Below are 144,179 nucleotides of genomic sequence, written 5' to 3' on the forward strand. Positions count from 1 at the left end.
AAACGGGTGAAACATCGCGGGGCACAAGCACACAGCTATCGGGGACCACGAAACTGCCCACGCCGGTCAACGCACAGCAGCGCGCGCTTCCTGGTAACAGCAGGTAACGAAACATGAAACGTCATGCAGCGGGCTAAGCTGGCGCCGGGCCGGCGGGCCGGGCGGAGACAGGCGAAGGTGGGGGAGCTCAGAGAGAGGGCAAGGAGAGAGGAATTCCCGCGCGCCGATCTAGGAGGTCGTACAAGGGAAGCGGATTTGCTTTCCCGCCCTCCCGATGGATGGCGCCAATTACCTCTGCCACCGGAGCGGCCGAGTTTCCGAGGCCGGCCACAGCGACCCACTTGTTGCCAGACGTGGATAGAGGGAAAGGGCCAAGTAAGTCCAAGCCAACGCGAAAGAACGGCTCCGAGGGAATGTCGAGCGGTTGAAGGTACCCGGCAGGGAGCGTCGTTGGTATTTTTCGGCGCTGGCATTTCTCACACGCCGCAACGTATTTCCGGACGGAGCGGGCAAGGCCTGGCCAAAAGAAGCGTTGGTGAATCCGGTTGTAGGTGCGGGAGACGCCAAGGTGACCTGCCGTTGGTAAATCGTGAAGTTTTTGGAGAACAGCCGACCGGAGGTGCTTAGGAATGACGAGGAGTAGGGCAGGACCGTTGGGGCATACATTGTGGGGGTATAATACATCATCCCGGAGAACAAACAGGTGAAGGGACGAATCAGAAGGCGAAGATTCCAAGCCATCAATGATGGCGCGCAAGGTGGCATCACGGCGTTGCTCGTCGGCAACGTGTAGCAGCTGAGAAACAGAGAAAACGCAAGTGTCAGCATCGGGGCCAGGGTCGGCGTGTGGTTCGTCCACTGGATAGCGTGATAAACAGTTTGCGTCTTGGTGTAATCGGCCTGACTTGTACACTACTGCATAGGAATATTCTTGCAGCAGCAGAGCCCAGCGATTAAGCCGGCCGGTAGGATCCTTGAGTGAGGAAAGCCAGCAGAGCGCATGGTGGTTCGTGATTACAGAGAAGTGCGTGCCATACAAGTACGGGTGGAACTTGGAAACCGCCCAGACGAGAGCCACGCATTCACAATCTATAATCGAATAGTTGCGCTCTGCTGCTTTGAGGCGGCGGCTAGCATAGGCGATAACACGATCTTGACCCTGTTGGCGCTGTGCTAAGACTGCTCCGATACCGTCACCACTGGCATCGGTAGAGGACAGGTCAAAGTGGGCCAGTATTCAGTCATTCCAGCGACGCAGGAAGCGCCACGCGGCCCCCTGATATAGTCACCCGCTGATATAAATCTGCAACGCACTTCGGCGGTTCGGTCTGGCGGTGTGCATGGACATGCCAATGAGTAAAAAAGGGAATAGTAATCACATATGCAGCGTGCCGCAGCGCTCAAACCGTGCCGTAGCAAATGTTCACTGCTAAAGTATCTTTAAAATGTGCTTCAAGACAGGCGCAACGACCTGAGGCACTGCAACAAGTTATGAAGCTCGTACTACATTTGCATGACACTGAACCGTGTACAGAGGGGATCCCACTTGTCAGCAGCGATCGAGCTGAGCTCTGCGCAAGAAACAAATTTTAAGGGAGGTACCGAGTTACGAAAAAACAATTTGAAACGCAAGTGGAAAAACGTGAAGCCCGTTCAGGTGAAAGTACTTTGTCCTTAGTCAAACCGCTACGCTAAAGTTCAGTTCAATTGCTCCGCCGTACGCTGCTCGAGGCTCTAGACGAGCGTGATCACCCCTGTACGTTACGAGTTTTGTAAATTATATTATACAGCCGTTTTCTTTAGTTTACATTTCGAAATGCACCAAAGTTTGTTTCTTACTGCGCAGGATTGATTTGTTGAAAACAGGAGCGCTTGAAAAACAACTAACGTCTGTTACCGGTATGCGCTTGGGTTTACTAAGTGTTTGCGAAAACACAAATATATAGCTTCATGCCCGTGAGCATTTTCAAGGCTAGTAACGACATACTCACGTTTACAGAGCCTGCACCTTCACGTAGTGCAGCATTAACGCAGTGCCATGGGTCCTTGATTGTACTTCTCTGCAGGCAGAGCGATTCGATGTTGACCTCGGTTTCTCTAATGGAATAGTAAACTGTTGGGCTAGTTAGTTGGTTGGACATGATTTTTGCAAAGGGGAGCGCAGAAGTGTGGCAGAAAAAGGAGACATGGACAGGAAAGACGCTCGCTTGCAACTACGTATACCTTCAGAGACAAAACGACTTCACACAACCTAAAAGGAATCGGGAATAAAAACGGCGTTGACCTCATCTTCACAGCTCCTCTCAAGCTTTTTCGGTTGTGCGCCTTTGCAAAAGGGCCACAATAAGAACAAGACCTGCGGAAAGAAACACATTGAACCGCTCGCTTCCTGTGCTAACGAAGTGGTATATAAGATACCAGTCGACTGTGGGATAGTTTACATTAGGCAAGCGGGACGCTGTGTAAATGACAGGCTAAGAAAACATTCTTCATTTTTAAAGGCCCTGAGCAACTACACGCACCTTCCTGCACCCTGGAGGGATTGTGGCTGTAAGACCCTTTTCGATAAAAACGAGATTAAAAGCAGATCCAAAGGCAGACTCGAGGCAGGCCAGATTCATGCTCGTGCTAACCTTTGTATTGGTGCTCCGTCAGTGTATCTGATGGGTAAGGAATTTACGTTCCTTGCCCTTGGCTGAAATTTCTGCACCATCTCCTCTGTCAACCCCCCCCCACGTTTTTTTTAATGACTTTTGTCAGGCCACCTGCACATGCCATTGTTGCTACCACATACACTACAGCTGTCATTATTGATGTAGTGATGCATGCCCCTTTGTTAGGCGAATTTTATATATATAGATATATATATATATATATATATATATATATATATATATATATATATATATAAAATGTAAAAATTTTTGTTTACAATTCTCGATGACAGCGCATGCACAATAACGTTCCAGGTGGTTTGTGTCTGAACATATACTTAGTCGCAAGTGAGCGTCTTTCCTGTACACATCTCCTTTTTCCATAACGCTTCTGTGCTCCCCTTTGCAAAAATTGTCTCTAATGAACTTGATGCCGCAGCATATGATGTGACTGACGTTGAACGTAGCTTCGCCTTCATTTACACACCTTTGCATCTCTTTAGCGAGAGAGAAAGTATGGTTTGCAGCACAACTAGAGGGCTTGATGTGCTTTGCTGCTCGAGATGCACATGCTTGCGAGATCGCCTTATCACCATCTCTGCAGCCATTTTGACCTACCGTCGCGCCGCTTATAGTTGACGGAATGAATAATGTTGGTGAGTTGGGCAAACGCCGCAGTTTGAGCGGGGCCCCATGTAAACGGCACGTATTCTTCAGAAGATCAGTAAGTGGTCGGGCAATCGCTGCGAAGTCTTTAACAAAGCGTCGGAAGTAGGAGCAGAGTCCTACAAAACTTCGTATGTCTTTGACAGTCTGAGGTACAGGAAAAGACGTGACAGCACATATTTTCTTCGGATTTGGTTGAATACCGGAAGCATCGATGAGGTGGCCCAGCACTGTAATCTGCCGACGACCGAAGTGACACTTCGATGAATTTAGTTGGAGCCCAGCCTCACGGAAGACTTGAAGAACAGCCGATAAGCGCTCAAGGTGTCTCAAATGTAGGCGAAAATACGAGAATGTTGTCTACGTAGCAGAGGCATGTTGACCATTTGAATCCTTGAAGCAAGCAGTCCATCACACGTTCAAATGTTGCTGGGGCGTTGCATAGACTGAATGGCATAACTTTGAATTGATACAGACCATCAGGGGTGACGAAAGCAGTCTTCTCTAAGTCCTTTTCATCCACAGAAATTTGCCAATAATCAATGTGAGGCAAGTGGTAGACACCTTTCTTGGTAATGCGGTTTAGATGACGATAATCTACGCAGGAACGCCATGTGCCATCTTTCTTTTTAAAAAGTACTATGGGCGGCGCCCAAGGGCTCGACGAAGGTTCAACAATGCCTTTGGCAAGCATCTGGTTCACTTCATCTTGAATAACCTTACGCTCTGAAACAGAAACTCGATATGGCTGGCGATGAATAGGACTGGCATCACCAGTATTTATATGATGCTTAACAATTGAAATTTGGCCCAATTGGCAATTGTTGAGGTCGAAGATGTCGTTGTAGGAAACCAAAAGGTGACACAGAACTGCTGCTTGTTCAGGCAATAGGTCCGCAGCAATCATGGGACGAAATGTTGCGTCAGGGCAAATAGTATCCTGTGGACATGGCGAAGAATCCGAGCAGACGTCTGCTGAAAACGTTGTGACGTGGTCATCTTCTATAGCACGCAGCATTGCTATCGATATGCCCTGGGGTAGAACTTCCTTTGTCAGGCCAAAATTGACGACAGGGAGGCATGTCCGGTTATCGGCGATGGTGACGACGGAGTGGGGCACAGTGCTTTGTGCATCAAAAGGACATCAGGAACAGGTGTGGCGACGTAATCACCATGGGGCACAGGAAAAGATGATAGCAAATCGACGAAAGTCATGGCTTTAGGCGGCAGGCGGACGAAGGCGGTCGTACTAAAGTTGTTCAGCAGTTCGGCATGAATATGTGCGAGTAGAGGAAGTTCGAGGCAAAGGGCACCGGCAGAACAGTTGTTCAAAGCTGAATGCGCCGTAAGAAAGTCAAGTCCGAGGATTAGGTCATGGGAATAATTGGTCAGCACTGTAAAAAGAACAGCGACGTGGCGGTCGGCGATACTTATATGGGAAGCACACATTCCAGTGACGTCAACAGTGCTGCCATTGGCCCCGTGTACGGCTCATGGTGTAGCAGGCGTGAGAACCTTTGTCACTCGACGACAGAGGTTACAACTCATTATGGACACCTGGACTCCAGTATCTATTAACGCCGTCAAAGGGACACCGTCGATGTGAACATGAAGCAAGTTCTGGCTCATTGGGAGCGTCAATGGAAGATTTCGACACGCTGAAGATAATGCAGCCCTACCGCCAGGAGCTGCATGGTCTAGCTTTCCATCCGGGACGGTCCACAATTGGTCGGCGACGAATAGCGGCATGGCTGGGGCAACGGAGACTGACGACGCTGAGGTGACGGCGAGCGAGCAGGACGACTGTCATCGACGAATACGTCAGAGGTAGGAGGTATACGGCGAGGCAAGTAACAGCGCGGGTCGGCATATGGGTGAGGAGATGGGGAAAAGGAGCTCAACTACGGTGACGTCCAGGAGGTGCGGCAGTGGCGAGCGACGTGGCCAATGCGGAGGCAACGGAAGCAAATGGGCTTGTCGTCCGGAGTTCTCCACTCGGTAGGGTATTGCGGTATCTGGGAGGGGAATACAGATCGCTTTGAGGCATAGCTGTTGGCACCGGTCGGGCGTCAGGTCGGGAGATGGAGCAGGCAGCAGGAAAACCGAGGTGATTCATGTGTCGAGAGAGCCTGTTCGCTCATGTTTTTCCTAACAGCGACTATCTAGGTCTTTAGCACTACTTGAATGATGCCGATGGGTCTGAATTGCACCATGCCACAGATATCAACAAAGCAGTTAGCATCCTTACTGATAATGTAAAATGTGCTTTGAAAGCCTTCATTCCCTGCAAAGAGCTTCGTCCTGCTCGCTATCCTATGTGATTTTCTAAAGAATTACGCGGTCTACTCCGTAAAAAGCTAAGGTGCCATATAGGAAGTTCAAGAAAACAAAATCATCGGAGTGGTACGAAAAATTTAGTGTTTTGCGAAGCCAGGTGAAATGCGTAATGAGCAGAGACAGTGATGCATGCATTAAGTTTGTCGAAGAGTACATAAAATGCGATCCAAAACGTTTCTGGTCCTATGTAAAAGATTACAGTTCTGAGCGGGCCGAGATTAATGTCATAAATCATCCACCTTGTGGCACTCTTAGGAACTGCGATAACATAGCCAATGCATTTGCTCAACATTTTCTCTCAGTTTTCCTAAATACGGTGCATGCTCCTAGCTCTGGTGACTGTCTGGATAACTTCAGTGACCACTTCGACATTTCAAGTTTTACAGAACACGATATCGCGGCGGTCATAAGAAAGTTGAAGCCAAAGCATTCTCTTTCTTACAACCGCATACCAAGTTTTGTTATCAAAGGCTGTTCTTCTATTTTTGTTTCTTTCCTTACGCACATCTTTAATCTTGCTTTGCATACAAGTCTCTTTCCTTCTTGTTGGAAGAATGCAATAGTTGTACCAGTTCATAAAAGTGGCAGTATTTATTTATTTATTTAATTACAGAACCCACAGTGCCAGTGTGGCATTACAGTGGGGGGGTCAAATAGTATATACAACAAACAGTACAAGTCATTTCACAATAAATGCAAAATAATTTACGGCACAAAATATATGAGCGACACCAAAAATTATCGCCCCATTTCACTCTCGTCTCAGTTTGAAAAAGTGTTTAAAATAGCTAGGTTTACACATCTGTCATTTTTCTTTAAGCATAAGATTAGTGTACACCAACATGGCTTTGTTCATGATAGGTCTGTGGAAACAAACCTTGTTTCTTTTCTTGATGCTGCAGGTCCCGCTGTTGCTAACCAAAGACACTGTATACTTCGACTTGTCAAAAGCATTTGATGCTGTTTCTCATGATCTTCTTATCCATAAACTCTCGAGTTACAGCATTAGTACTAGGCTATGCACGCTTATTAAAGACTACTGGTCAACTCTGTTAAATTATGTTCGCGTTGGTGCTAAGTACTCTTTACCTTATGAATCAACTTCTGGTGCTCCGCAAGGGTCGATCTTAGGTCCATTATTTTTCAATATCTTTGTTAATAACCTTGAAGAATGCTTGCGTTATTCGTGTCTCCTTTTATATGCCGATGATATTAAACTTTACCGTGAAATAGAATCGGAGCAGGATTGTGAATTATTACAGGAAGATGTTAATTCTGTAGTGGAGTGGTGTGCTTCTAACTTTTTGCGCATTAATCCAACGCAGACACTTGTTGTTTCCTTTAATCGCAAAATGTGCCCTTTACTATACGAATACTCACTTGACAACATTCTTTTGAAAAGAGCGACTTGTACACGTGGCTTAAGAATATTGGTTGACTCCCGGCTAATTTTCTTAGAACAAGTTTCAAGCATCGTTAATGTATCCTACAGGAAGTTAGGCCTCATATCAAGGATGACTAAAAAGTTTACGAATGTGAACTGCGTTATTCTCTTGTATTTTTCTTTTGTCCGCTCGAAGTAGAGTTTAGTTCTGTCGTACGGAACTGTATTAATTTGACCAATGTTGCAAAAATTGAATGTGTTCAGCAACATTTCATTCGTATCCTGTAAGATCGATTTCTCGGACGCCATGTATTTTATGCCTATGAGCGTGTACTGCGCATGCTTAATATTAGACCCCTAGAAGTAAGGCGGAAATACCGTGATTACTTATTTTTGTATAAACTAATTCACAACCAGTTCTCCTGTCCGTGGTTACTGTCAGCTGTAACGTCCTGCATGCCTCGCCCTAACCTGCATAATCCTAGCATTTTCTATGTGAATTGCTCTTGCACCTCTAAGGCTATAACACGTCTTGTAACACAACAAAATAACTTGCGTGATAATCTTGATCTATTCAGTTCTAATACTTGCTCATTATGACTTCTGCCTCTGAATAATTCAATTTTTTTGTTGAACTTTGTACCACTGTTGCTTGAGATATTTTGTTTTTTGGTTTTATGTTCTTTATGTAACACAAGTGCACCAATATTATGGCGCAAAGCTGTTCTTGGGCACTTTATGAAAAAAAAAATGATGAGACTGGAAACGTAACACAAGTAACATTTGTGAAGAAAATAGAGACGCAGCACTGCGACTGCATTTATTAGAAATATGCAATTCCATTGTTCTCTCACAAAGTCATGGAAAACACGAGTGAATGCAGATATACTACCAGGTCTTTGTAAAGAACAATTGCAATACTGTGAGTATACCTCTTACATTCATATTGGTACATCCTGAGTTGGCTAAACTATGTCATGTGCATTTTAAAATTGAGCATATTCACTGAAATACTAGTAAAATTCCAAGTAATTAATGCTTTCATTATCTTCCTTCTGAGCACAAAATCTAAAGGAACAGACCACTGACTTCACAAAGCAACAGTTACAAGAATCAAAAGGAGAGTTCTGAAGCATAAAAAAAGTGTAGCATCTATACCCAAAAACACAAGTAGCCAGAAGTCTCACAACTAGACTTAAAAAAAAAAAGAAGAGGGGAGGGCTGTTGCCATACTCAATGCCTTTTCCCCCTCTATCCTTTGTGCATCATTCTTCAAAAATTGGCCACGATGCCAAAAGTGTAAAAAAAAAGAAGAAAAACAAAGTATTAATGAGCATATCCTTCCGAGACATAACCAACATATATGTCTCAGAAGGATGCAAGCCCCCAGAAGCATTGAGAAGGTGTCAACAGAAGTCTGAGACAGAATCTTGGGGTTTAGAACAGGTCCGACTCAATACTTCTGAGCCAAGTACTTCAAGCCTCACTGCATAGGCATTTCTAGGGAGGATGCGGTAAGAGAAATCGCAATTTTCAGTAAAAAAAAAAAATGCATTTTCGGGTGTCTTTTATTCAAGGTTACGTTGGCAAATATCATTTGCATTGGTGACCTAGAAAACTAGCACACCTCTTCAACTCATCGGCTCGCATCCCCAGAACAGCCCTTCTGGGAGTAACTGCAATTTTCAACCTGTCTTTGCAGTGGGGAATAGCCTTAGCACAGCTTGCCTACCCCCTGTAGAAAGCTTACTCCACAGCCACTTAACTCACTGAAAGACTAACTATAAGGCTACAAGAAGGACTATGAGAACATTCCAATTTGGCTAAAGAAGCACGTAGTGGCTGACATTAAAGGTTGCTGTAAGCTTTACTATATTTTGGACTGAAAGGCCATACCACTTCATGATGCCCTGGACACTGTCATGTACCTCTTGTTAGAGCCCTGTCAAAGAGAGAGCTAAACGTAATCTCTTCTCCAACACTGTTAGTAGTCAAATTCCCAAGAACTATTTTTGCAGCAACAATGGTTAGACAACACTCACTGAGCTTGACAGAAAGACCATTAGAGTAACTTAACGATGCCTATGAATCTGTGGCCCTGCATGACTGCAAGAAGCAACCATTACCATTTTGTTGGCGTAACGCTCCAACAGGGATCAAAGTTCTCTACACCTCAGTGGCCAGACGCCATTGCTGGAATTGACTGCAATTCATCAAAGCGCTAGTGTTCACCTAGTTCTTGGCTGTAGTTCTCACTGCAACATCACAAGAGCAACTTCTTTATGTATCATCAGCTAAAGCTGGCAGATGAGCTCATGTGCTGTACCAGTGCAAGCTGAAATTACCAAAGCTTGAAGGTACTGCTCAGCAAAAGTCCATAATTGTTTTGTGCATGAATTGCAAAGGAAAGAGACAATTTAATGCAGTCATGCACTAAAACTAGAAAAGCAGCTGAAAATCCTTGGAATATTAAGCAGATAAACACCTGTCTGCACACTTCTGATGCACACTGTAAATGTTATGTTTATAACATAATAGCTAAAGCTCCTCACTAATAGCTTCCAAATCCTTTTGCAGATTTGTCTGGTCAAAATATAGCTGCTTGACAAATGACAACCGTAAAATACCTCAGAAGCACCCAGTATTAACAGTTTCAAAACAGCAGAATTCTGAAAATTATATGTTAAGCGCCCATCCCCTCCTAAGCGCAAGCACAAACACAAGCAGTCCTAGTCACTTTAGATACTGGCCAGAGCAACTTGGAGATCACCACCTTCTTTGTGGTGGCAAAATCCCTTGTTCTTTTGGTGAGAAAAGAGTTAACGGCTCCTAACAGCTAACTGTCATTTGTGACAAAGAGAAAGCACTGCCAGCGGTCAGGCATCCCTTAGGTGGTTGAGTTTCTCTAGCAGGTGGAGGTCACGTGAGTGGAAACCCTGAAAAGCCAATAATGGCCATTGCACCAAACAGCCATAGGTGGCAGAGTAAACAGTTAGGCTTCCACGCACGAGGACACTAGGCACCAATCCTATGTGATAGATTTACTCCCTCCCAAAAGGCCAGTATGAGCAGAGTTTGTGGCTGCGAACTTAGGCAGCTGTGTAATCCTCAATGCGATGCCCTAGTTTTCAGTGCTTAAAATGGCTGCACTGCATTTTATGGGGGGCATCATTGAGAGGAAGACCAACAAACAGGCATACAATGCTAAAAACTTGCCAAAGGCGACTATTGCGGAAGCACTGGCCAACATCAACAAGCAGCATCTGATCCGAGCATGCAGCCATTCCTGAAGCCAAGTTCAGTCAATCAGTTAGGCGGAAGATACTAATTATATTAAACAAACATCGAAAACAGCAGTGGAAAAAAATAATCAAAACAGATATGTCTAATATTGTCTGAAATATCATTGCTATTCCTGGAGTCGTCATTCTGTTCTGAAATACCTCATGCATCTGGTAACTTTTGTTGTCGAAAGTAGCAGTAAAAAATTTGGAGGACGCTTAAGCTTCGCCTTCAAGAGTGGAACGCGACAGCGTTCCCGTCGACCCGCCAAGGGGTATTGGGCTACGGCGCAGCGACTACGCGCCCCGCATCGGACGCGGTAAGCGTCGAGCAACGCAGCGTTCGGCGCGACAGCGAAATGTGCGCTTGAGCAAGCGACGCACGCCTGAGCCGTAGAAACAGCTCGTTTCTAAGGTAACACCGCGTTCACTAGAGGCGCTTTTGTACCACTTTGAAGCACCGGACTCGTGGCTCAGTGGTAACGTCTCTGTCTCACACTCCGGAGACCCTGGTTCGATTCCCACCCAGCCCATCTTGGAAGTTGCTTTTTATTTATGAAGTGCCTGCCGTGATTTATCGCTCACGGCCAACGCCGCGGACGCCGACACCGACGACACCGGCTTTTCTGCGACACGAGCTCCTTAACGCTATCGCGTTAAAAGAATGTTGTTGAAAGTAGCACTGTGTGGTGTGCGTATGTGTGTTGTGCCTTCTGGTTTCCTCGTGCCTTTTTTTTTTGCATTATATACCTACTTTGCATTTCACAAGACAAAATCCCATAAAGCCCTAATTGCAACCCTCTAATAGAAGTAGAGGACATTTTTGCATTATGCTTCAATGGTATGTACAGTTTTAGTTACAAGAGTTGTTTCTAAGCAGAGTTCTCGAGAGTGGCCACTGGTGGTGATGCCCAAAAAGCTGGCTGTAATGCTGACTCTAGCAGAAAAAGGTTGGTGGTAGATGCAGAGGTCGAATCCTGCCCTGGGGCTAGGAGCAGCAGCTGTTTGTCTGGAAGAAATTCCATTGTCACAGGGTCCTGAACAAGGCACTCAAGCACTTGGCTTGGTCCCATGACATCCTCTGGTGGCTGACATAGTGGATTTACTTGCTCAGATGCTGTGCACACTGTGAACGTAGCACTGCTTGTGGCAGGAGCAAGGCAAGCAGGATCTAAATCTTGTTCAATATTATCTTTCATGGATGGCTGCACAGGGGTTGAGCCCTCCTGGCGGGGAAAAGAAAAGCAGCAAGAACACCGTCAGAGCTCAACTTCACTTTGGACTAACGTGCAATAAAAGGAGAACATAGTGTTAAAGCCTGAAGAGACAGCTTTTTAATAAGAAATTCTTAGAATGCAGGCCCCTTGTACAGGCCCCTCACCCTGTTACAAGTCTGAACCACTAAATTTTTACAGCACTAAAGCTAACGAGTAAAAGGTGGTACTTTAATCTTACAGCTGTAAGGCATCTAGGCAAGTAGTGCAGTCATAGTAATGTCATGTGGAATGGTTTAAATCAGTGACACCTTTTTACTGACGGCTTCCTCTGTTATGCTATAACATATGGATGTATAGACTTCATGCATGTTTCCCGATTACCAATATGTGACAAACCAACTTTTGGTCTAAAGTAGTGGCATGTGCCATGGAACTAGCAGAAGCAATGCCATCATAAAAATGACTTCGCATGCTTTGTCATGATATGGTTAAAGTCTACCAACCCTCCATGTTATGACCTTTTAGTATGTTACAAGTGCAATGAATACAATTTTTATGTTGAATAATGCACATACATACATACATATGCACGCACGCACATTTTTCTCCCCCCCCACCCCAGATCAGTTCCTAGTACTCCTCAGAGCTGACTCTTCCCTACCTTGTTCCACTCCTTCTTTTATAAGATTATTTTATGATTTTTGTTTTTGAAAATGTTATTTATTAATATTTTCACACATTCTACTCACATTGAAATGCCATTGCTTGACCAGAACACCACAAAATGGCTTGCGTGCTCGTCTACCATGAAGAAGCATGTGTAATGAATTCCTTTTCTTATGCCTCTTACTTCCCGACTCCATGACACTCGTCTTGGGAAACTTGTCAGACCTGAACACTGCCACTGATAAGGGGTGTGCCTCAATGAATGCGCAGTGCATAACCCCGTTACCAACAAGTAATCTCTTCAGCCCCTGGCTCTACCCCACACTTTCTTTTTTTCCTTCGTCTTTTCTTTTTTTCCCTTTTTTCTGCCCCACTTTTTTTTTCTCTCGCTTTCTCTACTTACATGTATGAAGAGACTGTGTCACAAAAATTTACTGTAGACCTTGAAAAAGGTCAGTCCACCCACTGAAACTGTTGGGCAAATAAACAGAAGATAACTGCTAAGTTGTGCTTCTCATTTCTCTCTCTCTCTCTCCACACACACACACACACACACACACACACACACACACACACACACACACACACACACACACACACACACACACACACACACACACACACACACACACACTCACACACACGGGTCATTCCATCTCAAGTGTACTCGGTGTTTTTTCGACCATCTCCGATTCTGCTGAAAAAAATCATACTGCTTTGCCTCAATGTGGGAAGCAAATTCAAGCGATTTTCAAAAAAAAATTCTAATGCCATGAGGACGCTTCGAAGGTTGCGCACACAAGTGAAACTATGCCAGGCAGAAAAATTTCTACAAAGTTATTGCTGTGACCTATTAGTGCGAATATTTTTTTATATAGTCGCCAGAGGTACTCTTTCATGACTATTGTCGTTTATTACTTTTTATTTTAATTTACATAATTTTTAGCCTTAAGAAAAAGCCGACAATGGCCCCTTGTTTAATATCTTTTATTAAAAAAACTAACATTTCCATGAGGAATATATTCACAATATGAGCTTGGTATGTGTGTATACTAGATGATAAAAATGTCCTGATAAGAAATAAAATCCCAAATTTTCGCCTAATGTCATGGCAAAAATGACAAAAATTACGTTCTGACTCAATTTGTGGCTTCATTTTCACAATGTAGCGTTCCAAGTGAAAATATGGCTTAGTCGACATTGCATAGTATGCTTTGCTGCCTATCTACATAGAAAGATTTAAAAGGTCAAATTTTGTTTTAAGCGAGAAAAAAGTTTCTGAACTGCACAGTCACAAGGTTGCGCGGAGCATCTCTTGGTTTCACCTTCACTACATAGCACGTCGGTCGGCGTTTCAGTCTGGCTCATTTTACGTGTTTCTTCTTTTTCTTTTTGAAGACGAGGTCCTTGGCGACTTCAGGTTGATTTGGGGTTCGTGGGGACTGAGTTTCTGGCCATTGTCATCTTGTAAAATTAGATGATACCAGGCCTTCTAGTGCATGTAGGACAAGAAAATAGCCGTCCGAGTTAAGCTTGGAACGAAAAAGATGCACAAGGTTAGCGTACAACTATATACGGAGAAGTTTCAACACCTAATGGCAAAATAAATCCACATGTGCCCGTTCACACAGCGTGCGCCTAAAACTGGAACCAGTAGTGCGGCTCTACGAAAAATATGGGCCAATCCCGGAGAGATTGCTTTCTAAAATTTGGGCTGATACCAAAGGCAGTACACTCTACACAACAAACCACATGGTGCCCTAATGCGCCACGGAAGACACTTTCTTCGATGTCCACCGCTAGATGTTGAGTCGCATTTCTTACGCGGTGCTTCATTTGCAAATATTTAGGAGTCCCCCAAAATAAAAGATCACAAATAAAGAAATACATTCTCATGGCTGCTTTATTTCGCACAGCATTATTTCAAACCTACTTTGATACAACTTAAATACCTGCCTGCCTTTTCTTGTCTCCGTTCGCGTGTAGCCTTCCGCTGTAAGCATAGTTCGCTTCGATACTCGAACTACCTCGGTGGTTGAATAGGATGTAACCCCAGCGAGAATTGAAGCCGGCGAGAAGGGCTTAAAGTGATGAAACTTCCGTGTGCCTTTTATGGTAGTCACTTTGCTGAATCGCGGGGACAGCACAATTTTTCTTTTCTGAGCAGTTTCCTTCGATACCCAAAGAATACTTATCCCTTGGATACTCTCCTTTGCCCATGTGAACAGGTGGTGTGGGGTCATGATTTGGTCATGAAGTGGCCTCTGAAGACTGGTTCGGGCTACTAGGCATTTCACGGTACCTCCAAGACCGTCACAGGCACTCTTGCCATGAGCTGTAGCATAAAAATTCCATTCTGCACCAATCCCGAAGTCATCTTCGTGATTGCAGAGGTCCACAAGGTTCCTTTTGTTTTTGCACTGTGCTGGAGCTCCGTCAGAAAAGTAGAGGATTTTTCCTAGATGTGGCAACTGTTGCTTGAGTACTGTCAGAACGTCTGCCTGGAATGCGGACACTGAAACGGTGTCGTGCTCTGTACAGTCAGAAATGACAACATAATTCTTGACTACAATTTCTTCGTCAGGGCAGCAATAGACTACAAATGGGTGCAGTGTTGCTTGCTCATTCACCCAGTGGTAGGCCTGTGGGGCATCTTGCATAATGAAGGTATAGTTCTCTGAAAAGTCTAGAAGGACAAGTGCTTCGGTTTTGGTAAGCTTTGACTTTGCATAACAAAGGTAGGATGCTTGTTTCTTGCTGATATAATGATGAATTTTCACTTTGGCTAGCACCTCTAAAAATTTCTCACGAAAGTCATCTGGTGTTAGCAGAAGAGTTTCGAGTTTGCATCGTAGGCCACCTACCCACTACTGTACATGTATGTGGTCCACTTCTTCGTTGTTAAGCAGTGGGCTGTTATGGAGTGCCGTTTCGGCGTTCTCTGTACTGGGGCAGGTCTGGCACCTCCCATGCATGCAATCTTCATTTCCTGCGTCACACACAGTTGTTGCCAACTGTTCTTGCAGGGACTTCTTTAATCTGGAACTGTGGATCATCAACTTGACATTTTGATGATCTATGCAGACGTAATGGAGTGTGTGCCACTTGCCCCTGCTACCATGCAGTTTGACGGTCGCAAACTTGCAAACATGGAAAATCCACACTTGATGTTATGAGCCCTTTTCCACTCTGCATACAGCTCCTTTAAATTCAAAAGCAACAGTTGCTTTTGTCGCCCTGCTATTACATCTTTCCCGGGAGACAATATGAAACACTATCATCTTCATAAAAGCCCTTTATCAAATTCTTCACGCTTTCGCTGATTGGGTGGCCTTTCTTTTTTGGTGGGGTGCTGAGGATTCCATGTTCAGTTCTCAGTTTGATTGCTGCCCGTACTTGTCCTTGCGAGGCTCCAAAATAGTCCATAATTTTTTTCTTTTAGACCGAGACAAAGGCACAAGGGTTAAGAGCTCTATCTTCTTTTCACACTTTCCATTGAAGTCACATAGTCGGTAAGCATAAAATCGAAACATTGTCTCTTTGTCCTTGCAGTCTGATTGGGTGCTGGAAAGGTTCACGCTTGTCTCTGTGCAGCGGTTCCATGGCTCAGGCCTTCGTCTGTTACACAGTATGCTGGGCTTCCTTCATCGATTGCTCTGCTGGTAGATGTCTCCATAGCAGTGGCAGTCAACCCATTCACACCTCCCACATGTGCGACTACCGAAAGGGCCGGCACCTTCAGATACTGAAGTGCCCCTTGAGAAGAACACCTCTTCTCCACTTCATGGCACCGGCGCATGCAAGCTTGGCACAATCTAGCTCCTCGAATGAGATCCAAAGATGGGTGGGAATCTGACAAGGATAGTGATATCACAGATGATCCTCAGTAATTCTTAATGTGTGAAAGAAACAGATTCAAGCACCATTTGGATGCTATGTGCAATATGTACTTCTTTACGTAGAGGTGGTGATGATGGCCACATACTCATACTGTATCATTCAGTGCACATTATGAACGCAGAATCAAGAGCCGGCAATCAAGTTCGCTCAGTTCTTTGACACTACTGATGTACTGATTTTTCACGTAGATTGTCCTGTGGCACCCATGCGGTCCGAGTGAACAGTGCGGTAATTCACCACCTGAAAATAAAGCGTAAAAATACTATTGCCAGGAACATGTGCCATTGAATTATATGTTGGCACCTACATGCCAGAAAGTCTAACTGACATAAGCCAGCTGTGTCATGCAAAAAGAGCAAGAAATGTTATTGAACTTTACAGCCACGTTTTTTCGTCATCCTACGAATGTAAGGCTAGAATTTTTATGTGGGTCCGGCAACACAGTGGTGTAAAAGTCCCCTTGTCCTGGAGAGGAAATATGTGAACTAGAGACATCGTGTAGTCTAAATGTGCCATGAATTATTACGCAAATCCATGTACCTGAATTCTCAGAAACCGAAGATGCACAGAAACTGTCGTCCACATTGTCGACTTGATACATGTTCTTCACTCATGGACCATCGGAAAGAAACTGTAAACGTGGATGCCGGTTTGATTCTGTGCCAGCTGTAGCTTTGCCTAGTATATTGAGGAGCAGTAGCAGACGACACACCTATTGTCTGCTCATAATGCACACTCCTCCGGTCGTCTTGACATCGCTTTCCCAACCTCGGTGGCTGGCGTCGCGGGAAGCATATATGATACAAATACATGTTCCAACCACACATTTAAAACCGCTTCGCAGACATTCTCAGTATCCAGCGGGCCAGTGGCCTTTTTCGTTGTTTTAGGTTTAGCAGAACGCCACAAATCGCCTGTTCGTTGAATAAAGCCACAGTTCTGGTTCTTGTTCTGGTGCGCTTTGTGTTAACGGGGACATGTGGATTGAATTTATTTCGCCGTATCTTGTAAGAATTATGCGTTATAACTTCTCCGTATATAGTTGTACGCTATCCTTGTGCATCTTTTTCATTCCAAGCTTAACTCAGACACCTATTTTCTTGTCTTAGATGCACTAGAAGGCCTGCAATCATTTAATTCTATAAGATGACAATGACTAGAAACTCAGTCCCCACAAACCCCAAATAAACCTGAAGTCACCAAAGACCTCGTGTTCAAAAACAAAAAACACTTAAAATGAGCCAGACTGAAACGCCGACCTTCGTGCTATGTAGTGAAGGTGAAACAAAGAGATGCTCTGCGCAACCTTGTGACTGTGCAGTTCAAAAACTTTTTTCTCGCTTAAAACAAAATTTGATCTTTTAAATCTTTCTATGTAGATAGGCAGCAAAGCATACTATGCAATGCTGACTAAGCCATATTTTCACTTGGAACGCTACACTGTGAAAATGAAGCCACAAATTGAGTCAGAACGTAATTTTTGTCATTTTTGCCATGACATTAGGCGAAAATTTGGGGTTTTATCTCTTATCAGGGTATTTTTATCATCTAGTATACACACACACCAAGCTCATATTGTGAGTGTATTCCTCATGGAAATGTTAGTTTTTTTTAATAAAAAATATTAAACAAGAGGCCATTGTCGGCTTTTCCTTACGGCTAAAAATTATGTAAATTAAAATAAAAAGTAATAAACGACAATAGTCATGAAAGAGTACCGTCTGGCGACTATAAAAAAAATATTCGCAGTAACAGGTCACAGCAATAACTTTATAGAAATTTTTCTGCCTGGCATAGTTTCACTTGTGTGCGCAACCTTCGAAGCGTCCACACGGCATTACAAATTAAAAAAAAAAATCACTTGAATAATTGCTTCCCACACTGAGGTAAAACAGTATGATATTTTTCAGCAGAATTGGAGATGGTCGAAAAAACATCAAGTACACTTGAGATGGAATGACCCATATATATATATATACCACAGACTGTTTCAGCGAACTTTCAAAATTTTTAGAAAATTGCCTGTGGCAGATAGCACAATTCTAGTTCATGAGCTGTTCTACTCGAAGAGGCGGACATTACTTGCACAAGAAATTGAAATGCATAATTGAACAATTAAAAAATGCTAATTAGTTTTTCAATTAATTACCTTATAGCACATATTGCAATTTACAAATTCTAGCAGGTGAGACTGCAAGGCATATCCACTGGAAAATAATTGTGTGGATGACACCACTTATGAGATTTGTGCCATCAAACTTGTAAAAATACACTGTTGTTCCACTTACTTTCTTAACAAAACACTGTTTTATTCATTGAAGCACAAAAGTAAGTGGAACGCCAATGCATTTCTCCGCAAAGTTCGGGAATTAATATGTTGAAACTAGTGTAATCTTGAGAATTCATTCCAAGTGGCATCGCCTTGTGAACTCCCAGGCTAGAATTTCTTAATTGCAATATGTGCCATAAGGTAATAGTTAAAAAGGTAATTAGTGAAATTTGTAGTTAGTCAATTATGTATTTCAGTGTTATGTGCAAGCAATGTCTGCCTCATCGAGCAGACCAGCTCACAGACTAGGATTGTGCTATCTACCACAGGTAAATAAGAAAAAAATGTTAAGAGTGTTTGCTGAATCACCTGCTATATATCTAAACGAGAAGAAAGAGCACTAACCGAGGGGCCCTATATTTATTAATCACATGATAAGAAGTCAAATACATACAGACATGCATCACACACACACACACACACACACACACACACACACACACACACACACACACACATTGCGAGAGAGCTTGAACAGGGAAGTTGAGAAGAAGTTGGATTAAAACAGGCATTTTGGTGGATGGCCGGCTGTTTCTTTACAATGGCGCAGTCGAAAATCGTTCTTGAACGTGCAGAGATATTCCAGTGATATCATTTTTCAAAACAAGTGACGAATGCATGGCCCGGGGACAGCACCTAAGCCTCCTCTGTGGCTGCCAGGAGTGAAAACGTCTAGAATCTCTCTGCGTAACATGTTCAGCTGCATTGCTTCAGTCGTCCAAAGTGCTGCAGTTCCAAGGCAAGCTGAGACCACTCTACCTGACCACTCAACCCGAGGGTTTCGAGGATGACCCTGCTACGTGGGTATGTACTGTGGATTACGTTGTCATCTGTCATGATTCATCAGTACACATGGAACGTTCCATTGCAGAACAATGAAATGCGACATGGCTAGAGCATGGCATGTTTTTGAAGGACATACGTATTCAACCTGGGCAAGCTGGAGTGTGGCTCTGCTATCTGTATTGAGGAACCTTCCAAGCGCCTATGACATTCACTTCATACAGATGACAGCATGCCGACAAGGCCCAAATGAAGACATGGCCATACATATTTATGAGAACCTATGAATTTTGGTTGCTTGCAACTTGACCTGGCTCTCATCAGTAGCCCAGCAATAAGACACCGATGGCCTCTATGACCACTTTCATGGTGCCATTTTGACTGTGTTACCATTGGAAACCGCAGCGCATACTTTTGTCTGCATGGCATTGCACTTGGCAGATATCAGAACCCGCCATCTTCCAGTAACCAACAAGACATCTCCTAGGGCTAATGCGAAGACAAAGACCATGCATCTTCAGAATTGCTGTCTCAGAAATTATGGATCACTGAGCGATGGCAGCTAATTCAACCTGGAAATGCAAAGGATAAATACCATAGCATTTAGTGCTGGTCATTCATTGGCAATTTGGAATGCCCCAAAGCATTATTCTTAACTGCATCATTAATTTGCTTATTTGCTGAAATATAACACACGATCGCAGCATGCTAAAATGTGTGGCACTTTATCCTGGTTCCAGGGAGGCAGTGCATGCCGTGTGGGACTAGCATGTCATACAAAGCCAAAAGGCTCAATTTCTGCAGTATGCACTGTTACGCTAGCTAGTGATGCGTTGCAATTTTTCCTTTGGCTCAGGTTTGTCCAAAAGGCAGACCGTGACAGTGAGGAAGTTTGTTCAACTGTTGCACAGTTCTAGGAGTTCAAATTTGAGGGAGTGTTTCCCTATTTAAATACATGTGACTCTGATCGACCAGTTTGAATTATCCATAAAATCAAATTAAGAGATATTTGACTGCAATTTTCTAATATGCAGAGTGTGGCAAAGGTTCCCCCACTCTCCAGAAAATCAGTTGTAAAAAAGCCTAATGGCCCAAACCGAAATAATTTCTGAACGTTCTGTCCAAAGAATTGTGAAAGAGAAGCTGCAGAAGTTCAAGGATCAGAAAGCTCATAGACTCACAATACACAGGACAGAGACCAGGGTCATAAGATTAATTAATTTTTTAATTATGGGGTTTTGTGTGCCAAAACCACTTTCTGATTATGAGGCACGCCGTAGTGGAGGACTCCGGATATTTCGACCCCCTGAGGTTCTTTAACGTGCACCTAAATCTAAGTACACGGGTGTTTTCGCATTTCGCCCCCATCGAATGCGGCTGCCGTGGCCGGGATTCGATCCCGTGATCTCGTGCTCAGCAGCCCAACACCATAGCCACTGAGCAACCATGGCTGGTAGGGTCATAAGATGCAAGGACCTGCTCAAACGCTTCGGCGGAACGGCAAGCCATTGCAACATTCTCTTCATAGACAAGGCAGTGTTCAACATCAAGCAGTTTTCAAACCATCAAATGATATGGTATTGACAGGAAGCCTCAAAAGAAGCCAACAACAGTGGAAGGATTGCGTCAAGAGTTTCTCATTTTCAAACAGTGATGGATTTGGGGGCAATAACTTTTGATAGAAATATAACACTGGTTTTCTTGGTATAGGTAGCCAAAGCGAACAGCACAAATCATCTGATAGATGCCCTGAAGAAAGAGTCCTTCCATGAACCAAATCACACTCCAGAAACCGTCAGTGGTCATATCAGCAGGATTCCAGTACTGCTCAAAACGCGAAGGTGGTACAACAATGGTGCACAACAAACTTCCCTGATTTCATTTCTGCTTCAGTATAGCCCCCAAACAGCCCGGATCTAAACCCACTTGACTATTCAGTCTGGTCTGTGTTAAAAAGCACCGTCTGCTCTACTCCTCAGCGCAATTTTGCAGCTTTGTCGGGAATTAGAAAAAGCCTGGAGTAAATAAGATGTAGACTACACCCGTGCTGTCATCGATGTATTTCCAAGCCAACTGAAGGCTTGCATTTGCGTAAAATGTGGACTTTTGGAAATCTGTATCTGGATTTGTGTACGTAGAACATAACACATTAGTTTAACATAAAAGTGAGTTGGCTACAGTGCATTTCAACCACATTTATGGGTTTTTATTTGAGTGTGGAAACTTTTGCTGCACCCTCTAATTAAGTAAATTCCACTAATCAACTTCTCGGTGAATAATTTCTGTGGATGTGTTGCAACTGCAGAACTTAAACCAGTCCGTGCTCAAGGCATGATCACTAGGCAGTAATAAGAAGCTCGAGACTACCATCATGTTCAAGATATTCATTGCCGAATTTGGCCCGAAACACATTAACGTTTCACTGAGTTTTGTACGGCAGTGCACAAGGAGCACTTTTTGGGACATTACTAAACAGAACACCAAAGCATTTCCCTGCAAGTATAAGGACACGTGTTGAAGTTAATACTAGTTTCAGGATTTCAATGAACAAATGTTGAAATGCCCTGGGCAGCGACCAGCTTTAAATCCATAAATGTGACATGTGCACTAACGATAACTTAAAAAGCAGTAAATTCATTCAAGTAAACAGTTCATTCGAAAGTATCACATAGCTTCTAATGTCCACTACTGCCATGAATCTTGGAGAGAAAAAATGAATTCCGCATCTTGATATCAGACGCTTGTAGCAGAAGCAACTAGTATACTACTGCCAATAGCAGCCCGACGCACAAACGTTCACAACTGTTTCAGAGTTGCTGGGCTACAAGACACTATGGGACTAATGAAAAAGCATGAAGAAATAATAATAATATTTGAGGTTTTACGTGCCAAAACCACTTTCTGATTATGAGGCACGCCGTAGTGGAGGACTCCGGAAATTTTGACCACCTGGGGTTCTTTAACGTGCACCTAAATCTAAGCACACGGGTGTTTTCGCATTTCGCCCCCATCGAAATGCGAACATAAAGAAAGAGAACCTAGAGTACTACTGAGTTGTCGTTCGACAAAGTATGCGGATATTTACTGGCAACCCTTTTGCCAACCTAGGCACACTCACGGCAGCAGTGGCAAGAGGTTCACTGGTGACTTGTACTGCCTCTTCAGAAGCTGGCGGTAATGCAGCAGGCGGCAAGATACCCTTGCGGTGGAGCCGACAATGTGAGCGCAGAGAATCTTCCCGCACAAAGGCTTCAGGGCACTCGCTACACTGATAGGTACGATGGCATGATACTGCTTGACTTGCACCGACAACTCCTTTTCTTGGCTTTGGTGGTTTTTTTGAATGTTTGTTCTTCACATGACTGCGCAAGTTGGCTGTTAAAACAAGAAAACAGCTGATTATTGGTTGCACAATATATTAGGATTTGATGTTAGCCATTTAAGATTTCACTACCCAACTACTAAGCAGAGAAAAAAAGCATGTTAAAAGTTATCATAAGATTGTACAGTAGAATCTCGGTAAACAGAAATAGCCTGACTGGAATTACTGCTTTAACGAAACAACTGCCTCCAAATTGGTTGGTTTTGCATTTTGGCAAGGCAAAAAAGGTGTTATCGTAAGCAAAATTTTCGCCTCTTTGCTTAAACGGAACCACAGAAGATCCTGTGGCACTTCAAACACTAGGTTTCACTGCCTTGCACTTTAGATCAGCTGCCATGAGGTACTGAAATACAGCAGACTTTTATTATTTGACTCTAGATAATTAGATCTTTTGGTTAATTAGATTCGGCCCCGCCGACATCCAAAACTGCTATTCCATGGGTAAAAGCTTTTATTATTTCAATCCTTCACTAGAAACATGCAATATTTTTCTTGTTACAAAAATCGAATGCGCATTAGACTTCTACTCTATTCAAAAGCTCTAATGCCCTTTCTATGTTAGTTTTCCGATTTGAACTTATAAACTGTGTGCACGTTGTATTCGGGTGTGTTTTAATATCGGGCAAGCAGTGGCACATTCCTCACATTTTCCACTTAGGTATATATTGTATTTCTTCCATTTTTCCCCTTTCTCTATGTCTATTATACTTTACCCTTCCTCACCTTTTCTCTCCATCTCTCTAACGGCCGTGGGACGGTTCAGGTGTCCATTGAAGGGTGACACAGTTATGATGCCTGCATTTTTTATTTCCTACCTCCTTTCCCCAGTTCCAATCAATCAATCAATCAATCAATCAATCAATCAATCAATCAATCAATCAATCAATCAATCAATCAATCAATCAATTAAATAAATCAACGAAGCAGTGATGTTTCAGTGGTTTTTCTATCCCTTGTTTAATTCAACCCACTGGATAATTCAATCAGTTTTGTCGATCCCATCGGAGTCGAATTAATGTAAGTCGTCTGTATATGCTGAATTTGTTACTTTTCACCGTCACTTTAAAAAACATGTATAACCTCACACCAGGCACAATACGTAAAGCAAAGGCATAGAAGGCACAAAAAACTGACCAGGGTGCTTTGATGCATACGAACAGGCCTGGCAATTATATGGTCGAGTTTTGTCATGGCTTCTCATGTGGCTGGTCAGGGAGCTACGTCGCTCACATGTGTATGAGCATTCAGTGCAGTGCAGACTACCTTCCCGGTGAGTTGCACTGTGCAGCCGCAGTTCTCGCTTAGATGAGCAGGAAAATGAGCACTGGCTACAACGAGCAGGCTGGTCAGCACTATGCATTGCCCGCTCATGGGACCGCAGGTTGCCTGTGGAATAAGAACATAACTTGTGTAATTTCACGTTACGAAGGCAAATCATGAAAACATCATGACAAAATCGATGAAGCATGCAGCAGAACAAGAGTTACAACAAGGGTTTAAGCGTGCTGCAAGAAAGTTGAAGAACTAATTTGTGCAGTGATTAACAGTCATTCTTGTTGACAGTGGCACCTTTTAAATAAAGAGCCATGTCGAACTTTATCAACTACTTTAAAAGCTCACAATCTGCCTGAATAACACAAGCCTGCAGTGCTTAAGTACCCGATCGACACCTTAAATTAACAAATTTCAGAAAACTTGACCAACTTTCAGACTTAGAGTGTGATAGGATAAGTTTGTTATCTATATAATTTCAGTTTCATTCTAGCTGTCCCAACAAATGACAAATTCCCAGCACATTTACAAGTGTCAACTTGCAATGCATGTAGCTGCTGCTGCTTCTTTATTATTTGGCATCTTTGTTGATGTTCACACATATAGCCAGTGATGTAGGAGAACAAAAAAAGAAAGCACCTTTTCTGTAGTGCCCACGATTTGGACTGTCATTCGATGATTTTGAAAGTGAGCCCCCCCTTAGGGCTCTCGGCCAACTTACCACTATGCCTTCACATTGAAAGATATCTTATATGTATGCTTTCAACTATGTACTGGCAGGAGTGCCTTCAGCATTTTGAAGAGACCAAAAAAAGAGAAAGAACAATCTTTTTTTATAGCAACAGAAAGCTTATTAGCACAACAACCTAATATAATATTGTAGCAGTTTTGCAAAAAAATGCCATAAGATTTTCAACACAAGTTTTGTATATTTCTAAGCTCTCTCATCTCACATTATGATATGCTAGAAACAGAAACATAAAAGCAGTAAAATAGAAACTTAGGCAGATTGAAAGCCCACACATTAAGCACTTCGAGTGTGTTACTGTTTGAAAGCTTATGCCTGAACATAAAAGCAACAGCAACAGTAGGGGCCATGAAACCAGTTAGAGCTACCATAAATATTCTTCATATCATGAGAAGCCAACAAACACTGACACTGGGCCCAAAATCACTGACAACACTGACAAACACTGACAAAATCGGGCCCCTCGGTTAACCCCCTTTCTTCTCATAAATATTCTTGCACTTCCTGAAAGGCCACATGACCATCACATAATGCAACATATATATATAACATTTTCAGTGCAAGAAAAGCATGTGAAAGATCATTATAAAAATTAAGGCATTAAACGTGGTGCGTGAATACCAGTAGGCAAGTTTCAGCATGAATATAAGCTTTGTGCAGCTTTCTCTATCTCAACTATAATTTCTGATCCTGCACTCCATGTCACGATTGAGTTCATGAGAATAAATGCGTATGTACTATCAAATTGTGCCATAATTTTCGTGAAGTGATGTGATCAGTTGTCAGTCCTCTTATTGGAAGTATGCTGGTTGCTGCAATTCCAGCTTCAGCTAAATAAGTCTTAATGATGATGAAGATTTATTTGCATTTAGCACTGCTGTCAGCAAAGGAGGCAAGATTATGAAAGTGTAGGAGGCCGAGGTCGTGTGGCTGATTACATTTACAGTAATCCCTCGTTATAACGAAGTCAGCGGGACGGCGAAAAAATTCGTTACAGGCGGTAATTCGATATAAGCGACCACTTGAGAAAAGCTAAAGCAGTCAAGCTTTAATTGCACTACAACTGTGAGAAGTCAAAATACAATGTATTCAGTGAAGCAAAACTTTATTCAGCTACAAAAAAGGCAGAGCTTTGGCTGTTTAAAGTTCTTACCGGGTGTGAGCAACCCCTGCTATAATTTGACCAAGCATTACACGATGCTGTGGTCGCTGTCCATGCATTCAACCTTACTTCGCAGAAGGTGTAGGTACTACCACGTCTGCACCATAGTTAGCACTTCACGTGGCTCTTCGTCCGCCGGCTCTTTGTCCTCGTCGGGGCCGCCAACACTGTCAATTAGCATCTCCGTATCAGTCGCTGAGATTCACGGGAGCAGCAGCGTAAGCCAATGTGAACGTTTCCAAGTCGCTTTCTATCTCTTGGCCATCAATTTTATGAACAGCCTCGTACAGATTGCCGCAAGTCTGGTCATCGTCAGGCTGGTCGTCGTCAGGGTCGCTGATGACGGGGCGGGAAAAGCCGGCGTGCGTAAAGCAGTCAGCGACCTTCGAAGGTGCGAGTTCTTTCCATGAAAACTTCAGCAAATGGATCGCACCAAGCAAATCAATGTGGTACTTCTTGCTGGCGTCATATGCTGTGAGCATGCGCTGCAAAAGAGCCTTGCAGTACAGCTTCAGGGCAGTCTTACTGATGGCATGGTCCATCGGCTGCAGTACCGCATTTGCAGGCAAAAATTCCACAGCAATCGCCTTGAGGTTGTCGATCTTCCCATGGCTCGGACAATTGTCAATTATGAAAAGCACTTGCCGATTCTTTGCGTTGAACCGTCTATCCAGAAGGCGCACACAGTCTTCAAAATAGCAGCAGTCACCCATGCTCGCTTGTTGCTTCTGTAGATGCATTCCTTAGGAATAGTTGCATTTCGGAAGCACCGCGGCTCCTCCGCCTTCCCCAGTATCAACAAGGGAAGCTTGTCCTCGCCTGTTGCGCTGGCACCAAACAGCACCGTGACACGCTCCTTGCTTTGTTTTCCTCTGGATGAGGCTCCGCCAATGGAAGTGAACATGCGATTCGGTAGCATCCTGTAGAAAAATGCACGCTCATCTAGGTCGTAGATGTCTTTGTCTTCATACTTTTCAAGTAGAGCTTGGAGCCGATGTTGGCGCTTTACGTCTACAGTGTCACGTTCACGGCTGTGCTTTCGCCAACAACAGACTTCGAGGTCACGCCGTGTCGTTTCTTGAACCACTCAAGCCAGCTATTGCTGCACTTGAAATTTTTATGGCCCATTTGGAGAGCAAGAGCTTCGGCTTTTGCAGTAAGTGCAGGTCCATGTACGGGGAGATTTGCGCTCCTGGCGTTCTTCAGCCAGTGTAGAAGTGCACCTTTCACTTCAGGGTATTTTGAATTGCGATTCCTCTTTCTCTTTGCCGAGAAGCTCTCTTCAAAGCCATCCAGCACAGCTTTCTTGTTTTTCAATCTACATAGTTGATAAAGTAGACGGCGGTATGATGAATTCGTTCGTGATGTCAGTTTTCTGCCGGCCTCCTTTTTCCACTTCTTTTATCAGCAGTACTTTCTGCTCCAAAGTCAGGCACTTTCGTCCGGAGACTGATGGAGTCATTTATCACTGTAGACCACAAAAGCACAAGTGAGGCACGCCTAACGAAGCACTCTGAATAACACACAATCACATGGCCTGCAGCATGAATCCAAACGCACGCACTGTCGGCGTCACAGTGACTGAATGTGGCGGGCTACTCAGAAGGCAGAAGCTTTAAAATGTCATCAGGGCATCTCGCTTTCCTCGTCAGTGCGTGCTGGTGATGGTGACAGTTGCAAAGGCGGGCTTGGCATTGACTTCACGTGTAGCGGAAGAAAGGCGATCGGAGTTGTGGAGATCAAGAAGCAGGAACCGTGGAAGGGCACCCGTTGGTGGAAGATTGTGCTTGGGAGGGCAGGCAGGAAGAGGGCAGCTTTAGAGAAGCAGCAACGTCGAAATTGGCAGCGAGGAGGCGAGGAGTTGACATGAAAGCGAATGAGGAGGGCAAGGGCAAGAGTATTGCGCTGGAAAGTGATGCAACTGCCATGGCTCGAGTAGAGGTTGCGAGAGTATCGCGCTGGGAAGCGCTGCAACTGCCATGGTGAGAGGTTGCGTTTGTTGTGCTAAAAAACAATTAGCCGCTCATTGTGGGTACGCAGCGCAATTGTGAAAACTGAACGGTTTTGCAGTAGGGGCTTCGCATGATCAGTGGGCAATTTTTTCCTGAGGTGTGCAGCCGTGAAGTTTGCAAAACGAGAGTTTTTCGGCACACTGTTGTCGGTGACATTGTACTAATTCTACGGTTCAAGTGTCAGTGTTCACGCACACTCGCGCCCGCGCCATTGACAAATGTCTAGGAATAGAATTCAATGATCCTATCACGCATTTTGACCTAAATCTTCTTTAGGTCTAAAGTCGGATGGTGCGAATAGAGCATGACCGGCTCGAGAAAATCGCCGGGGAAACACCAGCTTGCGTTGACCTGCCATGTTGACAGCCTGACTCGCCAGATGCTTGGATTTTTCGTGTTTTTGGCAAGTTATCGGTCTATTTGCACTGTCAAAAGTGCAACAAAGCTAGGGGCGGTGTTTTATTGCGATGCAGGCAGATTATGGTGAGTGGCAAGCAAATTTCTAAACCGGCTGCCCCAAAGTCGTCTCCCTGATTTGTTAATGTAGCTCCTCGCGTCGAACATGGCACTTATAATCGGAGGGACACTTCTTTTGTGTTTTCGGCACGTTTCAGCACTATAAGTGCTCTTTAGAGTGGTAAAACTTTGATTATCGAGCACACCTCATGGAAAGCTTTGGAGCAAGTCTGCCTGTGGTCTTTGGCCACTTTCGGCATTCAAGAGACTGCGGTTTTCTGGCATCGCAAAGCGCCAGGAAAACTTTATTTTTGTGTGGATTCTATCACAGGGATCACCAGTGATGCGACTGTGACCAAAATTAATGGTTCGGATGCCCTGCACCACGAAATCTGACAGCTTCTGTTCGCTCCGCAGTAAACAGCTGGGAGCACACAGCACTCGCTTGGTACCTGTTACTAGGCGGTCATCGGCTGTGAGTATGGTACTTCTGTGGCCTGTTCTGTGCCCGCATGAGGCTAATTCGTTGGCGGTATTAATTTGAAACTGCATACGTAAAAGAGTCGCTGCCACTCGGCGGCGGCGATGCCTCCGCTTGCCCCTTTGCTCTAAGTGCATAAAACTCTTTGTGCGCTTTGAGTAATGCAGCTTAATATGCATGCGTGTGGGTCGGGACCGGAAGAAATTTCAAATGAACTGACATTTCGAGAAAAGTGATTTCGTTATAACAAGGGATGACTATATTAAGGTCCCCTCATCCTGGTCACCTCACCAAGCATTCTATGGCAAGTCTGCTAGCTGCTGTTCATCTGTGGTGTAGTTGTTTAATGCTGCTACACTGGCTCTGCTTCCCAGTGCACAGTGAAACAAAGTAAATCATAGAAGATGAAGCATGCAGAACTATAAGCATGACAGAAGAAGGAAGGGCTTGACAAACATGTGCAAGCTATGGTATACACATGGCAGATTCCTCCCTAGAAATTTTCGAGGGGTGGACATTTGAGACTGGAAGGGAGGGGGGGATTCTGCCATTTTGAGTTGTAAGTTCACCAACTTTGGATTTTCGAGGCAATAATGAAACTAACGCGAGCTAGCGACATGTCCTACTGCGATCACCAAACTTTGCCAGAGCAAAGAAATGCAGAGCTTGCCGCTGTCAAAATGCATGTGAAACACACGCCAGTGGTTCAAATCTGTGTGAGCAGATAGGTGTGTTTTCTGTGTTTGTGTGGCAGCAGTAACGAATCACGTTGCTATTTTTAAAATTTTTTCGTTTGCTTCTTTAGCTTTTATTTCTGCACGACAAAATGTGGCGCTGTGGCTATAAGAAGCTCAGATCTCTCCTCTTTACGATGGTTCTAAAATTGCAGTGCTGCGTTAACAGAAAGTCACGCTGGTCGTACTCTCAGCTCCGCAGGGTGATGGAACCTTGCGATGGCCGATTTGCTATCTGATTTTTGTTGACAGCGCACTAGAAAAGCGCAATTTTCTCTACTTCTATGTCACTTTGATAAATGATAAAGAAAAACTCGAGGATCACGAGAAAACAAATTACATGTATTGTAAATTTTTACATATCAACCGAAGCAGTGGGCGGTAAACCTAGAATGGTGGGTGGTAAACCGGAGTGGGGGGGCAGTAAACCGGAGTAGGGGGCAGTAAACCGGAGTGGTGGGCGACCTTTCCACCTCCGCCCACTGTGGGGAGAAGCCTGGTTTACACTGAGTTTTAGTGTGATGTGGAACTTTGCATAAAGGCACTGTGAGCATTGAGTGGCTCACTTTTAGGCCGCATAGCTTAAATTATTATCAAAAGGACTAGCTCCTCAGGACTCATGAACCACGTTTCTGCTCTTTTTTGAACTTTATGCAGGAGATAAGGCTTCACAATGACTTGCAGCAATATTTTTGATGCTGAAGAGCAAATTAACATTGACAGAAAACATTGTGTGCTAAAGGCAGCCTTTGTAGATGGAGTGCTAGTAATGGCTCCCGCAAAATGGCCAATGCTGCTGTCGTAGCACAACCAACGCAGTGTCAGTTTGGCATCTTATCTTTCATCAGTGCTGATGGGTGAATCTATATTCTTTATAATCAAACAATATATCCCGCCTAGGAGTGTGTGAATATTCAGAAATTTTTAATGCCAATATCGTTTTTCATTATTTATATTCAATTCGAAAACTAAGCACTCAAAAATTTTCGAACATTTATGACAAAATGAATATATTGCTGGCCATTTAGAAGCAGACATGATTATTTCAGTTTACTTTACCTAATTTGTGAATGTCTGCCCAATTTTATGCTACCTGGCATGCTCCTGCCACTGCAAAATTTAGCGTGCATGACACGCTCAGCTACCAGACAAATTGTTGTGGGAAAACCAACTTCTCAGCGGCAAGGGGAACAGGTCTGCAAGAAGTGAGGGTTAGGGCTGTCACCTGGCCAGTTTTTTCACCAACAAAGCCAGTTTTTCCCTCACGGTGCCAGCTGCAGGTCTGAACTCTCACACCTGCTCATGCATTGCAAGTGCTCAGTCGGGCTTTCATACACGACAAACAGCTGAATTGTTGCAAGCGAATTCGTCCCTAAATTTTTAAACTTATCACAGTCGTGAAATGGTCATGTTATCTGAAGTTGCAAGACTGCAAGTCCATCAGTTCATTATAAGTAATTGGACTTGAGCCGAGACTTAGGAAAAATTCATATCATCCTGAAATTTGTATCAGGCATGATCGTATCACGGAGATTCTACTGTAATCATAATTTTTTAAAAAGAAATTGAAGATACCCTTTCCCGCCTTCACACAATGCATTAATTGGTGGTTACATTACATATTCTTGTAAGTGCAGTATTTTGATGATGCAGAGTTGGTCAGATGACTCACAGTGAAGTAAAACGATAGAATGTGCATGCGCATGTCCTGTGCTTTTGGAGTCCTGCATGCATGTGGCACAAAATACAGCAAAAATACTAGATGTGCTCTTGTGGTTCTCTCTAAGCAATAGTTGTAGTGAACAGTACATCTCCAATTAATTTAGGTTGGTTAGTAGTGCAGTTTTTTGCCTTGTTCATATGCCATTACCTATGTAGAGCTAGCCGCACTCCTGAGCTTATCGCTTGGCAACAAATGCACTGAGTGACAACTGGTGCAGGAACAAAAGCTTCTGAGTTGAACAGGTATATTATACTGCATAATGCACAGGTTGGTGAGACAGTGTGAATTACTCAATTTTCCAAATTAACAAAGGTCAAATGAACATGCTCTTACTGTAATGGCTTACTAGTTCATATTACTGTTGGCACCATAAATGCATGTTTTAACATGTTAAAGTAAAGAAACTTACTAATAATTGCATCTACCTATAATTATTTAATATTCAATGAATATCCATAGCTAAATATTTGTATTCAGTTTGTATTAAAACATTCTGATATTCACAAACCCTTAATCACAACATATCTGCAATACAGTCAAACCTTGATATAATGAACTTCAATATAACGAAATTCTCGACAGAACAAGGTCCATAGAACACTATGTACAACGGCTGATCCAGAAATAAGGTTCCCAAAGAACTCCAGCCACACGCGAAGGTGCGAGGCGAAATCCGGCAACACTGCTGCACGTGGCTGTTTCCCGACTCAATTCCCCCGAGCCGCACTTCACTGCGCCGTATATTCTTGGCTCAGCAGCCATCCGATATGGAGGTTCCCATTGTTGATCCCACCAAGTGTGAGATTCGTTCTGCAATTTGCTTTTTGCACGCCAAAGGACATTGCCAGTGGACATTCATAATCAGTTGACAGAGGTGTATGGCGACAAGTGTATGTCGGTTCAACACGTATGAAAGTGGTGCAGGGAGTTTATTGCCGGCCGGAAGGAAGTCCATGATGAAGAACGGAGTGGAAGATCGTCAGTTTCAAAGGCGGTTATCGAGATGGTTGAACGCGAACTGCTTCAAAACAGGAGGATCACCATCCCTGAACTTGTTGCTCAGATTTCTGGGAGATTCCTGGTACAGTGGAAAGAGCTTTGACTGAAAAATTCAGGTATCACAAGTGTTGTGTTCGATGGGTACCGTGGTTATTGACGTCAGACCACAAGGAGAAACGCCTTGACTGTGCTCGCCAGTTTCTTCAAAAGTGTCAAGAAGGAAGGATTGCTGGAGTCCATTGTTACAGGAGACGAAATGTGGGCGTTTCATTTCACTCCCGAAATGAGTGAAATGAAACAAAAATCCAAACAGTGGCGTCACCCAGAGTCACCAGTCGCAATGAAGTTCAAACAAACTCCTTCTGCTGGCCAAGTCATGGCCAGTGTTTTTTGGGATCGTAAGGGGATACTGCTGATTGATTTCATGGAATGTGGGACACCAATAAACTGAGACAGTTATCGTGCAACACTAAGAAAACTCAGGCGAGCTATCCAGAACCGCCGGTGAGGACAACTGGCAGCCGGTGTAATGCTGCTTCACGATAACGCCCGGCCTCACGTAAGACCCAGAAACTTTTGACAAACTTTGGGTGGACTGTCATGCCTCACCCACCGTACAGTCCAGACCTCGCTCCTTGTGATTATCGCTTGTTCCCCAAGTTAAAGGAGCATTTGAGTGGCCAATGCTTCCGGAGCGACGATGAAGTCAAAGAAGAGGTGAAACGCTTCCTCAACGGGTTGGCGGTAGAGTTCTACGATATTGGGATAGAGATATTGGAGCACCGTCTACAAAAATGTGTAGAAAAAGATGGCGATTATGTAGAAGAATAGAGCAAAGTTTCATCTTTCCAATGATGTAAATTTCTATGAGAATAAACAATGTTGTCTATTTCTAAAATTGATGGGAACCTTACTTCTGGATCAACCCTCGTATTTTGAAGCTCAATACAATGAAGTGTGTTTATACACAATTTCAATAAAACAATATCTCACTGCCACTGCGAAGGGATACCGAGACAATAAATGGAAACTTCTGTGGACACAGATGACCAAATGGTTGACTTGCATGCTGCTTTCAAACACCTCTCAAATCGCGTGCCTGCCTTGCGAGAGCAACCGCGGAAGCAAAGCAGCACCATTTTCCGTATAAAGTCCCAAGTGCGATAAGATCCTATTGCGCCCGGTGAGCTTTATGCTTTATGTGCGAGTGAACGTGTGCAAGGGTGAGCTGGGAAGGATGGTGGCTTGATGAGTGATATCTTTTTCAGCGTGAGTAAGGGTAAAGGGAGTGAGCTTGTGGTAATATGATCAAGCGCGTGCCAGGGCAGGTGGGAAGGGAGGGGGAGAAAATGGGGGGGAAGATTGGTGCATGTCTCCTTTTCTAGCTGGGCTGTGGATGGTTGTCAGTGTGCAGCCCGCAAGCCCTGTTTTAGAGGTAATCTGCGGCGTGTGCAAAGACTGCACAAGCTGAGATTGCAGGGCATCATGCGTGCACTGTCTTCCTGTGAGTTTAGTACTGAAGATTGCGTAATATTGAGTTTCGGAGACGTGTTGAAGTGAGAGTCAGACGAAGCATTCGTTCACCGTGCTGCTTTTCACACTAACATTCTATTGTGAGTGACACTATCAACCATGGGGGCAGAGTGGATGTGAAAGCATGGCTAGTTTCACTTGGTATCACTGATGTGCCGATAACGTCGACACGGCATGAAACTGTATCTTTCATCACCAGCTCTCAAATTCAACAAAATGATTTTTTTTTAAATTCAAATTTGCTATTCCTGATTGGCCGATATTCTGGAAGATTTTTCAGCTTCTTCCATGCAAGAAAGATCCATCAGCAGCGGTACTTATTTACCTAAAAGATCAAATTCCGATACAGCCAAGCAAATTTATGATTTTATTGACTTCGTTATATAGAGGTATGACTGTATACAGTCAGCTTTTAGGCATCCTTACAGAACAAAGACCTGTTAATATAAGACTGCACCACAATCAGCGGTTTCATTAAAGAGGAATCAAGTCTAAGTTGTTGCAATACATTGGTTGTTGCATATGAACTCCGCAAAATGCGTGCAAACATTTCAGGTTTCCCGCTCACTTGGGGTCGATTGAGGGTTCTCCCTCTAACCCTAACGAGGGCGCACACGAGGCCGCGCGAGGACTCACTGACCGCGCCGCCTCAGCAGTCGCCCAGCCCCGCGGGGAACCCTTGCTTACGTTTAATGAGATCACCACGCACTACTATCTGTCACGACGGGTCTTCCCCCTCCCGCACCCCGCCTTGTGTAGGGCGCGGGCGGTTACCCTTCGACTTCTACAAGCCCGTGCATACCCTAACCTCGCGGTTCTTTATGCCATATACCCTGAAAGATATCCCAGTGCGGACTGCCCTGCCTGTGGACTAAGGGCAACATTGGACCATGTGTTGTGGGAATGTGAAGCCATCGGCTCCTCCTTCAGCGAGGATAGGTGGGCTGCGCTCTTGGGCAGCCCCGAACTCAACGACCAAACCATGGCCGTCCAGAGTGCCCGCGATCGGGCCGTCAAGCTGGGCTTGGCGGTCCCTACGTGGGACTAGCCGGGTGGCGCGGGGTCTTCCCTGCGTCTTCTCTGGACCAAAATAAAGTTACTTCACTCACTCACTCACATAATGGGTACCGATAACTGTTGGTTCATAAATTGCAGTATCGCTAACAAGGGAGCACTTCCAAAGGCACACCAGAATATGAATGACTAAAACGTTGACACTCAACTGAGCACAGAGGCCTTGTATGGACACTGTTGGCACGCATATGGCCGTTCACCAGTGTGTGTTCGCAGATGACGCTGCAGGTCACAGCTGATGCGGAATCGAGCTCCACACTCGGAGCACTGAAAGGGCATGTCACCAGTGTGTGTTCGAAGATGCACAAGAAGTTGGTTTTGGTGGCGGCCTGCAAAGGGACACATCTGGCACCTGCACAAAGAGCAAATCTTCCCAATAAGGATTGCCAAATATTCTGTTAAGAAGGTCACGCAAAGAGAGGCTCACTCAACAAAAAACTCTTATAGTTAGCCAAGCATCGCAACAGACTGACTTCACTACACTCACTGGAAATGCATGCGATTTGTGCCAGCTTCACGATTCCACTAGCCCTTGTCATTTACATACAAGGCAACCTTGTGTCATGCGCTGAGGCTAGCGGCACATGAACATGGCTAATGTCCTCTGCATATGTGCTACTCAATGCGTTATTGAGTTTTCTTTTTATTATTATCATGTACAAATATGAAAAAGGCAAAAGGTGTCAGGCAGTTTATCATTCGATAACCTAAACACTTCAGAACATAATTAATATTAATAAAACTGTAACCCTAGATAGCATATACATTTGCAGTGACACATGGAAACTCACAGAGACATTTGTTTACAAGAAGCACAGTGTAAAAGACCAACTTTCGTCAACAACCACGATAAACCTTGCACAACAAAGAGTTTGTCCCTCCAGCAATAATAGCACAACTTTTTATTCCAGTCCAGAAGTTTTCTGCTGCAAGTACTGCATATGTTGAATTTTGTCACATGTGTTTTGCATAATTAGAGTCCCCCAAAGCACTTGTCGAATGAACAATGAAAGCGGCTACTAGAAGGTTGTAGCAATAAATATTGTTATGGGAAGAAGAGTAGGTGTATTTAAATAGCTTCTTAATGGCTGAGCTAACATGTGGCGAAGAGTGTTATACCCAAATCTTCCTAACCATCTTTCAGACCAGAATGCAAATCCTCTTCTTCCAAAATTACACACTGTTACAATATTCACATTGCTCTGTGCTGCCCATTTTTTAGGCCACAAACAAAATGCAGACACACTGAATTGGGCTTGTCCAAACTGCGTGTACCTACTACTTCACTGAGAATGAGCTCAGGTCACCTACACCACCATGTACTTATCAAAGTGTACCATCCCAATTTCAGTCTATTTTTACCAAACATGCACAAAATGGGTGCACTCTATGTTCTCAAGACTGACTACAAAAGCACTGTAATAACAACATATGTTTACATTAAAATAATGTTTTGCAGTATGATGTTTTAAATAAATCATTTATACAGTTTATTTATTGCTTTCAATCATCATACAGTAGATTTCCTAACATAAACAAAATACATTTTTATTTCTGCCCCCCCCCCCCCATAGTTTGCTTAGCTTTTCAATTTCTAAAAACTCTTCAATTTCAAGATGAATGTGATGAGATCAGAAACATCTTCAGATTAAAGGATGTATCCAAAATACTATTTTGCATAACAGAGAAATAGTAATAAACAGATAAACAGTAAGCCAGGGATGGCACAAGACAACAGGCACTTTGCAAGAAAACATTTACAAGCACTGCAATAAAAAAAAAGTTATATTACAAAATCTTAGGGGTGTGTGAATATTAAAATTTTTGAATACAAATCAAATACGAATACTTAGCTTCAAATATCAAATCAAATATCGACTATAGATATATGTGCATTCATTAGCAAGTTTGGTTATTTTAGCATAGTGGAACTTTGCAATTACATTGTCAACGGTAATTAACGAAACTAGTAAGCCATCATACTGAAAGGTTGTTTATTTCAGGCATGTTAACTTCGAAAATTCAGTATATTCCATTCGCTGTCTGTTCTCACCAACCTGTGCCTTATTATACAGCATCAAGTGCCCATAAAGTCTTGGGGCTAAGCGGGGAAATGTATGAATAAAGAATAAAAAAAAGAACAAAATCAGAAGCATTGGACCCTGTGCCAGACGCCACTCATCACATTTGCTGTCAAGCAATAGGCTCAGGATTGGTGGTGGCACTGCAAAATTAACAAATGAACAAGGCAAAAGCTGTGCTCACGCCCAACCAAAACGAAGTGGTGCTGTACTGTTTGCTGTGACCATTGCTTAGAAAAGAACTGCAAGAACATTGTCCTTTCTTTTTCGTATGTCTTGTGCAACATGCAAGCAGGACTTCTGCAGCACAGCTTGTGCAGCAAGCCCTTTCTGTTGTTTGCCTTCAGTGTGACACATGTGACCGACTCACTGTTGTCAATGTACTGTATTTGCAAGAATATAGTGCAACCACCAATATGATGCGAGGTATACTACGGGAAGAAGTGAGAAGGCACCTTTGATTGCATGAAAATTTTTTTTATTATAACTTCAAGTAAGCAAGTGTAATGCATACATGCTAGTTTAGAAGAGTGCCTTTTAGCATACCGCGATGCACGCAGATATTGTAGTGATGCCCACTGCAGAACACTCATCGCTTGCAAGATCTGTACTACAAGTACCGGGTTTCGTTTGGAAGTATATTGCGGTGGCGGATCGGCCATTGCTCTATCCTGAAATATATATATTTTTTGAACTATACTGCAGGCCCAAGGTGTGGGCTCTTGCAGGAGGGGCATCAGAGAGTTCATACAACAAGCACTGGGGTAAAACAGTCAAACAATTACATCATAAAAAATGAACAATGTTAAAAAATACATTGTGACACAACAATGACCACCCGATTATTCGTGACAACAAATGCTTTAAATTATTACAGCTCTTGCATAAAATGACCGACCCTTTTCCTACCGGGAAATGGGGATAAGCGAAGCTTGTCCTGCTTGCACCAGACCTTTGTCACGGTTAAGTAACCCAACGGTAATGGTGCCGGACTGCTTCAGCCTCCTGCTCCCTCAGCTCAGAATCTTCTTTTTGTTGCTGTCGCACTGCCTGGGCTCGGGTGGCTCTAACGGCTGGATTGGTGTGCTGAAGGCGAGCCCTTTCACGGGCGAGCTTACGCCACCGCTCGTCGAAGGCTGCCTGTTCCTTGGAGGAATGCACAACGCATGGGCGTCCCATACGTTTTCTAAGACTGACCCGAACAGAAACAAAGCTGGCACAGCAAGCGTGAAGCCCTTTCCTGCTCTTTCCCTCCCCGGACAGAAGTGACACAGCTCTGATTGCTTTTGCGCATGGCGTGAGCACATGCATATGCAGCTTGAAACCTTGCTAATGACTCACGCTCCGGCGTAGCTGTCAACTCATCAAGCCACCCTTTCCTGCAGCTGCTCTGCTCTGGGAGCAATTGTTTTATTTTTTGCGTGACCACAACACCACCGAAACTTGTGAGCCAATACAAGCTTCGCTTGAAAAAGGGAGTAGTATAACAAGGAAGTATATAACATATAAATGTTGCAACAAACGCGTGAAACATCGCATGGAGGCGCCACATGGGCATGCGGTGGGGAGCTGGCATATTTTCATAGTAAGGCCGCATGGATGGGAATCGCTGCTGAGAATCAGCCCATTGGACCTATAATCCCGGAAAGAACATTCCTTTTTCAGTTGGATTCTTTTGTGCAGTTGCCCCATCCACTTTTGTTGCGCTCTGAGTGCACCCTCGCTAACTGCAAACCTATGCCCCTTGCTACTGAGAGGCTGACTTTTCTGCACAGCTTAGACGTCCCATGGCTGAGCGCGCTTTACAGGAGGAATTTCGGCAGCAGCACGAAATGTCAAACTTTACCACAAAATCATGCATGTTCTTAGATATGATAGAAGCAAACGTTAAGAACTGTGTTTGCTCCAGCATAACCAGTAATATATTCGATTTGCCTCGAATATTCGCAACCTACCGAATATTCGGAAATTTTCAAATAACTAGTTTTCAAATTGAATACGAATATTAAAAATATAATGTTCAATGGCATTCAAAATTTTTGCATATTCGCATACCCCTACAAAATCTTGTACAGCATGTGACAGTAAACTGCTCGGTCATGGTTTATGGCACCTTTCACAAAGGAAGAAGTCGGCACAATGTTTGCAAAACGACGCTTGTTACCGTCTCGTTCCTGAATAAACGGTTCCTGTATGGTTACACAGCTGATTTTACCTCATCACAAGTGTCATGCGGGAACACCTGCGATTCCGTATGGCTCCAGCGAAGCTGCAAGCGCATATATGCATACAATCTTGCAAAATTGTGCTGTTCGCTTCTTTATTTTCTGTTACTGCATTCTCCATAGTACCAGTGTCTTTTCTTACATGATGCATCGCAGTAATGTAAATCAATAAAGCACTTATTGTGGTGGAATGATAGCTGGTACAACCCTGCCAGAGTTCACGTTAACCAATGTACACAAGTGGGTAGTGTTAACTAGATTTTTGTTTGCATTGTCTCCATGGGGAACCAAGAAGGCTCAGTTTTGTTCAGTTCACCTCCAAAGTGTTCAGCTTGTCAGAAAATTCAGCTTAACAGAGTGCCTCAAAGGAAGTGAACTGTATGACCCTCTTTGACATTAAAAAATTCAAAATTTGCATTACTTTAATGCGCACCCAATTTTTGCGGGCTTAAGGGACCCTGAAACGATTTTGACGATTTTCTACAAACATACTGAGTCGTTAGAGTAGGTCCTTCTGATCATTAATTGATGCATCTAAGTGCTCTGCCTAAAGCGTGTAATTTATTATAAGGTTTTAAAAATCCACATCACTGCCGATCGCAGCACATGGCACGGCGAAATTTTAAGCTGCCCCTACCCATATGACGCAAATCACCCATATGACGTCACTGGGGCAAGCTATCCGATTGGCTGACCAGGGCGCGTGATCGATAATTTTTCCAACTCTATGGTAAACAAATGACGTTCGTAATAGTTGCAATGTTAGTTAATTTGTTTTTATAAAAAGAAAGTAACATAAAGAAAATGCACAAGAACAATTTTTCAGTACACTTACCGTATTTACACAATTGTAAGTCGACTCGAATGCAAGTCGATCCCCCCATATCGTGTGACAGGAAAAAAAAAAAAAAAAAATGAAGGAGAGCATACCCGACGGCGCATTCAATAACGAAAATTTATTAGTAGCTGACATGGTCACTGGACTACTCGTCTTCACTAGTGCTGCCATCGTCATCGTTGCTGCGGTCCCACAGCGCGTCGCAGTCCAGCGAAATTTCGCATGTGGCAAACGATCGCACCACGACATCTTGTGGAACAGCAGCCCACGCCGAATGCACCCAACCACACGCAGCCGTCAGGGAGGCTCTTTTGACAGGTCCGGTTGGCGTAATTTCGCAGTATTCTGCCGCCAGTTACTCGTACTCACGACGGAGCAGGGCCTTAAAAGGCAAAGGTCCGGGCTTGTTTCATGACCATGTCGCATTTCACTGGCAGGGACCGATCATGCATTTCAGCGACGTACGCCACAAGCTTAGCCTACAGCTCCAGAAAGCGTCCAGACTTCGGCAGGTGGGAAATTTCTCACTTGCCGTCACAAGTGAAAATTTCGCTTCGCTGCAGTCGCCACTCTCGCACCACCCGTTCAGAAACATAGAAATTGAGGACCACTGCGCAGTGATTAGTTTCTTTGGCGTAAAGGATGGCAGACCTCTTGAACGCTGCTGTGAACGAGTGCCAAACGATTAGTGGGCCTGGAGCACTCATGACTGAAGAAGCACGGAAGTAGCACGTAGCCGGCAGTCAAGTGGAACGCATCATACCAATGCCAATGCCTTTCAACAGAGAAAAAGAAACCCGTGAGCAGTATCTGCTCTTCCATGAACTACCGATACTCCCCGCAACCGCTGCCGTTCTGAGGGTGCCGCCGCAAATAGGAACAGCGGCGCTTCCATCAACTATCGACACCCCCTCCCCCATGATTTTTGTATGCACTGTAAAACTCGTAAAAATGTTGAAAAACCCTTCCAAAAAGCGAACAAACACGCGAGATAGCGAAAAGATACGGGTAGGGCCATAGAGCAAACATAAAATTCTAACTACGTTGTAGCTCCCGCTGGTCTCGCTTTTTTGGCGGGGACATGTTTTGGTTTCGATTGTAAGTCGACCCCCCAACTTCAGACTTTCAAATTTTAAAAAAGTGGTCGACTTACAATCGTGTAAATACGGTAAGCACTTCCGGCACACAGCAAGTGTCGTCTGCTTGTGTTACAACGTGCTCCGTCTTTGACGAGAGCTCCACCGTCAGTGTCGGTGTGTCTTTTCGCGAGCGCTATGATTCAACTTTGTTGCGTTGTGGACTGCAAACGTAGGGGCTGGGAATAAGTCAAGCTGCGACATCGTGTCCCCCTGCAAGCCAGTAGACGAGCGGACTGGCTGCAGTGCATCGGACTGCCGCTATCCGATCGGCACCAGGATTTGCACGATTGTGGCGATCACTTTACACCGGAAGATTACTAACGCAGTAGAGTTTCGCGAGTCCGGTATTAGGGTAAACGCAAGCGCAAAGGGGACAGGGCCTGGCCGTGTCCCCTTGCGTGTCGTATCAGGGGATGAACAGAAGTACAAATGTGAATGGTCTGCACGGTGCAGCCACCTGGTGGCATAGAGCTGAACCAGACACAGTAGCAGTAACAAAATGTATTCTTCTTTGCTGCTGGTGTAAATTTTTCGCAGGAGTGTAATCGTTAACACATTGTTTTTGTAAATCTTTAAAATGTTTTACACTTGGTTAGAGCAATATTAGCTCTTTCTTTGGCTGGTTAAGCTCTGCGCCAATGGGTGGCTGGACCGTGAAGACCGATCTGGCAGCTCACGTATGTCTACGCTAAAGTTCCTTCATCAGCTTGAGTTTATGCTTCCACCGTTCAGTCGAAACGTTCCGCTAGTGTGTGGTTAACGGAATACCAGACACGTTCGGCACTGCGACAGAATGCTCGCAACACACGCTGCTTCGATAGCTCTCGCTTGCGGTCGACAGCCAAGCGGCTAGCGGAGAGGTTCTGCGCGAGCGGGGACGGGCTCCAAAACAACCGGAAGTGGATGATGTGACGTCGCATCGTGACGCAGAACCAGTGAAGGCGGAGCTTAGCCCCGATGGCTCGGCGAACGAGTTGAGGAGGAAAAGCATGGCTAGGGAGGAGGGTAACTTGTAATCGCTTGTAGCTCCATTAATACGTAACGCTTCACTTAAATTGTGGTGTGAATGTTCTACTTAAGTTGTACCCTACGCGTCTACAAAATTTGTCTGAACCGTTTCAGGGGACTTTTAAGTAAGAAAATAAAAGAGCTCTATAATGTAACAAGTACCTGAATGTAATAAGCACCCAATTTATGTAAGAATATAGTATGTCTCCGCATTCATGATCAGAAAAAAATGGGACTTCCAGAATTCTCACAGATGAGCTTTCATAATGAAAGCGACGCGTCATCGCCGCCATTTGCACATTATAAGCCACAGGCACCAAGAAAACAGAAATGCTGCTATCACTTTCACAAGATTTTATATGAATGGGCATAAGACTTACCGAAATGCACGGCTGTGAGCGTGCCTGGCACTCTGTGCAGATCGCGAGCTCGGCACAACGTCAGAAACACTGGTGGCCGTATATGACGACACATCCAATGTAGAGTTGCATAAAATATCGTGAGAGTGATAGTATCTTGCAAAGTGATCGTAATCAAGCACAAAATGAACTCGTAGCAACGAGACTGGAGGCCATCTTTTTTGTATTCTCTTGAGCGTCGCGCGCATGTGTGAGTTGCAAAAGACATCTGGGGACTTTTGCTTCTCTGAATCTGCCTTTCCGTAGTACTACAGTACCATGGAGGAGGACGTGCTTTGCTCCGTTTGTTTCTAGCCGAGTTGGGTGGCGTCGCAGTGCATACCGTATTTACTAGCATAATGATCGCACTTTTTCATCAAAAATATTGACGCAAATTCAGGGGTGCGATCATTACGCGGGTCAAATTTCCCGTGAAAAGGAAAACATTTTTTTTTTTCATCCTGCGTTTGCTGCGGGATGACAACAGGTCAACAAATAGGTGGCTGCCGCTGTAACAGTGCGGGACACCAAAACAAAAATGGCGGCCGGCAGGGCAAGCCGAATGCGTCGAACAAGATTTTTTTTTTCTTCTCTGAGTACATTACGGGCATTGAAACAGTTTCTTCCGTATGAGTAATGAATAATATTGTTAATATTGGCAAGCTTGTGGCAGTGGCATGTGTGAGTTGCAAAAGACATCTGGGGACTTTTGCTTCTCTGAATCTGCCTTTCCGTAGTACTACAGTACCATGGGGGAGGACGTGCTTTGCTCCGTTTGTTTCTAGCCGAGTTGGGTGGCGTCGCAGTGCATACCGTATTTACTAGCATAATGATCGCACTTTTTCATCAAAAATATTGACGCAAATTCAGGGGTGCGATCATTACGCGGGTCAAATTTCCTGTGAAAAGGAAAACATTTTTTTTTTCATCCTGCGTTTTCTGCGGGATGACAACAGGTCAACAAATAGGGGGCTGCCGCTGTAACAGTGCGGGACACCAAAACAAAAATGGCGGCCGGCAGGGCAAGCCGAATGCGTCGAACAAGATTTTTTTTTTCTTCTTGAGTACATTACAGGCATTGAAACAGTTTCTTCTGTATGAGTAATGAATAATATTGTTAATATTGGCAAGCTTGTGGCAGTAACCTAGCCATGTCCACTTTGAGGGGACGGAAACAGAGACGGGCACGCTTAGCTGCCAGTGACATAGAAACACATGACGGGCATGCTTTGGAAACTGCAGCATTTGTCTTCACTACTCTGCTAATACGGCCCGTTTCCGCTAAGGGTGGGCGAATACCTTAGCTGTGTTACAAGTGTCGGCGTATGAATAAGGTACACTTCTAACGTATCAGTGTAAATGTGGCCACTATCGTTGCCGCTCGCAATTTGTTGTGTGCCCACGAGTGCAGAAGAGAATCGAAAGGCGCCTTTTTTGTTGTTGTTGACCACAGCCATTCTAAAGCCTACAAGTAATAAAGCCAAGGCAAGTTTGGTTGTAGTTTTTTTTTTTCATGGAAGTGCAGAAAGTGATGAAAGGAATGAACTAGGGCATCTGCTTAAGAATGTTTGGAATGTTTGGTGCAGACCGCTTGGTACGTCTTGAAGAGTCGCTTGCTAGCATTCGACAGCATTTGACAGATCGTAAGCGCAATCATCATTAGCTAGACTTGGCACACAACATATCGCTGCGGCAAGTTCGGGGTGCGATCATTACACGGGAAAGAAAAAAAGATTGAATTTTGACGACAAAATTCAGGGGTGCGATCATTACGCGAGTGCGATCATTATGCAAGTGAATACGGTAAATAATCAGGAATAAACGTGCTCTCTCAGTGTATTTTGTGTGGTAGTGGTCACAACGCTGCGCTCGTGATTGGGAGGTCTGTAGTACGAATCGCATGTTGAATAGGCATTCCTAATTTTTTTTTTTATTTGCATCATTACTATATCATTTCCCCCTTTGACTTCTGCAGTAGTTGTTCTTTATATATGCTTCCCCACCAAGCCTGACACGGAGAGTTTCTGCCAAGGGGAGCAAAGCGCACAGGGGGGGTCGGGTAGATGCCGTTCTAATGGCTCCAGGCCAATGTTGTTACTACGAATTCGTTTCGTTGTAAAATATTAATTTTCAGGTTTTACTTAAGTTCTTGTTAATAGCTGGGTTGTGCATGCGCAGAATGTGCCCATGTGGCACGCGTTCCTCCTGGTGTTGATGACTGTGGCACTGGCAGAGTACTGAAGATGAAGTGGCAAACCTTAGGCTATGTGTGCCACAGTGACATGGGCCACCCCATTGACAACAAACAACTGCTGCTTCGCCATTACAAACTCTGTATCACCTGTTATGGTCCCGTTTGGATGGAACTTTAAGCCACACTTACACAGGATCACTGTGCACGGGATTAAGCAAAGTGAGCTGTTCTCTTCAGTACCTAGGCAAATGCACATTAGAAGCAAGAGTCCCCAGCAAAAAGTCCCGAGATCTCGCAAAAGTCTCCAGCAAAGGTTGCCAGACGTCCCTCTGCAACTCGCGCATATGCATGACGCTCAGGCAAATACGAAAAAGAAGCTCTCGTCCCACAGCAACCTTGAAGAAAACATGCTCTGCCACCATCTCAGGATGGTAATGACACTGTCTGACGGCTATGACAGTACATACACTATTTCCAATGCTGAGAATGCAGTTTTGGTTTCATTTCCGATTGTAATGCGCGGGCAATTTTCGGAGGCATTTTTGGGAAATGTGCGTGTTAGATTTGTGCAAATAAGGTACTAGATATGGCAATTATTTTGTTGCCTCTAGAGTAATGCCTTCATAGTGCAGTTTTTTTTGGTTACTTCGTAAATTTTCCACCCTAAAGTTTGGTCCAGTGAGGATTATGGTGTGCCTCATCGCTTTTCCACAAGCGTTCCCCTTTCCTTCAGCCCCTGCTCCTCTCTGCTCCCCGCCTGTGGTGCGATGGGGTGACGGCTGGGATGGGCTTAAAATGTTGCTCCGCATTGTGAGAAGTTTCCACTGAACGGTTTTTGGCGGGAACTGAGCCCTCAACTCTTCTGGTCACGCATGACTGGTTCAGAGTGGTCTCTGCACTCACTCTTCTAGCCGCGCCCATTGTGCCCACATCGAAGAGAAATTTCCAGGACAGCGAAAGGTGCATACATGCTTTTTTTTTTATCAAACAGCCCCTTAGGAATTGCTTGAACATAAGCTTGTCCACAGTGCCTTCTACCTATGGTGAGTCCCTAACTTAGATTGCTCCTTTCCAAACTCTAAGTTGAAGAGTGGTGCCCAGTGCTTGTGCATGGTCCTATACTCAAACAGGCCACACTTGTTGCTAGTACTGACAAAGATTTCCCCGTATTCTTGCAAACAGGCCCTTTGGTCACTGCGAGAGTACACAGCACAGCCACGGGGAGCATTCTTCCTTTTCTGTTCTGTTGTGCAGTGGGGTGCTCTCCTTCCGTAGCAATATACTAGCTGCGCCTCTTCTGTGTTATTTGCCCTTGGTGTGGGAACCTTTGCTTCACATGACACCCAGGACTGGAGAATTTGCACAGTGTCAGATGTCACAAGAGGTTAAGTGCAAATAAACCCGTCCTTTGTTAACTTGGACACTACTGTGCTTCTTGTAGTGCCACACTCGGTGCCCATTGGAGGCTGAGCACACGCACACAGCAGCACACAGTACTCGCACAGCAACAGCTTACATGGTCCTGTGGCTCGCTAAGCTCAAACTTGGGATGGTTAGTACTCCTTTGAAAAGTGTAGAGCCACCACAGTCTACGCAGTTAAAATACATGCCAATGGACTGACCTATATGGTTTGTCGTCAATATGCACTCGCTGATGCATCTTCAATGCCCACCTGTCCGCAGCAGCATAATCACCTGCATGTGTCACAAGAGATTTCTGCATTGGACTTTTCAAAACTGAATAGAAAAAGAACTGCAACATCGGAAAAAGAGACAAGTGTAACACTTCAACCAACTCACTGGTTTAAGCAGAAGGTGTATGGTGGCCTGCATCCAAACTATGCTGCCCTAACAAGGTATTTTGGTATATCCTACATGCAAAATAAAGCATGCTTAATTTTGTGAAGGGAGATTAACAACAAGCCTTTGACAATTAAAACACTTGTGCTCCAACCATTTAAATTACAGAAGAAGCCTGTTCATTCAGTATTACCTGAATGTTGAACTATCAAATGAAATGAGTAAATAGTTAAAGCGGCCATTGTTTAATGACCCAAAGCTACACAGTGAGGTCTACGAGGGATGCTGTAGTGAAGAGCTCCAGATCCATTTTGACCACTTCCAGTTATTTAGTAAGCACCCAGCAGCATACATGAGAATTTGTGCGTTCCAAATCAATCCAAGATCTTCTGCATTGAAATAAAATTAAATAACAATGAGGGAAAAGCCCACACCTACCAAAAGGCAAGAGCAGGCAGAATGCAACCACTATGGCTAAGAATCAAGCACTGTGCCTAGTTCACAGCTCTATAGTGCCATAACCAGTGAGCTACCCAGCGGATAACCATTGTGCAGCCAAATATACCTCCAAATTAACTCATTTGGTACAGCTACAAATGTGCTCATTTTCGATGTTTTTATGCTTTAATGTTTTATTTCGAGATGCAGTGGTCCGTATACCATGCTAAATAAAATTGTAGCCCGATCACTGGTGTTTTGAATAGATGCAAAGCAGTTATAATTGTTCAGACAGTCCTTGAGCATTCTTGTGTGAAACTTCAAAGAAGCACCTTAATGAACACAAATGAAAGTAATAATATGCAATTTTTAGCATAATTACTGAGAGTAAGAAACTCTTAAATATACAAGTTGTGCACCTCGCTCCTAGTTCCCAACTTTTAAAGTCAGATCTTGCATAAGAATTATTGTGGAGATTTAATGGCATCAATACTAACAATAGTGATGCCAATGCTATGTGGGAAAGCAGTAGCTTCGCAAATGTGAAAACTGGCAAGTTATTGTACAGGGAGCATATGCTTTTAATGATTGCAGCAGGCACTTGGTTTGTTTGTTAATGCATTCTTTATGCTCGCAAGGCAATGGTTGTCAGGTTCTAAGACCCACGTCCGCCCTTAAGAAAAAGTAAGGTAACTTACACTGACTGCAGCTGAACGGTTTTTCCCCCGAATGCCTTCGCCGATGATTGGCCATTTTGTCTGACCGGCTGAACTCTTTTGAGCACTCAGGACACTTGTAAGGCTTTTCTCCTGTATGGATGCGGCTGTGCCTTCGCAGATCCTTTCTATATCGGCAAGTAAAGCTACACCCTGGCTGGCTGCATCTCAAGATGGCATGTTCGACAGAAGCCTGCTCTGGTCCACGCTGTCTCAGCGTACCTGCAAGGAAGTTCATCAGATTTATTGTTCAAAGAGAACATCCCTCCTGTAGGTGCAATAAGAGAACATAGAGGAGCTGCTATAAGCTAATGAACATTTTTAGGATGCATGCCTATGAAAAAACAACTATGGATTGGTGGTGCCACCAACTCCAGTGCAATATGCACTGTACAGTGGCAACAGAAAAAGATTAGCACAAGTGATCAGTGATCGCAGCAGCAAAATTACAATATGCAGCACTGCAGCTGAAGACATACTGCTAGTAAGACTACCAAGCCGTTCCCATTGCTCGCTCTCAAGGGTAGTTCAGTTGACAGTTGCAGCTTAGGAAGTATGACGGCTGGCCAGTACACGAACACCAGATGGAAAGGTCCTGATATGGAAGCACAATTACTCGAACATTCTTGTAGACAACTGTCAACCGGCCCCAAGTTGCAAACATGGGAAGACCACAGCACCTGCGCTATTTGCCTGTTCCTGGTTGGCAACATTGCGTAACTGGTTGGCAACATTGCCACTCGGGTTGTTGCACATTTGTGTAAATCTTTTTTCATCGCCACTGTTCAAATATTTATTCATTTGTAACAATGGTCATAGACAAGTTCACCAGCCAAATAAATTATTTCACCTCAATAGAAACAATGGAACATTTGTACTACAGTTGAACCTCAATATAACGAAATTTTTGATATAATAAAGTATTTAACTTTTTATTCATCCATAGAACACCATGTATTTCGAACTTTAATATAACAGTGTGTTTATATATGATTTCAATATAATGAAATTTCACTGCCGCTGCCAAGGGATAATAAGGCAATAAGTGGAAACTGCCACGGATGCAGATGGTCAAATGGTTGAATTACATGCGGCTGCTCATGAATGCATCTCTCAAATCGCGCAACGTTTGAGAGAGAGTGGCTGCCAAAGCGTAGCAGCAAGACCCTCTCGCCGTCATGCTCCATATAATGTCCGCATCCAATAATACCATATAGCACCTTCCACGCTGCATGCTGTGGGTGCGAAGGAAAAGCATGTGAGTGTGAGCTGAAAAGGTTGGTGGCTTTATGTGCATAGTCTTCCCACGTTGGGGGTGTTAGATATGGAGCTGTTTCCTGCGCCTACTTCGAGTTCCCCCAGACCACATCGAATCGCAGCACAACTAACTGAGAAGCGCAGAAACACGGAAAGCCCATTCCAGAGGAGCGCTCGAGCCAACAAGTTGAAGGCCACAAGTTCACGTGCAAACAAGTTCGTACGCCGCCGGTAGCTATTCACTGCTTGACCCTTCTCCGCCTTTGAAGAGCGCATTGCAAGTCTGCAAGGCAAGACCGCAGAGAGCCGCCGGGTGTGACACCGCGACACGGGCGCCAACCATTGGCCGAAAATGGCGTCATCTGAGCGGACTCTCCCATTGGCCGAACATGACGCGACTTCCAGTCCTCGAAGGGTTTAAAAGGAGCATTCCAGAGATTCTGGAGCATTCCCTTGATTGACCTCTCTCGAACTTCTTGCCGCGGGCCGCAGCGTCCGAGTTGCTGCCGGCCCGTAATAACTGTAGGACTGTTATTTGACTCTCACCTCTCTGTATATAATGTAAAATAAATCCTCCAAGTTTGTTTTTCATCCCGAAGTCCGTCCTTCAACTCCTACAACTGGTGGCAGCGGTGGGATCGCCTCCGAATGGAACAGCTGGTGGCAGCGCTACAGATCAACCTTCGTCGAGAGAGATCCTAAGGAACCGGGAAGAGCGAAGAAGTGAGAGCCTTCGTCGAAAGAGGTCCGAAGAAACTGGGAGTGCCGAAGAAGAGCCCGCCTTCGACCCAGGGAGTCCGGAGGAACCGGGAACAGCGGACAAATGAACCGGATGGCAGGGTACTGCAACCGTAAGTGAGCGCGTGGTTTTTTTCCTTTTGATTCGCCAGACTCAAATGTTGTGTGTTCATTTTGATTGTTCTGGGAATCGGGAGTTTGTTGCATTGTGTGTTTGCACAAATTAAGGAAAACAGTTCTAACCACCTGTTGGGGCAGCTGCCATGGATCTTAGAAGGTTGACGAGGTTAGACTTGTTGTTGGTGTGCGACGATTTGGGAGTTGAGGCGGACGAACGGATGAAAACGCCAGCTATCATAAAGGCGATTAACGATAGTGGCAATGATGACAAAAGCATTGAGCTTGCTTGGGAGGTGGTACAGGAACCACGGGAGCGTGAGCGTCGTGAACGTGTGCGTAAGCGTCGTGAACGTAAGAGTGAGCGTAAGCGTGAAGAGCGCGAGAATGAACGGAAGCGTGAGCTTCAAGAACTTCCTCTTAGGCGTGAGCGTCACGAACGTGAGAATGAACGCGAACGTGAGAATGAACGCGAACGTGAGTATCAGGAACGTAAGCGTGAGCGTGAACAAAAGTATGAGAGAGAGAAGGCAGCACTGATCAAAGAGATACAGTATTGTGATCAGTTAATGGCACAGAGACAACGGCTGTCTGAGAATTCTGTAGGTAGTACAGAGCGAAAGAATGAGGCAGCATCGAGCGGATTTTCGCCAGAAGCCGACGAGAAGAGTAGTGCCTGTGAGATTGGCTGCAGATTCATAAGTGAAGGGAAAAGGCTAGCTGCTAACGATGCCTTAGTGGCAACAGAGGCCGTTAAAGGCCGCAAGGAGAGCGACGAGGTGCTGTGCCAACAGATGACTGTAGAGACAGCTAGGCCAGCTGCGAACAAATTGGCACAGTTACTGCGCGTGTGCATCGCTGGTAATGTTAGCGAGGTTGCTAGCGAAGAAAAGGGCACTGCTGACCCGACAGACGCGAGCACCCATGTAGAGCCAGATATGTGTGCAGAAGTGAAGTGCGAGCTGGACGATGCAGTTGAGAATAGTTCTCGGGGTGGCGAGCTCCGTAGCTCACGAGAGAACAACTGCATTGTGCAGGGATCGGTGTGGCTCTCCGCCAGTCTAGATAGCCCAGATAGGGATGATTCAGTTATTAATCATTCGGACTGTGCGCGTGAGACAGCGACCAATACCGACGGGCTGTGTGCCGATGCACAGCGTGAGCTGGGCAATGTAGTAGAGGGCAGTTCGCAAGAGTGCGAGTTGTCTAACTCGAGTAAAGCCTGCTGCATTGTGCCAGAGTCGGTTGAGCTGTCCGCCAGTCGAGGCAAAGTGAGAGTAGATTTAAATGTAAATCACTCAGACTGTGCGGGTAAGAGACCGATCCGGGCCGACGAAATGTGTACCGGCCAGCACGAGGCACGAGAAGGCGACATGAAAGCGAGTGCAAAGAGAAAGCGCCGTAAAAAGAAGCGCGGTAAAGACCGAAAGACGGTAACTAATGTAGCGCCGCCAAAGATGGCGAGAAACCCAAAAGGGCACGGCGCGAGGAAAAGGGTGCGGTCGTCACGGACCATGTTGACGCATCCAAAACGTTCGAGCCACCGGTCAAAGGGGGACCGCGAAGCATGTTCTGCACGGACGCGGACAAAGGGCACGGGGCTGTTAAACACCTCGTCGTTCCATAGTTCTTTTCATAGCTCAGCGTGCAGTACGAAGAAGTGCAAGGTGGCAGGACGAGACCAGGTGGGGAGTAGCGACGCGGTCAATCGAGTTTGTGAGGAAAGCGGGGCGCCAGGACGCAAATTGGCAGGAGACCGTAACGTCTTGGGGGAGCTGATAGTGAGTCAGCCCTTTTGTTGTTCCTCGGCAGCCAGCGTAGCTTTCAAACCACGACCACCTCGAGTCCGACTCAAAGTATGAGTCAGACATAAGCGCTTGGAAAGGGAGGCCAAGAGCGCTTCCGTAGAAATGAAGTTTGTTTTTTATTTTGAGCATCGGAAAGTTTTCGCGAATTGAGACTAGGATTTCTTTCAATGTGTAAGGTTTGAGCTTTGTTTGTGTTTTCGTTTGAGAAGCTCCAAGATTTGAAAGATGAGGTTTGTGTAAACATGTAGTCTCGCGAGTGTTAATTAATGAGTAAATAGGCTTTCTTTTTTCTTGTGTGCAAGTAACCTGAGTGTCAAGGTTATCGTCGAAAGGCCTATGGTAACGCGCGTGTGTTCTAGTTAACCTTCTTTTTTTTATAAGCGTTTTTTTATTTTCTAAGGTTAACCGCGTAGGTTTTCAGTAAGTGCCTGATTTGCACGGAGAAGCGTTCTAAGTTCCATTAGCGCGTGTCCTGTGTGGACGGAAGGAAGCAGATTTATGACTGGGTTGCTCGTGTGTGTTGTGAGGGCAGCCGTATTCTGACTTCTCAGATAAGTATGCGTGGAACGAGTTATTAAAAGACGCATTATTTTAAGGGTTCTGCGGAGTGTGCAAGTCCCGCAAGTTTAATTGTTCGTTTAAGTCACGTGTCCTGTAGGACTTTCAGGGAAGAAACGTGAGTAAGCGTAAATGAAAAGTTTGCCTACAACGCAAGTACGCGTTCTGTTTAGTGACCACAAGGCTAGTGCGCTTGTGATTACGTACTTGTGAGGTTGACCAGATTGTTCAGTGGCACCAATACGTGCGATAAGTACGCCACTGCGATAGATTGGAAACATGCTGTCCGTGTAGTTAGGCCATTTAAGTTATGTTTGGCTGTTTTCATTTGTTGTTTGCATCGTCAACGACACTTTGTTTTGCAACAACAATAGTACTCTGGTCTTGTCGGCATTGGAAGAGAAATGGATAGCTGTTTGGAAGGGTGGTTGGAACTGCTTTGTCAAAATTGGGGAAATAAAAGATCAGGGTTGATTTTGACTCAGTAATAGCCTGGCGAGTCAGGGGTGAAGAGCCTGCGCTTACGCGTGGTGCAGCGCTGTGTTGTTTTGTTTGTTTGATGTATGTTCTCCAGGGCCCAAGATGCCGAAGTTCGTCAAACGAGGCTCGACACCAATACCCTGCAGGTTCTTTCAGCGTTCCTCATGACCGGCGAATTGAGTTCACCGGCCATTCAGAACAACCGGGGCGAGGACGAGCTGTTAGATATGGAACTGTTTCCTGTGCCTACTTCGAGTTCCCCCAGACCACATCGAATCGCAGCACAACTAATTGAGAAGCGCAGAAACACGGAAAGCACATTCCAGAGGAGCGCTCGAGCCAACAAGTTGAAGGCCACAAGTTCACGTGCAAACAAGGTCGTACGCCGCCGGTAGCTATTCACTGCTTGACCCTTCTCCGCCTTTGAAGAGCGCATTGCAAGTCTGCAAGGCAAGACCGCAGAGAGCTGCCGGGTGTGACACCGCGACACGGGCGCCAACCATTGGCCGAAAATGGCGTCATCTGAGCGGACTCTCCCATTGGCCGAACATGACGCGACTTCCAGTCCTCGAAGGGTTTAAAAGGAGCATTCCAGAGATTCTGGAGCATTCCCTTGATTGACCTCTCTCGAACTTCTTGCCGCGGGCCGCAGCGTCCGAGTTGCTGCCGGCCCGTAATAACTGTAGGACTGTTACTTGACTCTCACCTCTCTGTATATAATGTAAAATAAATCCTCCAAGTTTGTTTTTCATCCCGAAGTCCGTCCTTCAACTCCTACAGGGGTAGCATGCGGTAGCGTGATCAAGTGTGCTGTAAGATAGGGAGTGGGAGGCAGGCGAGCATGCTTCTCTTCTAGCTTGGTCACATGGCTGTCAGTGTGGCTGAGCGCATGCGTGGCTCTATCTTGGTGGTATCTGAGGTGGGTGCAAAGTCAGGGTGACCTGATATGGCCTTGGCTTCATGTGCGCTGTGCTCCCGCAAGTTTAGGGATGAAGGTTGTGTAATCTTGAGTATTGGAGATGCATTGAAGTGAGAGGCAGACAAAGCATTCGCTTCACTCTGCTTGCACCCTTCCTGATAGCGCCGTCCCACTGCGGAGACACTATCAGTAGCAACATCGGAGTAGATGCAAAAGCTTTGCAGGATTTGCTTCGTACTGCCAATGTGAAGATATCATCAACATGACATGAAACCGCAGCTTTGTACACCGACTATCAAAGTCAACAAAGTGACTTTTTGTTTCATTGAAATTCTTTTTTTTCTATTGCCAGATAATTAAAACATTTTGCAGTCCTTTCTGTGCAAAAAAAATCCGTCGGCGACTGCATTTATTTGCATAAAAGGCCGAATTTCAGTATAATGAAGTAAACTGCCAATTTTACTGACTTCATTATATTTGAGGTTTAACTGTATTTGCTAACACAAGATTCAGTTCTGTTATTCTAGCTGTACCAAAATTAATGGTTAGAAGGCCTGGTGGCGTAGTGATGCAAACTCCGTTTGATGTGAAAGCATCAAATGGCCTATTAAGTGAAAAAGCTGGCGTTGTTTGTAGCAGTGAGACGGCACGTAAATTCCCACTGGCTGCGATGCCACGTCACAAATGTGCCTCAATGGGGCAGAGCGGACGAATCGGAACACCTGCTGCTGCAGCGGTGCACCAGGTGTTAAATAAGGAAAGAGGGCGTCACCGCAACACAATGTCACCAGAGCGCCTCGATGCAGCAGATACAGCATTGCGATGCTGCGTGCAGATGCTGTTCTCTGGTTGCTTGTGTTATCCGCGTGTTCCTTGTCCATACAAGCTCTTGCCTGCATTCTAACTGCACCCTGGCATGGGCAAATCCTGAACGCGCCAAGAATCTCACAATGCGCTCGCTTGCTTGCCCGTGGGGAGTTCATAACTCAAAAGACCGTTCAGTGGCGTTCAATTGGACGTTACTGCTTTCACATTCACAACTCATAAGAAGTGCTTGGATGTCCTTGGATTTTTCCAAGAAGCCCGTAAAGTACCCACAAGAACCCCTTATGTGACTCTGCACAACCACAGTAATGAGCCTATTCTCTAAATTTTTTCTCTGCTACCTAATTTTGTTACACATTCTGGATCTAATGGTACACCTGTGTACATAAAACACCTGTGTACAGAAAACAGTCTCATACATAGGCAGCCATGGTGCAGGAAAGAATGAAGAACTTAAAATGTCCTGATAAGTTAAATGTCTTCAACACTGATCACAGCTACTGCAGTGAATGACTGTGCACATTATCCCTCTAACTAGACACACAACGCTCAGTAAACACAATGTTCAGCAGCTATCAGCCAGTGCTGCTTACTGAATACAACTGCTGCTAGCTTGGTTTCAGCTTCACACACTACACAGGCGTGCAGGCATGGTGGTGGCTACTTGTTTTCAGTGGTACAAACTGCCTGCTGTAGAGCACTTACAAGAATATTCATTTATTAGTATTAAATTCAGGTAACTTGCAAATTCCCACCTATCACATGTTGCCATTCCCAGCTAGTAGAACATTGTGGAACAGCCATAACACGCAACTTTCTTGTTTTAGTGAGAAAGAAGAATAAGGGAGACTGAGGTGCTCGACCCTCAGTAACAACTACATGAAGCCAACAGACAAAAAACAAGAAAGTGGACATGGGAACAGCCACTGCCGTAGCTCAATTGGTAGAACAACACACGTGTCACATTGCGGGTTTGGCTCTACCAGCAGCAAGTTGTCTTTTCTTAGACTTAAAGTTCCCTTCTTATTTATTGAAATCATGATGCTTACTGCAAATATGGCCCTCATTCATAATTAATTTTGCTCTTCAATTTAAGAAAATGATTGCTTTTCCCTAATATTTTCTTGGATTCATTGTCTGTTGGCTTCATGTGGTTGTTTCTTGTTTTGAGGTTGTACAGACACCAAGTTGCATAAAATCACACTATCAGAATCAAAAGTCTTACCACAATTTGTTGCCTGGCCAGAAACAGGCACGCCCACAACAGCTAAAGTAGCATTACTATCAGATGTAGCAGCGCTGGCAATGCAAGCGCTGTGCATCGTGGTTTGTAGTGTCCAAGGAACATCTCTGGACAGTGTGGCAGCCTGTGGAACAACAGCAGGGTTGGCTTCCTCAGCAGACCTGTATGCAGAAAGCACAGGGCTAGCATAAGGTGTCCCATAATTCCCTCAGCTACCACTTAATTATGTCTGTTTAACCTTTACCCCCCTCACTGCAACTTTAACATCATTATTAGCACACAGTAAGAGAACAAAAAATTTTTTTAATAATTTTAGTGAGCCTGTGGAGCATCAGGCCAAATAGGAAGTCTCAGCAGTTTTAAATTTAGGGGGAGAGTGCACCCAGAAGATGATCACGGGAAGGCCAATTGTGTGTCTCAGTCTTGTGCTTGCTTGTGAGACAACTCTGGGAGACAGAGCACGGTTTTGGGGAAAGTAGCTATGGCGAGCTAGCCATATTTGCCATGTTCCTACCAGGGCAACAGTTCTCAGAGATCAAGCTTGACGCCATCATCACATGTAAGGTGGGGATGGGGGCACAGGAAGGCCTTTTGAGCCCCGCAACTGGTACCATATGTTAGCAAACATTAATGCAACATATCTTATGGGAGAACCAAGACTTTTACAAAGATTTCACTCTACAAAAGCTTTATTTGCACAGCCATGGACATGTTTTAGGCCAAGCTATGTGCAAGACAAGCTGAACCACCCATATCCTGTCATTCCCACGATTTCACGGCACAGGTTGTGGTGGCCAGATTTTTCTCTATTTAGTATTGTAAGAGACTCAATGGCTAAAGAACTCCAAGATGTCACAGCTACATGGGTTCAAGCTGCAGCTGAAAGCAATCCAATTGCAACACGGGCTTAAATGATCTCACAGACTTACTCTGAAAGATAACTCAAGAATGTCCTCACATGCAAGAAGTGGTCAAGGCCGATTCGGGCAGTGGCAGCATGACTGAACTGCCAATGGAAGTGCACTTTTGCACAGCCCTTCACACTAGTCAATGTGTTAAATATGCTGTTGTATGCAGCTCAAAATAAGTGTGCAATGCTCCTTCAAGGGGTGTACGGTAGCGCAATTAAAAGACAGGACAAAAGAAGACACACAAGTACACACACAGCAAGTCTTCACCATTTTGCTGTGTGTGTACCTGTGTGTCTTCTTTTGTCCCGTCTTTTAATTGCACCACCGTACACCCCTTGAATATGCATTACCAACAAGCCCACATTGCAACCCTAGCAATGCTCCTGTACTTTTAGTACATGGAAGTTTCAAGGGGATATTTTCTCTGTCAGATAAATGCAATAATTCAGAATATATGGGTTCAATGTGAGTGGGCTAGACAATTTGTGATACCTCTAGACAGCGTTATGTGCTATGGTCTCTATTTTTTTTCCTGTGTGCAACAGAGTGAATGTACCAAAAAAAAAAAAAAAAAAAAAGATCAGAAGCATTGCCAAGTACACTGGGTAACATCTGTATGGAGGACACTTAGCAATTATATCAGTGTACAAAAAATGAAACAAAGATGGAAAATATTGCCAGCACACACGAGTTATGCCAGTTTCATGGAGATTTCATCTGCACTCTATCACCATTTTTATCCCACCTTTCCTTCAACATCATCTTCCTTTCTCTTCAGGTGCTCTTGCAAACCGATATGGGGTTCAGGCAGCATCAAGCAATGGGAGTCAAGATGTCATGCCAATTATGTTCACTGATGCTTGATGAAATTAGTGCACTCTCTTATTCCTGGCCAAGCATATGTTTCCCTTCGTCAAGGAGCTTTCTCAGCCTTGCCCATTGTCGGTGCTGGTGTCTCTTGCAGTTTGTTTTTGGGCATGCTTCCATCTCAGGAAACACTCTTGACTCGACTACTTTGTTGTTATTTGTGGTGTTCTCCATGTCAGCCATTTTCGTCAATAGGCTGATCACATAGAAGACCAAGAAGAGCCTTCAATTCCCTCACAAGTTGCTCCTCTGTTTTTCTTCACTTAGCACTGCTATTTCTGCTATTTCCTATGCTATTCTTATATTTTGCATTTCTTATATGCTATTTTGTCTTTGTTTTTTTGTGTTTGTATTCTCCTAACAGTTCTGTTTTATTACTCATGATTGATATGCACTGTTTTCTTTTTGTATTGTTTTTAATTGTATGTATCAACCTAACTGTATTAGATTGTATCACTAATAACTAGATATGCGCTTGACTTTGTTGCTGCCGCTACATATATGACTATGGGCCTACACTAGTCTTCAGCTACTGGCCCAACAGTTTTTTTGTACAAATTATTATGAATGAAAAACAAACTGAATTGAATTGAAAATCTTCAAATAGATCTCAAAAATAAAATCACTTTAGCAGGGCATCTGTTTGTCGATGGTTTCTATAATCCCAATGCTTCTACCAAATGAGGCAGGAATGCTTGGCACAGAGTTGAGGGGACTTTAATCTGTGAAGCATGCTATTCTCATTGACATGGCCATTCTATCACTCCTCAGCCTCATTCACATATGCAGGTATCAGCACCATGCTCCTTTTGTAACAATATCATTAAGTCTTCACTTAGCTGTAACAGGAAGAAACCTTAATTTCATATAGTCATGATACTCACACAATCAATTTATGCCTTATCAGATGCAAATATACCTTGCCTTATCTATCCATGCATGCAATCTGTGCTAAATGTATGCTGGACTTGTACGATGGAATGTCAAAATCACTCAACTGCCAAAAAAGATCGCTAAGCATAAACAATTTTATTGTGATAGGAAATATATGCACACTCAAGGCACATTTTTGCCATTGCTGTCGCCGTGATGTCCCATATAAAGTACAAGGGTGATAACACTGTCGCTGTACGCTGTGTGTGCGAGTGAAAGCATGCAAGGGTGAGCCGACGATCGCAGCTCAATCTTGCATGTGCAAAGGAGGAAATCGGAGAGGAAGCACGCCGTCTTCCGTTGCGCACAAGGAACCAGAGGGAGGGGAGGTGGGGGGAAGGTTGTACTTCAGCAGCAACTGCGTATGGTGTGACCGTGTGGGCTTTATCTTGAAAGCGATCTGCTTTGGGGGCAGAGTCTATGTGGGCTGACAGCTCATAGCTTTCCATGTGCTGTATTCTCGCCACTTAGTTTACATTGAAGTGATAGACAGCACGAATGTCCCTTCGCTCACTGCTGCCACTGCTGTGCTTCCTCATGCCAGCGTTTTGACAGCGAGTGTCTGCAGTCATCGAGTGTGGTGTGTGCATGTTTACATGTGCATGCTACCATGCTTGTTAATTTAGTTAGTAAGCGAGTGTCTACAAGTTTATGCGGCTGATAAAACTGCTATCCTTGCTTATTGTGGCTGTCTACTAATTTGCTATTGCAACCGGTGTTTCGCCTTTCGTGCGTAAGTGCGCCTTTCTTTTTCTGTCCCGTTTTGCTCTCCAATATCTACTTTCTTTCAGTTAGAACCAAATTTCTGTTAATAATTTTGGCATACTTTTTATTTTCAGCCTTTTTAATACGAAGCATTGTTTACAAACTTCAGGTGCTTCGAGTGTGTCTATCTAGCCTCCTATGTTGTGATTCTGTCGTGGCCGTTTCTTCAACTGGAAATATATCAGGATAGGTATGGGGGGGTCTTGACATGCATGCATACATAACACAAATGACATGTCATGACATGTATGTCGCCATATAAATAATCAAATAAAGTAGTTGTTTCTTTCGTTCAATATATACCAGGATATGAATGACATGCACATGTCACATCACGACATCAAAGACATCACATGCTTGTCATGGCATGTTTGTCATAACATAAATAGTATGAATGACATGATGCGATTGTGGTCGTTTCTTAAACTTTACTATTATTCCATTATTCCTTTATACAGCATTTCATTTACAAAACTGATGAATACAGAAGAGATTTGTATGTCACTGCCATTTGCCAGCGGGAAACAACACTAAAATGAAAAGGAAGAATAAGTTTGAAAAACGCAATTCCAAAACACTTAAGATGAAAGAAACAAAAACAAGGCGGTTTGAGGAGAAACCCAAGAGAAGATGACTAGTGACTTGCTAGTGTGTGATAAGTTAGGAGGATGTGGCACAAGGCTTGAACCAAATAAGAAAAGCTGATGTGCAAGTGCTATGTTTTTGGAATTGAGGCCTTGGCATACTGGTCTCAGTCTTGTCCCAGCACCTCGTGACACTCAAGATGACCTGCCTGAGGACCTGATTAGGCAAGGAACAGATGACCACAGCTCAAACCACATACAAATAGATTACAATCCATCTAGCTCAAACATATGTTACAAAGGAGCCAATGGGCGACTCCACGAGAGATCGAACATGCATGTCCACTTGATATTTTTATTTTTCTGATATTTTTTTATGTTACGTAGTGTTTGAATCGCACCGCTGGTACGAGTTGTTGTGGTCGTACCCGCTGGTACGATTTGTTGGGAACTCGGCGCTGACGCCCGTGGTTGTACCTGGGTCGCAAGCCCCAAGGGTAGCGTTGGCCTGGCGGCCTGGGGTACAACTGGAAGCATCCGAAGGTCCCGGCAAAGCATGAGTCGACTGGTAACAACAAAACAACTTGTTTATTTTAACATCGCAAAGAGTTGGCGGTCAGGTTGACCGAAGTAGAGAGACGGGAGTGCACTTTGCTCAACAGAAGAAATCGGAGCCCTCCTTTTGGCGTCCGGGGGCAGCTGTTTTTATACTCTCGCAGTTGAGGGCAAGAAGGAACCCCTCAATAGACGAGCACGTGATTGTACAATGGGTTAAGGTGACGCATACTGTCGTAGCGCCGCTGGTCGGGCACAAAGACTGGGAGGAGAAGGTAACTTCTGCTCTCGTAGCGCCTCTGGTCGGGCACAATGACTGGAAGGAGAAGGTGACTTCTGCTCTCGTAGCGCCTCTGGTCGGGCACAATGGCACATACACTCACACACGCACATGAAGACACGTGGCATCGGAACATGCCTGGAAACGCCTGGAAACGCCTGGAAACGCCTGGCGGGGAGCGTAGCGGCGACGCCGAACGGGCCAAAATGTCTGCCGCTTTGTTGCAGTCGCGCCGGCTAAACCGCGCGTCGTAGGCGAAACGTAACAGTAGGCATATTAAAACTGCACGGAATATAAATTTTTATTCCCAAAAAGTGCGCCTGCGCCCAGCACGGAAAAAAAAAGAACTTACTAAACAGCTGAATTCAATGCGAATTAGAACAAGTAGTGTCAAAAACCTTTGGTGCTCATTTCAGAGAGGTTAAATGTAAACAACTTTCCTATTTTTTTATGCTGTCCACAAAATAAAAAAATTGTTTTTAAGTTCCCAACACGGACCAAATTAGAAAATTTTTTTAACTTTGATGCACCTTTGTGTGTTTTGTATTTTACAGAAACTTGAAGGGAGTGTCAAATATAGAATGTTGCCTTTTCAACACTCCTGCAGAAGACTGCATTCCTATAAGAAATACAAGATAAGAAAAAAACATAGCTAAACAAGTTTTTACGAAAAAACTTCCTCTTGAAAAACTCTGGTCCCAGTTAAAAAAAAAATTTGCATGGAAGTTCACTTATGTCAGGCAAAACATGGGTGCGATATGGTTCCTCATTTGGTTTCTTCACAAAATATAACAGACCAAAGTGGCCAGTGTTGAGCATGCTGGCTTCAGTGCCTTTGATGATTGTTTATCAGTATGCACTGTATGTAAATCTACAGCTCTAATTTCTTTGCTACAAGAAAACTTCACTCTGGTAGCTTGTTTTGAGCAAATATGCATTTTCAGACTTTATTTGTGCCACATGCGTATGCCCTCTAATGTGCACTTAGTATGCAGCCTACAACAGACATACTATATCTGCATGAATATAACGCGAGTTTCCCCCCCAAACTTATGGCCTCAGAAAGTGCCTCAACTTATGGCCTCAGAAGGTGTTACTTTGCTGCATGCATCCCCTCCTCATCCCCCCCCCCCTTGCAATGGATACTAGAACCTTTTCTGGTACGTACCACTGTGTGTGACGCACACTGTGCGTAAATAACCTTTCTAGAAAAATTATCCGAGTCATTTCCTAAGCCACTTATTTTGTTTCCTGCTATCACATGTTTTCCACGTCATTCACAGATAATGTATTCCTTTATATCACCTCGAATTTTACTTCTGTGCTTCAGCTGTCCAGAAAAGTACAGTGCGGCTTGACTTAGCTAAAAGCTGCCAAAGTTGCCTAATTTATCATGTTTTGTCAACTCCTTGCTAACATGCTTTCCCCCACCGAGAACCGCAAAGGTCGCTGGTGGCACCAGTCAACGTGTGTGGCCCACACATTTTCACAGTGAAAAGCTTTAGATGGCCTTGTTCATAAAAGCACAGAACTGTGAGGCATTCTGGAGCCTCAGCCATGACTGCAACACAGAAAAAGTGACAGAAAGAGTGTGGCGCTGTTCACTACACGCAATGCATGCACGCAATGCAGCTAGGTCCAAGTGTTCTGTGCCAATTATTTGCATGTTAACAAGAAGGTTGAAAAAATTCATTGCGTGAATGTTTTCGATGTTGCCTTCCTGCTGAAGCTACTGCCAGAGGCTGAGGATATTTGTGACCCCGACGAGGTCTGCCAGCACCACTTTACATGCCTCAAAGAAATCCTGTCCTCATCTACTGAGACCTGCCATGAAGCAGACAAGGCATTTCTTCAGGAGGAAGAAGCAATTGATGACTTGAACAGGTATGTCTATCTTTCTTCTGATGTTTAACCAGTGAAGCCACCACCTTCAATTAACAAATGCAGCAGACAATCTTACAGAAAGAGAAAACAAGCCAAGATTGAACGCGTCATGGTGACAAAGACATGTTCAACTTTAAGCGCGGCATACAGAAGCGTGAGTACACCTGGGCCGTCTGTGACAGAATGTCCGGCATGTGCTGGCTGGTTAAATAGCTTGAAGCAAGTGTACGAGGCTTCAAGGTCCTATCACATCCGTGAGGAAGCTGTTTTCTGCTACTGGGCATAGAAAGAATGCCTGTGACAGAGTGGGCGGACTGGTTAAGCACGAAGCTTCCCTGCACAACCTGAGGTCTGGAAGTGCCACTTCCATTTAATCGGTGTGTAAGATTGTCTCTCAACTTATCAGCAACCTCGAGAATGTGGCCCTGCTTCACGTGCCTGTTGCAGCCATCGAGAAGCATTGTCAACAGAAGCCAGTACAGTGGAAGTCAATGCTGAGAGTTCCAGTAATTCAGTCATGGCATGTGTGTATGTGTGCCTATGATCATTCAACTGGACATGTGCTGTTCGTTGTGAGAACTGCCGCTAGTCAGCTGATAGTGATTGAACATTTTTAAAGGGACCCTGAAATGATTTTGATGATTTTGTACAAACGTACCGAGTTGTTAGAGTAAGCCCTTCTGATCATTAATTGACGCATCTAAGTGCTCCGCGTAAAGCGTGCAATTTATTATAAGGTTTTAAAAATGTACATCGCTGCTGATCGCAGCACATCAGTCAGCTGAATTTTAAGCCGCCCCTATCAATTTGACGTCATTTGCCCCATTGACGTTAGTAGGGCGAGCTATCTGATTGGCTGCCCAAGGCGCGTCATCAATAATTTTTCCAACTTTATGGGGAACAAATGTTGTTCATAATAGTTGGAATGTTAGTTATTTGTTCCTATAAAAAGAAAGTAACAGAAAGAGAATGCACAAGAACAATTTCTCATTACACTTAAGCACTTCCGGCACACAGCAAGTGTCGTCTGCTTGTGTTACAACATGCTCCGTTTTAATGAGAGCTCCGCGGTCAGAGTCCGTTTCAGTCTTTTCGCGAGCACCATGATTCGACTTTGTTGCGTTGTGGGCTGCAAACGTAGCGACTGGCAATATGTCAAGCTGCGACATCATGTCCCTCTGCAAGGCAAGCAGACGAGCGGAGTGGCTGTAGCGCATTGGACTGTCGCTATCCGATCAGCGCCAGGATTTGCGCGTTCATGGCCATCACTTTACACCAGAAGATTACTACCACAACAGCGTTTCGAGAGCCCGGTATTTGGGTAAACGCAAGCGCAAGGGGACAGGGCCTCGCCACTTGACCGTGCCGTTTCACGGGATGAGCTGAAGTGCAAAGATGAAAGGTCTGCATGGTGCAGCCACCTGGTGGCACAGAGCTCAACCAAACACAGTAGCAGTAATGAAGTGTGTTCTTCTTTCCTGCTGGTGTAAATTTTTCACAGGAGCGTAATCGTTAACACATTGTCTTTGTAAACATTTAAAATGTTTTACACTTGGTTAGAGCAATATTAGCTCTTTGTTTGGCTGGTTAAGCTCTGCACCAACGGGTGGCTGGACCATGCAGACTGATCAGGCAGCTCAAGTACATCGACGCTAAAGTTCCTTCATCAGCTTGAATTTATACCTCCACCTATCCGTTGAAATGCCCAGCTCGCCTCTGGTTACCAGATACCAGACACATTTGGTGCTGCAACAGAATGCTTGCAACGCACACTGCTTCGATAGCTGTCGCTTGGGGTCGACTGCCAAGCAGCTGGTGGAGAGGCTTCGCGCGCGCGCTCCTAGAGAACAAGAAGTAGACGATACGACGTGCTATCATGACGCAGAGCCAGTGAAGGCGGAGCTAGCCCCAATCACTCGGCGAACGAGTTGAGGAGAAAATGCATGGCTATGGAAGAGGGTAACTTGTAATTGTCCGTAGCTCTCTTAATATGAGACGCTTCACACAAATTGTGGTCCGAATGATTAACTTTAGCTGTATCCTACGCATCTACAAAATTTGTCCAAACCATTTCAGGGGCCCTTTAAGTAATAACGGCAAAGGGCACGTAATAAATTTGTTTGAGCACCACAAGTAGTGTCGAGCTTGTTCTCTTTAGAAAGCAGAAAACATGTTCACTGTTCTCACCACAATAAAAAACAGGTAAACTATCCATTATGTGTGGCAACCGTCGCATTTTTTTTTAAATAGCGAGTAAACGTTAACAAACCGGAATGAGTCCTCGGGGGGCACTAAAGCCAGCAAGCTCATCGGCCACTTTGGTGCGTTATATTTTGTGAATAAAGCAAATGAAGAACATATCGCACCCAAGTTTTGCTTGACATAAGCTGACTTATATCTAAAACTTTTTTTAAATTTGAGATCAGAGGCTTTTTTTTATTTTATTTTTTGACATTGAGCTTTTTTGAAAAAGCTTGCTTATTTAACTATATATTTTCTTATGTTGTATTTTTTGTAGGAACACAATCTTTTGCAGGAATGTTGCAAAGGAAAGATTCTATATTTGACACTCTTGTCAAGTTTCTGAGACAAATAGGAAACATACAAATGCGGATCAAGTAAAAGAACTTTTCTCTATTTGGGCTGTGTTAAGAATTTCCAAGTATTTTTTTCTTTTGTGTACGGCATAAAAAAACGCATGGAAGTTATTTACATTTAAGCATAATAAAACGAGCAGGAAAGGCTTCTGACACAACTTTTTCAGTTTGCACTGAATTCCGCAGTGAAGTTGAAAAATATTGCAATAAGCAGTAGCAGGACACCCGCAACGCCACCTTCAAATAATTGTTTGGTGCAGGGAACGCTTTTTGGGAAGGAAATTTTCAGTTCCGTGCAGTTTGAGTATGTCTACATAACACACACACAAAAAAAAAAAAAAAAAAAAAGAAACAGACAAAATAAATATCTCAAGCGGACATGCATGTTTGATCTCTCATGGAATCCGCCAAGTTTCCATGCCTTGAAAAGCACTTTTTAGCTTAAGCAAATATAGTGGTGGGAATGACCTTCAGTGTTTTGGAGCAGCCATTAGAGCAGGTGTAATGCTTCCACGAAAGCACATAGAGAGAAAAGAAATTTAGTTTAGCGTTCACTTCAGTTTACATAATCACTTCCTCGTAAGAACTAGGAACAAAATTGGTGATTCATCGCAGCCTGCAACTTTGGCAATGGCAAGTTTCCACTAAAAACAACATGCTGCCAGATTCGCTGCTGGAAACCATGCAAGTTATCAAACATTAAAGGGGCACTAAAGCTAAGCAATCAGTTTAGGCTGATGAAATATCCTTTCATAACTATATTTTATTCAATTTCACGGTACTAAAATGATTATTAGAAGGAAAAATGGTTACAGTAACATTTATTAAATTTCACACCAACGTCCCAGTACTGGTATGTCAGTGTGACGTCATGGATTTCAAAGTACCTTTTCGCAATTTGGCTGTGTCTCAGTAAATGTTCTTGAAATTTGCCAAGTTTGGTCTTCGGCTCATCTAGAATGCAATGCAGTCCTAATTTATTGATAGACAGCTACTTAGGCCCGAACAGTCACCATCAAAATCTATGATGTCACGACGAGCTGGTGTGGGAACTTCAAAACGGCGTCGCCGCCCCCCGTCTTTTGTTTTTGTGTCTTTTCTGGCTTACAAAGCCTCTTCTCAAGGCAAGTCCTCCTTAATGCTTGTGGACTACACTGTCACAGTGCATGATCACTCAGGCATTACCTCAAATTACTTGGTGTATGAGCTGCAGCAGCATGAAGCTCCAGTGCCACCTCAGCTGGTTCTCTGCTACTTTCTTGTTGGCAGGGCTGCGAGCCACGTGGCTGGTTTTTCTCGGTGTCCTGAAATAATACCATGTAAGAGAGTAAGAGAATCATTCCTTTTCTCAACATAAAGCTTACCAGAATATGTATGAGGAATTGAGAATAGGATCTTTATGTTAAAAGGACCCTTCGATTAAAATCAGGAACAGTAGTTGGGCTAATTGTTTTCTGAGAGGTAAAATTTGGTAATGAAAATGTTAATGACAATCAGGGGCTAATGTAGTTTAATAGACATCCATATGACATTGCCACTGATTTTCTGATTCTTCTTGTTCACTGCACAGTGAGGGTTTTGACTCTGGCAGCCTCAATGCCTTGAAGTATCATACAGGGGTTCACTGGCCTGAAGCCTGCTCTTAAGATATCATACAACATGATGCCTGTGGCTTAATGGATTTTCCACACCCACCACCAAGGCTGCGAGCGGTGTTGGATAACACTTTCAGGGTTACGTTACACATACATGAACATAAATATCTGAAAAAGTGACAAGAGGGACAACTGCTGCTGTAACCTTAGTTGGTACAGCACTGAATGCATCATGCAGAGGCTGCGGGTTCGGCTTCAACCAGCAGCAAAAGCAATAACATGTTTGTAATCCTACAGTATACAGAAATAGCCAAGGATGTGAACAAGCCATTATATGTAGCCTTTCTGTGTATTATTGGTTCATGGAACGTAAAGAGAGAGATTTTGTGGAAAATCCATAGAGATGAATGCTTGGGTGAAGGCAAAATGGGGTTACTGAAGAAAATACACTGAAAGCATACATTTCATGGGAAAGACAACAGTAATGAGGCAACAGTAGGTATTCAGAAGGGTGTCTGCCAGGGTTGCTTGTTATCACCATTGTCTCTTTATGATACAAATGATAAGCCTGGAAAGGAAGCCAGAGGCAGGTAAGTTACATGATCTTTCATACAGCAAATGAGATGGTGTAGTGGTGTAGCAGTACAATGTTCAATGAGTTTAATGTTCACAATGCCATTTTTTGTTACTGGACAGTTAGGGAGATATTCAGCTTTTGGCAGAAATTTGTGGATAGGAGGGTGAAGCTCTAGGTTTTCAATTAAAATGAAAAAAGCAGACATCGTGGTGTCTAATGGAACAACTGACCAGTTGGCTACAATACAGGAAAGTGACATACCGAGGGTAGGTGAATACAAATACTTATGAGCATAGGTCGTCAAAAAATACTGAACTCACTCAGACTCACTCACAATAGTTATTTTTTGTTCAAGGATCACTTGACCTCAGATTCACCAACATTCTACTCAGCCGGGCTCACTCAGAATCACGGGCCAATCTGAGTCTGAACGAGTTGACTCATGAGCAAGTTTGCCATGTAGTGCAACAGACAATGCATGGCACAATCCACACTATCTGTGGTTCAGCCAGTGGCCACCAAGTGACAACTCTGCTCGATATCATGGGTAATAAGGACGAGTGTAAAACTGACACCGCATGGCACGTGTACAGAACAAAGTACAGAACAAAGTACAGGAGGGTCGGCAGGTAGGGGAGGGGTGTTGCAGGTGCAGCACGGAGCTGGACGACAATGCGAACGATGGCTGCATATCCCTGTGCTTCATCTTTTCTATTTTTATGCACTCATGCAATGTACATGGCGCACTGCATCGGTGTTGCTGTCGTCACAGTGTCTTTAGCAATGTTCCTTATTTTAGGTTGGCAAATAAACGGAAGTCACTCAAGACTCACTCCCAAGAAAGAGAGAGAGGAAAAGGATAAATGAAAGGCAGCGAGGTTAACCAGGACTGAGCCCGGTTGGCTACCCTGCACTTGGGGAAGGGAAAAGGGGATGGAAAGATTAAACTATACTTTCTGCTTAGGGCCACATTCAGACTCAGTCTTGCCAAAATTCTACTCAGCCGGGCTCACTCAGACTCACAGGTCAGTCTGAGTGAGTCGACTCATAGGTGAGCTTGCCGATCTATGCTTATGAGCGTTGTTTAAAGAAGGAAACAGATACACGGAAAAACATGAGCATGTAATCATATCAAAAGGCAAAAAAAAAAAAAAAATGCAGCCGTAATGAAACATTGCTATGGAGGTATAACAAGTATGAAGTATATAGTATGAGGTGTGCATAAAGGGGTACTGGTTGTCAGGCTTACATTTGGTAACTCTAAGCTTAAAATCTGAAGTGTAGTCAGGTCTCGAGATAAATCGAAGGGCATAGGGAGCTTAGCATTGGGTGACATGGAAAAATCACAAGTGAAGCAATACAAGGCGACACGGGATGAGCATCCATCAAAGTTCCGCAGCTCAGAGCAATATCTGTTTCGAGGAATGACTGAATAATATGACAAAAATACATGGTGGCCAAAGTCTGCTTCAAGTTTATTTGAGTTTATCAAAACATTACTACATGACTAGAATATGCAGAAGATGGCCCCAAGGTCCTCTATACCTCTATACACAATTGATACCCTCTATACACAATTGATGGAAGCAAATTAAAAAAAGGTGCAGAAAGAATGTTGATTCTCAGTGAAAAAAAAACAAACAAAAGCAACCACTAAGTATTATCGAAATGTTGTAGGCAGGAACCAAGAAGACTATGTTTAAGAAACAGTAAGAAATGCAGGGCAATATACTGAATACGTATTATGAAGGGAAGCCAGATATGGAACTGTATCAAAAGGCAAAGAGTGAATAAGAAAGGAGATATTATATGATAATTCAAAGGGCAGTGCCCAACTGTTTGAAGCCAGATCAGGGTGTCCAAGAATGCGAAGTCAGGGGCAAAAATATTCCAAGGACAATGATTCAAGCAGAGTTTGGGGAAAAGGTACAGAAACATTTGAGCATGCTTCATTTAAATATCACAATATCTATCCAGCAATAAATCCATATGTAGTTGCCCCGCCCGCGGCCTTTGATTTTAAGGATAGCAGGGGAAATGTAAATGGAGCTGTGCTGCAGACTAGTAACAGATGGCTGGGAGATTGATGGTGCAAAGGAAAGGAGAACACACAATGATGCAAACATTATACTATTTTAAATGAAAAGAAGCAGATGTACCACAACTCCATCTTAAAGGGTATGCTCATATCATCGTAATCACAATCTAATAATTGTCTTCCACTTTCATTCCTCTATTATTTCAATAAAAATATGAAGATCATTGTGAATATAGCACTCACCTGTAATTAACTTTACAGTTTTTAAAAGGTAAATGTTTATTTCCCCATTACTTTCCTTAGCTTTATTGTTGTTGACTTCATATAGTTGTGCGTTTTACACTCTTTTTCCACCAGTGTTTCAATTATTGAAATATAGCAATGAAACAGCACTTTCAGAAGCCTGGCCATTTAACAGGCTTGCCTGAATGCCATACAGACCAAAATTATCATAGGTGAAGTTTTAGTTCATGGCCTGATACATTTTAGTCAAATGCTTTTCTTAGGCCCATGAAATGAAGATAAACATAGGTGAAGTTTTAGTTCATGGTTTGTTGATTCATTTTAGTCAAATGCTTATCTTAGGCCCATGAAATGAAGATAAACAGGAAGAAAAATTGCACTCGCTTCAGAACCAGACCATCTATCTAACAAACATTTCTCGTCTGAATCTAATTACTGCAGGCTTTTCATGGGCAAAATGTGAATCTGAATGGCAACAAATGCCACACTGGCAGCAACTGATAGTTCAAAAGCTGAACTATGCCTTGGTTGCTGATATGCGCTTCCTTAGAAATTTACTGCTTGGGTGAAGCAGGATACCGGCAACAATTTCCAGTGGGTGTACCACCTTTTATTCTCTGTCATAATCATGCGAACAATGTGACCTTAGTAAGGTAAACTGTGCATTTTGTTAGCTACAAGCACCAATTTTAGATGAGTAATTGTCTCACAGTGGAAGCTTGCTTCACACCTCAAAACAAGTGCAAATCTAAACTTCCTTTCTTCCATTTTGGTTCCCCTTTTCTTTTATTAAGAATAACAAGATTATTACCATTTTAGTTATTCTCTTTAATTAGCTCAACATTTCAATTTAAAAAAAAAGTGTTGATTTTTCACACGCTTTTCTGTTGGCTTCATATGATCGTACTGCGCTATCAACAGTTGTTAAGGAGAGGGCAGACGCTAGGACAGGAAGGGGACTATTGCCACACACTACATTCCACTCTGACATGTGATCTTGTTTTCTACCCATGCCCCACCCTGTAGCCCACTGCCTCCTTCACCCTAACGCTGCGCTATCTGCCAGGAACTTCTAGTACCCTTGTGGTGCGTGTGAACAACAGCATGAACAATTGGCAAGGTCACCTCTGCATGCTCTACTCAAATCAACGCAGAACTTTAAGCTTATTTGGGCAGCTCACAGATGACCCATTGTAATGCCAAAACAGTCACATTCTTTCTCGTGAGGTTGCGGGGCATGTCTCTTAGCAAAAAGATGAGAATTGTATTCATGCTATAATGACACCGGGAACAGCTCTTCATTTCAACCTGCTCGTTTTTTACTCGGTGTGGAGATCAGTGGCTGTACATTTTAGCTTAAAACTTTTCCCATGCAGCAGTAAAGAAACAATATGGAAACCATTAATTTCATAACATGTGAAAATCTACAGTAGCATCCATCCCCTTAAAGGGAATGATATATCATTTGACCACACACTGAAATTACGATGCAGATGAAATGCTTGAAACTAATAAGCATGTTGCTTCTTTAATGATAATATATTGAAATCAGCACAGAAAGTTACACAAAATGAGAAGTGACACTGTAGAAGCCTGTTACATGCTGCAGGCTTTTGCAGAGGCTGCAACTGTAGTTTGACAATTATTTTTGTGTATGTGTGCCAAAGCACCATTCATTTCCCCCTTCTCAGTTTCTGCAGTGTGTTACCGTTACTGCTTGTGGTCATTAGTGTTGTCAATATCCATAAACCAGTATGAGAGTTCTCAGACAGAAAAAGTCTGTTTAAAATTTTTTGACCCTTTCCAATGTAAACGTGGGTTTATGTACTATGAATTAGCTATTATATGGCAAGAAAGGGAATCTTAATAAATCAGTTGTCAATTTCCTTCGGGGAACAAATAAAATGTGTCCCTGCACTTCAAGTTGTTGATTAATTGAGCCTCGCTCTGTGATCTGCTAGCCTCCTGGTTTATTCAGATGGCAGAGAGACTGCCCCAAGAAGGCATTAGCCCCTGGTTTGAACCCCAGACCAGGACAAATTTTTCTTGAGCTGCGAAGCTTTTTTTCTGAGAAAACCATATGGGTTTCCTTTGTAGCTTCATGCTACATACAGTTGGGTGGATAAGAACTTTTCCTTTCGTGAACCTTCAGCCATCTTGCAATCTTCTGCAGAACTGGTTTACAACAAATAAATGGATCACAGCAGAATGTCAAGTACTCATCCAGCTTCAGTGGCAACTTATATGCAGACACCATTGCAATAGCTGTATCTGGCTGTGTATGACAACAGAAATGCTGCTTAGTAGGCTATTACGTGAGCTGAATATATATAGATGTCATTTCTTTTTTCTGCTCATCACCTGTATGAACTCACATGTAAAGTTTCCCTTGGAATGTTGAAATTTCTAGTCAAGCCAGAAACAAGCAAGATGAATGCGGATGTAACATGCCACCAGTATGGAAACTGCTCTGAACTATCAATAGCATGGCTAGTGGAAATAAGCAGGTCATAACCAGCATCACATCAAACACAATCGTGCACATCCAACTCCTTCCGTCTTTGCTCTTGTGCGACAATAGATGGCAGAGGTATACATGGGAATTGCTCAATAATGCACCAAAGAACTGCAATGCACTTTTACCAGGTTAGAGTGGAACTGGCCCAAGTTTTTTGTCACATTGCTTGATGAGGTGTGATGGTAGGTCTGAGGAAACACAGGTTCAGCATTTTGGGACACTTCTTCCTGTTGCCTGTGTGCCAGAAAGCTCTCAATGTTTGAGAAGCTGGCATGGCACTTGCCACATATGTGGACATCACCAGAGTCTCCTGATGTCAATGGCATGGTGACAAGTCCTGCTCCTGCAAGCATAATCATCCAGTTAAAAACAATGCCACACTAGTCATTTCATGCAGCAAGGCATTCCTATATGCCCTGTTTATGTGTACTATACACTTGCAGCACACAGATTGCACAAAAAGTAAACAGAATCTGCTGCCTTGAAATGTGAGTATAGCTCGGTTTGTAAAGCTTTTCAGCAAATCTTTCATGTGACAACAATGTCAAGCAGCATGCGCACTTGGGCTATGTGGTAAGGTATTACAATAAGACAGACAATGAAACTACGACAATGAAACAGAAGAGGACAGTGCTTACTTGCCATTGGGTTTATTTCTTTTAGAATGAAAGCACGTATCGAATACATACGCACGGAAATGCAAGTAATGAAAAGCAATGTATACAAAATCTACAAAGCCAGTTATAGCAAATTGGTCAACAGAATCTTCTACCTTGACATAACTACATTAATGCATCATGCACGTGCACAGTACAGAATAAACGTCACATCTACATTGAGTCAACATGGCAATAGCAGCTCTAAGTGATGGATGAGATAATCATCTTCTCAATCTAGAGAAATATTTGATGGGAAGCTGCAGTGCACTTTGAGCTAAATCAACGACAGAAGTATTACTAATACACCTTGACTTTTTCTTCGTGTAGCTAGACAGGCCCTACTAGAATGTTACTACAGAGGTATAGCATAATCGCTATCAAATCACTGAATACCTGTACTAACATAAGCGCATAGCATAACTCCTGTAACATAAAATGTGTCCCCTGGAATGCAGGGATAACGGAGTACGAATGTGAATAGCGACGATGAGTTCGTGATCCTGTCAAGCTTATTTACCTGATGTGTCAATCATGTTGTTTCAGCGCAGCTTCAATGCAATGATCTGACAATCATGTTGCTTCAGAGAAGTATCAACGTATTGCCGCGCTTTTATGTCTCGGTGACTGACAATTAAAACTCCCGGTTTTTGATGTGGGCAGGGCAACACCAAAGTAACAGGCTGCATCATATTTTCGTCGGCAGACTCCATCTGTAGAAGCGACGTGCGGTACTAAAGGCATATCTTCATCTGCAAAGAGCTTGAACTGCAAGCTTGACGAAAGGTCTACACAGCAACGTCGCTGCTAGACACTTCGCTCGTCTTTCGCTGGTCTCACACTACGCCCAATCAACTTTCCCTGCACTATCGTTGGATGGACTGCAACGTAGCAAGCGGACCGAGGCAGATAGAAGCAAGCCAAGTAGCCAGGATGACAATCACGGGCTCCACGCTCCTCCACAGGTGGGTAGACACACGCATACAACAGACTGCAACCACGGCGCCTACACAGTGCCCGAGTGCCTACAACCATAGTTTGCTACAAACCATCCATATCACGTGATCTCTCAGCGCATGCAGGCTTGCGCGCTTGCGGCTCTGCTGGACGCGCGGTTTTGGTTTCGGAAATCCGCACTCTGTCACTTTAGTACAGTGAACTAGAAAGCACGCACCAGCCGCAGTATAGCCTCCTTTATGGCCGCACGAACTTATGCGTGCCGGATAGAGGAGATCGTGATCGCTATACAGTGAGCTATGAGGGACGGCGTAACGGAGGGCTCCGGATTAATTTTGTTCGCTAGCTCCTTCCATGACACGTGTAAGCCACCATGCCACGCCAGGTCAGCTGGCCACGACGTGAAAATTAGCAGACGTTTATATTAACCGTCGAAACAGTACGTCGTCCATTTCCGAAGCGAAAGACGGAAGCGCGGCGAAAAGTCAACCGGAGTGTCGGGAACTCTGTATTGCCCGCCTAGTCAGCAATGACATCAGTGCAGTGGAGTCAATTGTCAAATGTAAGTAGGACAAGCGTGCACCATATCGAACGACGTTACGTAGCCATAGGTTTTATTGCCTTCACACGCAGCAGTTGTCTCTGTGTGCCCGTATCAGTCCCGTCCGACGTGTCGGTCGTGTTTATAACCATTCTAACAGCTGTTGGAAGTTATTGAAACGCGAAGCGTGGTTTCAGACCAGTAATCAGACGCTCTGGTAGAGCGCATGCACAAGCATACGCACTCTTGTTGACCGCATATAACTGTTTTAATAGCTCATGAATTGTAAAAGGAAACTCTCGGTCGTATAACGGGAAATTTTCCATGGGTAATCAAGTCATGGTACAGTTAGGATTTTTTTTTTTGTGTGTGCTTACGTCGTGCCTTTTTTCTGTAAAACAAAAGTTATCGATCCAAACTCTTTATGTGATCGGTAGTACGGGGGTTTGTTTCACAAGTTGTGCTTGGCCCCGCCGTCTGCTATAGCTCTGAGGCACGTAACATATAGAGCTTAGTCATCTTATGGGCGACACTGCCACATTTTCTTAAGACAGCGTTTGCTATTTCGTTCAGGTCAAACGCAAATACAGTGCGTGAAGCACTGGACTGTGTTATCAATAACGGTAAACCCTAAGCGCACGCTTGGATGCCTGTAGCTAGCTTGCAAAGGTCTGCCTGACATATGACGTTTAACATGAACGTCGCATGTGTTAGGTAAGGCTATTTACGTGACTTGCAATAAATGTTCTCGAGGATGCCTGTGATCTTGTGACTTGCAGGTTGCATTTTTGTTTCGTTGGCTCTCTGGTATTTAATGTATACTCTCTGTGTATAAACAGACAGACCCGGCCACTTAGGAACATGTAGCCTACGTCCACATCAGTGATAACGATCATGTTGGAGGCTGATAAATATATTTCAAACAAAAATTAAGTGCTGTTGATCATGTGTGTAGCCTGTTCTCGTATTATGTGTTACTGCATGAGTGCCTCACACAGTGCTTGCAGCGTAACAAAATGGGCAAAATATTGCAAGTATAGACGTGTGCAAATATTCATAACTTTTTGACAACATATTGAGCATTTTCCTGTTTGGTCTTTCAGTTGAATAGCTGACATTGAAAGTTCCGAATACTTTCCATATGTCTCACGTTGGTGTAGTAGGGCCTAAAAAACAAAGCGAAAACAAAAGAGAGTTCGTCTGTAGCAGATTACAAATGAAAGTAACTACTGCATGTGTTCCCCAAAACTCTTACTTGGTAGAAGCTGCCACTTTGGCTTGAAGCATCAATGCACAGGACACTGTTGTCATATTGTTTGCTACTGGCTTCAGACATGTTGGCAATGCTGAGAACACAATCTGATGCAAGTGCAAAAGCCCTGCAGCACTAAAGAAGTGTGCTTCATTCCTGCAGAAAGTTCAGATTATGGGAAGAGGCAGGTCAGTGAATACTCATTCATGCAGAAAAGGTTATAACTGCTTACAGCAAAAGAAAAAAAAAAATCAGTTCAATAATGCTGTATAGGTTAAACTATGTTGGTGGCAAGCAGTTGAAATGGCTCAGTAATGATTCTCTTCCTAGTTCTATTCACGAAAAGATAACATGATACGTGCTTCAGTAAGGTTGCACATGCAGTTATACACGCTTAAATTTAACACGCCTGTTAAGTTGCGAAGGTTAGCTTTTAAGGCTCTAGGCCATTCTGTGCTCAGATATGGTATTTCAGTTTTTGGTTCCTGCTCAGAAACGAAAGTAGATCGAGTGGATAAGCTATTGCATAAGATAGCTGCGAGCATACTGTATGGTACCGCTTATGATTGTTCAATGACGTAAGAAGTAATATTGCTGGTGTTGAGTCCTTTTTGGATCTGTTTGTACAAGTGATACTTCTTCGTAATATTTTCTCGAATCGCCACAAGATAATACAGAGTAAACCTAAAACGCTAAGAAAAACATACCTTTATCAGTTACCGCGTATATATACGAACTATGGTAAAAAGTGTCGAGAATATTACGTTCCTTTTTATTTTAACCAGTGGCCGAAAGAAATAATTCAACAGCATTCCCAAAAAGAAGCCACACAACAAATTAAAGCATGGTTACTTCATCCTCAACATACTTGACAGGTATTGTGTGCTATGTTTTTTTAAACAGTTCCTATCATTATTTGCACTATTGTCTTGTAAACAAAACGATTGTGATCTTTTTTATTTATGTGTTTCTTTACCTTTTCCCAAAGAAATAGAGGGAAATTTTATTTTTCAAATTAATTTTTTTTTCTCACGCTACTAACGCAGTAAAATATTCCTTTTCAGTGTTCTCTTCAAGCTGTTGCGATATGTAACATATACGTCGTACTTCTTTTGCTAGCAGCGAGCTAGCACCTCATGTCTGCCATGACCCGCCCACAAGCGACTTGCGCTTATGCGGGCACAATATGTGTAATAAGTTGTGAGCTGCTGAAATAAAGTATGTATGTATGTATGTATGTGTGTGTGTGTGTGTGTGTGTGTGTGTGTGTGTGTGTGTGTGTGTGTGTGTGTGTGTGTGTGTGTGTGTGTGTGTGTGTGTGTGTGTGTGTGTGTGTGTGTGTGTGTATGTATGTATGCAAGCTTAGCACTCTTTCCCAACTGATCTCGAACCATGTAGCAGCCACTAGATGTTGCAGGTGTAGTCCCAAGTATCTGCTTGACCATGACTATGATTCAGTCTGTACATTGTCGTAAAAATGTTTATAAAGTTATTCAATTTGATGACAACATTGTAAGAGGGATATTTAATTACTATTTGCTCACTCCTAGGTGCAGGTGAAAAACTCAAACGGTAGATCTGTTTGACCAGGGCAGGTATTCTGTAAGAGTCCACATAGTGGACATGTCCATTTCATCTGCTGCTGAAGTGTTGATTGGCTGTGGCACCTCACTGCTGCAGATGTGCAGCCCAGCCCAGTCAATCAGAACATCAACAGCAGACAAAATGGACGGGTCTACTAGGTGGACTCTTGCAGAATACCTCCTGTGCTCATCAGCTGTTGGGGCGTTGCGGGCTGGAGCAGATGTGCATGTAACTTATGTGATGACTTTCTGGTCTGCAGTACGCGGTACTTGACTAAGCTAGGTGTGGGCAATCACAACACTTATGATAAACCTTGTAACAAACTGAGCATAGTGTATGCAATCCTCTGTACTTTTTACTATGTACCACATAAAGGGTTGTGTAGTGTGAATCCTTGTCACTTTGTTTAGTTTTGCCATATATGCTTTCAGCTCATATGTTTAGTGCTTCTATATATTTAGCATTGCTGCAAGTGACAGAGAAGATCATGACACTTGTGGAGGAAAATATTAGATGCATGTCCAGGCTTTGAGCAGTTTGCCTTGCTTGTACTTACCATGACAGTATATGACACCATTATGTTGTTTTGCTAACACCATACTGTTAAGTTATTAGCAGGTCATATACTGACGCACCATTACATAAAAGAATTGTTGAAATATGCTGAAACAGAAAAGTGTGTCCTAGAAATCACTTGTGTCATAATGGCATCTTATATTTTCATAGTGTATACTTCTGCTGAAATATTTAAAAGGTCTAGGAAAATGAGAGTGAAGGAAATGGATCATCATCATCAGCCTATTTTATGTCCACTGCAGGACGAAGGCCTCTCCTTGCGATTGCCAATTATCCCTGTCCTGTGCCAACCGATTCCAACTAGCGCCCGCAAATTTCCTAATTTCATTGCCCCACCTAGTCTTCTGCTGTCCTCGGTGCTCGACTGCACTTCCCTTCTCTTGGCACCGATTCTGTAACCCTAATGGTACACTGGTTATCTAACCTACACATTACATGACCTGCCCAGCTCCATTTTTTTCTCTTAATGCCAATTAGGATATCTGCTATACCCGTTTGCCCTCTGATCCAAATGGCTCTCTTTCTGTCTCTTAATGTTAGGCCTAGCGTTCTTCGTTCCATTGCTCTTTACATGGTCCTTAACTTGTTCTTAAGCTTCTTTGTCAGTCTCGAAGTTTCTGCCCCATATGTCAGCACCAGTAAAATGCAGATTGTACACCTTCCTTTTCAATGGTAATGGTAAGCTTCCAGTCAGGAGCTGACAATGTCTGCTGTATGCGCTCCAACCCCTTTTTATTCTTCTGTGAATTTCCTTTTCATGATCAGGGTTCGCTGTGAGTAATTGACCTAGGTAAACATACTCTGTCATAGACTCTAGAGGCTGACTGGCGATCCTTGCCATCCTTGTTCCCTTGCCAGGCTATTGATCATTATTTTTGTCTTCTGCATATTAATCTTCAACCCCACTCTTACACTGTCTCTGTTAAGGTCCTCAATCATTTGTGTTAACTCGTCTCCAGTGTTGCTAAACAGGACAATGTCATCTGCAAACCAAAGGTTGCTGAGATATTCGCCGTTGATCCTTACTCCTAAGCTTTCCCAGTTTAATAGCTTGAATACTTCTTCCAAGCACACAGTGAATAGCATTGGAAAGATTGTGTCTCCTTCTTTGACCCCTTTCTTTAGGTATGTTCCTACTTTTCTTGTGGAGAATTAAGGTAGCTATGAAACCTCTGTAGATATTTTCGAAGATATTGACGTAAGCGGCCTGTACTCCTTGATTATGTAATGCCTTTATGACTGCTGGTATCTCTACTGAATCAAATGCCTTTTCGTAATCTATGAAAGCCATATAGAGAGGCTGATTATACTCTGCAGATTTCTCGATTACGTGATTGATGAGATGGATGTGATCCATTGCAGAGTATCCCTTCCTGAAGCCAGCCTGTTCCCTTGGTTGACTAAAGTGCAGTGTCGCCCTTATTCTATTGGAAATTATCTTGATGAATATTTTATATAATACTAGGAGTAAGCTAATGGGCCTATAATTTTTCAATTCTTTAGTGTCTCCCTCTTTGTGGATTAGTATAATGTTTGCATTCTTCCAGTTCTCTGGGACCCTTGAAGTTGTTATGCACCATAGATTTTTGTAGTTGTTAACGATTATTATTTATATGTTCATTAGGTTTTGCTTATCACACACTGCACCTGAACACACATACAAAAGAGGTTTGTTTTAGTGTCCACTGTATGTTTTGAGAATTTATGGTTGCATTATATATGTCACGGTGAAGCACAGAAAGATGGGGTATTTACTGAGGCTGTTGCTGACTTTCAGCTGCTCTTGCAGGCCAAGCTTCAAGCCAGAAAAACATGACAAGTGTAACCTTTGCTGGCCTGTTTGGGGCCGTGCAGTCTCTGAATGAGACTGTGTTCATGGCTTCAATGAGCCAATGGCTCTCATGGGGTGCATCGGCAGCCATAATTTTTGGTGGAGTTGTTCCTTACATTCCACAATACCGAGAGATCAAGAAGACCAGAAATGCAGATGGCTTTTCAACTTGGGTCTGCTTCGCATTGCTGGTGGCCAACACGTTAAGGATACTCTTTTGGTGAGCATTGTTCCAGTTGAGCATGTCTTGTTGAGACATTTTGTATGTTTTGAATGTCAGCTAGCTATAATGCATTGCTCTAAAAAAATGTCACCATCACAAAGTCTTTGAGTTCTGTTTTGGCACAGGGTATGTCTCTGCAAGCCATCTGAGCACAAATTTTTTTTTTTCATATCTATCAATGTAGCTATATGCTTTCGCTAACTGTTTATCTCCTATTCCTTGTCAGCTGTGTTTGATTATCTTTTTGACTATTTTTTTAAGACTACTGCAAAAATAAGCGGTCTATCAAAAAAAATTTTTTTTTGTTCTTGCACTATAGTAAAGACATTAGACAAGCCTAAGCTCCTCTTTCTTCTTATTTTTCATTCCTTGAAGGTACTCCAAGATATGTGTTACAGTGCGAAATTTGTAAAAAAATATTTCAATGGAGAAGCAATTGTGTTTGGTACCCCGATGCTGCACACGCGCATCGGCAAATTTTCACTTGCTGCGTGCTTCTGCACGCCATTACTAAATGGCTAGAGCTGCGCATTGACCTCTGATGCAGTGGTAAATCCAGGGAGCCCGGGCACACACGAGTCAAGGCTGTGCCGCCACCGTTTTGACGAAAAGGTTTGGTCCCGTGTAAGGGCCGCACCTCACGATAATTGTGAAAAAAAGTGCGGCCCCTACACGAGTCTATACGATAAACATTGTTGTGTCTGTCAAAAAAAAATTAACATGCAAGCAAGTGGCACTGACTTTTGCAAACCATGTCTGCAAAACATAGACATGTTAGTCTTGTTATAGGTGTAAATGGCAGTTGCCCTGCATGAACACGGATTCTTGTATTGTAGAATGTTCCCTTGCTCAACACTGCACTCAAGAAAGTGCAGGGCAGTGCTGTCTCTCGACCAAGTGGTTATTGCACTTCAATGACCCTCCACTGTGATTCTTGAGGGAAAAGGTTGTAATGAGAGGTGCTTCCAGCATCTAAGCAAGTTCACTGGAGTGAAGGTGGGTTTCTTAAGCAGATACCCACTATAAAAATTGCCAAGTAATATTATTGAAGTACAATGTCTTCTTCAATTGAGGAACAGCACTGTGCTCTTCACTTTGTGGAGTCAAGGAAGAGCTTGGAGTTTGTGCCCGTTTTTGAACGTGGTGGCGAGTCTCCCTCAATAGCTTTACTGGCAGCATGGTGAGTTAGCAAGGTCCTTTGCAAGCGACCAACTACTAATGAGGGGCTGAAGAAAAGAAGAAAAAAAAAAACTATAGATTTGGCTCAGGTTCAGTGTTCTGCAATTTTGTTCTGGTTCGCAGAAATAAACAGTAATGGTTTGTAAACTGGTTTGTAACACCAAACCGGTTTGTGAATCGGTTCAGTGTAGGGTGTTTTGTTCTCTGCCTCCCAAGTAGTGGTTGGCAGGTGACACATTGCCTACATGTGCAAATTTGTCAGGAGGATGTTGAGGTGAACGTCCCTGGCATGTGAATAATAAAGCAAAGAAATTTAATGATACGCAGGTACAGCAGGCATACGCGCAAAACTGGCGCCACTAGAGTGCACAGCACCCGGTGGAGTGGCTCAATACATCCATCCTTTTACTCCCCCTTTCCAATGTTTGTTATTATCATCTATAATGAGTATGTCCAACCTGTACTAGATTAAACCAAATGTCTTACGAGATGTATAAGCACATGGAATTAGGCATAAAAGGGCTCATGATAATAGCTAAGCCATCGTGCAAATTTTTCTTAATAAATTACGCATTGAAATTTGAAGTGATTGCCAGTGGTTGAATAAAGAATGTATCTGGAGCCAACGTATCGACAAGGGGACTTGTCTTTGTCAGGGCCTTCATCACGTACTACTTGTTTTCGTCGCTCTGTCAATGACAAGTCCCCTTGTCAAAATGTTGTCTCCAGGCTGAGGGTTACCTTGGTCGCCCACTGTTGACTTCAAGTATGCATTTTCAGGTGTGTGTTGACCTTGTTTATATTGCAATTTATGTAGGCAATATAACAGTGAGTACATAAAATAAAATGGAAGGATGATAACACAAGCAGCACATGCGCAGGCATGACAGGTAACAAATCGAAGAAAAATGTAAACTAGTCTTGAATATGCAGGATAATGCCTTATTTTCTATGCATTGCAGTGTCCAGAAAATATTTAATGAGCATGCAGTGCAGTCACCTGCTGCAGAGATGAAAGTACCTCACTGAAGATTAAAGTTTATCTGGAATGATCTCAAAGAGTTAAAAAAGCAAACAGTATAGAAAATGTTTTTTACTTGCGCAGGATAAAACTCGACTCAGTCTTTGCTGATGCTGTGTAGCATGCAAGCAAAGGCTGCTTGCATTCTGTTGTAGGAAATAGTGCTGACCACTGTGTACTATAAAGGTCCAGTTGCCCCTCTTTAGCACAACTAGAGCAGTGCTCTGATATCGACATTTGCTGTCAGTTGTGCTGAATTCCAGCATCAAATGCAGCCACATGAAAGCATCATTATCTATGCTCACTCTAGGCAGCATGTGCCATTCTTGCTAGAGTAGGGCAGACCATGTTCCCAGAAAAATGAGAGGGGAAGAATGTAGGTAAGCACCCAGCAGGAACGCTAACTAAACCGAACAAACTCTGCTCTTAGCATTGCTGTAGGATCTGGCCATGTCTGGCCACGGTCACAAGGGTGAAAAGAATTTCTTCCACTATGTGCCTGTGCCCTCGCTGCTCTGCGCTCCTAGACAAAGCTCCCCTCCCTCCGCATGCTGCCGAGGCATGAAGAGTGGATGCAGTTCTGGTTATAGGACAAAAATAAGAAGCAGGGGAGAAATAGGGAGGTATCCATGTCATCGTACCATGTTATTATCATGAACAAATATAGCAAATGACAATGTGTTGGTCTTCACCTTGTGACTTGCTACAACATTGTAAGCAAGCAAAATGGCAGCCTTGTGTGGGGCAATGTTAAAACACATGTACACAGTGTCCATGTGATGGCGGCTGCTAGCAGTAGGCATAATCTGTGTGAAAGTTTTACTCTCATCGTGATGTCTAACTGCATAGGCCAGTGTTTTTGATCCTGCCATTATTGGTTGAGTTTCTTGTGGGAACGTGTGAAGTAATTTTGCTTTTGAAATAGAGAGACTTAGAACACTAAAATTCTTGACAAAATTTTTTGCCACAAGTACGACTTTATTACATTGATGCGTGGCTGTATATGCCAAATTCATGCTCCAGGGGGTACACTATGTCTTCAATGCTAATGAGAAGGGAGCATGAAGCTTCCTTTAAGGATCCCTTCCCATTAGCACTTCTTTTGGCATTTTGGTGGGAAGTGAGGGAGCTGTGAAAATCAGCCTAGGAATTGATGTCTCTCTAGCTGTGCCCTGTGATAGTAGAACATAGAATTAAGTTTTTGCTGCCATTTTCATTTTTTCTTGTTACAGTGCTCTTGCTTATTTTTGAAAAAAGAAAATACTTGGTCATCTTAACTTCAGTGCTTTTGTTACCTGTAACGTTCAACATTATGTGCATTTTACACCCATTTTACAGGTTTGGACGTCCTTTCGAGCTTCCACTGTTGGTCCAGAGTGTTGTTATGTCAGCATGTATGTTCCTCATGCTCCAACTTTGTGTGAAGACACACAACCTTAGCACCATTGTGCCTCAACCAAAGCAGAGATTTACAGGTGATTTAATTTTCTTTCTCCCTCTAGCTTTGTTCTTCATCTTTAGTTGTCTCTCTCTCTCTCTCCTTTATTGCTACTGCATAGTGGAAGCTTCTGCTAAAACCTGTTTTGGTGATAACCGAACCTCAATTACAGAAGCACTATTTTGGGACACAAAAAAAAAAAATCAGACCAGTAGGATCTTGCGCATTATAGATAACATTTTTCATGAAGGAGTGAGAGTATAGATATTCAAAATACACCATTGTGAAAAGTCCATTGAAAAAAAAATTGTGGACGATTACAGGATGGGCATTATCCTGTTATCTGACCTTTCTTCATGGTTGTCTTCTCATGCTGCTGCGTCTCTATGAAGAATGAAACAATGACTAGCCCAGCAGGGAACTATATTAAAGTAGTGCAGCAGCTTAAGTTCATTGCATGGACCACAAGAGTTTGACCAGGATGAAAGGTATCGGTAAACTCCCCCAATGAGCATTGGCAATCAGTCATAGTTCTATGAAATAGTGTTTATCCTGTTAAATGCATCAGGCAAGTGAACTGTAGTATACACATAAAGAAATATTAACCCTTTGAGGGCTGAATATATTATTTTGTGAAATTCGTCCCTCCAGAGCCAATATTTTTGTTGCAGATTTCAGGTCCTCGGAATGACTTACTTAAAAAAAAAAAAGGTTACAAAAATGTTTTAGTTGACATTAAAGTGCCATAAAATTTGTTATGTTACAATATCTGGTTTATTTTTCAGTATATAAATACACCATAATTACTTCTGTGCAAATATAGTAAAATTCACAAACCTAATTTTATCTTTCAAATAGCTTTGAAAGAACCAGCCGATGCGGCCGTAGCAAAATTGAGGCATGCCATGTGTGCACCCACAAACAAACCCTGCAGTTCTGTGGCTGTCAGAAGTACTAAGCGAATGAGCTACTTGCAGTAATTGTTTGTTGTATCCAACGCCTGCTCTATTTCTTCAATGCCAGTGCAATCGCTCGCTTCCCAATGGGAGCTGTTGGTGTGCCTTAGTTCAGTGAGTTGGCGGGATGCGACGCTACCCAGATGGTATGACTGCGTGTGTCACTTGTGTGTCTGAACTCGCGGCACTGCTGTTCCGCTGGAGTAGCGGTACATGCTCCGTCCCTGTGTCTGTCAGGTTATCATGCGTCTGCCGGTCTTCCTTCAACTTCCGTAGTGAGGCGCCAGCCAGATCGTACTCTCCCCCATGACCGTAAAGCAGACGCGAATGCTAGCCAATGAGAGAGAGTAGAAAAGGAGGTTAGGAGAGGGTGGTGAATGGTTGGATCGGCCGCATCTGGCTGGCATTGAAAAAAATGGAGGAGGTGCTGGTTGTATCACTCAACGAGCTACAACCAGCTATCACACATGTTGCAAAAAAAAAAAAAAAGCTTGTGTACAGTGGCATCTTGTGTTTGCGAGTGCCTGCCTGTACACAATATAACTGCAAGCCTGGGGGAAAACCATGCAGACGAGCATCTCACGGTAACAATTTGAAAGATTACAAATTAGATATAGTAAATCAATTTTTAAGAGGCCCCATGATTTGAAACAGCATGCATGATAATACTAAATCTGGGGCCCTGTAACGTAAAAGTATTCCAATATGTTTTAATTCCGATCTCCTGACGTCAAGTTTGCGTAACCGCCGACGCAAGCATTGGGTGGTGACCCACAGCATTGCCTGAACAGCCCAATCAAATGCCCTCCTGGTTCATGGGAGGTGACTTTTCTTTGCTTTCAAAATTAATAACATTGCCTACATTGAGCGGTTTTTCATTTGTAATTGGCTGCCAGGAGGCGAGGTGAGCATGCTCAAGTGGAGATTGTTTCGATGGGGCCGAGCCGGCACACTGAAAATAGATAACTGGTTGAAGGGAGTGATGCCGGCATCTGCGATTGGTCCGCTTTCCCTTAGCTTGTGGTGGCTGGTTGGAAATCGCAGCAGTGTGCAATTGAAGGTTAAGAATGCCGCTAAAACGGATCCTCAGCAAAGAAGAGTTGGCAGAGCGAGGTCGTAAACGGGCTGAAAGTGCTCAAGAATGTTACACGGCCACACGAAAAGTTTTATTAATGCACAAATAACTCCATGTTCTCCGGCAGGTGCGAGTAGCCAGTGCCTGAGTGATGGGTGGCAGCCATCTCTTATTCCTTTCGGAATGGGCCAGCCTGCGGCTATTCAGAAAAAAATTCAGTTTTATTCCGCATATTAATGCATCTTTAATGTGTACACGTCACTTTGATGCGGTGAGCTTTTTTCGGTTTTGTGACGTCGCACGACAGGCAGGTGAAGTGGGTGTAGCCTGAAAACTTTTGACCAATAGCAGAGGGCTAATGGCGAATAGGCATTGAATCAGAAATAAGAAATAACAATTTTTCTTTTGCTCGTTCCAGTCATGCATAATCAGTATGCACACATCATATTAGATGAGGAGCTATCACGGTTTTCGTGACGTCGCCTGAGAGACAGGCAAAGTGGGAGTGGTCCAAAAATGTTTTTGACCGATTGCAGAGAGCTGATTGCAAAATTGGGATAAAAAAAGTTTGGAATAGCTTTACGTTACAGCACCCCTGAAGCACAGGCTTGAGCACATGGCATTAAACTAGGCGAAGCGTTAATACTCGTAGGCCACCATAGTGTAGAGCAAAAAAGCAGATTTGGTGGAAGCTGAGAGATGGCAACACAATAACATTCTTTTTTTTTTTTGCAATTCATGGGAGGCAGCAGCACATCCGATGTGACGCTTGGCGGTGCTTCGTTATAAAAAGTGTGTTCTTTCAATCTTGCCATCACTGCCAGACATGTATGTCCTTGACCATCCGAAATTTGTTTGTGCTTATGTACATGTACGGCAGGGACCCTCAAAGGGTTAAGTCAAAATATATGTTGTTCTATTATAATTCTGGGATACCTGATAGACCAGTCCTACCTTGAGCAAAGACTTAATAAACCAATAAAGATGTGAAGATGAAGGGCAGGTGGCCACACTGCCGTGACATTCCAACATTAGGCCTCAACGACATGAATTTTGGCAGTGTTTGCTAGGGGCTGGGTAATTGTTTATGAATATAAATTGAGTATGTTGTATTTGTATGTAAGCAAGAACTCAACCTGGAAAGCTTAGGAATGTTCTTCACACAAAAATGGCTTAATATAAACAAAAGTACCCTGAAATTTGTGATGCGACATTGACATGCATAGTCGCAGTGTCGTGGGTCTTGGGTGAGGAATTTAAAATAAAATGCTGGCCTTTATTTCCTCCAGTAATAACTTTTTCTGTGCTGAAGAAATGCAAATAGAAATTTTAGTGACTATTTGTTCATTCAATTAAGTGCCTCGGATATTGCTGTTGGAGGAATTTTACATGAAGTGTGGTGTGAATGTATCAAAATAAGTGCTAAGAGCAAATGCAAAGGAAAACAGCAAACAAAGAATTCAAAGCTCAATAAACATGTAAATCAGTAAATACAAATACAGTTAAACTTCGATATAACGAATTTGATAAAATCAGCAATTTGCTTCATTATATTGAAGTTTCATTGTATTGAAATTCGACCTTTTATGCAAATAAGTGCAGTCACCTATCTATTTTTCTTACACGGAAAGGGGCCGCAAAATTGTAAAAATTATCGGGCGTTCGAAAAAAGCAAATGTGAATGAGAAAACAATTCATTTTGATAAATTTAGGAGTCGGTGACGAATGATATGGTATTATGCCGCGTGCATCAACGATATCTTCACATCTGCAGTACGAATTAAGCGAAGCCAGCCACGCTATCACGTGCACTCCGCCCTCGCGACTGATAGCGCCGCCCGCACTGGGACGATGCTATCAGGAAAAGCGCCGGCAGTGGGAAGCGAATGCTTCGTCTGTCTCTCGCTCCAACGGGTCACCGAAACTCGAGATTACGCAACCTCCAATACTCAACGCACGGGAAGACAGCTTACATGGTGCCACGCTGTCTCGGCACGCCCACTCTTTGCACATGCAGCAGATAACCTCTAAAGCAGGGTGCGCGGCTGTGTGTGCCCTCATCTGTGCTTACAGCCACACGCAACCACGGCCAAGACAGCCACGGCCAAGACGCGCACCAACTTACCCCTTGCGCGCACTTGATTGTATTACCGCGAAGGAGCTCTCCTCCCTCTCTTTCCCCTTGTTCGCGTGGGAGGGCATCACTCGTGAAGCCACCGTCTTCCTTTTCTCACTGTTGCACTTTCGCTGGCACCTAAAGCGCACAGTGCGCGGGGCGCGATAGGATCTTATCGCACTTGGACTTTATACGGAGCATGATGCGACTCCACTTGAGTGGTCACTCCTGTCGCAAGACGTGTGATTTGAGAGGTTCATTTGCAAGCAGCCGCTTGTAATTCGATCGTTTGACCATCTGCATCCGCATGGCAGCAGTGAAATTTTGTTATATTGAAATTGCATACAAACACACTTCGTTATATTGAGGTTCTAAATACATGGTGTTCTATGAACAAGAGGTTATTAAAAGTTAAACACTTTGTTATATCGAGAATTTCGTTATATTGAAGTTAGTTATATCAAGGTTTAACTGTAGTCAGAATATCCAAAACACATGAAAAAAGGGCAATATAAGAACAACTGCATTAAAGAATTAGCAAATGCAAAAGACATAAGCTGCAGAAAATTGCTAGAACTAAAGCCTAAATGTTAGAAAATACAAAGATAAAAGTTCAAGAAGCCCCACTAGATGGCATAAGAAAAAATAAGAAAGAAGTACAAGTGGTAATACATATATTAAGAAATTAATATTCATTGCTAAGGCCATAAAGATACCAAATTGCATTAGCAAAGGGCAAGTGCTTCACTCCAGTGTTTGATAATGCTTCCCAGAATTGCTGAATACTATGGCTATCAGAAGTGAACTAGAACATTAGCACATAGTTATTAGATGAACATACTGTGACAACTACTACTGAACATGCTGTAAGCTTTAAAGTTGTTGGGGAAAGAGGAGAATGCAGCATTGGCTAGTGAATTGCTCAAGCATCTTGCTGCTTGGATGAAAAATAATAGATGTGCAGGAGTATGCGCATGTGGTTGATGACCTGCCATGATTGCTTAGTGGCTATGATGTTGGGCTGCTAAGCATGAAGTCGCAGGATCGGATCCTGGCTGCGGTGGCGGCATTTCGATGGGGGTGAAATGCAAAAACACCCGTATACTTCGATTTAGGTGTATATTAAAGAACTTCAGGTGGTACAAATTATTCCTGAGTCCCCCACTACGGCCTGCCTCATAATTAGAATGTAGTTTTGGCACGTAAAATTGCATAATGTAATGTGGTTGATGACCACATTTGTGGCAACCAGTTGGAGCTAAATGGCGAGTGATTAGAATTTGTCATTGATGAAATGCTGCACCTATTGCGCAAAACTGCGCATGAAGAAAGTGCTGCTAAATGCGGTGCCAAATTGTTATTTATCGCATATATTGTGCCATGCCCAAACCAACAGGCACCTGCTTCGAGGAGACAAAAAAGAAACATTCAATTTTGTCGACGCTGAAGTATATGAGCATATCTCGGGCAGGGCCTGGGATCACCCTCCCTTTCTGCATCTGCCAGTGTCCATGGAGAATGCGGCAGTGCCATGGCAAAGTCCGAATAATCAAAGCAGGTACAAGGAATTGATCAGCGATGGACATATTGCAATAGGACTGATACTTTGGCTATTTAGCTGAAGATCGCTTTTCTTTTTTTGCATTTATTGATGCTTATTTGTAACTGTGTGCACATTCATGGCACGTGATTTCTCGCTGCTAGAATTGCTAGATATTTGCGCTTGCTTCATGCTCCATTAGTGGTATCTACACATCTTTTATTAGTGTTTTACATCTGCTGTGCGTAGCTTAGGAGTAATTATCTTATATAGTATGGTGACGCATAACTGTGAGGGTACAGCTGATCGATGCACCTTTGCATACGGCGCATTTTATTACGTCTAGGCAGCCTGGACATGGAAAAAAAAGAAAGCAAAAATGGGACAAGGAAGTAGACACAGATGCAAAAGCTACACAACACAGATGCTATTCCATCCATGATCTGTGCCTGCGGGCATAACAACAAAAATAGCATCCTTGAATTGGGCCGCTGCGCATATTAATGTGTAGACATGAGTCAAGCAGATGAAACGCTTTTACAGATGAAATGAATAGCCGATGAAAGGGATAACGAAGCCATGACAGCTTGGGAGAAATGAACTCTTTATTGAAATGCAGAAATAATTGTGAATTTGGGCTAAACCTGCATTTATCTTCATTTTTTTCTATAATAATAAGAAAATGGAATAGAAAGTGGTAGAAAGAAACTTGCATCTTAGTATAATACATAATGAATGCAATTTCTCAGAAAGTATTAACTCATAGATCGTCTTTTTCTGTTAACACCAGAGCGGTAAGTTATTGCTCCAAAGCGTTGTTTCCTTGCTCAAAACAGCAAATCTTTCTGCTCTAAAAGCATATATTTCTGCTCCAAACTGCAATTTTTCCTGTCCCTAAGATGTTTCCAAAAGACCAAGGGCCGCTTCCATTACTGATTTGTGGAGAATGAAAAGCCTTGAATTTTTACAGCAGCACTCAACACCAGGAAGGTTGGTCTGCACATCTAGTGCTGTATAACCTCACAGCTCCATATTACCTGAATTCCAGCATGTCTAAAAGGTAGCCTGATGGGGGTTCCATATTGTGGAGGCGTACCTGAGCTTCAGCCCTACTGGAGTAAGATAAGCAAGTAGTTTTACCAAGGGTCGGGGGAAGTGCAAGTTATGATTTAAATAAGCAAGGGTGTGATTAGCATGATTTATAATGCTAATTTTGTGTAATGGTCAGTTGAGCCTATAGATAAGTGGATGCCTAAATATTTCTATGAACATATGGATAATATCTATGAACTGAAGAGGGTGTAGCTTAGCTTGAAATGAGATAGCTGGTAACTGAAGGGAAGTAGTGCAATTTCTTTAGTAGCATTCAGAAATATTTGCTGGGTATTGACTACCATTCGTTAATGTGATTCACATGACATTGATGTTTGTCAAAGTTGGCATTGTTATTATCCTGCTGTAAATAATATGCTCATTGACAAATAAACAAATGTTATAAGATGAGTTAGCTCGTAGGTCATTTTATATGAACTAGAAAGAGTGATGGACCTGGAACTGTGACTTGACGCATGACTGAGACAGCTGGAGTCATATTTGATTGACGGTTGTTTGCCCATACGAAGTACTGCTAGTTAACAAAAAGAATCCTGCACCAAACTTTGGACAAGGGGGGGTTAAGTTTTAAATGGGAAAGTTAGAGTAGTAGGTATCGGCGGGCAGTTATGTCAAAAGTTTTTCCAAAATCTATGATAAACGGTGTTGATAGGCACAGTTATGTCAAGGCTAGTACTGCTATCATGTATGAATGAAGCCAGTTGGGTAGTACATCACACATAAAAAAAAATGTTGGTTTGGATGAACAGTTAGCAAAAGTTTCATGACATCTGAGTAGATTGCATGTTGCATTATTGGGACACGTATAATAGATATAGGGTGGTAGCTTTTCTATAATGATAGAGGGCCTTTTTTGTGCACTGGAGGGATTTTGCTAACATTTCAGTACATTACTGGTTGAAAAGGCTGCTGATAAATATGTGCGATTTAAAGAATACAAGGAGTGTATTTGGCATTTTTCAGCATTTTTCCACTTGTACTGTTGATTCGATCAGATTTATATTAGTTTCAGGGAATTGATTATTTTTATTATATGCATATATGCTTTTAATTTCAAATGTGATACCAGGGATGATTGCATGAGTGTAGTAGGGATACAAGAGGAGGCAACCTTGAAGTTTTTCAGTGAATACAGAATAGAAAGTCAAGTGTGTCAGCGATGTCCTCTGCAATACAGGAAAATTGTAATGATCACATTGGTATCGATGGCCAGGATGTAGAGTTTGTAAATTTCCAGATTATTTTAGTATTAGGACATAGCATTGATAGTAATGTTCATGAAAAGAAGGGATGTTTGGTTTTGGCAGCCTAAAATTTTATTTTTAATGGCTCAGTACCTTCTCCATGCAAAAGTATTGTTACATCATTTTGCCTATTGGAATAGCATTTTATTTTTATTATTAAGTCATCTTAAGGGGCTTAAATACAGTCAAGCCTCAATATAATGCACACTGATATAGCAAATTATCAAATATAGCGAAGTAAATATAAAATTTAGTAGGTCATTCTTTATATCAGTGGAGTATTCTCCTAATATAATGAAACCAAGAAAGCCAGCGCGTGCTTGATTTGGGGGCATGTTAGAATAGGGCAAGTACTGCCAAAGGAATCAGCGATGCGTTTCTACGCCAGATAAATAAGGTCAGTTTCGTCAATCCCGTCAGGGTCGAATTAACGGAAGGCATTTGTATTACTCTGACAGAAGTGTCATTAATGGGCAGCTCAGTGCTCCTCACAAACAACGCTGTGCTTCTATATGAGGGCTCTGTGTCACTGCCATTTGGGCGTGATGATGATGATGATGACAGCAGTTTGAAAGTGCATCGTAAATGCAGACAGTATTTCATGTTGTTTAGAAACCTAACACACTACTGCATACAGCAGAGCCTCATTATAACAATGTCGCATTTAACACTGACATTTTTTTTATAAATGCGCACAGGTGGTCAACAAAAACAAATTTGCGATCAGGTCAGCTCTAAATAGGTGCAAGCATGATGCTATTTATTGGCACCGTAGGCCATTAATGGGCCAAAAAAACCTTTCCTGATTGCTCGCTGAGCAGCTTGCTCGGGCAAGCTGGCTTCTTGCCATTTGTATAGGAGATGCTTTTCCTGGCTTGTCACTGGCTTGCAGTAGTGGTACAAGGGACATGAGAGGACACAAATTATCTGTTTTTGTTAACATGCAACTCGTGCGACATGATTCAATGACAGTGGCGGTGACACGATTGGCGTGATCATGCTGTATGTGAGTACCTGACTGGCAGATGTCAGACCAGCCAAGTCAAGCTGCTGGTGAAAATGTGCATGCTCATCCAGAATGCATGCTTATGCTCATCAGCTTACTAAAACGATTGGATAGCTGCAGTTGCAAGTTGCTCTTCCTGAGGGTTCCGCACTTTAGTTACCAGAATAAGCAATTTGAACTGCAAGTAAACAAATGTTTGTTTTACTGCAGCTGATATTGCATCATATCTTGAATTCTTGGTTCCATGACTGCAGTAGAAAGCCTGTACATATAAGGCATGGCCAGCCATACTTTAATGTTTCTGTGTTGCACCTGATAATTTGTACATCTGTGTTTGTTATATATTGGGGTTTGACTGCAGCTACTGCCACTCTGCCAATACTGCCTCCATTTGCTTATATTGACTGGGGTTAATGCTGCCAGTGCTGACCAGTGTTATAATGTTTGTGTGATGCATGAAGGAAGATGTCTAGCCAAAAGTGCCTGTACTCTTATGTCACAAGTCGTTTGCAGCACTGGGGAATCTGCAGGACTTTTTAGCTAATAGGAATGCGGAATGCCTCTCGAGATGTGTTCGTCCATGTCACGTCGTCTGCTCACTGCCACAGTAATACGTGGTACCAATGTGCATGCGCAAAGGTCCTAACATCACATATCACTGCAACGTACCACGTACCAAGCAAAAATAGAACTATTTGGTCCCGCCAATACTTGGATGGGTACGCCCAGAACTATATTCCGCTGCGCAAGTATATTGCCAGTGTACACATCATACCTTTGGAAGTGCTGCAAGTGACTTGTAAGTACAGTACAGCTGATGTTGTAGAGCAGTGATAAGTGAGGTTTTTGTGGTAAAAGCTTCTTGCATGTTTAATAGGGCCCCTCACCAGGCCACATAGAAAATTTCGGTTATGCGCTGGAAGTTGTTACGTGCCCTCTAGGGCGCGTTCTGCCGCAAAAACTTTTCAAATTGTTTCATTAATAGCCGAGATATAAATATTTCAGTGCCGCAGACCCATGATTTCGGGAGGCGAGCTCCACTGCCAGGCGAGACGCTCTCTCCACTTGCCCTGTCTAGCCTCTGTAAGCAAAATTCCTTCCCTGTGTTCTCCCATACTGGACTTCATAGATCGCGTGACGCACACGTCACGGGCCCCGCTTTCTTGCAGTGTGGCGTACTTTTGCTGACGGTGTCGCACACGAGCTGTTGTGATTGTCTCATTTCACGCAGCGCAAGATTTCGCGCTCTGTGCACGAGGACACCTGACTCGCAGTATAAGTCAGTGCTACACGAATACTGAGGCAGACACAAGTGGACCACAGAGCATGATCCGCGCTGGAACCCAGTGAAGAATGACATAGTTCTGGCGTCTGCGCGTGCGCAACTGCATGACGTGGGAACAAGCAGATGAAACAGAAGTACATCTCTCTTGCTGCTGTGCGAAGTAAAACAAAAGCACGCAGACATTCAGTTCTTGTGTTTTATTATTTCTCTGAGCTTTAATTCGTCTATTCAAGCAATATATTACACAAATAACAGATGTTGCCTTGAATAATTCTTGAAGTCACGTTTCACCACGAGCGACGTCACAGCACGAGCACGTGTACATAGGTGTGCTAGCACATGTACATCATCCTCTGGTTTGGAGTGCGGTGGCCGCGTGGAAAAGGGAAAACAGCATTCGGTTTGAAATTTCAGACCTTTCCACGGCGCATAGTGATGTAATACTTTGCAGACACGATCGTAATTGCGCATTGTATGCTCTGTGCTTGTGAGCTCAACATGGCGAGACCTGGTGAGGGGCTCTTTCAGGGTGCTGTGACTGTCTGTGGGCCATATCTCTAGCTTGGGTTTTGGCAGTTCCAGAGAAGGGACCTGCTGAGGATACCACTTAACCAGAGCATGGAGCCTGTGCTATGTTGTTGTTGCTGTGGTTCTAACATGGTGTCTCTGTGTTGGTGGTTGGTTTAGAAAACCCAAGTGAAAACCCTGCCTGCCTCCAGGCGGCGGATGTGGCCAATCCAGACCTCACCCTTTGGGGTAGGTGTGCCCAGTCTTTCTCACACACCACCAGTCTGTCCTGCTTCTTGCGGGACACTACTGCATGGCATTCTACCTCTCTGCTCAGCCTGGTGCTCAGTGCTGAACTCTTTTCTTTCCTGCTACCAAGGAATGGCTGTCATCACCCTTTGACTTTACCCCTGGATCAGAAAAGGGGTGCGTTTTTTTTTTTCTAGAGCTGCACAGCCACACATTTTTTTTCCCCACGCATGCATGTGTTCTCTCATCTCACATTCTTGAAGCTTACTTTCTCGTCTCCCTAAGCTAACCTTTGTTCTGTGTTTGTCAGTGTCTTTGTTGCGCTGGGCTTGCCTGCATGCATTCATTTGCTTTAACCATATATAAAGAAAGCATGTGTTGATTTATTTGTGTGTACCTGGCTTATGAGTAGGGTTCTGTGTTTTAGGAGTTTATATTTAGGCAAGATCGGAGGGTGTTTTCTGGAGTTTATTTTTTCAGCAAACATTGGAGCTTTTTTTTTTACAGCACAATGAAAACTGGAATTTTTCTGCCTTTGAGCATGATTCACCTTTTAGTTTCACCCATAGCTCAAGAACAGGTTTGACTTTAAAAAAGAAGAGAGAAAGAAGGAAACTGAAATATACTGGCAGTATATTTGCAGGAAAATTTTTATTTACATTCAACATTTACAATAGCAGAAGGGTTTGTCGCCATTACCATTTACTGTAGTATATAATGCATATTTACCAATGTTGGAATGGCTCATTATGGCACGCCCTTTTAACACTTGGGCTAGCTAGAGAAAAATCTAGTAGGTCCAATACAGGATGATAAAAGATGGGCCAGCCTCATACATGCTTTTCCATAAAGCTATGGGCGCATTGATTTCTTCAACAGCATAAGCCTGATATTAAAAAAACTCTCTTGCCAGCAAGATAGTGTCATGCCCTGGTGGTGAAACTGCCAAAAATTGCCCATACAAGTTGAATGATGCTGGAGGTTTTGACTTCGTGTGTTCACAGTCTGACACCACAATGACTTGCTGGTGTAGTGCACGTCATGAGCAATGTTTTGCTGCACAACGCAGCTCCATTTCTCTGAAAACAGCAACGTAGTGCTCTCAGAAGCTGTCAAGAAATCCACAGCCCTTCTCGTTGTCTACAATGTTAAGCATGTAGCCAACATCTATGCCAAAGGTTGTTCCAGATGTGTTGTTTCTTCAACTTAGCAGCGCCTGCAGGTGCACAGCAAAGAGATGGTACACGTCATGCAGAAGAGTAGACTAGCCTCTAGTAGATTTACCTAATTATTGAGAGTGGTTCGTCTAAAATTTTTTTAGGCACCTGAGCTATATATGAGCAGGTTATACGAGGAGTTCGTTGTCACAATGAACGAGTTCAGCTTCTAACACTTTTCTATGAATGTTTTCATGGCATAGCCATGTAAGCATAATTCAGAGCTCTGAAATTTGGAGTTTTTCGGATAAATCCTAATGCCATTTTTTTTTTTACTGGGGAGTGTTTTTCGGGTTTTATCAGATTAATCCAAAATCGCAGAACCCTACTTGTGAGGAAGGCCATATGAATTTTTGCCTGCCAGATTTCCTTAACCTGCATTGAAATCTTAATACAAGGGTGTTTTCACATTTTATGCCATAAAAACCTGGATGCTGAAGCTGGTAATCGTACCCGTGAACAGCAGTGAAATATTGCTGCTGGTGAACCATGATGCATGGGTAAAAAAGGTGTTCTAACTAAACTAATCAAACTGTTCTTTAACCACTGTATACAATCGGATTGCATAGTGGCTGGTTAGGACACCATTCTATACCACTTTATTAGTGAGGAAGGCAAAAAGACTGGTTTTGGTAGTACAGCAGCTGCAGATTACTGTTTTGTATAACACAGCATCTTCAAAGATCTTAGTTCAGCAATGAATAATGGGAATGTAATTTCTTATCATAATTATGTTTGCTATTGAGGATAGTTTCTACACCTCAGGTGCATAAAAACCATAAAGAAGAGGAGTGGTCTATTACAAAATAATTATAACATGCAAATGGCAATGTTTAGACCCTTTAAAAACCAGGATAAAGCTTCAATGAACATATCTTTTTTTTCCCTCACTTTTGGATGGAATATTTTCAGGAATGTACAGCTTTTTTTCTGAGCCTCCACCCCCCAAAAAAAAAGTGTTTTGAGTGACAGAACAACCAAGGTCTTGATGCCACTTTTGTGAAAATGCTCTTATACTAAAGTGTTGAACTTTTTCATCATTCAAGGTCAAAAGGGTTGTTGGTTAAGGTTTTTGAGGTTAAATGAGGTATTTCTACTGATGAGTATTAAAAATACATACATGTAGGGTAATAGGGCAGCCATCATCATCATCAGCCTATCTTTATGCCCACTGCAGGACGAAGACCTCTCACTGTGATCTCCAATAACCCATGTTTTGCGCTAGCTGATTCCACCTTCTGCCTGCAAATTTCCCAATTTCATCACCCCACCTAGTTTTCTGCTGCCCTCGACTGTGGTTTCCTTCCCTTGGCACCCATTCTGTAACTCTAATGGTCTGCTGGTTATCTACCCTACACATTACATTGCCTGCCCAGCTCCATTTTTTATCTTTATGTCAACTAGAGCATTGGCTATCCCCATTTGCTCTCTTATCTACAATGCTCTCTCCCTGTCCCTTAACGCTACACCTAACATTTTTTGTTCCATCGTTCTTTACACAGTCCTTAAGGGCAGCCATAGCTGTAGCCTAACTATACCAATTCATCTAAAATGTGAAGGGTGTTCCATTGATCCCAACAAGTGGGACGTTGTGTTTTCTTCTAGTATTTTATTTACTATCTGTGCAGAAGCAGCTGGAAAATGTGTGCTCTTCAATTAACCATCTACCAAAGGGACATTCTCTTTGGTAGAACACAAGTTCCAGGTGCATCTTATTGCAGATAGTACAGGAATCCTTTCTCCCTCATACAAGATGGTATGCACTCAGCCTGGGAATAGATCCTGTGACTGCTAGATGTTTTGCTTTTGCATCTTCATGCATTTATGATGCGTAAAGGCTGCTGCATCATGCATGAATACTTTTGAGGGAAAGGTTTTGAAGTGAGAGTACAGCTTTGACAAATGTGTTGCAACACCACGTACCTGAGCACATGGGGCTTGGACCCCTCCTCTGCATTTAACCACCGTGCATGGCTTAGCTGTGTCTGCGGAAAAGGGGATCCTGGGGGTTGAGCCGATGCCGGGTGCCTGGACCTTTATGGCCCTTCTGGTGGAGGCAACACACCCTTTTGACCTCAGCTTCATGTGGATGGCACCATTGGTAGTTGCCTTTTCCTATTCTCCTCTCCAATCTTGACCTTTCTTTTTTTTCTCTCACTTTCAGTCTATCTTGTCCTCTCTTCACTTCCTTTTGCTTCTGATTTTCCAAGCAGTGACTGTTAACCTTGTGTGACATAACCAATCTAGGTTATTCATGTTGGGTTATAGTGGGAATCTGCCGTTGGCGAACACAGAATAGAATGCTTCTAGTCTTGCGATGTCTCCTGATTGGGCTCCGAGGTGGGTGGGGCGGGCATTCTTGCCAAGTATAGTGACATTAACTATGACTTCAAGTTTCCCTCCACTCCCTGATCACTTCCTGAAGAGGGCGCGCACCAATGAAACCTTCAACATTTTCTTGCCACCGAAAAAAACATTTTCCATGTACCGCGTAGTGCATAGCCAATATTAAAAGCTAGACTGACCGCACAATATCTCCATTTGTTGTCGCAGAATGTTTGACAGAAGCCATTGGCTCAGCTTACAAAGTAACTAAGATGGGAAGCGGCGACCTTCTTTTATAAGTGTGTGACAAGATTCAATACAACAAACTTTCGAAACTGGTTGCATTTGGTGAAATCCCTGTCTAAGTGGGCCCAAAGCAGGTGCGATGATAAGGAAATTCCAACTAAGCATGTTATCATTTCCTTTGGAACTTACCCTGAGTCAATTGAAACTGGATATTGTAAGCTCTGTGTATGGCCATACATGCCCAATCCATGCCGATGCTGTGTCTAACGACATCCTCAGACATCTGCACTTGCGCAACTCACTATTCCAACTGTGACGAAGACCACCCAGCCTATTTGCGATCGTGCCCGTCATAGAAGAAAGAGAAAGAAGTAATGTAACTCAAGGTGAAACTAAACATTTCTTTCCAAGAAGTGCGCAAGCATTTTTCTGTCCACAATCAGTCTAATCCGGCCTGCGCTGATGTGATGCGCCAGGGGGCAGTGCCACATCCTACGGCGGCCGCCCGAGTCACACGCAGTGTGACGGGGTTACGCAATCAGCCCCCCTGGTAGGAGCAGCCAGTGCTGTTGTGCCCCCCTGCAATGAAGGGCCAGCTGACCTCCGGGTCCGCTGGACCAAGGGCCACTGCCCATGCAGACAGGCCCGAAAACCCCGAAAGTGTGCCCACTCAGCGGGTAACATCCAACGCCTCTGAAGAGGCAATGGATGCAACCACCCGTACTCCAGTATCTCAGGTGCCTAGGGAATGGCGCAGCTGCTTGGAGCACATCGCAAAAAAAAAAAAAAAAAAAGAATCTCGTATCAAGGGGCCCGGAAAGGTCTTGTGACCTAAGTTAATCAATCTCTCTTAGATGATACACAGCACCTGCAATATGGATGCACAGATATAACAGTGAAATGTCAGGGGCTTGCTCCATAATCTTGATGACGTTAAGGAGCTCCTGCGTAACTTTAATCCAAGGTTGCTGTGTGCTCAAGAGACACACCTCAATCATTCGCACAAACTTTCTCTGACAATATGTCACAGACCGCAACGACACTCTCACCTCGTCGGGTGGCATGACTGTAGTAGATAAGAATGTTGCCTGCCAGCATTTACAGCTGCAAATGCCCCTTGAGGCACTTGCAATCAGAGCTGTGCCGTTTGATAAGCTAGTCACAATTAGTTCTCTGCACATTCCTCCCAGCTATCAACTTTCCGAAACAAAATTCCAGAGCTTTGTCGCTGAGCTTGCCAAGCCTTATATTGTAGTAGGAGATTTAAATGCACGTAACAACCTTTGGGGAGATTCTCATTATGATGTGAGTGGGCACCTAATAGAAAACTTCCTCTTCTCCACAGGTGCATGCTTAATAAACAAGAAAGAGCCTACTTTCTACAGCGTGGCAAACTAAACATTCTCACCTATAAATTTAAGCATCACATCAAGTACACTCGTGCCATACCTGGAGTGGAACGTGATTAAAAATCCACACGGGAGCGACCATTTCTCCATTGTCATAACACTAACAAAAGTTGATGAGTGCTCTCCACATGTGCCCCGGTGGAAAGTCGACTGTGCCGACTGGAAACGATCAGGGGCCTGACTTATTTGATGTAGGATAACATCTATACACTTCCTATCAATGATGCAGTTCATATTTGACGGTGTTTATAATGGATGATGCGTCAATATGTATCCCCGAGACAAATGGATCATCATCTAAACAGTGTGTTTTCTGGTGGGCAGCACACAAAAATCAAAATGAGGCTTGGAGTCACCTTTGCAACTCTCCAACTACAGAGGATGTGATCATCTTCAAGAAAATAAAGTCTGAGGGTAGAAGAATGCGCCACTGTGCCAAAAGGGAAAGCTGGCAAAAAATATGTTTCGGGCATCAACTCTTATACAGACTAAAAGAGAGCTTGGAACAGAGTTCATATATTAAATGGCTGGCAGACTCAACCTCTGCCGTTATAAACACACAGGGAGATAATCTAAAAAACCTGGCTGATTTTCTGGCATCCCACATTAAGCTTATTTCCAGTTCATCCCATTATTCAGATACTTTCCGTAGATATCTGAGACAAGCAGAGTGGCTCCCTCTTGATTGGAGAGAAACAAGAAATGAACAATACAACCATGCGTTTAACTTGGTGGAGTTTCAGCTCTCACTTAAATGTTGTAACAAGTGGGCTCCAGGAAATGGTTAAATAGTTTACAACATGATCAGACACTTAAACCCTTAAACCCTCAAAACGATACTGTCACTCTTTAATGCCGGATTTTCTGCTGGCACATTCTGTGTGCCTGGAAAGAAGCAATAATCATTCCAATTCTCAAAGATGGCTTGGACCCGACTTCGGCCAGCAGGCCTATAGCCTTGACAAGTTGCCTGGGCAAACTGTTTTGAGAAAACGGTCTACTGGCGCCTCCTTCATTTTCTTGGAAGTAACGAAATATTAGACCCCCTGCAGTGTAGTTTCAGGGAAGGTAGATTTATAACCGATCACCTTGTCCGCTTCGAGACTAATATCCATGATGCCTCTATACATAAACAGTTTTTCTTATCTATAGTCTTAGAGATGGAGAGGGCATACAACACAACTTGGTGTTTTGGAATTCTCCGTGATCTGGCTGGAATGGGAGTTCGAGGAAACTTGCTGAATGTGATTCATAGTTACCTCTCTTATCATACGTTCTGTGTTATAGTTAGTAACATGCTGTCTCGTCCATTTACAGAAAAGGCTGGTTTACTACAAGGTGGTGTGCTGAACTGTACTCTACTTGTTGCCAAAACGAACTCGCTTCATACTGTCATACCACGTACAATGTTTTCATTCTGTATATGTGGATGACATCCAAATAGGTTACAAATCATGTAACTGTCATATCTGCGAGCAACCAAGTACAGCTTTGTTTAAATAAATTTTCTAAGTGGGTGGACGAGAACAGTGTTAATCTAAACCCTCAAAAAAGTATGTGCATCCTCTCCTTGAACAAGAGAGGTGTAATAGCAGACCCTGTGGTAAATCTCCATGGAGAACAACCACCTGTGAGCTCTGAACATAAATTCTTAGGTATTATCTTCGACAGTAAACTAGCCTTTATCTCTCGCTTGAAATATCTTAAAACGAAGTGCCTCAAGACTATTAATCTGCTGAAGCTCTTGTCACGCACATCCTGGGGAAGTGACAGGAGATCTCTCATAAGCTTGTACAAAAGTTTAATACATTCATGCCTTGACTATAGAGCCATAGTCTATAATTCTGCTATGCCTAGTGCTTTGAAAATGTTAAATCCTATCCACCGCTTGGGTGCTTTCCTTGTTACATGTGCCTTCAGGAATAGTCCTGTACAAAGCCCGTACGTTGAATCTAACAAACCAAATGCCGCCGGCGGCTACTGCATTTTGATGGAGTCAAAATGCAAAAATGCCCATGTCCCATGCATTGGGGGCACATTTTAAAGATTCCCTGGTGGTCAGAATTAATCTGGAGTCCCCCACTACAGCATGCCTCATAATCAAATCGTGGTTTTGGCACATAAAACCTCAGAATCCAGTTGACTCTAACAAATGGTCTCATACTTCCAAAGGACATATTTAAGCTTCTCCTATGCCTTGAAGGTAAAATCATATGTAGATAATCCATGTCATTCAATTATTCATTATTCATGACATGTCCATGACAAGGCTGTTCTGTAACTGCCCAGCCATTAGGCCTCTTCTGTCCCTCCGGTTGGAAACACTGTCAGAATAAACAGGCGTCCTTCTTCTAGAGAATGTCCTAATGGCTCCTACTTGGCTTCCACCTCCTTGGGAGTGGCAGACTATCCAGTGTCTTTTTTGTAGAAATATCAAAACAAGCACCTGAGGCACATATACATTTGCATTTTCTTTAACTTCAGGAGAAGTATTCCTCTGCTAAATTTTGTACAAATGCTTCTAAGTCTCCTGCTGAGGTTGCTTACACAGACTAAGACCACCATTTTTAATATCTGTTACATTGAATCCACATACAAATATTTTTATGGCAAATGCATACGTGATACTCTCTGCAGTTAAACATAACGCAATCAAATCTCACCAGGGCTATTGTGTTCTCAGATTCATTGAGTGTAGCCCAAGCCCTAATGAGTTTACTAAAACATAAAAACGCTTTTTAACGAACTATATACATTGCTATGCTCAACTTATATGGGTAAACAAGTCCTCATTCTATGCTGGGTACCTGGCCACAATGGCGTAAAAGGCAATGAAGCTGCTGATGAAAACGCTACCTCAGTAGTTTTTAGTGATACCGACACAAACATACCCACTCCAGCCACACGACATAAGCTCAAGAAGCACTGGCAGAAACAGTGGGATACCCAGGTGTCCAATAAGCTCCATTTGATCAAACCTTGATTAGGATACTGGGTATTGGAGAAAACAGCACAATGCAAGGAAGTGCTCCTTTGTAGATTAAGACTAGGTCCTACCTTCGGTACCCACTCTTGGCTACTGACTAGAAGTGATCCTCCGTCATGTCGAAGGTGTGGCGACAGCCTTCATGTCCTTGTCCAGTGCAGGGAAGTAGAAACTGAGCGTAAAAAGTACTTTCATTCTGTATATTGTCAGCATATTCCACTTTACCCAGCATTTTTTCTTAGTCACGAACCGCTTTTTAACTTGAAAACAGTTTTTAGCTCTTTAGATGAAGTTAACATCTTAAAAATAATTTGGCCGGGTCATGTGCAGCACAGTTTCACCTTCGAGGCTGTAGCCACAGTGACAATTTTTCAGAGCACAGGCCTCTCGGCTCTTAACTTCAAGAGCCCTGTGGAGGCAGTACTGCTTGTATACATTTAATTATGTCACTTTTTCGTAGCAAAACATTTATGCTCACCTTACAGCATATGCCATTGTCATCATTTTGATGCCTATATGTGGTAAACAACAGCCTGTTTTTAGGCCTCTTTGCAGCCACATACATCTATCATTTGCAATTAATTTGATCATTTCATACATAATACATAGATAATTCATTACCATATATCATTGTGCTCTTTGGCCATAGTTGGCCCATGCACTATTGAACGGCACACATCATAGCTTTGGCAAATGCTATGTCTAGCACTTATATATGTTCTATGATACTACTATTTAATGAAGGTAAATGTGAAACAGTGTATAAAAACAATTTAGGAGACTGAAAGCTTTCATCTTTTTATATACAGCTGCTGCACAGCACTCGTCAGACGGAGCAGTGAAAATTCACTCATGATAAGGTACATCTCTACTCCATTTCATACTCGGCAGGCAGTGCAGCAGAAGGTATGCAAATACTGCAGTTGCATTATTTGTGCACATTTGTGCTTTCAGTATGCCACATACGTACTATGTTTTGTTCATGAGCATAAACAGTACACATGTAGCTGCTGGCCGTAGAAATGTGTCACCTTGCTAGTTCAGATCTGTGATGTCTGCACATAATTAATTGCATCATATTTTGTGACATGAACATATGAGATGGTGTACTTTGAAGTACATGCTACATACCTATGTCGTTCATTTGTATGTAATTCACTATTTTTGATTGTGAATGTGTGCAGCGTGAGAAGTCTCTCGAGCTTTCATATGGTTACCTGCTATGTATGAATCGGAGTATAGAGCACTGAACAACAACAATAAAGACGATTGTGTGTATGAGTACAGACAGGCACAAACATGAGATAACGTTCATTTTTTAGACAAGCTACCCTGTGCAGAAGCAGACTACACATTCCCGACCTTTTGCAAACGATGCACACAATGTTAGTGCTAGTCAAGAAGGAATAAGAAAAGATGAAGCTGGAAAACTTGCAATGAAACTATGGAAAACAGAATTTGGCACTTTACCATTAATTTGATTGGCATGTACGAGCACACTTATTGGCTATAATGACTTCGGAATTCACTGGGAAGAGCACTTTACAACTTTGTAATGTCATTCCGCAAGGGGTTAAAGATGTTTGGTGTTCCATACTATTGTTGGTTTTATTGACTATGTATTTGCTTGTTTGGTTTCATCACCTGACAAGTCTTGCCTTTCTGCTGTTCAGTTTTAACTTTTAGCCGCTTTCCATGCTGCCTGTCAGCCTTGCTGTCCAGGAATTGCAACATTTACTACTCAGTGACAAGTCTTACCTGTCCAGGGATGTTGCATTTTCTGCTGCTTGTTTTCTTTGAGTGGAACTCGCTTTATTTAGGCAGCTGTTGCAGCGGCGTATTGTATATGTAGCTAGTGCTGTAAATTGCTCATTGCTTTCCAGCTTTGGTGGGGTGGCTGAGTTCATTTACCTCCATGAATCTATTGGTGCAAATAGAGCACTGTGCTTTATGCTATGAAAATGCAGCTGTGTTGATGTTTTCATAGTCTCCCTATTTTTTCTAAATGTGCCAACAGAAAGGTCACAGCTTGGGGAGAATCTCTTACTGCAGAGGTTCCTAAACTGGGTTCCACGAGGGACCATCGCTTTCATCCTCCTCCCTCCTCTCTTCATTTCTTCATATTTATTAATTTATATGAATTGCTTCGCATGGCAGTTTAGCTTAGCAATGCCTGTGCCCATTGTGTGCGCACTTCAGCAGCCCTTACAAAATATACCACTGCAGGCAGCAATGTTGAAAGTTCATCATTGACCTAAAGGCTTTTTGCACTGGAGTTTTGAACACGCCATGAGAAGCGACCAAGATAGCTGGGTAATATGAGCCACAACTCTGTGCATTGAGGTACACGTCACCAGGAGGCTTGCTTTGTGTGTTCAGGCTTCATTTCTGCCATTATTTAAGCATTCAATGCCTTGAGAACGTATCTGCATTTCCTGGGAGTAGCTTGTGGTCCAGCTCCTTGAAAGGGCATACAGTTCTCGGCATAATTATGTAGAAACCGAGAGTAAACAATCTTTGAGCCTCTGAAAGTGTTGTTGGAGCTGTTTCTTTAATTAAAAACTGCTAAATACAAGAATTCACATGCATTCAAATGCGTTTGTGATGGCTAATGAAATAGCATAAATGATTAAATGAAAACTCGAATGACACACACTGCCTCTAAAACAGGTTGCAGAGATTATACATGAAACCAAATTGGCCGATGGGGCATGGACAGCCAGTAACAACATGCAATGAGGAGAATGTGGATAAGTACTTGTGACATGATTTCCTCATTTATAGCTTGCCGTACAGATATGAATAGCAAAGCAACACTTATGCCTGCACATTCTCACTCCATCTAATCTCTCCATTTAAAAACACACTAGCTATAGAGACCCAGTCATGTAATTTGCTAGTGATCACTATCAGAAATTCTGTATTTTCCTTGGAGGCACATTTGTAGCAGACCTTCTTACGATGGCCAGTGTCAATATGTACCAAAATGGGTCCAGACTGTCATTCATGGTGCAAATGCTAGCCACAGATTTTATCCTTTTATAAGCATAATCTGTTGATGCATCACTATTCGGGAGTGATGGTTTCAAGCTGGTGTGTGTAGAGTGTGTGTACACGCATCAGAACAGTCGCTGCAGTTTGATGTCCTGTGACTTCAGCTGTGCTCAAAAGTGACACTGCAGCAAAACTGCATGTACAGCTTATCGTGCACTATGTACTTATTGACACAATGTTTTCCATCCTTCAGGGGGCACAGTACACATGAAAAAGCTTATTGTGAAAGAAATTATCCAAAATTCCTACCACAGCACAACTGGGACAAGTAAATGTACTCTACCTCAACGCATTCATTAGCAATGGTTCAGGCTGTTTGCTACTTTAAAACTTCAAATATCATATAGACAACATCTGCGAAGTGTCCCCCCCCCCCCCTCCCCAATGCAAGCTTGGTTTTTTAAGAAAAAAAACTTTCAGCTGCCTTGCCTAGCTTCAGAGTGAATGCATACAAAATAATCATATGGCCAGCCTTAGGATATGAAAAAATAATATGTTCCAGGCCAAGAACACCAAAGGAAAAAACTTGAATGCATCTAACGATTAGCATTTATATACTCTGCCTATTGACAAACTTATAATATAGTAGTCTATATCATACTTGCTAGAGAGAGCAGGCCTATAACCATTTGCTGTGATGGAGAAAAATAGTCGGTATAAAGTTTCTATTTCATATTTACAAAGATAAATTTAATCTGGATTCTGTGTCATATTTGCACCCACCTGGAAGAACATCTCCTTATGCCAACCCTACTTCTGTATTTATGCCTTGTAATTCTAAGGTTGACTTACTCAAATACTCTTTCTTTGTACGAACAATAACTGACTGTAATAACCTCATAAGCTTGAATTTTATTTCGTGTAAGTTGCCTAAGTTGTGTTTGTATGATTCCCACCCTGTAACACCGTGTAAGAGCTTACAGTATTCTAAATAAATAAAAATAAATAATAAATTAGTGGGGAGGAGGGTGCTGTTGACCAGCATTTTTTTTTTTTGCATCACTGCCCATTCCTATTTGCAAGCCCCTGCAGGTGCCTCCACTGGGCGTGTTCCATTTGTGCTCACAGAGGTGCTTTGAAAAACGATGCATGCCTCTACAAGCAACAGCTGTACATAGTTGTGTGTGGATGACTGCTGTGAATAAGCTATTATTATGGGGCTTAAACAGTGTAGTAACACATGGTCATGTTCCTTTCTTCAAGCTGTATATGCTGTGCACCAAACGATTTCCTCTATGCCCCTCCAACCAACAGCAGCTGCCATTTTGGCATGGCTCACCACTGCTGTGTCGTCTGCTCTGAAAGATTTTGAAACCATGAAACACCGTGCTGAGATGGTGCATATCCACTGTTGTGCGAGTTCTCCAGCAGAAAAATTCCCCTGGAAGTGAGCAACAGCTTGTGGATTCTCTAGACGGTGCATTGTGCCTGCAATCGTTTCACATGAGTGATAAAATCGGCACAAGCCAAACAACACCTGCAGAAGCTATCTTGATTGGACTGTCAAGGCGCACTTCCGTAATGAAACAGTGTGTATAGCATGCACGGCACACAGAGGTGGTATCTACAATATGGCGACCAGGATGCATTTCTGACCCCTGCAATCACTTCCAGCACTTGCAGCACACAAAAATGTGACCTTCAAGGTCACCTTCTCGTACTCTGAGGGAGTCGTTACATGGGGTGCAATTTGGACAGCACCTATTGACCATGCCGGACGCACTTCATTTCATCACCTGTTAATATTGCCTGACTGCTGTAAGGTCCGCCTTGCTGCCCTGGCTGCCATGACGCTGGCAGTAGGGAAAACCATACCAAAGCAGTAGGGAAAACGGGTGGGAAATGCATTTGGAACAGAAAACATGTACATTACACACAAGCAAAAGAATTATGGTATACTGAGGCATGTACTGAGGCCCAAGTGGTGTCTAGAAGAAACAGAGAATAAGGGGGAAAAGAAGGAAAGAGATAGAAATCGGTAGTGAATTGTGAGGCAGACACCAGCCTAGTGTGCCTACCTCATACTTGTCCGATCACTTGAAGTGAATTCCCTGAGGGCTTTCTGAGCAGAAACGGTTTGCCATCTCAAAGTGTGACGATGCACGAGTGAGTTCTGTCTCAGTATAGATGGGCCCTGTGAGTTAGCCAGACGCACTAACAATTGTCTTCACTGGTGCATTGCCATATGACCCCGATACCAGCAGATAATCCTCCTGTGGACGTACACTTCCCATTCGCAAAATCAAGCAAAATGGTTTTCTATGGTGCGATGTGTACCTAGCAGACAAGATGCGGAAGAGTAGGTGATATGTGAATAGTTGCTGTTAAATGCCGTGCCAAGTCAGAGAGTGAATTGGCTTAATGAAAGTTTTGGCACTCTGATGACTAGCCAATATTTGTCTGAGTGGTGCGCAGTCACATTCCTCCAACTCCCAGGGATTGCTACCTTCAACACAACTGTCACCATACTATACATGGTTGGCTCACAATTTTGACTTGGCTCATTGTGATTGTGCAAAGTCAACCCCCCTCCCACACAACAGTGAAACATGTTGCTTTTCACTCCATGCACCCGTTGCACTGCCACCAATGCAATGGTGCCCACACTCATGCAGTACCAGCCACGTTTCAATGCTTCACCTCCCTGAGGCTGTCACATAAATATAGTAACAAAGAACTATTTACAAATATTCACAAATGGGTCACGCTGCCATCCTTTTGCAGCTCTTCAAGCCATTAAAAAAAAAAGTAGATTCTAGAACCCCAGTTGGGACAGCTGGTTTCATTCCCCCAGCTGGCTCTCCACCAAGGCTGTCCACTTGTCATCACTGCAGGGTCGCAGAGGAGCTTCCCCTTCTGCATGCTCAATGAGGGGTGTCCGAGGCACTTGCTTGTTCATGGAGCGGGTTCACCTTAAAACCTTTTATTAATTATATGGACACTCCAGGTGCATTTCTGCCATCACCGTTGCCATGAGGTTTCGTCTAAAGTCCAAGGGTGGTAAAATTATCGCCGCGTGCCATATGCTGTATGTGCGAGTGAAAGCGTGCGAGAGTGAGCTGGTGAACGGAGCTCAGTCTCGCATGTGCGAGCGAGTAAGGCGGGCCAGAAGGGTGCCCTCTGCTGTTGTGCACGAGGCACGGAGGTGAGGCGAGGGAGGTGGGGGGAGGGGGGGCATTCCTCTTTGGCGGCTGCTGCTTATGGCATGGCCATGCGGGCGCCGTATCGTGAAAGCGATTTGCGACATGGCCAAAGTGCATGCCTGCGCGGGCCTCATCTTCAAAGCAATCTGTGGTGTTTGCAGAGTGTGCATAGTGCTGGTACCTTCATATGCACTGTGCTTTTGACGTTTCATTCGTGTTAAAGTGAGAGAAGCACGAAGGTCAAGTTGATCGCTGCTGCTGCCGTGATTCCTAACTCCATCATTTTGACAGTGAGTTAACGCTCATCGAGCACGATGTGTTCATGTTTAGCTGTGCACGCATGACACCATGCTTGTTAATTCAGTTAGAACTCGTTGTCAGGCTAGTTGGTTTGAATCCATGAGAGAATGTGTAAGCACAACTGAATGAGAATGTAAAAGAAACACACAAAGACAGTGCAGTCTCTGTGCGTCCATTGCTTTCTACATTCTCGTTCAGTTGCGCTTGCACACACTGTCATTGTTAATGTAGTTAGTAAGCAAGTTTATATGGGCCGATAAAACTACTGTCCTTACTTCGTATAGCTATGTACTAATTTGCTATCGCATTTGGTGCTTCGCCTTTTGGGCGAAACTGCGACTTTTCTTTCTTTGCTCGACGTTTACTCCGCCAGTTTCGCTCCTCTCTAGAAGATGCAGAAGGCACCACCAGTGGCCAGCCTGCCTGAAAGGGGGCATGAAATAGTGCATCAGGTATTATGTTATACAGTCTGAACGCCGTATTCACCAATAGCTGGCTGTGCCATCTTGGATTAGCCATCACTCTTTATTGTGATAACTGTGGCGTGTTAGAACCTGTGGTACACATCTCGTTGGTATGTCCAGTTTACTGAGGTAAAGGATTTGTTTCAGTAGAATGGGCTCTGCTTATCATGAGTCAACATCAAAGGTCCTATGCTTTCTCCTTCAAGGCAATGCCAGGCTTTAAATTTCCTTTCCTTATTCCTTTAATATATTTTAATTGATAAGCTCTATATTATATACATCAGGACTATCACCTCTTCGTCACCTTTACAGTGTGGTCTATTGTTAAAGGGAACACTCCAGTGTGCAGCTCTCACTTTGCTCGTGCTCTAGACGCAAGTGCCGTCTAAAGCAGTGCTGATGCATTGCATAGATGTGTGCAGAAAGCTACCAGTGCTTTCAACCATAAGTTATTTGCTGTAAAGCAGGGTGATTGCAGACTTGCCAGAGGAAAAATTTGCATGTACTCTACATTCATGTGTTCCCTTTAACTGTGGACTGCACTGTGCATACCATAATCAGCTATTTTCTTGCATTTTAACGATTTCTTTCTGCCCTCCTCCTTCTCTGGCTTTCCTGTTGCCAATTCCTTTCCCCATGCAGAGTAGCATGTAGGTGGCTACATACACGCCTGCAGAATTCTCTGAGTTTTGCCAAAGAGTGTTCTCTCTCTCTCTTTGTGCTGTATACTTGAGGGATTACAAACATTGTTTTGTAAGCCTGCAGTTGTATTGTGTAAAGCTAATTAAATTGTGTTTATCTATCTCTTGATTTGCAGAGTCTCCCTGGCGGCACTTTTGGGCCTGGACAGACTTCCTGAGCTATGTGGAATTCATGGCCAGTTTTGCACTCTGCTCAGGAGCCCTCTTGTACCTGCTGCTTGATGTAGAGCTCGTGGTAGAGGCTGTAGGCTTTGCAGCTTTGCTCACTGAAGCTCTGCTTGGGTTGCCTCAGTTCTGGCGTAATTTGCGTAACCAGTCCACTCATGGCATGAGGTAAGGGTAACTCTTGATTACCGTGATCATGCCTTCAGCAAGCCTGTGATACAGGACACATTGGCTCGAACATTGTCCGGCTGAATGGATGTTGTTACCTTAGTCTTCTAGCACATGAAACCTATCATGTAGGGTGGGGCACAATGAGGAAAACATTGAAGCCAAATAACAGTGCATGTAATCAAAGCCAGGGCATTGTAAACATCATCAAGAGCTCATCATTTTAAAGGAATCTTGAACCACTTTTATTGAAGTCGAGAAATGCATTTGATATTAAAATACCCTATTTCCTAAATACTTAGCAGCAAAAAGCGCTTCATTGTGTTCAGCAGAAGCGGAGTTATTGTCAAGCCTGTTCATCACTCGGGTGCGCTATTGGAGGTCCCGAAAAGCAGTGTCGTCGTGGCGTAGCATGGCGTCGTCATTTGCATGTCGACCATAGGACCACAGACGAAGAGGTCGAAATGACGTGTCACGATGCCAGCAATGACGCGAAATATGGCCAGCGCTTCCGTAGTGAAAACAGAGTGGGCGCCTATCGACAGTGCGCCATACATCGGTTCTCCGAAATTGCGGCCATCCCATAGTGTCGTTTTGCGGTGGTGACCAAGACGCGGTGAACGACGGCTGGCGGTATGACTGAAGCGGCATAACGGCTGTGCGCTTCGAAGCCTCCTCTTGCGGCGGCGACCAAGGAGCGGCTGTCGGAGGCTGGTGGTACGGCGATGTGGTTGCAACTGGTGGTGGACATCGGACAGCGGCGGCGTAACTCAGGGGTCGCTGGTGGTCTTGAAGATCGGTTACCGAGAACGCCTACCGGATTTCGTCACGCACCACTTCGGCGATTGACGCTATGGGTCTATCTAGTGTCGGTGTCAGAATCTTTTGATATTCCTCTCTGTTGAGCTCTCTGACCAACTCACGCAAGGAGTTCTGATACTCGGTAGTCACTGCGGTGGCATTGATTGTAGTGCTGGTGGACAGTTGATTGTATTGCTTGCATCTCTGATGAAGGGCCCGCTCAATAGCCATAGCCTCTTTGATAAAGTCAGCGAGAGTGACTGGCGGATTGCGCACAAGCCCCGCGAACAACTGCTCTTTTACACCTCGCATGAGGTAGCGCAACTTCCTATCTTCAGTCATGTTCGGCTCGGCTCTACGAAAGATGCAGGCCATGTCCTCGACAAACATTGTGACTGACTCATTAGGTTGTTACACCCTTAGCTCCATCATTTGCTAGGCCCGGTCACGTCAGTCGGCACTCGCAAAAGTATCCGTGATCTTCTGCCGAAAGTCATACCAGCTCGTGAGGCTACCTTTGCGGTTCTCGAACCAAGTACGGCCACTGTCGTCAAGGGCGAAATAGACGTGGGAGAGCTTTTGCTGCTCAGTCCACTGGTTAATCTGTGCGACGCGTTTATACTTGTCAAGCCAGTCTTCAGTGTCTTCGAAGACTGCACCGCGATAGCGATCGGGAACCAGCGGATGCAGAACAGTTACCTGTTGTGGACTGCGAAACCAGCTGCTTTGGGGTGCTTGTGGTGGACTGGTTTCGGCCATTGTGAGATGTGTGAAGCTCCTGGAGAGAGGTGGTTGAAGAGCGGCAAGGCCTAGCAGTCGACACCTAAAGCGATGCACGGGTGTCGTAACTGGTGACAGTGCATCCAGGCTAGATGAACGACTCCCAGAAGGACTCCTACGCATCAGACGCGGTCAGTACCCAGCACCTCCACCAGTGTCGCGGTACAATGCGAACAGAACACAGGGAGACGTTCTTTAAGAACAACAGGACAATCTGTTCAAAAACCAACAGAGCAGAGACACGTCTTCTTCGTCATTGCCCAATCTCTCTGACCCACTAGACGGAGTCCGTTAGTGCTCCCATCGTCGTCATTGTCTTCTGCATAGAATACATGCGTCAATATGCAGAATGCAAAGATAATGATCAGTAGCTGGGCAAGGGAACAAGAGTTCAGGATCGCCAGTCAGCTTCTAGAGTCTGTGAAGGAGTATGTTTACCCAAGTCAATTGCTCACAGGGGATCCTGACCAGGAGAAGGAAATTTACAGAAGAATAAAAACGGGTTGGTGTGCATACGGCAGACATTGTCAGATTTTGACTGGAAGTTTACCATTGTCATTAAAAAGGAAAGTGTACAATCAGTGCATTCTACCAGTGCTAACGTATGGGGCGGAAACTTGGAGACTGACAGAGAAGTTCGAAAACAAGTTAAGGACCGCACAAAGAGCGATGGAACGAAGAATGATAGGCATAATGTTAAGAGACGGGAAGAGAGCGGAGTGGATCGGAGAGCAAACGGGCATAGCCAATATTCTAATCAACATTAAGAGAAATAAATGGAGCTGGGCAGGTCATGTAATGCGTAGGTTAGATAACCGTTGGACTGTTAGGGTTACAGAATCGGTGCCAAAAGAAGGGAAATGCAGTTGAGGACGGCAAAGGCTAGGTGGGGTGATGAAATTGAGAAAGTCGCAGGCACAAGTTGGAATTGGTTGGCGCAGGACAGGGGTAATTGGAGATCGGAGGCAGAGGCCTTTGTCCTGCAGTGGACTTAAAATAGGTTGATGATGATGACATTTATCAAACCTATTTTATTAAGTTTCAAAAGAGGGGACACATTCGTATTACCTTATTGTGTGTTGTGTGTTGAGCTACTTGCTTCAAGCACGTTTATACAGACAAGGTCCCGATGCAGCTGAAATCGACAACTGCAAAGTTGCTGAAGAAGTCACTGTGATCTAAAAACAATTTGGGACTTGTCAGTCTGTGCTCTTCCAAGTTTGTTGCTGCATGTGGGCTTTGCCTAAAGACAAATAATTGTTAATAAAGTGCATGTGTATCCCACAAAAGGCCTGTGCCCTGGGCTAACTTTAAAAAATATGTGTGCTGTTCTTCCCAGTCTTCAGTGTCGTGTCTGCAGTATTTCTACGAATTTTAAAGTTGACAGTATTTCTACGAATTTTAAAGTTGGCAGATATGTTAGTGGTGTGTGTTATTTATGTATAACCGAAAACATCATGGTCCAGTGTCATGGCAAAAGCAGAAATTGACAGTATTTCTACGAATTTTTAAGTTGGCAGATATGTTAGTGGTGTGTGTTATTTATGTATAACCGAAAACATCACGGTCCAGTGTCATGGCAAAAGCAGAAATGGCATGCAGAGTACAGACTCGTATACATGGCAAAAATAAAAGTACGCATTTTAGTAAGGGGCATATACACAAGGAACAGTTAATTTGATCCATGCTTTATTTATTTGTTCAAGAAAAATTTAATCCGGACTTTATACCGTACTTAATAGGTTTTGTGCTTACTTAAGTGCATGCTTTTTGAATGTGGGTTGAAAAGAGTCCATTGTACTTAAAGGGACACTAAAGGTTACTATTAAGTCAACGTGGACTGTTGAAATACCATCCCAGAAACCTCGAAACGCTTGTTTCGTGCCAAGGAGAGACTTATTTTAAGAGAAAATGCGTTCTGAAGCGTCCGCGTACCTCTAGCGCAGTTCAAATCGCCCGCCCTCCGATCGAGGAGAACTGACATCATGGTCTCATAGTGACGTTGCGCCATCGGTGAGTAGAACGGCGTCCGCAGACGGCGCTACGGCTTTTCTGCGCAAAACGCGAACGCGCGGCCAGAAACAGAGCCAAGACAGAGCCGACAGCAGAGCGAAAGCGGGAGTATGGTGGCTAGCGGAAGGAGAAACGAATTACGTCCCACGTTACGTCCCACGGCACACGGAGAGTCCGTTTTCGTTAAACTATAGGCTGCAGCGAGCTCGCAGCGTGGTCGGCGTGGTCTATGAGAAGCGACGAGCCTTTTCGCACTCGCAACAGGGCATAAAAATGTGCGAATCGACGCAAAACTCGGCCTAGAAACGTGCTTCGCCACAGCCAGGGCTCAATACGACCCAAGCTGGCACGACCCAGATGTCGTTTCCCGCACCGCCACCAGGCGCCGCTACTATACCTCACACTCCAGCGCAAGACGCCCATAAGCTGGTACTTCATTCTATGACGCTAACTTCGACGCTCGTCGCAATGGACCCTGACACCGACAGATTGGCTCGCGATGGTGGGCTCAACTTCAGTGATCTGAGCACCGACGAGCGCGACCTGCTTCTGAGGGCTCGCACTGCCGGCGTCGTTGCGTACTACGACGGCGGCCTCGACACCGGCTCTCCGGAGCGGGAAAGCAACGAGGGCTTCCCACGACATCACATGGACGTGGCATTCTCGCTGCTTGTTCCAAATGAAAGTTTCGCGAGCAGAACCCTCACAGCACGACGCGATAACGAAACTACTGAAACTCCAAAGCGTGCGCGGCGCAGAGTCGAGCGAAAACGAAACCTTTCGAACACCCATATTACTGAAGGGTAACGTCAAAATGTTATTTTTTCCTAGAATCGAATAGACGTAGACAAGTAGCATTTTTTCCGGCTTATAATCGAATGAAATGATATTTTTAATACGAGTAGTTGAGTATTAGTAACACAAATTATGAGGAGACCTTTCGTCATCGGGCTAGTACCGGAATGTCGCTGAGGGGTCTCAAATCGTGTCATGCATTTACCTCAATTTCTCGGTTACTAAAGCTCTGTTCGCGATTATATTGACGCCTTAGACGTTCTAGAACATTGCTCTACCACTTTAACTTGAGTTTCTGGTAACCTTTAGTGTCCCTTTAAGCTCCCAAGTAATGCAGTATAATACATGCTAATCATGAATGGTAATATTTATTAGAGTAAGTGATACTGGAACTGCTCAGAGCTGTTGGCTTGGCTCGACTTTATTATGTTGACTTAGCTAGCTAATGTCATTCAAAATTGATTTGGATGATGAAATGCTTGCACACAAAGCACTTGAATCATGGCTATAAACTCTGCTCTAAGAATAGTTCATTCTAGTGTGTATGAATGCCTGCTCCCATGCATGTCCCACAAGGTCAGAGCTTATCATGTGCTTTCGAATTCACTTCCTGGCTCTTACTTGGAGTGATGTTTAGGTGTCATCTAGGGTAGTTTGTACACCACAGGAGACTATTGATAGGAGCTCAGGTTGATTTTTGCATGAAGCCTTGCATTAGCATGTTATTTTTGAGATGTCTTGTGCTGCAACCTTACTCTTTCTTTTTTCCGATTGCATTCGGTGGCAAGTAAAACCCTAGAATTCAATTCTATTTGGTGCACATATGGCATAAGTAAGCTTTAAATAACAGTATAATAAGACACAATTGTGTTGTGGGGCAACAAAACTGGTGTTAGTGGAACCATGTGTGTTATTGACACGTGGCTCACAGCTGTTCATGCCAGTGCCAATGTCGCCAGCCATTTATTCCCTTTCTGCATTTTATAAACAAATTAGATCTCTAGACCCTGGCAGAGGTGTGCATTAGAGACCCATACAGCATGGTCTGCAACATGTGTTCAAAATTGAAATTTACTTGTGCCTCTTGTCTCTTTGAGCTAAAAAAGGTTTTTAATTTTATCAGTAAAAATTGTAAAGCAAGCAGTTCCTGTCTAGTATTTTTATGAGAAACAAGCATTTAAGTTATTATTTGAGCATGCAAGCTTGGGAGAGTGCGCTTTGAGTTTGCGTTGAGGAGCTGGTTGGTATAACTTATATCTGATATTATGCTGCGATTCAGGTAGAAATTTTATTCTAGCTTGCCTTCATGGGGAAGTGAGAATGTTCTCAGTACGTGCTATCGTCGTCAGTACTACTACTGTGGAATTAATTTACAACTAAACTTAAATGTTTGTTTCGAAACCTCTGCATTCTACTCTTGTCACATATTGTAAAGTAGTTCTAGTAATGTGAAATACTCTTAGAAATTTGATTGCATTCCTTTATGGTGACATGAAGTCATCTAACATAAGCCTACATAACTAGCAGGAATGGTAAAGTAATAGCATAATTACTACTAAACAGCATCCAACTTTTAAAATGAAGACTAATTGTTGTAGAGGAGAAAGAGTGCTTAAATGCTATGTAAATGAACTTTTTCTTTGTGAATGAAATAAGGTCTGAACTATGTAGATACACTCCTAATTTTCCGGTTTGCTGAGCACTTATCTTTAAAAGTACCTTGCCTTTCAAGCTATGATGCCTGATCTTTGATGCTTCATACCTATTTTGTCCATTTCAGCAACCAGATGGTGCTCATGTGGACCATGGGTGATGTTTTTAAGACAGCTTACTTCATAATGCGGTCAGCACCTTTCCAGTTCTGGGTGTGCGGCACCCTTCAGGTGTCCCTGGATGTTGCCATTCTAATGCAGGTGGGCTGGTATAAATATCGACCAGCATCCTCAAAGATTCCCAAGCACAGCATTCATATCAGCTGACGGTGTCTGATTAGGGACGGTGTGCACGTGTTTGTGACCATGGCTTTTACTGTGGTGAGCTCTTTGCCACTTAAGTGTGTTTGTCTGCACTTTGCTTGATACAAAGTTACGACATCAGATATGCAACTCTCATTTCTCTTAGCATCACTGGTGCCAAAAACTGTGTGACGTGAGCACCAAAATGTTTTTGTTACCTTTTGACAAACAGCGTACTGTAACTTTTTATGATGTATTTATATGATTTCATTTCTGCCAGATATTGTCAAATGCAGGCTGCTTGGAAGCAAAAGCTGTGGCAAACTGACTATAACATGTACACAGTTCATGTGGCAGTAAGCTGCAGTCACTTTATTCAAATGATTTATGCAGTAATTTATGGATGTTTTGTGACTTCTATGTTGTCTTTCGTATGCGGTCTTTTATGAAGTACTGTACTTCCATCCCACATTTTTTTTTTTTTGTAAGTTTCGAGAGTGGGCAGCTTGATCTCAAAAATTGATGAAATTGCTGTAAGAAAAAAAAAAAAAGAAAGGGGGGGGGGTGGCCAAAATAGCTGAATTCTCATTGAGTGCTTCGCGCAGAGACCTCACAACAGAGTCTCCATAAGCAAGCTGTATTACCTTATGCTCATCCAGCTCTTTGGCCAAACTGCAATGCTTTTCCTTACTGAAAAGGTGACCTTAAAAGAGTTGATGCCTCCCACTTTCACACTCTTTGCGAGGCTTGACTAAGTTTGCGGGCTGTGAGGCTAAGTTGTGGGGTTTCACCATTTGCTGGTCAGCTCAAGAATGTACTTGCACTCCAGGCCTGTTACTACAGGTGACCTTTCAAGTAGTAACTTCATTCTGAAACCATTCACATTTTTATAGATTTCGTTGTTCTCACAAAGCACAGACAACATTAAGTTTGCTTTACCTGGTAACCATGCTGACCTGTATGACCTGTAATTTTGGTTTGTTAATACTTGCAAAAATATTTTGTTTGATGCTTTTAATGCCGGTATAGTCTATGTGCTACATAGTAGTTCTATTTATGTAAAGCGCTATATATTGGGGCTTCGATTTCTACTTTATTCCTTTTCTTTTTGTACATCATTGCTGATGCTGCCCTACATAAGTATCAATTGACCGGTTCTTAAGCATAAGACTGATGTATAGGGACTGTTAAAATTCAATGGTGATGTCATACTTTATACAAAGCCTTATGTGATGCTGGCATAAGCCCTTTAGCCTGGACCATATTGTGCCTAATGTTGTTTTGCATATCATGCAGTCTAGTTTAAGCCTGTGTCCTGCAAAGTACACTGAATTATCCTCTTAAGAATGAAGTGTTTGATGAATGAAGGGTTGCTTGTTGACTCATTGCATATTGAGTATGGAATAAAATTTCATGCTGAATATGAATATCCTGGCAGACTTAGCATATCGGATAAGCAGGTGCACTGACAGTGCACTGTTTCCTTTGAAAATGTTCTGACAGTTGTGTAGTGCTATTTTCGTGTGTGTCATACCATGTCTTGCACTCCCGTGTCATCAAACTGGTGTAGAACATTTTATCATTATGTGTGCAGTAGACTGACCTTAAGATGAACATGGAGGGAAAGTGGAACATCCAGAGACTTGTTTCCAGAGGATTTTGGAGTATGAAACTAAGCCTTTACCTATGCCACTGCTAAAGAACTGAGGGCCAAATTCATAACACCATTCAGGTTTATTAAGCCACCCGCATCCTGGCTGACAATGTGGTGATTGTGCCAGGATAACAGTACTAAGTTCACTGAGCATTCTGTTTTCCATCTGTGGGGTGAGCTAGTTTGTCGCCTTCAGTGCAATGCCATAAGAGATGACACTGCTACAGGACATTCCAAATTTACTTTCCAAATTTACTTCTATTATCAAAATTTCAGCGGCACTGAATCTATGGTAACTAAACAAAAGCTCCTAGATGTTCAGCTCATCAGAGAATTCATTTTAACAGCGTTCATCTTAAATAGAGTCTATTGTATTTTCCAGCTACTGGTTGCACACAGCTTGCAGTTTATATAGAAGTATTTAAGCTTAATAATGGCACAAAAAAGGACATGGGCAGGAAGGACATGACAAGTGCTAATTTCCAACTAAATTTACTTCAGAAAACTTACACTGAAGGAAAGCTTGGACAAGGATAGTACAGGTACTAACATTCAAATGATTTGTTTCAGGGAACCTGTTTGGAAGGTATTTTCTTTTGGTGTATTTTTCCTGAAATTAATTCAGTTGGAAGTTAGCGCCTGTCCTCTCCTTCTCATCCATGTCTTTTTTGCACTATTTTTAAAATCTCAAATCATGAACCAACTGGTCTAGCATCGTGTATACAGAAGTATTTAGAGTTGCTTCTTCTTTATTTTGCTCTCTTTGGAGATTGCAAAAACTGCTGCTGTTCAATCTGGAATGCGTTTATGTTCTGGAGAAGTACTAAAGCTATAAAGCTGTTGTGCCTTGGCGAGAGGAAGTGGTGGCAAAATGAACTTAGAGTTCCACAGTAACTCCTAGCATCGCAAGGCTTCTAGCATTAGTTTTTGAGTGCGTCTTTGTGCTTCAGTCAGGACAAGAACCATCAAGCTTCTTTCTCGTATACATTAATATAATGACTAGACTAGTTCTTTCACTTACCATATCTTACTTTAAAATGGGTGCGGGGTGTTGTGCAGGTAGAAAGCTGGTGCTGATGTTTTATAGCCAAGTTGTGGTTGTAGTTCAAGAAATATTGTATTTATCATAAATGCATTAATGCTATCTTTCTGATTGTCTGTCCTTCTGTGAGTGGCAAACTCGGTGTGTAAACAATGTTAGTTGTTAGCACTGTATAGCTTCTACGAGTGTTTATTTGCTGCAAATTATTGCAATTGGCATGTCCTCTTGTTGAGATGTGTGACATAGTATGAAATATTATTATTTGTTGTATTTTTCTTTCCTTATTTTTTTTTACATGTTAGGGGAAGCTAATAAGCTACATGTACCTAGAGATGCCAGCTACCTTTTGAGGACTATATTTGTGTGGCTTTAGCTACATGTGTATTTCACTCAATCATGTGCTTTACTGTGGTGCCTAGGTATTTAATGCTACAGATTGTAAAGTTGTAAATAAGGCATGTACAAAATCTCTTTATGTATTGCTACAGTTGATTAATAACTCATACCACTGGTTGTGATTTGTAATTTCCTTCCTAACACTCATAAAAGTTTATTGTAAAGTGTAGGGAGTGCATACCAAAGAAGATATATCTGGTGAGGCTACTGTTGATGCAGAAAGATAAATGTTGTGGTGCCATGCCTGTCAAGGGTGTTGTTCTGTTGCCAACTACAGACTGACAGCACTACTGTTTGTCCTGATGTAGTGAATTGATTGTTCTGGTTGGGGCATGTAGCTGTCACACGTGTTTTCTTGCTGACTGAAAATGGATGAGCGCTATTGACCTGGTGGCCATTTCTCAGAGTTGTTATCTCGCCACTTGCATGCTGCAACTACAATGCAATGTGATATGCAAGAGCACTGCAGCCGAAGACTGTTGTGATCAAACCACTCCACAACGCTGTGCCACAGGCCAGTTTTTCATGGTACTGGCCCACAGGCTGCTTACTAAGTCACACGCCATCTTTTTGCCATTGCTACCACCAGCTATGGTTGCTACTGTCTGTGATGGTGATGACTGTGGCATTTGGAGGGTCCTTAGTTTCCACGTTACCTTCAAAGAAAGAAAAGTTCTTTCTTTGATTTTTACGGTTTAGCAAATTTTATTGTGCACTGAAATTCTGTTAATGGCTCATTGTAAGTATTAGAAAAGTATATGTTGCACTGAAGGCAGGTGTTATATGAAAATAAAACAAAGCCCAAGATAAGCTTTTGCACGTGTTGGTCTTTACTTGGTTCCAAATGACAAATTAAGCCTATGTCTGCGAGTGCTGGGTTTGCTTTATTCTTTGAAACAAAAGTATGGAAACAGCAGTTATTTTCTTTCAAAATTTTCATGCAGTGCAGTCGCTGGCTAATGTCATTCGGTATCACATTTGTAGCAGTTCTTGCCCATTCATTTCACACTCGAAGAAAATTTCAAACTGCTCACTGTGAAAATGATAGTGTGACATGAAACGATGGGACGCGATTTAGTTTAATTGGCACATTGTATCTAATGTTCTGGTTCCGAAAAAACGCTGCATGGCATTTCATTTTTTCTTGTCCGAGTGCTCCAGCATCATCAAATGAACCTCGCAACGTTTGTGTGTGTTTTCACTTTACTTGCTTAATGCTTAAGCAGGCTGGTCAGATTGTCATCCTTTCTGCAGCAACATAGTTGCCACTGCTGCCTTACCAAAAGAAACTATTTCCTTGCTGCCAAACTGCAGCAGCTTCACGTGTGGCGTCTTGTAACACTGGTGTGTCTGGGTCTGTGGCAATGCGAGAGTTAATGACCATGCCCAAGTCTTATTCTGGTGAGTATGAGCCTGAGTGAGCCCAGCTGCGTTTGCTTTGGTAAATCCGGGTGATTCCAGATCAATCTGGTCTTGGTGAATCTTAAGTGTGATGTGAGCTCGCTAGACTTGTGCGGATATCAATTTTTTGGTATGAAGCAAAGTCGAAGCAAATAGCAATTAGCGCCGAATAATTTTGAAGGAAATAGTTCGAATAGTTGTGGGATTTGCATAAAATTTTCACATAAGAGCCAGCTGTTGGCAAATCTAAGAAAAGGGAAAAGGTTCATCTCTGTTTATTTTCGAAGTGCCGTTATGCAGATGTTGCAAAAATGCAAGTTCAACATTTTTTACAACTACAGCTGCACAGGAAGTTTGTTTACAGGCTTTTGCTCATTGTTGTACTTTAGTCTAAAAATTTTGTGGCAGTTGAGGCCACGGGAGCATTTCGCGTTTGCCGTCACGATGTTGTGAAGTGCGACCTTGACTATGTGACGTCGAGGGCTTATGCTGTTTTGCTTTTTTGCTATCCAGGCATTTGCCAGCTACGTCGCTTAATGCACAGTCCAGGTGTTTGCCGGACTGTGTAGTAAGCGACATACTGCCAAGCCCGTAGATTGCAATACTAATGTAGTTTATGCCATTCCCACCTCTTGCAGCTGCACTTACAGGGGGAAAACGGGCTGCTGCCTTAATGAACATTTGCGTGAGCATGTGCACTGTGTCAAGATTAAGACTGGTAGTAATCTAGCTGTTTATTGTGCAAAGTGTGGCTGCTCACCCCACCTAGAAGTCGCACGTGTGCTGAGAAGGTACAGCGATTAGATGGCCAGGGAAATCGTTGAGGCCTTTTCAATTAGTGAGTTAGGAGCTACTTGTGTAAGCACCCCTTCTATAGCTCATTGTAATAAGGAGCGTAGGTTTCTTAGAAGTTAATCAGTTTGGATTGTGCCCATATTCTGTATTTTACATTTGTAGAGTTTTACGTTTGTGACACATGCGCAGCAGGATTTGATTGAAGATGACTCGCCTTCCCTTTTTTCCTTTCTCTCTTGCAGCCCGTTGCAAATAGTATATGTTTGTGCGGGCTTTAATAAAGGTGTTGGCAGTCAGCGCTGGTCCGGTGCTCTTCTTTGTGCATGTGTTTTTTGGCGCTGTTACTCAAACCCTTGTTAGCCTTTCCCCTTATGCGTTATTTTGAGCAAGGCATAGCACCATGCAGAGGAATATTTTTCTCGACTCATCCATTTCATAAGCTTAGAACAACAGGCACCATCATCCCTGTCCTGTAGCTGAAATTCTGTCGTGCACTAATTGGATAACAAAATGCTCTCTTTCCTACTGTTCATTGTGTGTACTAGGACGTCTTCTTTTATTGGTTCGCCCTGTGTGATCTACATCGTAAGATTATTTTTATCTAAGAGAATAACTGAATTAAATAACAAACTCCTACATAAATATTCCAGGAATTGCAGCAAAGTTTGTGCCCAACTTGCGCCACTCTTACGAAAGCCTGTAAAGAGTGCGGCACCACATGCTATGTCACAGTGCAGGGAAAAAATGTTGTGTACATAGTCCTTGGCACAATATGCTGCAAAACAGTTGTTACATCAAAAACATTGTGATCAGCCAGTTCCTATTGTTCCCCAAGTTTGAAATTCCTCACGCCTGATGCTGCCAAATACTGAAAATTTCTAATGTGATTTGTTTATATTTTTGGTTCGTAAGTCTTGTTTCTGTGTCCACACTTTTCACCAGAAAGCCATCGTCACTTTAGAATAAAAAAACAGTCCCAACTTCATCCGCAACTTTTTATGCCATCAACTCCAGACACTGATTTTGTACCCTGTACCATTAGGTCGACAAAATAATTGGAAATCACTCAGACTCACTCATAAAATATATTTTTTGCTTAGGGCTCACTGGTACTCGTACTCACCAGAATTATACTTAGTCGGGTTCACTCGGACTCACGGGTCAATATGAGTCTGAGTGTGTTGATGTTTTACCATGTTCGACCAGTCGGTCTGCAATGCATGGGAACCAGTCGTAACTGCAGTGCCACATTCCGAGCATATTTCTATTCATTCTACTCGTGTTGTTGCGAGGACATGGGTAACTTTTGCCGAGCGCTGTTGGCGCTTCATGCCTGCTCCTCCACATCATATAACCATGCCCCATAAACTACGACCAACTACTGGGAAAGTGGCGCCCTCTCAGTGACCTCCAGTTTTCGCATCACTGGGCTGGCATTGAAAAAAATTCCAGTAGAACCCATCTCACGATGAATGTCGATGCTGATGCGATTAGCATTGAAGCAGTGTAGCGAAAACCGTATTGGCAAATTCTTCACTCCTGTGTAGCCGACTTTTTCAATTTTCTGTTACCGACATCTTCACTTCTCTGTAGCTCAACGCCGCTCGCTCAACGCACGCTCGGGTCCCATTGTGTTCAATTCTTTCTCCAGGGTCAGCTGCTTTTGATTTCAACTTCTTCACTTCTCTGTGGCTGACTTCAATTTTCTGTCGCCGCCTTCATCACTTCTTGCCCCTTGATCCGCTTGTCTATCCGGTCCTCTACCCAGTGGGACATAGTATCCACATACCCATTCTGGAGGACTGGCCAAGAATGTTCACGTACATTACATGCTGTTACATGCTCAGCTCCACATACCCAATGGCCCAAGTTGTCTATTTAGGCACATATTCAGTGGTACATACCCAGTGGAACAAGTTGGTGTGAAATAGGTTAAATATAGGCATGGCAAAATGTGCGTGAAGTTCCTAGAGTATGCTAATTCCATTAAAATGTAGGAGGCTATATGGCTGTACTGGTGCATGTACAGGACGCACAAAGTCATCAGTCAAGCAATGACAGTTGTGCCTCCCGAGTGCAATAAGTGAACCATTTGGTGGCGCTGTCTATTGTAAAAGCAAAATGCCTATCTGTGCGACAGAGATGATGTATGAAATTTAGTGAGGGGAAAGAGGAACTGCGGAAGGTTGGTCAGAAGGCATGGAGGAAGACTGGACTGATGCATGCCTGTAAAAAGCCGCAACAGTATTGCAAGTAATACAAAGGATTAAAGAAAAAAAAAGACACGGAATAGTGGCGTATAGGTATTATTTTGTTCTCGTGACATCCGATGGGGGCGAAATGCGAAAACACCCATGTGCTTAGATTTAGGTGCATGTTAAAGAACCCCAGGTGGTCAAAATTTCCGGAGTCCTCCACTACGGCGTGCCTCATAATCAGAAAGTGGTTTTGGCACGTAAAACCCCAAATATTAATTAATTCTCGTGACATCCGTCGCTCATGTGTGTTACCTGCCGTCACGGCTGAGTACACTACGCTCTGATTAATGAGCCTAATCAAATAATTCTGTTTACCTAAAGCTATTTTTAGTGCACACATTGGCTCGTAGAGGAATTCAACCATGGTGGTAGAGTATAAGAGAGGCGACCAAATGGCGCTGTAACCCGCCTTGCGGGTTGCACTTTGAGTTCTTGCCGCTTTGCAGGAGTAATTAGGATTTCGTTGATAAAAAAAAAAACAATCTCTTTGCATTTAGAAAATCAAAAGCTAAACCTAGTGAGTTTTCCGAACTTTCTCCATAAAGACACGGCTACAACGCGCACAAATACTTTGGAATCCTTGACATAACAAAGATGTCCCGGTGCTGCCATTTCTGCAGGAAATTCAACAAGAGAAGCTTTGTTCTTCAGATTCTCCGCTAGTTGTTGAGCTCTCTCCGCCAAATCAATTATAATACAGCCTTAAAAAAGAACGTTGCAATACTAAACTGATATAGTGTTGCTCTTTAGTGCCTCTTTAAAGGGACACTAAAGGTAACTATGAAGTCAAGTTAAAGTGATAAAGCAATGCTCTAGAACGTCTAAGGCGTCAATATAATCGCGAACAGAACTTTAGTAACCGAGAAATTGAGGTAAATGCGTGACACGATTTGAGACCCCGCAGCGACATTCCGGTGCTAGTCCGATGACGAAGGCATAGAGTTAGTCCGTATAGTAACTATGGACGAAGGCACTCCTCATCATAATTTGTCACTAGTACTCAACTACTGGTATTAAGAAGATCATCTCGTTAGGTTATAAGACAGAAGAAAATGCTACTTGTCTACTTCTGTTCGATTCTAAGAAAAAGACATTTCGACGTTACCCTTCAGTAGTACGGATAGTCGAAAGGTTTCGTTTTATCTCGACTCTGCGCCGCGCGCGCTTTGGAGTTTCAACGTTATCGCGTCGTGCTGCGCTGGTTCTGCTGGCTCGCGAAACTTGCATTTGGAACAAGCAGCGAGAATGCCACGTCCACGTGATGTCGTGGGATGCGCGAACGGTGCGCGGAACTTGGCCAAGGGCGGTTGCAGCGGCGAATCCAACGTTACTTACCACTGTGTGCCAACGAGTGAACCTCTCCGTTCGAAGTGGTTAAGTGCCATACCTCTGCCACAGCGCGTTGGCAAAGAGCCGAAAAATCGCAGTGTGCTCGCTGCACTTTCGTCCAGAGGTTTACGAGTTCAACGCCGACTTACTGAAGTTGTGTGCAGTGCCGTTCAGAGCAATGCTTTCCCGGAGCGCTGTTCCGTCGGTCTTGCCTGCATTCTCCGAAGCGCAACAGCTGAAGGTCGAAGACGGGGCGGTGAGTGCGGCATTTGGTTTTCACGAAGCAAAAGCTACAAATGTGCGAATATGTACAGCCATGACATACAGTTGCCGTCGTATAGTAGTACGCAACGACGCCGGCAGTACGAGCCCTTGGCAAGAAGTCACGTTCATCAGTGCTTAAATCGCTGAAGTCGAGCCCAGCATCGCGAGCCAATGTGTCGTTGTCAGGGTCGTCCATTGCAACGAGCGTCGAAGTTAGCGTTATAAAATAAAGAACTAGATTATCGTCGCGCGCTTTCCACTCCGCTAGCCACCATAGTTCCGCTTTCGCGTTGCTGTCGGCTAGCTCTGTCTTGGTTCTGTTTCTGGGCGCACGTTTCCGTTTTGCGCAGAAAAGCCGTAGCGCCGTAAGCGGGCGCCGTTTTACTCACTGACGGCGCAACGTCACTATGAGACTATGACGTCACCACTCCTCGATCGGAGGGCGGGCGATTTGAACTGCGCTAGAGGTACGCGGACGCTTCATAACGCATTTTCTCTTAAAATAAGTCTCTTTTTCGCATGAAACAAGCGTTTTGAGGTTTTTGGCATGGTATTTCAACAGTCCACATTGACTTAATATTAACTTTTAGTGTCCCTTTAAACTGGACGGATACTTACGTCTGGGCCTTTTGACTTCACTTCGTATACTGGCGTATATTATGGAGGTGTTAAACGATAATGAATAGTTTCCGTCGCGTAAGACAGACTGCTAGCACCGATTTGCGCATGCAGCATAACTGTATACACACTTTCTCCGACATAGTTGGCATTGCTTTATTCCGCTCATTTCAGTCTACCCGCCGTTCTTCTGCTGAGCACAACGTCGTGGGTGCGATTCCCGGTAGCGCCGGCCGCGTTCTGTAGGGCGTGGAATGCGAAAACGTGCTTGTGTTGATCTTTGGGTTTTTGTGAAGTCGGGGGTTCGTGCGGCCACGAAGGTGCCGTGCCAGGCGCCTGGAGAAAGAAGGGTTACGAGCGACGTTTAAGAGAACAGGAAAATGTTTATATATAAATGTACATGATCGAGTTTCATAGAAACGGCTCCATGACTCTCGGAGCACACTACATCTTTGCATGTCCTTGCAGTCTTTGCAGTCTTTGCAATGTCCGAGCCTCCTCTCACAGCAGCCCAGATCCGCTTTTTATCCCGTTTATTTCCCCCATTTCACTTGTCGAGGGAATTCACTCTTCTTCATGGACAATCACAAACGCCGAACCGTTCACAGTATCTCGGCCCCAACGTCCTACCTTTTTGCCGGACTTCCGTCTCCAACGTGGCACCATCGCCGCCGCATACGAGGCAACCACGTGGCAAACTGAACCGGATGTCGACGCCGTTCCCACGGGAATCCTCGATAACGGCCACTTTTATCACCTAGTGGCCTCTTCGTGACGGTCAATCTGTCAGGATCGGGAGACTGGCCTCCTTGGTATGGTATGATATGGTATTCCTTATGCGATGGCGCACACCCACTGTGGGGGATTGGCCAAGATTTGGATGAAATTAGGCTATCTTTATTAAAAACTGAAAATGGTAAAGCTAACTGGAGGAAATGAACAAAAATAAAATGTTTAAGAATTCAAGACAATCTCTTTGTAGTAATTATAAAATCCTCCACGGTTGAGCAAATATCCCTGTGGCACTGTCCAAGAGAGGAGGCTCCTAGAGAAAGGATATTTATAATTGAAAAGCTCAAACCAAGCTGTGTAAATCTTGGTTGTAGATTTTTTCTTAAAGATAATAATATTTGGGGTTTTACGTGCCAAAACCACTTTCTGATTATGAGGCACGCCGTAGTGGAGGACTCCGGAAATTTTGACCACCTGGGGTTCTTTAACGTGCACCTAAATCTAAGCACACGGGTGTTTTCGCATTTCGCCCCCATCGAAATGCGGCCGCCGTGGCCGATTTTTTCTTAAAGAAGTGAAACGGCGGCAGAATAAGAAAAAAATGATCTATTGTTTCATCTTCTCCACAGACTGGGTACAGAGGGGAGGGCACCAGACCAGCCCTGTGACGATAGAAGTTTAATTTTGGTATTCGACAACGTAATCGGGTAAAGATGGCTTCAGTTTTTCTGGTGTGAAAAGAATTTTCAGGCCAAGGGAATAGGAGGTGTCGATATTCTGAAAAATTTGCTACAGCTGGGTTAAAAAAGTCTTGAGTAATTGTATATCTCCTGAATCTAGTAGTCGTCAGGTAAGCTATTGTAGGAAGTAATGGTACTACAGGGCCACTGAGGGCCGCTCTCGCGAGACTCAGCCATTTCGTTCATGACTAATCCTTTATGCCCAGGCACCCAAAGCAATCTAATTAAATTTATGTGGGCGGGCACTAGAAAATGAAATGTACGTAAAAGGTTAGTGACACCATTTGCTGTGAGCGAGGAACATAAGGATAAAGAATCTGTTATAATTACTACCGCCGATGTTGACAAATTTAGTTTGCGTAAGGCTAGGACCACAGCTAGAAATTCAGCCAAAAATACGGAATAAAAGTCCGGAATCCTGATTGCAAATGACCAGTTTAGAGCGGGAGAGAAAATGCCAATTCCAGATTTTTCTTCACACTGTGAGGCGTCTGTCGCAATGACCGTACTTATAAACTCAATAAATGGTCCTGTAATGGGCCGTTTAATATATTGTAAGAGAGATGTTTTGCATTATTTGGGTAGATGTCATCATATATAATTTGTAGGTTCTCTCGCACATCACAAATAGGCGGTACCTCCCAGAGACGTACATTTAAGGGATTTATCAATGTTTGTACGAAGACCATCTGTGGTGTATGAAAACGATGCCAGTGTACTCCGAAGAAAAGTGCAGGCTGGGAAATGAATATGTATTTCAATCTTGTAATAGGGGATTCATACAATTTCAAGACTGTTTGCACCGTCAGTAACCGAAATCTACACAATATTGAGGGCAACCTGACTTCTTGGTGTAATATGTTATTGGCAACATATTTCGGTAATCCGCAACACAGTCGTAGGGCTTCCCGCTCAAGTAGAACAAGGGGACGTAATTTATAAGCTGGGGCACCAGAAAATAAAACACATCCAAATTCTAAAGTGGGCCGCACATACATTTTGTATATCATTAAAAGTGGATCTCTCCGCATTCCGGACCGACTATTGCACAGCTTACGTAGCATACCAACTGCTCGTACTCCTTTTTTAACTATATGGTCAATATGGCCGAGCCAGTTGAGGGAACCGTCATATACTACACCTAAGTATTTCACCGACTCCACTTGAGGTATAGTCTCGAGGCGATAGGATATCGATATATTAACGGGATTGTTAAGAGGGAAAACCAATATCGCGGATTTTCTTACGTTAAGTGAAAGGCGAATTTTGTTTAACCAGGTTTCTATGGCGTTGAGGTAGTTTTGTAGTCGATAATATAGAGAGTGCATATCACTGTCTGATGCGAAGAAAGCAATGTCATCCGCGTATACGTATGTCTGTACATCTTGATGAAGAGGAATGGAACACATCAGAATATTAAATAGTAATGGTGAAGTGACAGCTCCTTGAGGAACACCTCGTGATTGATTATATATACTCGAGGAAACGCCTCTCTGACTGCAGTAAAATGTTCTTCCATTTAAAAATTCACCAATCCAGTTTGAAAAATAATTTGGAATCTCTAAATTTCGCAATATATCTAATAAAATTAAGTGTTCTACACTGTCGTAGGCTTTGGAAATGTCTAATGTCACAAGAGCACCTATTTGCCTCTGTCGCCGTGCTAATTTTATTCTACTTTCTAGGTCCACGTGAGCATGCCAAATTGAACATGATGGTCGGAATCCAATTTGGCAGGGGCTAAGCAACTCCTTGTTCTGTATAAATTTAATCATGCGGGCATATAGAATTCTTTCAATTAATTTAACCAAATTTGAAGTTAGCGCAATTGGCCTAATGTTATCTATTGTATATCCTTCCCCATGATTTTTAAGAATAGGGATGATTTTAGCAATTTTCCGCGCAGACGGAATCCATGAGAAGCGAATTGAGTAATTTACAATAGCTAAAAGGTCATCAGGAGCTTCCTTAAATAAAATTCTGATCATAGTAGATGTTACCCCATCCACACCGGGAGCTGAATCTGGAAGTCGCTCCACGATTTCAGCCAGTTCTAACATGGAGTCGGAGTACGTCGTCGTCGTCTTGAAGTGATCTGTCATTGTTTACGTGTCACCGTCGACACCAGGTCCAGTCGTAGTCCGGGCGGGTACCCTGTCAGCTCTGGGCGGTCGAAAAGCCGATGATACGGAACATAATTGCTTGTCCGTTAATCTCAGATGACGCTGATTTAGTCACCTTGAGTAAACGACGAAGCGTGAATAGCACTCCACAGCTGCACGTCTGTCAGAGAAGTATGCTTTGTTCCGAGAGACCGCCAGGCACAACAGGGTGCACATTGAACACCATGCGGTGGTAAACACTGGAGCCCTCTACTACGGCGTAGTTGGCAGTTGTGGTGTCGCACTGGAATGCTTAGCGCAACCAATCAATGAATATTCTATTTCATGGATACAGGTCGTTTCTAGCTGCACATTTGTTCCGCAACCAAAAGGCGCGTGCTTGAAATGATTTATTTCTAATGAGAGCAGCATTCCGGGCAAATTTGGTAATCCACTGCTTAAATCATATTGTGCGACAAAAAAAAAAAAAAAGAAAAAAAGAAAACGACACGGACGCTTGGTGTGTCTGTCGTCTTCTCTCACGTCCGTGTCGTTTTTTTTTTTTTTTGTCGCGCAATACCATTTAAGCAATTATTTCTAATAATTTATGTTTCCGGTCAAACTGATCATAAGGAAGCTAGAGCACGGAGGTATGTGTGCGATCTATCAGGCAGTGTGCGAGGGGGTCACTGATGTTAATAGCCTGTATAAACGAGCGTTAGAGGGACGTGCTGAATTTGTTCATTATGTCCGATACCGCTGTGCGCTGAAAAAAGAAATCCTGTTATCACTATGACAATTTCAATAGTAATAATTTAAACGACAGTACCAACACTACCAGCTTACTCCCACGTGCTTCAATATTAGTTTCTGGTATTAGTCTCTGGACCGACTAGTTCACTTATATGAAAGAGATGGCGCTGCCGCCGCGCCCAGCCATTTCTTGCTTCAAGACACGCCGCGTTGCCTCCGCGGGGGTGCGATTCGGGATCGCGGCGGCCGCGTTCCGATAGGGATGGAACGCAAAAGTTCCCTTGTACTTAGATAACTCCAGATGGACGAAATTAATACATAGCCCCCACACTATGGCGGTCTCTCATAACAAACTGCGGTTTCAGTACGCTATACCCCACTTTTTTGCGATAGCAATTGTATGGGCATTTCAAGCGAATTTTTGCCATCGCCGTGGGGTTCCGTATATATTTAGGCATATGTATGCTATATGCTACGCTGTTTGACATGCACTGTATGTTGGTTTATTGCCACATTGGTCTATCCCTAAAGTTGTTCATACCAGGTTTTACATTCTTGACAAAATTATTTCTTAGAATTTTGAGAATGGCAGCTCACAAACAAGTGTAATAAAACAAAACACCGACAGCGCATTCCTTTTATCCTAAATCTTCCTAGACTTCAATATTAAACGTGCGTAACAATAACAGCTCAAACGTGAAAAATGATGTAACTTTATTGGCGCGGCTGTGCACTACCTCCGTGATCGGGCCAGGGAAGTGGTTAAAGACATACCCGATACGGAAAAAGGTAGTAAAGTCGCAAAGAAAGGTGTTCGCTTTAATTAATAAACATAAATGAAGTTGTCCGACGGCAGGATTCAAACACAGGACCCCTAGCGCAGCATTTCGTTTTGACTTAGCTTACGTTTACTTCAATCATAGTGCCATTACAAAGCTGCGAGTGCACTCTTATGTAATATTCTAACATGTTGCTATCGCATTCTTTGTTTCGTCCTTATGTGGAAACTGATGTTTTTTATTGCGATAGCAATTATATGGACACTCCAAGCGCATTTCTCTCGTCGCCGTGAGGTTCCGTATAAAGTACAAGGGCGATAAAATCGTCGCCGCGCACCGTTGGCTGTATGTGCGAATGAAACGGCTGACGCGGCTCAATCTCGCGCGCTCGAGCTAGGAAGGTGGGCTGGATGCCCGCTCTATCCTGTCGCGCGCGAAGCACGGGAGTGAGGCGAGGGAAGGGTTGGCGGGGCTTCCCTCTCCTGCGGCTGCTATTTACGGCGCGGCCGTGCGGGCGCTATATCTTGAAAGCGATCTGCGACGCGGCCCAAGTGCGCGCCCGCGCAGGCCTCATCTTCAAAGAGATCTGCGATTTTTGCAGTGCGCATAGTGCTGGTAGCTTCGTATGCTCTGTGCTTTTGACGAATCGTTCGTGTTGAAGCGAGAGACGCACGAATGTCAACTCGATCGCTGCTGCTGCCGCGATTCCTCACTACAGCATTTTGACAGCGAGTTGCCGCGCTCGTCAAGAGAGGTACGTGTGTTCATGTCTACCTGTGCGCACGCGACACTGTGCTTGTTAGTTTAGTTAAAACACGCTGGCGGGCTAGTTGGTTTGAATCCATGATAGAATGTGTAAGCGCGGCTGAACGAGGACGTAAAACGAGACGCACGCACAGACACAGTGCTATCTCTGTGTGCCTGTTTCTTTCTACGTCTTCGTTCAGTCGCGCTTACACATTCTATCATTGTCAATTTAGTTAGTAAGCGAATGTTTACAAGATTATACGGCCGATAAAACTACTATCCTTATTTCTTATAGCTATCCACTAATTAGCTATCGCAATCGGTGCTTCGCCTTTCGGGCGAAACTGCGACCTTTTTTATGGGCTAAGTATGCTGGCTGCTTCTAGTTAGTGGAATGACAGCTGTAGCATACCTAAATGAATCCTTGCTCTAAAAGCTGATCAGTTCGCAGTCTTTTGCGTTGACAATGGAAAAGGATCGAAAAAAGATGCGCCACTCGTCAATGATGTCTTGCTAACTCTGCTCAACTGTAGCTTCTGCCCCTTAGGTCTTCTTCGACCTTGTTTTTTTTGCTCGCCACAACGTCAAAAGAGAATGTCGAACTACCATCTAGCTCAAAAGGTTCTGCTGTGGTGGAACAATTTCGCGATTAATTTTGATCAAGGCAAAGTTCCTGGATACATATGATGGTCAGATACACCGCAAAATTAGTGCACTTTCTCGCACTCGTAAATATTTTTCTGGTCTCTACTAACCTCCACCCCCGTTCACTGAAACTCAGTCATGCACTAGAAATGCGTGTACTCATTAGCAAATATGTTAAGTAAGAATGCTCGAAGCTGAATGTTTTGTGACGTGCCACAACATAAAGGAACGATATTAAGTCTTTTCTGTAAGCTACTAGAGATGTTTTATAACCTTAGAACTACAAAAAATAAAATAAAAATAGCACAAATATAACGCAATTGGCACATTCATAAGTGATTAGGTAGAAAATAAGTGATGTAATGATATCGCACCAAAAAGCGTTACTCAACCAAAAACATGGCAACATATGGCTTCAAAGCCATTGGCAATAAATAAAGAAAGAGCGATGAGCAAATGACAGCGATCCTAATTTATGTATGATCCTGATCAATGAATGTACTACTTTGCTTTGGAAAAACAATTTCTAGCTCTGTCTATGTGCGCGCACCGTACGGTAGTGCTCGTAGCACTGGGACAAGGCGTAAGAAGCTTGGAAAGATGGATATTCGACATTTACATGTTGTCGAAAGCTTTCGCAGAAGTGTTGTGTCTTTTACCCACTCATTATCGACGACAGCCGCTGAAACCGCCGCTTGGTGCGCCTCACCAGCGTCATGTGCTGCCATCGGAAACAGGCAGCGGAGGCCGGCTGAGGCAAGCAATGGAAGCGTCACCACGGGATCAAATAAGGTGGCGCCCACGGAAGTGTGGTGAAAAGCGTCGATATTTCTGTTTCCTCTTTCCTGTCGCTAAATTTTGCACTTCCTCTCTGTCCCTAACATACGCATACTGTCTTTCAGACAGCGTCGCCTCATGTATAATTTATTCACCTCGGGAGGCATATCTGTTAGCACGTGACCGATGACGTAGCGCTTAGTGCGTCTGGTACATGCGCCAGTGCAGACCGCCAAATGAGTGTCTGGATTCCGATCTCATGAAACGTTGTGGACAGATTTTATGCTATTTTCTGCTTCCAAAGCGACGAAGGCTTTTAGGTGAAAACTGTGGACGGGAAAAAAGGACTAAAAGCAAAAAGAAAAAAAAAAGAGAACACCGCAGTAAAATTTTCAGTAACTGGCATCACTGGGTCCAAGGAACATTGAACGTGGGGAACAATGAGAAATGATCTTATTTTCGGTGTGACAAATGTTGGGCAGCGGACGATGCAATAGCTCGCGTACACGCGCGACGTTTTCGCCGCACTATGACACAGCATGTGGCGGTGCACTCTTTACAGGCTTTCGTAAGACTGCGGCTGGGCTTAGCCACGAAAAAGCACGTTGTGACATTTTTATCGATTACAAGTTTTGCGCACTTATCCATATTTCTAAATGTCAAGTGCTTTACAAAAACTCGTATGGTCGGGATTAACCATGATAAAAAAAGGCACACGGCGACTACAAGCATAAATTATTAAAAGTATGTTTTGGCTCCCATACAGGAGCCTTGTTCTCAGTAAATGGAAAGGAAATCTTAGTTGATTATGTACGCATGAATAGATGGAGCAGGCAGTGGGTATAAACGGAAGGAAGGCCGCCGTGATTGCGGTTCAGCGTGGTATCAGTCGTCTGGATTAGTAATGACTCGAAATGAAGGCGCGAGGTTAGATTTCTTTCAGCGCGCCGATATACGTGTATATACCTGTGTCCCAACTATTATGCACCAAGATTTAACAATATGCAACTGCCACGTAGCTGGAGAGAATCAACGTAATGTTATTTGTCATCGCTTGGAGATACTCAGATTTTTTTGCCTTCCGCTTAATTACACAATTAGCCTTAATTACTTAATCAACTTCTCAAATATTATAATTCGATGGAAAGTGTCAATGAGAAAATTGCAGAGCAACATGAAAAACTCCCAATACAGCTTTCTGTTGCTCAATATGTGCTACATAAAAGTGTTTTTCCGAGCGTGAAACGCTGAGTCGAAGACATCGATCACGGAACGACGCCGTCCGGTGCGAGGCCATCTTGGGAGCTTGTTGGGAGCTACGGCGGAAAAGCGCTCACATCACCGATGCAGCTGTCACCTCATCAACGACGCCAACATGAAAAGATGTTAAAAGAACGCAACAGCCACGGTGCTACCTGCGGTGAGCGTGTGATCACAAAATAATCGCGAAAACGTCCGAGCTTCCGACGTAATCGAACGAAGAAGCCACGCACGGCGCAGAGAGATTGCCACCGTCGTGCCATTGCTCTACGCGGTCGCCGAAAAAAATATCGAAAGCGTAGAGAGAGAGAGAGTCTAAGAAGGCTGCGAGACCACCAAGGGCGTTCTGAGAGAGGGAAGTTGTCGCGCATAGTTGAAGGATCGCGCTAGTTGTTTTCGCTGCCGAGGAAGCGTAGGAGTAACTGAAATGGACGAGACGTTCATTTGAGGGATCGCCAGCCGTTTGTGCGCAGGCGCGAGTAAGAGCGGGCGCGAGAGAGAAAATGTGGGAGCTTTTGCTCCCTGAATATATGACTCTGCCTAGGCACTACGGAGGAGGTTTCTTAGCGCGTGTTGTATGCGTTTGTCCCTAGGCGCGCCGGCATTGTGGAGTGGGGTCGAATTTGTTTACACTTGGACGCTGGCTGCCGCCGCGGTGAAATAGGTGAAGCAGCGGGCACTGACGCCCCATTTGGCGACCGCTGTGTCGGACAGACTGTCTCGCACCTGCGGCGCTCCTGCCAAGTCACTCGTGCCGGACAATAGTTTTCTCGACGGTGATGTACCTTGGAAATAACATCACATGTTTCCGTGGGAGCAGTAGGGACCGTAGTAGAGCCCGGGCCGCATATATTGAAAATCTAGAAGGCAGAGCACCTTAGTAACCACGTTTGAACGCAAGTGGCTGAAAGGCCGCCGGCGACACTCGACGCCCCTGCTACCGCTATGAGAGTACGTCGTACTACCCTAACGTCTCTTACGCTAACCTAACCTAACCTAACGTTAACCTAAGCAAACGTGGCTGAGACGAAAAGACAATAACCCCCACGGCGTAACCGCTGTGACAATACGCCGCACCAGCCTAACGCGTTTTACGCTAACGGAACCTAGCCTAAGATAATATAAACCTAACCTAAACCTAAGCTAACCTAACCTAAGGTGGGCGAGACGCAAAGCCAATAATCATCACGGTGTGACATCAGGCAGTGGCGTTCAACCGCGGTTGCTAAGGCGCTGTGCGTTTATTTAACTCAAAGGGGACCACTCAAAAATTCTCCTGAAAAGTCGTGGACAACAGCATGCGCAAAGCGTGCCAAGAGCGAAGATACTGCAGCAAGAGAGCATGCCGGGCCTCAACTACGGCCCCAACTGCTCCCCCCCAAAATCCGTTTTCTTTAGGGTAGAGTGCCGTAAGGGGGTAAGAAAGGTTTAATCCAGCATGACTGACTCAGCACCAGTGCCGCAGGCGCGAGAAAGTCTGTCCGACGTATCTTCAGACACAGCGATCACCAAATGGGGCGTCCGTGCCCACTGACTCACTGCGCGGGTAGCCAGCGTCGGAGCGTTATGCCGGCATGCCTAGGGGACAAACTCAAACAACATGCGCTAAGAAACCTCCTCCGTAGTGCCTAGGCAGTCATATATTCAAGGAGCAAAAGCCCCCAGATTACTGAAATGGTGTCTCTCCCATTAGCGCATTGGGTAGCGTCTGCTAAGGAACAGGCATAAGCTTCTCCGCTGACCCTCGTGGTGGCGCTAGTAGTACCAGCGCACGAGGCGGATACAAACATATGCCCTAAAGCTTGTAATGAAGGCACTAAACTAATATTATAATTAACGATTGTGACCGTGCAATTATTCTTTCATTTGTTGCTTGGCTAGACAGCACACGGACAAGAATGAAATGGCACAGCTGTATCATTTTTCACCGAAAGCATTTGACAAAAAAGAAGATACCCTGTGTAACATTAGGATATGTTAGGCACAAAACACAAAACACAATTGTTCACCGTCTATCTTCCTTCATGCCTTTTTTTTTCTTCCTTCCTTGCATTCTTCTTTTCTCAGTGTGCAGAACAGACGGCGTAATTTTTAAAAGTCAAGCCTTCTTTGCCTTCCCATTGCTCCCTTAAATAATATTGGGATCTTGCCGTTGAGTGCGGGAGTTCGTCGAAGTTGAGCTGGACTTAGAGAAATAAAGGTTTACTTACATTATGTACAGGACTATACACCGTTTTTTCATGGACGCCACCATGGATGGATGGATGGATGTTATGAGCGTCCCCTTTGGAATGGGGCGGTGGGTTGCGCCACCAAGCTCTTGCTACTATACTGCCTAATGTCCTACTTAGGTTAAAAAAGAAAAAAAAAAAGAAAAAGAACACCCTATGAACTCCCACAACCAAGTTTTCTGATCCCCTATTGTGAACTTTGCTTTTGTATGTCTCCGTTTTTTGTCGTTTCCCTACTTTTCTTCCACCAATCCTCCAATCGCCTCTTACTAAAACCTATTGCGGACATGTTTACTTTTCCACTCCTTTACCAACCCAAGGGCTTCAAGGAGGCCAGTGGTGTCTAAATCGACCGCTGGGTAGACGTCTTCACATTCTAATAAAACATGCTCCATAGTTTCCCTAGCGTTATCGCAGCAAGCACATTCTTCTTCCTTCTTATATCTCGCTTTATAGGTGCGTGTTCTAAGACATCCCGATCTCGCTTCGAAAAGTAATGAGCTTCCCTTTGAGTTATCATAAATTGTTTCTTTCCTGATTTCGTTTTTTCCTCTTAAGTAGTTACTCATGGCAGGTTTCTTTTCCATTGCCGCCACCCATGAGATTATTTCAGCCTCTCTGACTTTCCGCTTGACGTTCTTTGTTGCTGTCTTGCCCACCCTAGAGGCCGCATTCTTGCTGGTAAGCTTCCTAGTTCTTTTCCTCCACTGTGAATGAATGTTTTTCCTGTACAGATACCTGAACACTCTCCCAGCCCATTTACCTTCCTCCATATTCCTCAGCCGTTCTTCATAGTCAATTTTACTGCGAGCTTCCCTTGCTTCAAAATTAGACCAGCCCATATCACCCTGCAAAGCTTCATTTGTAGTCTTCCCGTGAGCGCCCAATGCGAGGCGACCCACTGACCTTTGGTTCCCATCGAGTCCTGATTGTACCCTTGATTTAAAGCAAACAACCGCATTTCCAAAAGTAAGTCCTGGAACCATTACACCTTTCCACATACGAGGACCTCGTACCTATTGTATCCCCATAGCGCTCTGTACTTCATTATGGCTGTATTTCTCTTCCCCTTCGCTGTTATTGTTTTTTTCCTGTGTTTCCATATATCTATTGCCTTCGTTTATCCATATACCAAGATATATTGGCATATACCAATATATAAGGCATATACCAATATACGATATTGCAGCGCAGTGGCGCCATCTATGGGCAGTCGGCATGCTGGCTTGGGCGAGCGCTCCGTTTTGCATGGCAGGTATACGCTCGGCGCTGGTTTCTGGCGTTTGTTTTCACGCTCGTGTGGTCTATTTAGCATGACGTGCGTCTTTTACGTGGAAAACGGTTCTGTGAGATGTGTTTAAGTCGGCATAGCCGGACTTTCTGCTGGCGTTGAGGCGGACGGAGCACGCAGCGCGATGTGTGCGCGCGTATTTGAGCCTATACAATCATCCTCGGAGGTCGATTGCGTATTTCTGAAAACACAATTCGTTAATGTTACCATATATCAGTATTCCTCAGTTATAAACTGCAGTTTAGGGGCAATGAAACATAACGACGATCGTAACAGCGCGGGTACCGTTGTACTATGGTAGAAGTTGAGCTGTTATACTTTGACAAGCGTTCAAACTGTTAGCTGTAGATTGCATTGAGTGACTACTTGGTTCGGTGGATGAGTTTACCACCCCTGAATACAATTGTTTTGGTTGGTAATAACAGCATACCTTACAGTGAATTAAGCTTATCCAGCAAAGCGACCGTTTACGAACTGCGCGAGCGACCGCTGTGTGGTAGATGCTGGATTACATATATCTGTTCTATATAGCGCATGGTCCGAGCATGCGGCATCAACGTTTATAGATCTATAAACGTTGTGCAGCATGACTATGCGAGGTCGCATTGCGGCATTACCCCGTTTTCTCTTTCGTTTTCGAGAAAGAGGATGATGACCGAATTTTTCTTTCGGTTGTGTTGATTCCGTTCTCTACGACGCACTTACACGTATTACGGAAATTTTGTCCTGAAAGATAGCTATCGCATTCCGTTTATGCGATCCCTCTAATATATTACGGCTTTACAGGGCAATAAAGGCAATGTCAAAGCACGTAGCTTATATATATGTATCATGCTGGTTCACCAACCGAAGTGATCACTGTGTTAAGCAGCGCCATCGGCCTCATGCAGGAAGGCTAGCGTAGACATATAGTGATTTCAAGCATACTAGACTTGAAATGCGTCAGAACGATGCTGGTGCATCACAAATATTTGATAGCACCTGCCGCTTATATGTTTCGTGCTTGCCTTAGGTTGGCCGTACACGAGCATGCGCTTTTATGTTTTATGTATTGAGTCCCTACGCCAAGCGATCAGATAATGTGCAGATTTACCATTTCATGCTGGTAATACAGAGACACCGGTTCTCTTTGTTGAATTAAAACCGATATACGCCAAATAATTCGCAACACATACACACCCCGCGGCTGACGATACGCGTCACATGTTTGCGCCCCCAAGAGATGTTTTCGCGTACTGTAATTACCGATGCACCGAAACTCTTCCCTGGCGACCTTATATGAACGTACAGTCAACAGCAAAAGTTTACGGGATGTGGTTTCCCCTTCAAATGTGAATTCCTGCACTACTAAGGCATGACACTTCGTATTTAATGAATTACTGTTTAGGTGGCGAAGGCTACTACATGCTGGAACATTTAATTCGACGCTATGTGACCACGCTTCGCGAGAATTCAGCTTCTTGGCAGATCCTGCGTCCCGTAAACTTTTGCGGTTGACTGTACATTGCGTAAATTTCACAAAGTACGATCTAAAACATCTCGAAATCGTTCCGCAGCAAACGACAGCAATACTTTCAAGCAGCGCCGCGCCGGATCGCCCAAGTCGGAGAGCAGGAAAGGCTCGCCGCGCGCCCTTTCCTCCTTGCCCGATGAAAAGGTCTATAAACATGTAAAAGAAAAGTGAAGAAGTCATCGTTACAGCCGGCAGCAAATCGGACGATGCGGCCCGCGGCAAGAAGAACGTCTCACGTCTCTTTCTATCCGATGGTTCTCGGGCTTATAACCCCTTCAGTTCGTCGGGGTCACGTCATTTTCAGCCAATCGTCAAGCCCGCGCAAGTGGCGTCTCGTTCGGCCAATGGGGACGCTCGATGGGCTCTTTTCTCCGATGGCTGCCTCCGTCCGGCGTTGCCTCCTCGCCAGGCTCTCAGCAGGAGGGGACTGGTCGCCCTTGAACGACCTTCCAGTGCTGCAAAGCCGCTTTTATCTGGACTAGGGTCAACTAACTCGAACCATGCCGGCCTCCAGTTGCACTTTCGGGAAGCGTCACAAGGGGGGGGGGGGGTAAACAAAAGCGCCACGCACAGCACACGAGGGTGGGATAGCCAACCTGTCTGACAGATCCGATAGCATGGTCGACGCGCACCTGCGCACCATAATTCGAATGCGACGGCGAGTGGTTGCATTCGGAGACCTTGAGCCATGCTAGTTAATGGTCCGTATCTAACTATCAATGACGCGTTGCTCTCGTAACCAAAAAACTGGACGCACTCATCTTTGTGCAAGGTTAATGAACAGGCAACGAGAATCAGCGTGAACTATTTCATTACTCCTGATGTCAGGAAATCGTATTTTTCAGCTGCGGATAGACGTTTAGAGAACCAAGCGAAAATAAAAGGACATACTGATATCCGAGCATGATCGGTGCTTGCGTGATGTTAAAGTTTCAGTGAGAAGCAACGAACACATATTTGCCATTAAAATATAATCAAAGTTTTTGTTCTCTCAGCTTCTCACGGTGCTTGCTGCAGGTCACGATTTGTGCACTCCATAAGCAGCCGTAATTCGAATGTTCATTTGCTAAGTGCGTGCGTTTTACCGGTTGACCGACATATCCTGGGATGTACCTCGTAGCAAAAGAACCCTTGTAAGTGCAAATGCAGCCGCGCCTCGCCCTTTTACACGACACAGGTGTCTCAAAGAGGCATGTGCAATTTAGCTTCTTTCTTCTTGTTACTCTAACGCGAACGGGAACCCAACGTTGTTTCTTATGTTCCTTTCCCCCCATTTATTTTTGGGCAACTGCACCCACGCCCGTTGGGATTTCATTAATCTTCACCAGGACCTTCATCACCATGAGCGGGAAGTTTGGGCTTCGTGGATATTTCTTTCGCGAATTTGATTTCTTCTTTTCTGTGTTTGTTTGTATGTGAAGGTTGAGAGAGGGATGTGTCTGCCAGACCCACACTGTCAGAGCAGGGCTTTCGTTTCTGGCAACAGCTGTTCGTGCGTGCTCCTGCTTGGCCAAGAGTGTGGGGCCGCTGCGCTTACGCGAGAAGGCCAAATTATTTGCATGAACAGAGTTCGGCTATTAGCAGAACTTCTCTACATGGGCAGTGCACTCCCCAGAGTGTGCCTAAATGCGCATCGCTTGCGATACGCCTGGAACTTGGCGCTCACGCCTTAGCTTTTTTAACATCGTAAATTCGGATCTTGTTTAATGGCGTTTTCTTCCCAAATTATGAGCGTCTTCGTGCTCATGACTGATGTGGGAGAATATTGTTGCAAATGATACATCCGCGGGAGTGCAGGTCAACGCTTTCTAATAAATGTTTCATGCGCTTCCTCATGTTCTTATGCCTTTTCTTTTTTTGCACCACAGTTCGCTTCTCCCAAGATGAATTATTAATGTACTGTTGCGTTTCGCCTGCGACACGTGGTTTTGCCGGCGCGACTGCGGCGGGGCGGCGGACATTTTGGCCCGATCGTCGTCGCCACAACACTCATCGCCAGGTGTTTCCAGGCGCGACTGCGGCGATGCGACCGCCTAGGGATCATCCTCGCATTCCAGTCATTGTGCCCGAAACAGGCGATGCCAAAGCAGGGATCTCATTCCAGTCATTGTGCCCGAAACAGGCGATGCCAAAGCAGGGATCTCGTTCCAGTCATTATGCCCGAAACAGGCGATGCCAAAGCAGGGACCATCCTCTCATTACAGTCATTGTGTCCGACCGGCAGCGCCACGACAGGGTGCTACGAGATCGTGCTCGACATGGTGCTACGGCATCGCTACGACAGTGTGCGTCACCATTAGCCCATTGTACATTCACGTGCTCGTCTTTTGAGGGGTTCCTTCTTGCCCTCAACTGCGAGAGTATAAAAACAGCTGCCCCCGGACGCCAAGAGGAGGGCTCCGATTTCTTCTGTTGAGTGAAGTGCTCTCCCGTCTCTCTACTTCGGTCAAACCTGACCGCCAACTCTTTGCGATGTTAAAATAAACAAGTTGTTTCGTTGTTACCAGTCGACTCATGCTTTGCCGGGACCTTCGGATGCTTCCAGTTGTACCCCAGGCCGCCAGGCCAACGCTACCCTTGGGGCTTGCGACCCAGGTACAACCACGGGCGTCAGCGCCGAGTTCCCAACAGATCGTACCAGCAGTCCGATCCCAAACATCTGGTTGCCAGCGGTGAGATCGCCTACGACTTCAAACAACTGTCTGCCAGCGGTGAGACAGCGACAACGGAGGCCAGCAGCAAAGAGATGCAGTTGACTGTATGCTGAGCAGCTCAACGACGATCCGGGAGCAGTGCAACGAGCCCTGTGTGACGACTGGTTGCCTGCAGCGGAACGACTGCGCGGAATTCCTGCCTGCGAGGTTTGGTGAGTGCGGGACTTTCTTCTTCTGAGCTTTGCCAGGCTTTTGTTAGTGTTAGAAACAGAGCTGGTAATTGTGGTTGTCGTTGCTGCCGGGTTAGTTGCGGCAAGACAATAATAGGCAGTAGAGAAAGCAGCATTCAGAGCAGCCATGGATTTGAAGTCGTTGCGCAAACCGAAATTGTTGGAGCTTGCAAGAGAGTTGGGTCTGGATGTCTCAGACAAACTAAGAAAACCTGAACTGCTAAAGGCTATTCTTGAGTTAGAGGCTGAGGATGACGAGCTGTCGGAATGCCTTGAGACTATTGAGGAGAGGTCAAAAAGACAGGAGCGCGAACTTAAAGAGCAAAAAGAGAAACAGGAGCGCGAACTTAAAGAACAGAAAGAAAAAGAAGAGCGTGAACGTAAAGAACAGAAAGAGCGAGAGCAACAAGAGAAAAAAGAAGAGCGCGAACACGCTTTGGAAATGAAGCGTCTCGAGGTAGAGATGGAACGCGCTCGTAATGGAAGTCAGGCACACGGTGCAGGAGAACGCGTATTGTTCAAAATGACGGACCTGATGCGGCCGTTTAAGCTTGGAGAGGACATTGGTTTGTTCCTGGTTAACTTTGAGCGAACGTGCGAGAAGCAGGGGTTCTCTCGGGAAACGTGGCCACAGCGCTTGCTCACTTTGTTACCCGGCGAGGCGGCCGGCGTAGTCGCTCGCTTGGATAGAGAGGAGGCAGAGGATTTCGACACAGTGAAATCGAGTCTTCTAAAAAAGTACCGGCTGTCTGCGGAGGCGTTCCGTCGGAAGTTTCGGGAAAATGAGAAAGGCAGAAGTGAGTCATATACAGAGTTTGCGTATAGGCTTATGTCGAACATGCAGGAGTGGCTCAAAGAAGAGAAAGCGTTTGGTGACCACGATAAAGTTCTGCAGTGTTTCGGGCTAGAACAGTTTTATAGTCGGTTACCGGAGAACGTGCGATACTGGGTCTTGGATAGGCCAGACGTGAGTACGGTGGCTAGAGCCGCTGAGCTAGCCGAGGAGTTTGTGACGCGTCGAGCTCGCGGAGCTAAGGACGGTCAAAAGGGTGAATTTGGCTCGAAGTTTGAGAGGCCGAAGTTCACACCCATGAGATTAAAGGGGGACACGCGTAGTGCGGATGCGAGCGAAAGCAGTCCGACCAAACGTAAAGAGACGGCGGCAGCCAAACGCA

General features: G+C 43.9%; 2 protein-coding genes across 7 annotated transcripts; one reads left to right on the forward strand and one right to left on the reverse strand.

The window, feature by feature from the left end:
- Nucleotides 1-7,848: 7,848 nt before the first annotated feature.
- On the reverse strand, nt 7,849-73,620 carry LOC142557638 (uncharacterized). Its single transcript, XM_075669618.1, has 10 exons — nt 73,099-73,620; nt 72,048-72,265; nt 66,137-66,255; nt 55,558-55,736; nt 47,613-47,852; nt 46,299-46,371; nt 34,943-35,145; nt 23,734-23,985; nt 22,336-22,592; nt 7,849-11,548 (listed from the first exon to the last, which is right to left on the reverse strand). Exons 1-10 carry the CDS (start codon nt 73,112-73,114, stop codon nt 11,195-11,197), a joined length of 1,911 nt encoding a protein of 636 aa, XP_075525733.1. The 5' UTR covers nt 73,115-73,620; the 3' UTR covers nt 7,849-11,194.
- A 349-nt stretch (nt 73,621-73,969) lies between these two features.
- Nucleotides 73,970-121,072, forward strand: LOC142557642 (solute carrier family 66 member 2). Of its 6 annotated transcripts, none has more exons than XM_075669629.1 (7): nt 73,970-74,097; nt 76,114-76,203; nt 79,266-79,539; nt 83,081-83,217; nt 94,203-94,271; nt 110,233-110,449; nt 116,619-121,072. In XM_075669629.1, the coding sequence occupies exons 2-7, from the start codon at nt 76,173-76,175 to the stop codon at nt 116,815-116,817; spliced, it is 927 nt and encodes a 308-aa protein (XP_075525744.1). In that variant the 5' UTR covers nt 73,970-74,097; nt 76,114-76,172; the 3' UTR covers nt 116,818-121,072. The 6 variants fall into 6 exon arrangements, with proteins under 6 accessions (XP_075525744.1, XP_075525762.1, XP_075525788.1 ...); XM_075669647.1 differs by having other exon boundaries at nt 79,278-79,539; XM_075669639.1 differs by lacking the exon at nt 73,970-74,097 and adding an exon at nt 75,197-75,516.
- The last annotated feature ends 23,107 nt before the right edge of the window (nt 121,073-144,179 follow it).

Source organism: Dermacentor variabilis, chromosome 1 (genome assembly GCF_050947875.1).
Source record: "Dermacentor variabilis isolate Ectoservices chromosome 1, ASM5094787v1, whole genome shotgun sequence".
Lineage (NCBI taxonomy): Eukaryota > Metazoa > Arthropoda > Arachnida > Ixodida > Ixodidae > Dermacentor > Dermacentor variabilis.

Excerpts from the sequence above, each read along its gene's own strand:
- LOC142557638 (XM_075669618.1), bottom strand. Across the intron at positions 47,853-55,557 it reads TGGCCAGGCAACAAATTGTG|GTACGCTGAGACAGCGTGGA; the intron begins GTAAGACTTTTG and ends ACTTCCTTGCAG. Across the intron at positions 11,549-22,335 it reads AACCTCTTGCCACTGCTGCC|GAGGGCTCAACCCCTGTGCA; the intron begins GTGAGTGTGCCT and ends TTTCCCCGCCAG.
- LOC142557642 (XM_075669629.1), top strand. The coding sequence starts at position 76,173 with ATGGTTACTTCATCCTCAACATACTTGACAG. Across the intron at positions 76,204-79,265 it reads ATCCTCAACATACTTGACAG|CTGCTCTTGCAGGCCAAGCT; the intron begins GTATTGTGTGCT and ends GCTGACTTTCAG. Across the intron at positions 79,540-83,080 it reads ACGTTAAGGATACTCTTTTG|GTTTGGACGTCCTTTCGAGC; the intron begins GTGAGCATTGTT and ends CCCATTTTACAG.